Raw genomic sequence first — 144,179 nt, forward strand, 5'->3', positions numbered from 1 at the left:
CAGAGCACTCATTTGGTGCAATGACAATTCTTTTAACATGTTTCTTAATTTTTATTACATGCAACCATAGTTCAATGAACATTGACATCATTTACATTTAATGTGTATACTTTATTTTACTTGTTATATATTTCCATTGAATTATGGTAACAACTTAATTTTAACTCTTGTTTTCTACGCATTCAGTAAATGGCGCTTGGCCCACTATAGTTCTGAACCCTTCAAATAACTTAAATAACTTAAATTATATTATATTATATTATATTATATTATATTATATTATATTATATTATATTATATTATATTATATTATATTATATTATATTATATTATATTATATTATATTATATTATATAAAAAGTGTGTTTATAACGGATGTACCCCGATAAGTAAGTTTTCAATTTGTTATGGGGGCTCTTGAATCTCAGGAGGAACAAATTTTATTTTAAAACAGGGCAACATAATCTGCTTGGCTCATTACCCAAATTTTTACATTGCATTTAATGCATATGTATTTTATGTATTTTAACTCGATTCAATTGAGCATAGTTAAAATTTGGATTATAAAATAATGAAATGCTAAGCTAACATATTATTACTGCATACTAAATCAATACACTCTCGTTGTTCGTTAATTCTCTGAGATAAACATTATTTTAAGAAATACAGGAAACGAATACACAGAATAGCCTATCAAGTTTTCTGTGCATAAGAAGCTATTTTAATCTTACCTGTCCTCAATTCACTCAGAAGTTACTGTAATAACATTATAGCATTATGTCCATACAGAAAAACTACACTTTCCAATGGTGAAATAATAATTAATTATACAAATCGGTTAATTTAGCTTCCGATATTTCTTCATAGAAACACAGAAACATTTTCTGTAGGCTATGATTCATAGCTTTCGATTGTTGTTGACCAAGGCCCCTTATAGACGAAGTCATTTGTTTATTTCATTACACGGCCTTAGATGGCAGTTATTTTAATTTTAAAACTCATTTATCAAAATTTTTCAAAGAATAAAACTTATCAGAAGTGATTTTAAAAGAAATTTTGTTATGTAACATTTTTCATAAAAATCAATAATAAGCGAGATATTTCGATTTATTTAATTCAGGCCCCCTTATAACCCCCCTTTTAAATAATGTATTTTAAATGCCATATAGCCTATAATCTAAGTTACAACGAACTTAATTTATATTCCAATTTTCATCGAAATCCGTTCAGCCATTATCGCGTGAAAAGGTAACAAACATACAGACAGAGATACAAACAAAAATTTCAAAAAAGCGATTTTCGGTTTCAGGGTGGTTAATTATATATGTTAGGACCAATTATTTTTGGAAAATCGAAAATTACCAGAAAAATTTCGGCTACAGATTTATTATTAGTATAGATGATTGTTAGGTATTTGTTTTACAATATTACATAAATCATATAAATTACACGTTATCATAAATTCAAATAACACTAGTTAGTAACTTTCGTTTCATGAACGTTGGGAGCTTCTTTCAAAGTCAGGCAAGTCAAACAATGCTGTCAACATAACATAAATTAACTGCCAGTTGTATTTGTTAGTATATGCAGTGATAGGGAGAAAATGTTTAGGTTTCACGGTATAAAGTAAGAAGATATGGGCTATCCTAGCGTAGCTCCTCAAATTCATCTTGCTGCTGGGCAACGGTCCAATACACTGGCCGAAATTTTATGAGAAAATTTCTTCCCCCAGAGAACTCCAACCAAACCTGATTCCGTAACGCGAATCCAGGCACGATGCCTCACACCTTACAGATTAGATCACTACGCTACGGTGGGCTACTTCTGCATTAAACCATTTAGCTAAATCCTTCATGCAAACAATCCCAGTAGAGAGGTAGGGATGGGATGAAGAGAAACCCTAAAAAAGACATTTCAGCCCCAAAAATACGGCAGAGATGACTAACGCGGATTCCTAACACTCACTGGATTATCATATTGGACGCTGTTCGATGCTCTGTATCTTAAATCAAAGATTTTGTAGTTAAGTTCTTGTTCCAGAGAACGCCTCAATTACGCCGACGCTAGATAATCGTGCAGTTTTACCAGCGTCGTTGAATAACTGGTTATAAGTTAAGATAAGAGTATGATTAAGTCAACAGTTTTGGTGGAATGAAATTTATAAAGCTGAGGAATCGAAAGAATTTCGGAATGAACCTTATTTCTCTCATGCGGCACCTAAATGTATCTCTTCATTCATTACTGCGGATCAAACTCGAGTTCGCGCTCTAGAAGTGGGCTACCATGCGAGTACAAAATTCAATACCTGTCCATGTACCGGCAGCATCTCCACCAAGCATTCCACAGTACAGTAAGTAAAGCGTATGCAGTACATTCGTGCGAGTGTTTTATTTTTATAAATGCCGAAGCGTTGAATTCGGCTTACAATATTTCATCGTGATTCTAGTGAATACTGTACAGATTTCAAGAGATCAATGCAACAGTGGAAAGCTAGCAACTACAAATCAAACACAATCCACCAAAACACACATACTGTATGCCTACTAAAAGTATATGAATATTAACGGCACCGACGCTGGCTTGGCAGTAGCGAACCTGGCGCTGCTAGCGTATTAACTACAGCACTACCTTTCATTCATATAAAAAAAATTCGCGACAAAATTTCTAAATGTGTGCGGTATAACTAAATATCTATATATATTCAGTGCATTTAAGTGAAAAATTTAGGAACGCTTTTGTGATTCAGTAAATATTTTGACGTATTTATTCATATTACGCTTAAGCTTCTGTGTATTAGAAACACGACCAACATTCACAGATGAAAATTTTTGCACATCTACATACAGTGCATAGCCCACATTCGAGATAAGGCACAAAGGTTGATTTTTATTATCTGTATGGACAAAAGTCGATTTCTCAAGGATCTTAAATCTTCACTTCTTATATTTCAAACGGCAATGAAGTAACAGTACGTAAATCTGAAAAAAAAAAATGAATTTAAAACCTCGGCAGGATCACTGACGTTGTAGACATCCACATTTCATCGATAGACATTCTCACACACATTTTATTAAATTTTACAACCCAAAGTGGTTATGATATGTTAAATTTTTGTGAAAATACGCTACAAATAGGCTCACACTTTTACGAGACGTAGGTATATAAAAATACAATTTCCACAATTATATGAATTAAATTGCATTTCAGGTTTGCAAATTTTGTGATGACATTTACAGAGATTTACTTCATGTATTAGCTTTGAATAAAGTTGCAAATAGTTTAAAGCAAGTTCAATCAAATAATTTTAATGAGGAAAAAGCTACAATAACATTTGAAATAAGAGTTACAGTTGAGTAAACTGTTTTAAAGTGCTTCTTTTCGCATTACCTTATTTACATCAGTTTCTACTATCCAGATTCCAGCGCTTTCTGAAATATGCGAGAGGAAAGCGTCGGATTAAAAAAAGGATGGACGTGTTTTACTTTATGCTCTTAATATAATTCAGTCAGAAACATGTTCAGGCAGTGCAACTGAGAGAATATTACACAAAATGTTAGGAAATTCTGTTAACAGGTCTTGTGATGTAATTAAGCAGTAACAAAATAATTAAACTTAAATGTAGCGAGACATGGAAATACCTTTTTGACTAGAGCTCACATCTCTCCTTTTAGCATAAACGCACACCTTACAGACATATCACACGAAAAAAGTTATTTTGAGAAATAGCTGTAATTATAAAATAATAAAAACCTTTCCATAGAAATCCATAAGCGAGTATGTAAGTTTATATTTTGCTGCCAAGAAAAAAGTGAAGACCGAAGAAAAGAGGTAAAATTCTGTGCCTGTTTTCTATCTTTTTATGTGAACAATGTCTGTTTAAATAATATTTTTCCTAAATTCTGGTATCTCGCCTTTGTCGACAGAAATAAGATGCAGACTAAGGTCAATTTTAGATAAGTTAACAAAATAGAAACGCGACTTCGCGTCCTCAGGTGAAATTGGAAACCACGCTTCTGATCTTACACCATGTGATTTGTTGTGCGGAAATTTAAAGAGCAAAGAGTTAAGTACTGTAACGGTATGAGTGTGAATGTCTGGTTTTATTGTAATCCGACACAATGTTAGATCGAGAGGTCGGGTTTCCGATGTGCTGACCATTGAATTCTATGCTTCACAGTTGGAACGGCTTCAGTGAGGTGGCAGAAAAGTATGCAACCCGCAGTAGCATAGTATTGCTATATTTATTTTTCACATAATTTCTTCTGCGCTGATGCATTAAGTGTGAATTTTAAGTAGTATTGCTTCAATTAGCGGAAAAAATAAATTGCAGAATGTAAATTTAAGATCGTAGAAAACCACAAATATAAACTCCATAGGACGACAACAATAACACAAAATAATTATTTACAAAAGAAAATCTATTTTCTGTTAAAAAAATATTGACTCATTATACTAATGCATATAATATGTCTCGGTAATGTATTTTCAGAATCCTGTGTGCAAGCCATTAGCACGGATGACAGCTTGCAAACATCTCGGCATTGAATGAACCAAATTTCTCGTTGTTTCAGGGGAAATTTCAGATGATACATCCAAGAACCCTCTTAAACTCTTCCTTATTAGATGGGCGTCGCTTGGCCCTTTCCTTTCCAAGATATTTCCACAAATTCTCAATGTAATTCAATAAGATTCTCTGCTGTAAGATCTATAATACATAAATACAGAGAACAAGGATCCACACGACACAAGCAAAGATTTAGTCGTTCAAAAAAACTCACATAGGCCTATCGAGAGAAAAGAAACATCATACGTCGAGTCCAAAAGAAACCTACAAAAAGTGCTGCCTCTTTATCTTCTGACATCGCAACGACATGTAACAAAACAGTAAGTATTCAAACAGTATGGAATGTCTCGAATAGTGCTGATATTCATGGCAGGTCTTCCAGAAAAAGAAACATATATTTCCGAGGTAGACGGGAAGAAACGCCTTGAGTTTGTTAATATTGTGGAAAGCCATTGTAATTCTGGGACACTGTCATATTCTCAGACGAGTCGAAGTTCAACTTGTTCGGTTCTGTTCTGAAGGACGGAAGAAAGTGTGACGAAAACCTAACACAGAATTACAGCAAAAAAACATAGTTCCAATAGTAAAACATGGAGGTGGACATGTTTCTCTGGAGCCAGAAATCTGGCCTTTATTGATGGAGAAATGGGTCAATATAAATTCATTAGTGTGTTACGAGATATTTGCCAACAGTGTGCACAAGCTCGGCTTGGATGATGTCTTCCGTTTCCAAAAGGATAACGACCCCAATCATACAGCTGTAGAAACAAGGGAGTGGCTACTATATAATGCCTCCAGAAGACTTCTTACTCCACCATAGAGCCCATCTAGAATTGTATGTGTATATATTTATTCACATTGCAAATGGGTATATACTTGGTGGCAGTGGTAACTAATTACACTCAATAATGACAATAATAAACACAATTAATAAAAAATACAATTAGTAATAAATTAATAATAATAATAAATAATAATAATAATAATAATAATAATAAAAATAACAGGGATCACCCTAAATTAAATGAAGCACGATCACTTAAAATAACATTTAAAGTAAATCTAATTTGTATCTTAACCCTAAGTTCGAACTAAAACCCACGAGTATGATATGTTCATACCTGCACAAGTATCTTTCAGCACTATACTCATTTCGCTGTCAACTCACTCACTGCACTGGTACTACGATACATTTCACTGATTCTATCCTGATTTCACTAACACTTCAGAAACATTTCACTGTTCAAATACTTTGCACTGCCACTATGAATCACAAAGCTTCACTGACAGAAACACACTTCACTTACACAACACACTTCACTGACACAACACACTTCTTCACTGATACAACACTTCAATAACAATATATCAATTACACCCTTTAAATATTGTGTATAATATACTACCGTCTAATATTAAAGTCCTTAAGCCTATTTTTAAATACATTTTTGGTTTAAATACATTTTTGGTTTTCGGTAAAGCCTTTAGTAAGTCTGCAGGTAAAGCATTCCAGTCCCTGATAGTACGATTGAGAAAAGAAAAATTTCCAGTATCCGTCCTCTGTCTACTTTCCCTCAATTTATATGAGATTAGGAGCTATTATAAAACTATATTAAGTGATTTTATTTAAACTTACAAACACCACTTAAAATCATTAACATTTGATTGATCAGTCGATTAATGGATGAAAGGCATATGGTTAATAGATCAAAAGTTGTATTCGATCGACATCTCTAATTATTATTATTATTATTATTATTGTTATTATTATTATTACTTAAAGGAGCTATCGGAGCACAGCTATATGAACATATCTTCGGTTCATTTCTGTCCTTTATACCACATTTATATTAACATGGCAACGTGAGCCCACTTATTCCGATACATCCTGCACCGAAAGCCTATCTAATATTCAGATCTGAATGTTTTATAGTTGTAGCCATTCGAGATTCATCTAGAAACACACCGATGAATCAGAAGTAAATTACTGGTCAAAACAACGATAACAAACAGATTAGGAAACAAGATAAAAATATTTCATCTAAACTCAAATCATGTTTGTCAAATAGCGTGACAGACGAAACATTACAACGTATACGAAATTGGGTTTCACCGGAAATTTATTATCGGATATGACTAGTTTTGTGGACCACGGCGAACGTCAATATGAGCGCAAGTTATCTACTGTCCGAACCGTTATTTTCCATTAATGCAGGTACAAGCTATTATAACAGAGAGAGGCAATCGATACCCATAATTCTGTTTACAACGATATCGAGCAGTAATAAAACTAAATCTCTAAAATCCAGAAATATCAATAGAACAGTACAAGTGCTATTAGCAACAAGCGCTGCGAGATGTAACGGAGAGCTCTGTTCTACAAAAATGAGCCTTTTCGTTAAGTAATGAATGTAGCGGGCTAAAAATGTTGAACAATATTATTGTTCTTTGAGAAAGTACAGAGGTCCTGGGACAAGCTTTATGAGAAGTACTTGGAGCAATCTTTCGTTACCAATTACTCTTGTTATAAACATCATCTCATCAAAAGATTAAAAGTGATACTTTATACTGACAGTTAAATAAATTACTAATTTAAGCATAAATATTATTTTTTATTCATATCATCATCAGCACCATAATCTTCTATTTCTACAGTATTTGCTAAATTTTTCGAGCAAAGCAAAAAATATTATAATTAACATAGTATTAGTAGTGTTATTAATTATTCCTCACTTCAATGAGAGATACAAAATGAATATTAATACATAGGAAATGAAAGGACTTCTTTTTGGCGCTAGGGAAACTTCATTTAAATTAACCAAAACCATTCTCCTTTCTCTTAAATTTTCTAATGAGGACATTAACAAAATTTGTATAATGGTATTGAGAGATTCGTTATCCATTTTACACAATCATTTGTATAATACTACGTAATATATTTTTTTACTTCATTTCATTACTCTTCATTGTACTCTTCATCTCAAGTTTCTTCGAAATCAAATTGTACTTTATTTTTAAATTTATCATTGTTCCATATTCTCTCCGAAAATCATATGTATTTTATTTTTAATTTAACCTCTATTTTGTATTCTGGATCCTAGTGGTCAGCCGTAGATGTAGACCACATGTCCCAAATTGTAGAATTAGTAGTAGTTGTATTAAGATATACATTGATGTTCTTTCGAATGAAAATCTACAATAATTGACCACACTTTCTACAAATTTTACGGAATTGTCTGTGATTAAATACTGAAACATTTTATGGAAAGAAGTTATACCGATGCAAGAACTTCACGCTTTTTAAAAATGAGCCCGACCTTAAAGCAATTTCATCATGTCAACATCATCATATCATCATCCTAACAAGTATTAGGCCTAATGGCCCGTTACGGTCTCAAGCCATATTTTTAAAGGTTCTCCTAATGTTCTCTTCCCTCTTGGACAGTAGGTAGAAATGTGAAGAGGAATGCAGTCCTTCCCATGCGGTGAACATGTTCTGTAACTATATTGTAGATGTAATCCAAAATAGAAGATATTTAAAGCTCTTTTTAATTTAGTTTATACTTATTATAAATGAATCGATACCACATTTTCTCGATATTCGATACCGACACCTGCTTTATAACTTCGATGCCCGATACTGGATACTAAAATTTTAAAAGTGAGTGTAAATGTCTGTTTGAGAATTGCTTTATTACAGTTTCCTCCATCCTTTCGGCTACTCTCATATTCGGTGTAACAAAGGTTAATAATAGCGGTTGTAATTGTTTTGAACGCCGAACCGTCTGTGCAATTAGTAATGTAATCCGCACCTCATTCGTCATGACGTATTTCAGAAGAGGTGAGAAATTCCTAGGTTTAAATAAACTACTTTTTTTCTGGACAAATACCGGACCTTGTCAATTTCAGACGTCTGGAGTTCATTCACACGTATTAGCTATACTTAACCAGAAACATCCTTGAGGGAAGGTAGCAACAATAAATATTTCACATTATTTATTTCTTAGGAATTCTTCTTACGCACAGCTATTCAGGTATTTCCCAACGCCACGACTGGAGATGTTGAAATTTTGTTGTACCAGGGATAAGATTATCTTATTACATACTGTTATAAATTATTTTTGAATGGTGGAAAAGACAATACGTTTCTCTAAAATGCGGGACAAATATGGAGATGCCACATGATCCTATTAACTTTGATATCGTGAAAGTCTAATCCATCCCTGACACGAAAAGAAAAGAAATGAAAAGGGAAGAAAGAAAGGAAAAAAGAAAGGTGGTGAGAAAGAAAGAAGGAAAATAAAGAAATGAAAGAGAATACTCTAAAAAGTAAAAAGTATCGAAAAGTAGAGACCCCATTTTCCAAAATCATCGATCGTTCTCCAAACTCCCAAACATCGAGGTTATCGAAGTATCGAAATTATTTAGGACAAAACTCTCATTTTATATCCTTCCCCAAGACGTTCCTTGTATGAAAAATGTTTTTAACCTCAAAAAATATTGTTACACAAATTTTATAATTTGAAAAACAATAAATATCCAAGTGCTGTTAAGAATTCAATAAAACATCTTTTGGTTTTCACAGTTTTCTGTTATGAAGGATAATTTGGAATTACGAAACGTGTTGAGGTTTACTGTAGGTTTGGGAGTAATTTAAAACGTTCCAAGTTTAGTCTCGTATTACGTGTATTTAAGGTCTGAAATGTAGTCAGGGTAGCTAGTCTGTTCCGTTCATCTGTGCCTGACTATCCGGAATAAGTAGACAAAAACTCCCAAATTAATTTTTTTTTTTCGTTTGTACAGATGGCTAGCAATGCAGCTTCAAAATGGCTTATTCTGAATTGAATTTAATGAGAGGGAATGGGAGGAGAAACTTTAAAAAGGTGTGTTGTTATTATTATTATTATTATTATTATTATTATTATTATTATTATTGTGTTATATTATATTATTATTGTCGTAACACAACAATTAAAAAAAAATTCAACCAGACTTCAGCTACTGCATTAATACATTTTCTATTTGCGGTAAATATTAGAAACATTGACGTATCTATTTTGTTTCACGAGGTGGTCGTCAGAAACCAATGAGCCAGAAATTCGGGGTCACATTGCATTCGCGGAATAGAAGTACATTTTTAAGATAAATTAAGTAGCCTACCTAACGTTTCATACGCACTGCAAATCCATATAAAATAAACGCTCACTAAATGCAGCAGTTTGCTTTAATTCTTCAGAGTTTCCACACTATGACGTGACACTAATATGCCTGCGGACCACGAGCCAGTGGTTGGGAACCGATGTTTTGCGCAGTACCGCAGGCGGCTGGCTGATGGACAGACGAACGGACATACACCGCGATCTGTCGCTAATGAATTACTGCCAATACTATTGCATTTTCATTTGTTCTGTCTCTTTCCACAGACTCGTATAGTAATGAATTGCGCCGGCTACATTTTCGCTGGTCATGGCTTTGCCCTCTACATCCAACCACGCCTCAATGCGAATAATACTAAAACCCTAACCTCCAAAAAAATATACTACTGGATTGTAATAATATTTTTAAATGGAGCCAATGCAGCGTGTCTCAAAAGTGGACAATGCGTTACACACAAGCACACCACAACAGAAATGCTTTGATTCCTTACTTCAAATCTTCAGTCAAGTTATGCCAAGCATAGTCACTGGAGTCCCACTTTTTGCACTGCTTAATCGAGAAAAGTTCGAATCAGTCGAGAACCGCTGTAAAATATCTATGAACATTGATATTACTATTATTATTATTATTATTATTATTATTATTATTATATATGCAGGATTCTACAGCTACTGCCGTCTTCCTGTGCCAATCCTCCAAAGCCTTCTGTCTTGTGCGTCTTCAGTCCTCAACCCCCTTTTGTGCATGACCTCCATTACTTCGTTGTCCCAAGTTCTTTTTGGTCTACCTCTTCCTTTTCTTCCTGGAGGTTTCCACTGGTAAATTTGTTTAGGCCATCTATCTTCACCCATTCTCATCAGATGACCAAACCACTTCAAACTCTTATTTTCTATTCTATTTAACACCGTCTCTTCAGCATCCATTCTATGCCTAATTTCTTCATTTTTAATGTGGTCCAAGCGGGAGACTCTAGCACTTCGTCTCAAATAATCCATTTCTACGGCCAAAATTCTTTTTCTATAATATGCATTCGTTACCCATATTTCACTTTCGTAGTTTAATACAGATTCAACTAACATTTTGCCAATATATTTATTGGTATCTTTCCAAAGATGTTTATCCCACCATATAGAATTTAAACATGTTACAATTTTTTTATTTTGTTCAATTCAGTTTTTTATTTCCTCTTCGCCAATACCCTCTGCTTTAGTTCTAATTGTACCTAGGTATTTTGCCTGGTTAGCTTGTTTAATTTCAATTTCATCATCTATAACAATATTATCACTACTTTAGTATTAATGACCAAATATTCTGTCTTCTTATAATTTATAGAAAGACCCCAGGATTCATAAAATTTGTTTCATCTTTTGACCATAAATTCTAAATAAAAAAGATCTTAAGATGAGCAGAGCATGTAGAACGTATGGGCGAATCCAGAAATGCATATATAGTGTCAGTTGGGAGACCGGAGGGAAAAAGACCTTTGGGCCGGCTGAAGTGTAGATGGGAGGATAATATTAAAATGGATTTTATGGAGGTGGGATATGATGATAGAGATTGGATTAATCTTGCACAGGATAGGGACCGATGGCGGGTTTATGTGAGGGCAGCAATGAACCTGCGGGTTCCTTAAAATCCATTTGTAAGTAAGTGAGTAAATTATTATTATTACTACTATGTCTGACTAGTGTAATATGTAGCTAGTGGGCGATGTATGCAATGGAGGGGAAAAGGAACTGGCCACCCTACCTCATTATCTACTGGCCTAGTTGCCTCATAAGTGGTGACTTCTTGGTATCACTTGTGAGATTCAGACCTGTCTTCGGACAGTAAACTAAACAACTATTATTATTATTATTATTATTATTATTATTATTATATTCAACTTTTCTAACTTCTTCATGAACATCAATGAAAAATACTCCGAGAACACTATCGTCGTCGTCATCATCATCATCATCATCATCATCATCATCATCATCATCACGGTATGAGCCGATCTGCCAGTTCCGCTCCCCATAGGAATTTGTAATAACTTATTTGGTCCTAGTCTTGTTCTATTCATCGGAGTATCGACCTTTCCACGTTTTTTCATCCTACCTGCTTATATTTTAACATTATTTTCGGAATCCGATCGATTTCCATCCTTTCCAGATGTTTTGACCAGTTGTTTTTAATTTGTTCTACTTTTTCACTTAGGTTAAATAGTTGTAGGTCGTTTCTGATGTCTTGATTTCTTCTCTGCTCTTGCAGGGAGACTCCGGACACGGATCTCAGAAAATGCATTTCTGCATACTCAATCTTGCGTTTATTGGCCTTTGTTAAGGTCTAAGTTTCAGCTCCGTACGTTAGTATTGGAACCGTCATTGTCTTGTTCATTTGTTGGAATCTATTTAGTTTTCTTTCCATACTATGTTTTTTAGATAATGTTATCATGCATCCCAATTAGTTAAAACTATTAACGTGTTCGATTATATCGGATCCTATTACTATATTTTCGATCTTTTGTGCTAAGTCCCAATAAAAGCCATCATTTTAGTTTTCTAGACAGATATTTTAAAATTACATTTCCTTGTTAATTTATGTAGCTTAGGCCTATAGGCTATAGCCTCCTGCTTTTTGTACCTTGTCCTCCGAATTAGCAATAATTACTTCGTCTCATCAGCAAATAATAGCTGTTCACCCTCATTTCGTCAATAATAAAATGATCATCTAAAATGTTCTGCTATTAAAAAACGACGTTGTCAATGTATATATTAGAAAGCATTGGTGAGAATGGACATCCTTGTCTAAGAGCAGCATCTATGTCTCCACTTACTTCTCCCGGGCCATTATCTTTGCCTGTACGTATTTTTGTACTTTACTTGTAATGGATATTATTTTTCTGTTAATATTTCCCATAATTTCGGTCATATGTTCTTGTCAAATGCCTTTTTGTAGTCAATAAATAGGATGTGTGTTTCTCAATTAAATTCGCTTCTTTTATCGACTAATTGTTGGAGAGAGAAGATATAATCTATCGTTCAACGGCCCTTTCTAAATCCACGTTCTTCATTACAAATTAGTCTTTTAGAAATGTATATGTATATGATTATGTCTCGTGACCAGAATATTCTACGAAATGGAAATATAAAAATTGGAGATTTATCCTTCGAAGAGGTTGAAAAATTCAAATATCTTGGAGTAACAAATATAAATGACACTCGGGAGGAAATTAAAGGTAGACTAAATAATGGGAAATGTCTGTTATTATTCCGTTGACAAGTTTTTGTCATCTAGTCTGCTGTCAAAAAATCTGAAAGTTAGAATTTATAAAACAGTTATATTAACCGGTTGTTCTGTATGGTTGTGAAACTTGGACTCTTACTTTGAGAGAGGAACAGAGGCTAAGGGTGTTTGAGAACAAGGTGCTTAGGAAAATATTTGGGGCTAAGAGGGATGAAGTTACAGGAGAATGGAGAAAGTTACACAACACAGCACTGCACGCATTGTATTCTTCACCTGATATAATTAGGAACATTAAAACCAGACGTTTGAGATGGGGAGGGCATGTAGTACGTATGGGAGAATCCAGAAATGCATATAGAGTGTTAGTTGGGAGGCCGGAGGGAAAAAGACGTTTGGGGAGGTCGCGACGTAGATGGGAGGATAATATTAAAATGGATTTGAGGGAGGTGGGATATGATGATAAAGGCTGGATTAAACTTGCACAGGATAGGGACCGATGGCGCGCTTATGTAAGGGCGGCAATGAACCTTCAGGTTCCTTAAAAGCCACTTGTAAGTAATAAGTGGGTCAGGGCTACAGCATGGGGATCAACCCTCACATATTATCAATGCAACCGTTAAATGCTAGTGTTGGAAAGTGCACTGATCCATTACATTACAAGCGAGTAACGCCAAGCGCACATAAAATACTGCATTTTGTGTCGCAGAGAAATATTCTGTTGCAACAAGTTACCGACGTGTCGTTTGCTATAATATCAAATGAAGTCCCCCCCACTGGTTGCAACAGTATTTCGCAGTTCTTTGCAAGGCGTTGAAACAAAGGGCGATGAAACATCGACGGATTTCTCGCAACAAATATGCTTGAGACATTTTAAACTACTCATGATTTTGCGCGAGGATAGAGAAAATATTGCCACCTGTTCCCTACAGCCTTGTAGTGATGTGTTGTATTTTGTTGGACTGTGCCGTCACGATCTGCCCAGCCACCGGCGTGGCTCAGTCGGTTAAGTCGCTTGCTGCCGGTCTGAAGTTGCGTTCGGGCGCGGGTTAGATCCCCGCTAGGGCTGATTACCTGCTTGGGTTTTTCCGAGGTTTTCCCAAACCGCAATGTGAATGCAAGGTAATCTATGGCGAATCCTCGGCCTCATCTCGCCAAATATCATCTCGCTATCACCAATCTCATCGACGCTAAAAACCTAGTAGTTGATACAGCGTCGTTAAATAACCAACTAAAACTAAAACGATCTGACCGGCGATCGAACCCGGGTCCCCTGGAAGGAAGGACAGCGCGCTTATATTATAGCCACAGACGCGGCTAAGTGCTTAAGGGGTTAGGTACAACTTACAGGGGTAAAATTTTGGAAATATTCAACATATTTTCCTCCATTACTGTACCTTGTACAATAATGAAAATTAGTATGTGTAAAACACTGTCCTTCTGCTATATGGAAAAAAAAATATATATATATATATATATTTTTACGACTTAAAAAAATTATTTACTTTTTTTTTTAATTCAGTTCACTGTGCAGTGATGAAGCGTTTCCCAAAACTATTTCACATTCTGTGATTAAATATTTTTTGTGTATTTATGCATGTCATATCTACAATAAGATGCAAGATCACTTCTCTACCTTTGATAAATTGTCTGATAAAAAATAAATTCATTTTAAAGAATGGTCAAATATCAGTATTTTCTTCTAACACAAAAAAATATATATTATTTACTATGGAATATATTTGAAAGAGCATGATATCGTAAACATGAGTTTCAGCAATAACATAAAAGGGAAAGAACATGGAAAAGTTAACAAGTTTATGAGTTATGAGTTAAAAGCTTGATCACTGCACAGTAAATTGCCATCATTTTTAATTTTGAAAAAAAAAAAGTGCACAATTTTTTTACATCGTAACAATACTTTTTTCATATACCAGGACAGTGTTTTACACATAATAATAATAATAATAATAATAATAATAATAATAATAATAATAATAATAATAATAATAATGATTTATTTAACCTGGCAGAGTTAAGGCCATACGGCCTTCTACCAATTTCCATTATTGTACAAGATACAGTAATGGAGAAAAAAAAGTTGAATGTTTCCAAACATTTTACTGCTGTAAGCTGTACCTAATCCCTTAATGCCTGGCGCAGCATTAAACTAATCTAATGCTTGAATAATTCCAAGAGCAAAGATGTTCCAGGGCCGGGTAACAAATTCGGAACCTTTGGCTGAGTGCGCCAATGCTCTACCGACTGAGCCACCCAGTAACTATACCAGAACACAGATCAATTTTGCTCAGCTAAAGGTACCGTGTTCTATACCCGGCCATGAAACAATTTTTCCCTTGAAATTATTCAAGTCGGCTTTACCTGAAAAAAAAAAACAGATTTGAATAACATAATGCTACACCCTCCACACGTGGCAGGTTAGATCAGGGCTAAACCTTCGGACTCCATAACACAATAATGTGTTAATTTTTTTTCTGAGTATCTCATTTAACTTCAGCAATTAGTTTCCTATAAAAACAATAACCAATTAAAATCTTTGCTCAGTTGTCCGGAATAGGCTCGCGAAACGAACCCAACAGAATAGACAACCACTCTGGTTTTACCTATCTCCCTTGATATGGACCCTGAATGTAGTTACGAAACGTTGTGGCTGCACGTAGTTCCAGGACACGGTGGAATTCCCAAAAGCCTAATTCTGATCACAGTCACCGTGAAACCACAGTCTAGTATATACAGTCACGAAGCTTGAGTTTATGAGGGTACTAGGAACAATAGACTGTGCAGGTACTGTTTCGCATTGTCTGTGATGAGGCGATAGCAGCGATCCTAATGGTTAGCAACTATCTATGGATGCATATTTACTACGTATTGAGCTTCGTGACTGTATATACTAGACTGCGGTGAAACAAAAAAAATACATGTAAGTCACAGTAATACTTCAAATTCTGCAGTGGTCGGGAAAAGTGATATAAGTCAGTTTCCACAAACCTTTTTTGATAATTTGTTGACAACTTACACTGGTTTATGCTGATTTGATTTTTGTCTGTATGAATTATTGTAATGGGAGGAATACTTATGTATTTTTGTCCAAGCGAGCAGATATTCCGTAAGTTGCCAATAAATTATCAAAAAAGGTTTGTGGAAACTGACTTGTGTCACTTTTCCCATGCACTGCAGAATTATCAATTACAATTTACGATGCGATACTATCAAATTTAGTTAAGGAAAATTTCTCTCTCTTTGTTGTATTGTACAGGAACTAATCAAAGAACGAACGAATTCAAAGTAAACACAAAATGTTTGGATACAAACAGCAGGATGATTGTCTATGCTAACATATAGTATAATACAAACAGATATCTCATAGTAGAATTATTAATATAAGCAGAATGCAGCAATAGGTTTCAGTTCAAATGGACAGAATTTACATATGCACGCAGAATATTCATCTAATATCATGCACAGCTGCTCTGATTTACTATATGGATGTGCTTTGACCAAAACTATGTTCAGTGTATCATTTCAGATCCACTTGCTAGAGATCTGCAAGCGTTAAACTTCAGTGAATGTAAGCATTATGATGAAACGGCTAGAGTTATGGATACCTATAGTTACTCTTTAACAGATGTACTCTACTCCACACAAAAAGTGCCGCAATTGCATTATTCTAACTTCTGCCTCGTCAAGGAAAGATAATTCGGATGAGTCTTCATATTTGACTACTATTTTCTTCTTATTTCTGACCCAAAAATGTATATTCTATTTCCATTGCCGTGCTAAGACAACACCCTCACCTTGTCTTGTATCAAAAAATATTTTATGCTCGACCATGCCGAAATGTAGTAATTATACACCTGGTAGTAGCCCTTTAATGCACCTCATTAAAGTACACCTATTCATTATAATTCAGTTGTTCAGCCAATGAGAAATCACCATTGTACCATTGTAAAACCGTAAGTATCGATTATTCTCGGATATGCAATCGAAAGACAATTAGGGAAAAGTCACGGAGGCTGGAAATCCAATACTGTCGCAGAAGGTTATGTTCTGTTACTATAATAATTAGCGTTAATTGTAAATAATATCCAAATAAATTCAATTTGTCATCTCGTTTTTTCAATTCTAAATCAATTTCCAGGTTAAATCAAGCCTATGTTCATGTTATTCTCTAGATTATATCAAGGTCAATGACATTCATCTTTCGGAAAAAATAAATACTTTCGCGTCTGCGCACATCTCACAATTCAGATCAGTTCCGCTCCTCACTTACATAACCATAACATGAATACTTACGAATAATTTCAAGTTAGAAATATGGTCGAGCATAAAAAATCGTATGAAACTTGCCTATAATGGTAATTAAGACGCTTGTATGAAAATTATGAAACTCGCTTGCGCTCGTTTCATAAACAAACATACTCGCGTCTTAATTACTACCATTATAGGCTCGTTGCATAATGTATTATTATTTTTTGTTAACCCTACAGTGATGTATTCTCAGAGCATGACTTTAATCTATATTTAAAAAAATAATTTAATTTCTCACTATGAAATATACAGAGGAGATGATAATAATAATAATAATAATAATAATAATAATATTATAATGGTTTATTTTAACTAACAGAGTTAAGGCCATTCGGCCTTCTCTTCCACTCAACCAATACGATAGAAAATTACTATATTGCTATGAATAGAATATAATTAATACAATACAATACAATACAAAGCAATACAATACAATACAATACAACACATAATTAATATAATACAATGACAATTATTTTTATCTTCACAACACCAATAAAATAATTATGTAACAACAACAACAACAACAATAATAATAATAATAATAATCATCATCATCATCAAACTTAAATTAAATTAAATTATTAAACTCAATCACAATTATAACTTCAAATTCACTGCGCGCGTAAGAAATCGTTTAGCCTTTTCTTGAAAGCAGTTATTGTCTGGCAGCCCCTAATCTTCTGAGGTAGAGAATTCCATTCACGGGGGACTGAGACAGTAAAAGAGGATGTATAGCGGGATGTTCTATGGGCAGGAATTGCTAGGATTTGGCTCTCCTGTGACCTGGTGTTTAGATTATGATTGGAGGATAAGTAGTTAAACCGGGAACGAAGATAATTTGGAGTAGAAGTGTGGAGAACTTGAAACAGAAGAGACAGCGAATGAAGTGAAGTGTTCTACGGCTATTAAGTTGCAGCCAGGATAAAGATTTGAACGAGGGGGTAATATGGTCAAATTTGTGAACATTGCTGATGAATCTGACACACATATTGTGCACACGCTGCAGCTTGTTCGAAAGTTTAGTTGTCAAGTATGTAAGTATTACGTCGCAACAGTCAAACAGTGGTAGTACGAGGGTTTGCACTAAAGTCTGTTTTAATTCTGGCGGGAGGAAGTTTCTGAACGGGTTTAAAGAATGCATGGTATAGCACACTCTCTTGGATATTTCCTTTATTTGACATTCTAAACTTAAACTTTAGTCCAAGAAAATGCCGACGTTTCTGACGACGGAATGGTACTGATATTGTGATGCTGTAGAGAATGACTGCGAAATTTTCATGAAAATACACGTTTCAAGGGTTTCTTATACCGAAAAATTAGTATCTACTTATTTGTCTGCTTGCAGCAACTTATCCTACATTATTGTTCTGATTTTGTTCATATTTAGAAGCTATGACTCTATTTAAGCGAGTATGATGCACATGAAGTAGGATAATTTTGGTAAAAAGCAATCGGACTTTATTTACATTTCAAAAAATTACACGATTTTTGCTGTGACATTTTGAATGGCGTCAAATAAATTCAAACGGAAAAATTAAGTAATTTGTATGAAGCAAAAATTAATAGTATGAAATTAATTCGAGCAAAGGGCTTCATCGTATGAAACCTGGATGAAAATGGAGATGAAAATGTTAATGACAAAATTTCTACCGAAGAATTTTTCATTGCACATTTGAATTGAGCAACACTGCATATCATAGATTGACTTATAAGTCGCGACGCTGTTATTCCCGGCGTGTCTCCTCCTCTTTGCTTAAGTGAAGGCCATTTTTGTTCTTTCGCTGCCGAGCTACCAGACGAGGAATCAATTTTCCGCACCGTTAAACATTATCATGTCGTAGCTCCTATGATAATAAATCAAACGCACTGTAATTGAGCAAATAATTGAGCGGCAAATAACGTCCTCGTGTGCTCTCTGCGATCGCCAACGAAAGAGCTGAAATGGCGGGTGATTATATTAAGTATTTATCGAGCCTTAGGAAATGCATAACGTCATCATCAGCGAATCACAAGACGCACACGTTTAAATGTAGCCGACTTGCAACGTGATTGGCTGCCGGAAATAAGAGCGACGTGACTATAGTAGTGTACTGTTGTGTATTTTTTTTATTGGGTTATTTTACGACGCTGTATCAACATGTACTGTTGTGTAACGTGTACTGTATTTGTCATTGTAAGTAACAAGCAAGTGACAGAGCTCTGGCCCTATGATGGAAGGATTTTTTATTGGGTTATTTTACAACGCTGTAGCAACATCTCAGGTTATTTAGCGTCTGAATGCAATGAAGGTGATAATGTTGATGAAATGAGTCCGGAGTCCAGCGCAGAAAGTTACCCAGCATTTGCTCGTATTGGGTTGAGGGAAAACCCCGGATAAAACCTCAACTAGGTAACTTGTCCAGACCGAGATTTGAACCGGAGCCACCTGGTTTCGCGGTCAGACGCGCTAACCGTTACTCCACAGGTGTGGACATGATGGAAAGACGGAGATGAAATTATCAGTTATTTCTCGATGTCGATCAAGTTTAAAACTTATGCATTCAAAACTTATTCATAGTTCAATAATCAACACTGACCTATGATCTCTAATAGGCTACTGTGCGTCCATTTCGTTATGTCACATCCCGGTTCCCCCAATCGTTTCTGTTGGGAAAGACTAGTGGCTGGGCTGTTTGACAAGTCTTTTCTCTTTCTTGGAAATATTTGCTGTAAGGAATTGAATGTCTACATAATATTATAATAATGTAATTGTTTTAAATAAAAGGTCTCGTTAAGTAAATAACTATCACGTGATCTCCCCAATAGAAGTGGAGTGAGGCTGACGTCATATTTCCCCTACTTACGCGTTCTGCAGGTCTGCCCTATATGCTTTAAGTCAAAGAGCTCCGACCATGACAAAGGAGAAAACAAAAGAAATTACCATAATTTGGAAGTCATTTTGAAACATAGAAATTATACTATTATTATTAAAATACTTTGTCTTTTGCTAACACATTAGGCCTAGTTTGTTTTATAAATCTATCATATGAGTATGTTATGTTATAAATAAATTTTATTAACTAAATCTCTGTATGGAAATAAATGCGATCATCCGTGTAGTGTCGGGACAACCATTAGGACTCGGGGTCGAAGTTACGCTCGGGAGTGGGTCCGATTACTGGTTGGGTTTTTACCCAACTATAAGGCGAATATCAGGTAGGCTAATCCCAAGGTAAAGATAATTGAAATTATGGTTAATTTAACGACGCTCGCAACAGCATAGCTTATATCAGCGTCGCTGGTGTGTCGAAATTTTATCCTGCAGGATTTCTTTTCTACTGACATGAACCTGTCGCATTTAAACAGACTTGAATCCCATCGACCTGGGCCGGGATCGCACACGCAACCTCGAGCACAGAAGGCCAGCGCTATACCGACTACGCTACCGAGGCCGACCCCAAGGTGAATCGGATTCATAACGTAAAATACTATCTCCCTATTACCAATTTCACCGATGCTAGCTAACTCGCAGTTGGTACAGCGACAATAAATAATATTCGCATAAGTAGAAATATGTTGAATGGGTTAGAAAGTAAGTTCCTATGTGTTAAGTGTAAAATATTACTAGGTTAACAATTGTATGTATGAATGTGAGTGTGTGTGTGTATGTGTGTGTGTGTTTGTGTATCTATAAATGGCATTCGGAATACGTGGGGTCGAAGTAATGACAGTTCAGAATAGTGCCCCCGCGCTTGGAAGTTGGTCGAACATGAAAAGCGAGCATTCGTTTGATATTTATGAGTGAGAGGCCATTCTAACGTTAAGAATAAATTTATTACCTTAGCTTGCGGATTCTTTTCAGAAGATAATTACAGGACAGACTTCCTGGAGTGACATCCTACCTGCGTAATAATTCTGCTGCTGAAGACAATGCATGTAAGCGTGGTGTTCAAAGAGGACGCGTAATAAACCCACAACCCCATGTACTTGGAGTCAATCAGGATTGTGCCAGCTTAGCATGAGTTCAATTGTCAATGCAGGAGAACCGATAACTCGGCCGTTTCGTGAAAGTGGAGTAGAGATTATCATTATTTTCGATAGCAAAAAAAAAAGCGCAGTGCACAATGCAGAGTGGGGTTTATGCCGTGAAGAGGCAGCGCACAATGTGGATCAGCGCTGTTAACTCCACTCTTTTCGGTCCTCGTTCTCCCCAAATAAACAATAACCATGCTTGAGCTGCAATGATATTTGGGACTGCTATGAAACACATACTTGTAGTTCTGCAAATCCTTTAGCCGGCAACGGGCAATACAGCATAAAGTACCTCTCGCATTGGCCTTTGGCTTTTCGTCATTAAAACGCTCGTGCGAGCTGTGTGAATAGCGTATAATTACTCGAACAGCATTGTTATTGTATTTTTTTTAAATTAGAGATTATGCTTTTGTTGCAGCTTCAAGCTAGAGCAGTGTTTATGTGCTGCCACAGGGATTTTTCCATAGCAATGCATTGGAACTAAGCTCATGTGGAGCAGAGAGGAGCGGGTGGGGGGGCTATGATTACCATACTAATGCATTTGACTCCGGGCGACATCAATAGCCAAACGAGTGGTTTTGTTTTGGGGCCATAGCTATTACACTAATTGCGCTGTACCACTTTTTGGAAAATAGCGTTGGTCATAAACAGTACATTGCGGTGCGAGCTTTGCTGCGGCTGGACCCCCACTCAACGTGTTACGCCGGCCTGACCGACGATATATTTGTGGTCTTCATAATATCCAAGACTTGTCTGAATTATGTACTCTTATACGGAAGTCGCATTCATAATGAATCGCGTTAAAGGATGGTAACATATTGAACGCAGTTTGTCTGAGCGATCATATTCGAATTTGTATATACCTGAATGTGTGTTATGATCAGGCTTCGGTCCTGGGCACAGAAACGCATGAAGTTCAGAACGCATGGACGATAGTGTTCTGTTGGTCGAGTGGAATGGGAGATGAAGAGCGCCGTTATTCGTGTCTCAACATGTAAACAGTCCGTCACAGTACGGCACAAAAGATATTTCATCCTGTACAGATGCAGTATATACAGTACATTCATAGTGTAGACAATAAATGTCTACCATTAAAGTATTAACGTGAGTTGTAACCTTCAATCAGGTGTCCCTACGCCGAAGCCTGTTACACGTACCGCAGCCAAGCAGCAATACACACAAGGGTGATGCACATTACGGACCCATCTGTGCTGTTGCAGTCACCCCACAAGGGTCATGACGTCATTTATACTCAGTGTACTCTAAACCTCATACTGGTTACTCTGTGTCCCTAGGCCGAAGCCTGGTTATGATCGCGCGAAGGCGAGATGTTAACGGACAACGAGAGATACACACTACTCGAGCGTTTCTACTTGTCTGTGCACGTGTTGGATGAGACAAAATTGAACTGATTAATTTCCTCTATCGCTGAACTAGTAGCGTTTTTCACTACAGAAAAGTGAAAAGCTATCTTCCGTTTACAGAGGCTGGATTTGTGTCCCTTGTCTTTAGGAATATCTTGAGTAGTCTTCAGAGGTGGCCAGCGCGAATTGCACCTTGTGGAAGACCATCATCAGCTAAAAATCCTCATAGGTGGGAATGGTGATAGTCTTGACAAATATATTTTGAACTGTCATTACTCCGACCCCACGTATTCCGAATGCCCTTTCTAGACTCATACACGCACGCACGCATGCACACACGCACGCACACACACAATGGCTCAATCAGTGGTATGTTGGAGCAAGGGGGCTCAGTTATTAAAAGTAAAAATCTTAACAAATGCATCTATCTTAATTTAAACGATACTTCACATCAATTGAGTGGCGTCGGAAACACTCGCTTAAGACTGTCATCCTCGATAGTTTCACACATATTATGTTAGCCAGTGGACTGAAGGGTTTAAACGCGGCCGAGGGCGTTCAGTTTTAAAAGAATATAAAGATAAAATCATGTTGCTTTCACAGTGAATATGATTAGAAATAGATTTTGGGTTATCCACTGTGTCCTGAATTTAACATTTCCAACGTTTCGGCACTATATACAGGTTTCATCATCAAGGCTGATAGTTAAGACCAGAGTAGGCGACCTCTCAAGACCTACCTATATTTTTCAGTTGAGAGAACCAATATGTAGTTCCGAAACGTTAAATTTCAGGACACGGTAGAATTACCAAAATATATTTGTCAAGACTATTACAATTTTACTATGTCATACAGTACTACTTTTGACCAATAAAACGGTACAAAAAGACGTGTTTCAATCAAACATGGCTGTTTATCGCTACAATTGTATCACTTCCCTAGCATTTGTTTGTTTTTATCACTTCCCTGGGATTTATTTCTTTTATTGCCAACATTTCAAAATGAAATTCTTTACGGTACTATAAAACATGCTTTGCGATCGTGTTTTGTTTCCCGCATAGACAGTCAACTGAAAATGGCGTTCCGTTCAGACGTTGTGGTGAAGCTAACATTAGTGAAATAGAATTCTAGTAAGTAAATTAATATTTTACTGTATTATAGTACTTTATTTCTTCTAATCTTCATATACTTTCTTCTAATCGTGTAATAGTCAATTAACTCCCACGTGAGTTTTGATTTTCCCTGGTAGATAATTCAAACCCTCTAGTTAGATTACTGTTGATAAAATACTTAGCATGGCTTCGTCCGGGAGGAAAATAAAGCTGCAACCCCCTAAATTAAAGACAATTAAAATAATCCTGTTCCTGATAGAAGGCTCCAGGAAAATTTATCGGCTATCTCTACTGACGTTACTTTTCGACGCTGAATAATTTTGAAGGTAGTAAAATTATCCTACAGGAATTTTTCCTTCAACCAGAAACTTCGAAAGTCTAGCAACGAATGTTTTGAGTACAATAATAAATTTGTGGAATGTTTCTAAAAGAAAATAATAAGCTCTATTATGTCTAAACATGTCCACCGCTATTGAGTAACGATTAGCATGTCTGACCGTGAACATGGATGGGGCAAGTTACCTATTTGAGGTTTTTTCCGAGGTTTTCCCTCAATCAATTGAAGCAGAATTGCTGGGTAACTTTCGGCGTTGGACCTCGGATTCATTTCGCCATCATAATTACATTTCCCCTCTTTCATCACCATCTCCGTTTGTCTCCTAGGTTTCGGGCTTCGGATGTGGAGTCGGCTGCGAGCAGCCGAACTTGGACCCCGTGATATGTGGTCATTCGTTGTTGGTGGTAGCGCTAGGCATCGTGGGCTCATGGTAACTCGTGGGACCGGGGTTGAGGAACCACGGTGAAGTCTACGAGGGAAAGTAAAGGAATTATATAGATTGAGGGGAGTTCGGGTTTGCGCGCATGGGGTTTTAGGGAATGCATACCATTTCATCTCGGGTAGTACAATGGACCGACCCGAACGGCCTGCGTGCCCTCCCCTAAAAGAGGAATAATAGATAGATGTGTAAGCTTCTGTAAGAAAAATAGCTTATTACGAGTTACAGCTATTACAATACGGATTACGAAAATTCCATTAGGAATAAAATATTAAGAAAGTCATTACTCAGGAAATATATCAGTTAGGAAATCTGCATTAGGAAAAAGTAATTAGATACTTTTATTCGGAAATACTAGTTTTAGAAAGCAGCACATTATGAAAAAATTGTTGGAAAAAATGTACGGAAATTATTTTTATACAACTATCAGGGCCGTTTACTTGCAACTAATACTTGTATCTCGTAGATTCTAGCTTTAAGAAACAAACCATTGATCTTTGACTATATGAACAAGACTTTGTTCTGGAATTATTGCTACTGTTGATGATGAAACAGATGCTGTAGATAATGTTCATAAAAGAAACGTGAAAAAACGTTCCTACTGTTTCAAGATAAATAACAGAACAAAACAAATGTATTCAAAATTTAATACACGGGTATATTTCAAAGCTATTGTTCTGAGGAGAATATATATGGCCACATTTAGGGAATAGCGCTATCAGCGATAACAGTAAGACAAATTTGGAAGGTTTCTTTTTTGCTCCCTTTTGCCGATAACTGTTCATGCCCGTTCGTGCTTTACGTGCACACATCTCATTGCTCCTGACTGACGCCATTTCAACCTAACATTGAAGGCGTCTCAAGTTTCTTACTAGAATGGCCAATATGGGAGTTTCGTGAAGTCACCAGAGGCCGTTAGGGAACGGGCTATGGCGGCAGACGGTAGTGAAGGGAACAGCCGAAACTAAGTACCTATTATAGCAGCCATTGTGACAATCACAGCCTGCCTATAACCGTCCTCCAGGACGCGCTCTCCATTACACCGAGTTTCAGGATTGAATGTTCCGTTCCGTAATTTAGGAATACGACTTGTCTTTAATATATACATGCATTTGTGTACAGGAGCAGCTGGGATGCATCTCACGACTTCAAATATCTCTTTAAACGTGAATATAATCAAAACTACAGACGGAGAGGGGGAAGGGGAGGGAAAAGGGAGCGCAGAAAGAAACAAAGTTCGACTCTATTCTGTATAAATGGCTTTTTAAAGGTTTATAGGAACATCACTCCTTCTAATCGCCATTTATTTTTCAATATAATAGACGTGACAAATGGTTACTCGGCAGTCCCCAACAGAATCCACTATCCAGTGCTAATACACAAACCTATATGCGTCCTTTGTCCGCGTTATACGTCACTTTATACAGCTAAAAGCATTTCAATTTTCATCCAACACAACATCTATTCAATTTGGACCTTTGACAACATTCTGCCTTATAGATGAGGGAACCAAACCGTGGATTCAAAGCACTATATTGCCATTACGTGCTCCAAAATTCATCTGTAGTTAATTCGTTTTCTGTTGTTCAATTTATACTCGAAGAATGCACAGTTGTTTTACAAGTACGATTGTAATTTGCACACAACAATGACTACTCTAGAACAATCAAACATCAATGTAACAATCATCATCATCATCATCATCATCATCATCATCTTCATAAGAGCCATGGGCTATATTGTAAAAAGTCTTAAATATTAGTTCAAATTCTTCAAATAACGCAGCTAGAATAGAAATGGGAATTGACAATATCATGAGTACAATCCTGCTTAGAAACACGAGATATTTAATTAAAAGAATCCAAAGTGACCAAAATACGTTTATGAAACAATATTTATTAAATCAAATCGCAAATACGACAAATAAAGCAATCGTGAAAATTAAAAATAACATTTTTAATATCGGATTAGAATGGATCTGGGGTAACTTGGCTACTAGCAATAGCGCAGCAATCCTAAATTTAATTAAATCAAGATGTAAAAATATTAATAGTACATTATGCAACGAGCCTATAATGGCTTGTGCTCGTTTCATAAACAAACATACTCGCGTCTTAATTACCATTCTAGGCGAGTTTCATACTTTTTATGCTCGACCATATTTCTAACTTGAAATTATTCATAAGTATTCATGTTATAGTTATGTAAGTGAGGAGCGGAACTGACCTGAATTGTGAGATGTGCGCAGACGCGAAAGTATTGATTTTTTCCGAGGCACGAATGTCATTGACCTTGATATAATCTAGAGAATAACATGAAGATTAGTATTGATATAACCTGGAAATTTATTTAGAATTGAAAAACGAGATGACAAATTGAATTTATTTGAATATTATTTACAATTAACGCTAATTATTATAGTAACAGAACATAACCTTCTGCGACAGTATTGGATTTCCAGCCTCCGTGACTTTTCGCTAATTGTCTTTCGATTGCATATCCGAGAATAATCGATACTTGCGGTTTTATAATGGTACAATGGTGATTTTTCATTGGCTGAACACTCAATTATAATGAATAGGTGTACTTTAATAAGGTGCATTAAAGGCTTACTACTAGGTGTATAATTAGTATATTTCGGCATGGTCGAGCATAAAAGACTAAATGATTTTAGTAGTATCAATGAGATGCGCTCCCTAATAGTCTTTAATGAATATAAAAAAATATGGGAACGGAGTAGGGGAGAGTCGGGTAGTATTGGACATCGGGTAATATCGGACAGTGCGTTTCTTTCATCTACCACCATATGGTAGTACCTGAATGACATGGTTACGTTTCTCTATGCGACATCAGAGAAACGTAACCATGTCAATCAGGTACTATCATCCCCTGTGGTAGATGAAAGAAACTCAGGGATGTCCGATATTACCCGATGTCCGATACTACCCGACTCTCCCCTACGTATATAGATAATATGAAAATGAAAGAAAAATTAGGGCTGGCCTGGTTCAGATTGGGGATTTGGGGATTTAGGAATAATAGAGGTAATCTATCTCAAGGTATTTGCCCATTATGTGAACACAGAGAAGATGACATTCATATTGTTCTGGAATGTCAACGCACAAAAGAAATTCGGATGAAATTTATAAATGAAAAGTTCCTACTAATGAATAAAGTAATAGCTATAAGAAAACTTATAACAAAAAGTTACAAATGCAAAGAGGTTTGTATCTCTTTTTGGTTAAAAGAAATGAGAATGGAAAGACTTAATGAAATAATTAAAATTGAATAAGCTAAGATCTGGTAAGAAAAGAGGATTAGGTTTTTAGTACTATCTATAAATATAATAAAATGTATATATTCAAACGATTTAAATAAGAAATAATTAGAAAAATATGTTTTTACGCATGTTTTGTGTTACAGATGTAGAAGTAAGCACTGAAATACTAATTGTAACAACATACTAAGATGAGTTGAGTATTGCACAAAACTAGACGTAAGTGCAAGAAAAAACATTAAATAAATATAAAATATTTAATTTTAGAAATTGTATTAAAATTGTATATCTCTGTGTAAAATCACAAAGTGTGTAAATGTAAGCTTTCTTCAAAGATTATATGTATGTACTTTTTTCTGTGAACTATAAAATAATAAATATCATTAATGAAACATCATCATCATCATCATCTTATTCTTTCGCCTTCAATTTCAACTAGATAACCTCCGTTTGGGCATTCCAACACTAATTTGGCTTCCATATATCCCTTCTACTTTAGTTCCTACAGTTTATTTTTAGAAGGACTGTCACTATATTTCCGTACATTAAATAAACATGAACAATGAACATTAGCAGTGAAAATGGGAGTAGGAAAGTGTTGGTTGGATTATTTGGCTAATAATATTAGTCTTTATTAAAAACAATGTGTACAACTTTTTAGTCTTTTTTTTTTTTTTTGAGGCATGGCTTCGGACCTCGCAGAGTGAGAGTGACTATGGAATATCATGATAATGGTGAGGGGAAACGGGAGAGCTCGAGAAAAAGTCCTCGAGCCTTCTTTGTCCATAACACATTCCTTTGTACTATTCGGGACAGGTATCCTTACCAGCGGTCTGTTTACAAACCACTCGACTGCGCTGGATGTCGGGAGTATACTCAACAGCAAATATTGATGCAATCAGTTGCTGTTCTGTGACTGTGCGGAAAGGAAGTTATTTTTGGAACAGCATTGCTTGACTGTATTGGACAATTGGTTCCAAATTATCGTACTTTTGATTGGAGGATCGTACACTACATATGAAATCGGCCTATTTTGATCATTTTATGTAAACTCCCTCTACAGTATATTAAGATTTATTAATTTGTCCTACAGAATTTATCTGTAATATTGACACTTAATATTTGAGGAGAAAAATTCCCTCCGGCGCCGGGGATCGAACCCGGGTCCTTAGTTCTACGTACCAAGCGCTCTCACCACTGAGCTACGCCGAATTCAATCCACAGCACCAGACCGAACTCTCCTCCTTCGATGCTTCCCTTTGTGGCCTGACTCCAAGTTAGCCATATATATGTAGACGTATGTATCCAATATAATATATGCCTAACATGGAGTCAGGCCACAAAGGGAAACATCGAAGGAGGAGAATTCGATCCGGTGCTGTGGATTGAATTCGGCGTAGCTCAGTAGCGCTTGGTACGTAGAACCAAGGACCTGGGTTCGATCCCCAGCGCCGGAGCGAATTTTTCTCCTCAAATATTAAGTGTCCCTCTACAGTGTTTTATTTAAACGATTTTTTAAAATTCTTATAAGGAAATAATTGTTAAAAATTAAATATCAGCACGCAAAGTGATTTTTAAACTCTTTGTTGTCTCCGTACCTTGGGAGGATTTTCAGAAGGATCAACAACAGCAGGAACATAAGAGTCAGAACCTACATCTAGCCCTTTTACAGTTTGTTTCATCAGAGCAAAACCAAGCTTTAAATTAAGGAATTGTTTACCATACTTTCTACAATTCTGTTTACGTCCTGTATATTTAGGTAGGCCTACACCGGATGTATATTTTTTTCGGAGTATGACCTACTAGGGCCACTAATCACCGTCTTCTGATTCCATTGCGACTATTTCACGTCAGAACTTATCACAGTGGCACCTGATTTCTTATTGCCCGTACACTACGACGAAACACAACTGGCACAAGCAAGTACTCAAATCTTAATGTCGTCTATCATGTGATATTTTTTCTATCACGAATTTGATATTAATAAGCATCCTTATTTCAATACTCAATTTTTTCACATAATATAATCTTGGCTCTAATTGCTTTCAGGTTATCAAGTTTTACATGTCAAACATAAAAATAGATATGGATTGAGCTGTAAATATCCAAAGCCATCATGCCGGAATACAAATCAACCGGAACACTTGTCTCGACACTCTGCTGTTTGCTGACGATCACGTTATCATTGCAAAAACAGAAGATGAACTGCAACGAGCCGTCCACAACTTACAAATAACTGATTCAAAATTTAATATGGAAACATCAACCGAAAAAAGAACAAAAAACATGGCCTTTTTAGGAAAAGGTCCAGTTCCATTCAAAATCATTATAAATGGCATATTAATAGAACGTGTGAATTCATTCAATTGTTTAGGTTATACTCTATCATACATCACTGATGATGATATAGACAAGAAAATCTCAAAATTTATAAAAATTGCTGGAACCATCAACAGTGTGTTCCAGGGCTGGGCATCGGGAGCGGAACTAGACTCTAAACGGGGACGCTTAATATTTATTCGTCACTGAATCAACGCCGCGCGGTGTTCGGCGGGGAAGAAAGGGGATGAAGAGAAATCATATGACTCCCCGTGAGAGAGTAGAATCCGCTCTTGCTGCCCAGCCCTGGTGTATTCAGACCTTCCCAAGTACAAAGACATACAAGGCTGAAAATCTACAAAACTCTAGCACGACCAGTTTTGGCTTGTGGCAGTGAAGAATGGACACTAAGAAAATGCGACGAAAGACGGCTAACAACTGCCGAAATGAGATTCATGCGAAAAAATGCTGGATGTTCTCTTTTCGACCATCATCGGAACGTAGATATTCTGAAGGAATTAAAAATTGACTCTATTGTCCATTATTTGCAGCAATACAGGCTTCAGTGGCAGACACATGTCAAAAGGATGGATCGCTCTAGATGGCCCAGGCAGATTTTATCGTATGTCCCAAGAGGTCGAAGAAATTTAGGAAGACCTAGGAAACGCTGGCAAGAGACCGTAACGGATCCACTGGGATCCAAAACTTGAAGGCTGATGATGATGATGATGATGATGATGATGATGATGATGATGATGATCTCCAAAATCTCATATATTAGAGGTTAGATCAGAATATTTACACCAGATAGCATATTATTTGTTAAGTTATAATGTTATTGTTTGAACTGTCCCACGTACGATGATTTGACGATATGTGGAATTTTTGTTTCTGTATAATTAATAAAAATGTGGAATAATTTCAAATAAACACTTGCAAAGAATCTTCAGTCCTACAGGACTCAAATCAATGCACAGCGAAGCACAAAGGCGTAAAGTAGAAAGCACTCGATCTTAATAAAATTTAACCAAGTCTGAAGTTTCCATGTCACAAAAGTCAGTTTAAAATTATCCTGAAAGGAATGGCAATAAAAGCTTAAAATATTTAATTACATTGCATGCAAATTGGAATTTAAAGCTCAGCTACGTAGAATTTTCAACCCTTGGAAGAGTACGTACTTTAACAAATAACTAAAAAGGCTGGAACAGAAAGTTAATCTTGAAATGTTCAAAGGTATGGGAACTCTGTTCAACTATTTAACTGCTACGTAAGAAAAGTTTGTTTAGAACTTCAGAAATTACTTTTTTTTAAGTTTTAGAATTTACATTAAACCTTCCGAAAGAGCTACATGAGAGCATCTTTAAATATAAATTTATTGGTTCACAATATTCGGTATAATTTACTAATTTTGAGACCCAGCGCAATAAATTCGTACGATAAAGGCATTCCGCTCGACGCATTTGATGTTAATTTCATGCAAGCCGGTCTTACAACCTCAAATTTTCTCCCTTTTCTTTTAGTTTTCCAACCCTCTCTGCCAGCTCTGTAACGTCATGCCGTTCCCTCTACTTTCTTGTCGACTTTACTTACACTTTCTTAGTAAATACGACAGAAGTTTTTGAATTGAATACTAAGTGTAGCGGCGCTTGAGGCGGACTCAGTCTGCGTATTATCCCAACTGAAGGAGATATCGCAGCGGCGTGCTTCAAGAATAATTATCCACATTTGGGAAGTTGTACGTACGATTGAGTTTGCACGGTGGAGTGAGAACACGCTGGCTTCTTACCTCAGCTTCTGGGATACCCAGCAATTCACATCATTAACGGCTTTGCTAGATATGATACTATAAAGTCTTGCGTGACGTACGGAGCCCTCTAGCACGCTGCTGAAGAACATTCCAACTCTTTCTCTTCCGATACGAACAAAATACGGACGTGCCTCAGGTTACAATCAAATTCTGGAGCGAAACGTGCAAGGTAAGTCGCCCATTGAGAAATAAATTGCAATGGAGGCGTACGGAAGCATTTAAAATTTATATAAAAAGCTCAATTTTAATTGCTCCTGGAAAGAAACCCGAGAAGTGACTCATAGCATCAAGTATTCTGTCTTCAGCGCCAAGTTATTTACAGAGCTGGAGAAGAATCATACTTTACTTTGTCATTGGAATAAAGTTATCTTTACTTCTGGAATGTTACTATTTATTATTGCTATAATTATAATTATTATTATCATTATTATCACTATTATTATTATCATTATAATCACTATTATTATTATTTCTAGCCACTTAAATTGTACAAGACATCCCACCTCTACTAGAATCTCTGGTGCTAACACAAACAATATGTCAATATTTCTCAACCTATGTAAAAACGGCGGACCGGTAAATTCTTTGAAGAAACGGCGTGACTGCAGTTCCAACAATTTGTAAGTATTGTAGGTACAGCTTTAATTTAATTTCTTTAATATCATATCCCCCTGCAATTAAATTGGTTATGTTATAATAGTAATTAGCAATGTTTCATAACTGTATCACTTGACATGACAAATATAGGGTAAAGGTTGGTAATATTGTGATAGTTCTTTTTGAGAATTTTTTACAATTTTATTGAGCGAGAGGAAGATCGGTTTTTTGCGTCAACGTATTAAGGGAATGTTCGTGGACAAGCTTCTGCATAAAACCGGCCCTTATCTCGCTCAGTAAAATTGTAAAAAAATTCTCAAAAATAACTATCATAATATTATTAGTATCACAATTTATCAACCTTTACCCTAATATTAAATTTAAATGTACATAAATCTGCTAATTCAACAGTAGTTACTGATGCTCATGAAATATTGTAATTAACTGTATTTCTCAGACCAATTTAATTAAATTGATTTAGTAGGCGAAGTTTAGATTTTTACATTTTTTGACCGTCATTAAAAATTCCAAATGAGTCAATGAAAGACCGAGTTGGTTATTAGTAAATTGATTTTAATGATCTTGGTTGGAGATAAATATAGTATGAAAAATAATTTATTTTAGAACTTACAGTAACATAACACCAATGTCAGCTGCGAAGGAGAGGTAGCAATATGATGTCAACTTGTCGAAGAAATACACGCATATGATAGCTATGTTAGTTCTCAGTCATAACAGCCTTAGTTTCAACAATGGCTACAACTATTTTAAACTAAGACACATACGCCTATCAAACCAATATAATAATTTATTATGATGTACTGAAATAATATAACTTAGTTTCTGTAGATAGTATGTTATGGTAATTATGTTCGTTCTATTGCATTTGAGGAGAAATACAAACTGTCTTCTTATTTCGATGAACATTTTTGATCACACTTTTTTCCTAATAACTGATGAGAGTTATATTTACACACGACATCAGTCGAAGAATATCGGTGACCACAGGGATCCTGAGTTACAGAAAATTATTTACAAATTGAATGATTTAAAAAATAAACAAATAACATATAATTAAATAATATGATTTGTACTAAATAATTTTCACTGAGATTATAAAATCTGAAAAACGAGAATTATTAATAATTAAATTATTGTTAGGTTGGATGAAATATAAACAATTCTGAAAAATCTTCAAAGAGTCCTTAATTATTGAAACGGAAATTTCACACAACCAGTTCAGAGAAACTTTAAGATTTTTTAGAAATGTCATTCGGTAGAAATATAGTCGAAGCTCAATATTTTCTTTGCCTTTGACACAATGTAATATCTCTCTTTGAACTATTACAGTAGAACGTCTCGTTTAGGCACAGTGAAAACGTAAACAAAGTGCAGGTAAGGTGTGGGGGGAGGACGAGCCGTACGATAAACACAAGGGATGCACAAGGTTTTAGTTACAACATTTATGGCAGAGCATTAATTGAAATTTATATTTTCCAAAAACAAACCAAACAAAACAACACAACTTTCATAACGTTATCATATAGGCTACACATTTTAATAAAAAAGTTATTTTAACGTTGAAATAATTCAATATAACAAATCAAATTTTGCTACGTATATGATGTTGCTTTCAAGCAGCATTTTTTACGGTCATGAATTTCATTCTCTGTATAATTAACATAATATCACCGTCTTCTGTGGACGAATTAACAAAACTACATATATTGGTCTGAAGTGACAACACTATTTCCTGAACATAATTATCCCTTCTCAAAGTTCAATTTATTCAGGTATTATCTTATTCCAACATCTTGTTAGTGTCTGAAGTGACAAGTCATACCATTCTTGTGCTATATTATATACAGCATACTATTATATACAGAATTGCTTCCAGAAATCTATAGCACATAGCAGATCATGCTGTTCAAGAAATTTTCGCGGCAAAGCTTTGCGATATTTCCGCTTTAAGCTTTCGAGAACTCCCTGGTCCATGGGCTGTATGAGGCTGTGGTGTGTGCCGGTAGGAAATAACATTTTATTTTATCAGCACTCACTACACTGTCAGTTGTGTGCACAGGAACATTGTCCAACAAAAGAATAGCTTCTTCTACCAATTACATCTGTTTAAATAGTGACAAACACGAAGTACAAAAACACTTCGAAATCAATCATTAAATATTGCCTTGTCCATCCAGGCATTCTTTTGGGAGTAGTACAGAACTGGCAACGACTCCCTCTTTACGTTTTTCAACGATCTGGGATTTGTAGCTTTCCCAATAACAACAAGAGGCAATCTGTGAGTTCCACTCGCATTACAGCAGGCTAGAAGTGTCAGTCTGTCCTTCTGCAGTTTGTATCCTGGTGCTGAGACCTGAGGTGAAGATGCTCGTATTCGGAAGAGCTTTCCAATTCAGACCTGTTTCGTCACAGTTGTGCATTTGTTCTTTTACAAGGTGACGGACGTGATTATATGACACTTTTAAGGTCTTGGATGTATCCTGGCATTATAGAAGTTCAGAATATGCGTGATAAGACTTTCCTGTGTTAAATTTCAACGTACCTCGTTTACATGTTTCGACCTATTTATGGGTCATCTTCGGAACTGGTCGTTGTTGGTCTTGTCACCACTTGTTCTGTTTCCTGTGAGGGTGTGTTCCTGTGTAATAGTGTAGAGTCAAAGAGTGTGAGTGTTTTGAAGTTGAGCTGTGTGTTGAGAATTTCGTTGGTGTGTGTTTTTGTGTGTCTGTATATGTTATATAACTATTGGCACTTAGTCACAAACATAGACCAGACTTTGATTTACAATACAGAATGATTTAATTCCCGTTTTTGATTACGTGGAATACAGTTATATAAGAGGAAGAGGTAGGCAGCAACCACGATATCTGCGGAATATATGGAATTGTTATCAGCAGACAGTAGAATATGTGTCACGTACAATTAACACATATGAAGGTTGGCACACGAAACTGAACACGCTGATAGGAATGGCTCATCCATCTCTGTATCGTCTCTGTGGAACAACTGCAACGTGAAGTAGCAGACGGGGACATCGAAAAATTACAAGCTGGAGACTCTCCACCCACCAAAAAGAGGAAGTATACTCAGCTGGATCCCCGAATAGCTAGAATTGTACAGAATTATGAAGAATATAAAACACAAGGGAATGCTTTAACTTATCTTCGTGATATAGATCATAATCTCTCAGGAAACATGTTAATTTAACTCTCATGCAAACTTTTTTCACCTAATTCAGAATCTTACTTGTACATTATCAATAGGCTTCGAGACTTGGGACCCGACACAATAAGTTTACTGTGCATGTACTACAGGTTGACTCGCTGCAGATAGTGAAAGGTAGAGATGTGTTGCGGTAACAAGGTTGCTATTTAGAGTAGAGTACGGTAGTATGGGGAAACACACACATGTACATTCTGAAAGTTTACACAATGACAATGTCAAAAGAATGTGAAAAGCATTTATTCTCCTGTCTTTTATAAGCTTTTGTGTTTAATTATACACAGAATTAATAGTGGAAAAAAACATGTAACAATTTTAATTTCTTCATTTATCCTATTGGTCGTTTTTAGGAGGTGCAGTTACAATACCGAATTGCAATGTACTACAAGATACATTTTCAGCGTCTCAAACGTAAATCTTTTTCGGTTATCTGCCAAACACAGTTTGTACTGTGTAAAAAAAAAAAACCTAACATCATTGCAGTCTCTAAGAGACAGTCCTTTATTCTCGGGTAACTTTGTGTTCACTAATTTGCTGTTTATGTTACACAATGTTCCATATCCGTTATTTTTACATAAAATTGGTTTCCACTTTTGTTTCACACGTTCAGTAACCGGTGTACTTTGTGTCTCATTAATTCTCTGTGTCATTTCCTAATTAATTTGAGGGCTTCCGGCATCTCTTGCCGTGACTTTTCTAACAGTGTAATAGTTTCAGACACAGTCTGAAAATAGGTTTGTATGAAAACCAAATTATTCGTCAGAACCTTCAAATCCAGAGAGTTTTTCTTGGCGTATTTGTTGGCATTCATTCTACAGTACCCCCACCCACTGCACGCTTTACCATCATACTCAGTACGCCGTTATGCGGATTTCCCACTGAACTGCTCTATTGGGTCCGAAGTCTCGAAGCCTGGATCAGTTTTGCCATTAATAAATCATAAATTCATGGTCTAATATTATAGATTAAAATATGACAAATATTCCACACGTGCTCAAAAACACTTAGTGACAAGTCTAAAAGTGACAAATATTCCACATGTGACACACGTATATGACGAATTCGGCATGACCAATAGTAGGTGTGTCCAATAGAAACGTGAGCAATTTTCCTAAAATCATTTCATAAGCAATAGTGTTATTCGCTGGCTGGATACAGTGATCACTTCATAATTCGTAATGTGCAAAATGAAAAAGTACATGTCCGTTAATAACACCTATTTTTCTGTTAATATTCTTAAGAGATTGTCTGTATAATTTTGTTACATCCTGTGCATCGTAAGGTCTGGCCTGAATACATGCGTAACCCTGAAGTTACGGGACACGTGCTTCCACACATCGATTGGCTTTCATTGAAGAAGAGACGCTGGCGAGAATATTCGCCGTCTCTGTCTTTTTATCCCAGGTCAAAGGATGGCGGGCGGGCGGGCGGGATCAGAGCACCGCACCGGCGCGGCCATTAACTGAGCGATAACGGGCCAGCCAGCTCCTCGCTGGTGCCAACTATTAATCATCCGGGCATTAGGAGGAATTACAGGGTGGCCATTGTGGCCGAACAGGGGCGGTACTTGTGGGGGTGGGGTGCTTGTGTAAGCTCAATCCAAGTGCTATCAACCCTCTCTGCAATCAGCTTCACGCCGGGTTTCAATCTAAACTTTTACTTTCCACCTCCCTCTCCGCTCCTACGAACGAACGTGCAAGTCTCCTCAACTTTCTCACTCTTATGCAGTTCAAATCAATTAAACTCAATTGCTTGCGAAACTCCACTAATAAATAATCGATTTTTTCAGTTTACTTTAGAGCCATCATATGGAAGTATCTCATTTCGAGCTTTAGTTCTTCAAAATTCAATTATTCTTATTTTTCACGCAAAGTAATTACACATAACAGCTGATAAACAAAGGATAAAAATCTTCGGTTTCGGAAGTTACGCTCACGGCATCTTATAAAACAATAACACTTTTCCATACACGTTTTACACGTTTTCCAACAATTGAGTTGTCAATGTTATTATCCTAGTTTATAATTCTGTGGTGTTTCGGTAAAGGGAGATAAGTCATAAAAGTGAGTTCGGAGATAAATGAAAATTAAACTTGGAACCCTTATTACAAATAATTTTCTACACAAATAAAACACATCAACTGCTTGTATTCTTTGATTTTTACACACTCACTTGTATAATTTAACTTGTTTGTTCATCTGGGGAACAAAATTCCATCTGGACAAAAAATGACATATCCCTTTACTCGAACACTACAGAATTTACTTTCTAGAACCATTATTTTAAAGAAAGAAAGAATGAATAAATAAGTAAATAAATAAATTAATTAATTAATAGTACGCGGGATGCCTTTTTTTAGAGATCGGAATTTGTTATAAATAAATAAGTAAATAAATAAATTAATTAATTAATAGTACGCGGGATGACTTTTTTAGAGCTCGGAATTTGTTATAAATAAATAAATAAATAAATAAATAAATAAATAAATAAATAAATAAATAAATAAATAATTTAATGAATTAACGAGACATCCTTCTGCTTCCCGGAATAGACAGAAACTTTGTTACTTCTAGAGCGTTTGGGATTTAGAAAATAGGCTATTTTCCACCCATCATAATCTAGACACACGATCACAACACTCCTCAATATTATCCATTCCCTCCCACCGAACATCCTCATATACATCTTCTTTTACTGTGGCTGTTCCTCGGCTTTGGAATTCCCTACCGAGTAATGTCAGAAACTGTCAGACATCAAACCAATTTAAGAATACACTAACGAAATATTTTTCTAACAATTCTTGTTAACAATAATAGCTCTTTCAGGTTTCTCAATGTTTAATGGTTATATATATCACAGAATAAATATTTAAATTATCTCATCATTATTATTATTATTATTATTATTATTATTATTATTATTATTATTATTATTATTATTATTATTATCATCATCACTATTTCTTGCCAATGTTTATTATTGTCACACTAACATTACTTATCCAACTTTCAATATTTACTTTCATGTTGTTTTATGGTCTAGATATTAATGTAATAACTATGTAACCAATTGTATTGAATTAGAATTAGAGTCTGGCTGGGCGGAAGAGAAAGCCTACTGGCCTTAGCTCTGCCAGATTAAATAAATGAATAATTATTAATTATTATTATTATCTTAATAGGCGTCTTCTTAGCGGACTATCCCTCTTTTTTAAATGTAACTAAAATAAGTTATTTACGTGTTTTCTAACGTTTATAAAACAACAGAAGTAAGTCTAAGTATTGTAATCAAATTGCATGCGTATACCATTTGTGACAATTTTCAGATAGTGAAAGAAATAGTGAATAGCTTTGATAGGCCAGAAGCTAAGGCAATTGGGAGTGGAGAGAACCTGTTTTCTGACACTCAAATGGAAGATAAATTGGCTTGCATTAAATAAAATTTTACATTTTTGCCAGAAACCGTAACCCACTTAGAACAAATTGCCATGGCATTGAACAAATCATTATAGTCATGAACGCTGAAGATTGTATACAAAATTTAAAAGTGAGATTAGGGACACAGTGAGACAGAAAATAAAGTCTGTATGGGATAAAAATAAGACAGTGTGACAATAGCAAGTATTTTGTCAGCGGAAGACTTCAGAATTGACATTTTTGAAGAGGATTTAAAGCCAGTCACATTGTTTTCCAAATAATATGCTCCCATTACATCTTTGAAAGTAGAAAGAAGTTTCTCCAAATACAAAACAATGTTAGCCTATGTTTCTATTTTGATAACTTGAGGATGACTAAGGTGGTGCATTGCAATGTTAGCTGAGGTGTGTTTAGTTATTAATTTTTCCATATTATTTTAATAACGTGACCTAGTGATAACTACTAGGGCCTATTTCTGTAAGTAATGCAATAATTCCATTAGTAACCTTTGTTTTAAATACAGATACTTCCATTAGACCATTATTAATTATATAGCCTAAAATTGATAATTTGCATTAGGAATTTTTTTTTGCTGATTTAGGCCATTTTAAAAGAGAATTGTAGGGGAATTTTATAGGTCATTTCTTGGAAGTTTTTACGTCATAAACATCCGGGCCCTAATCATTATGAATATTAATTCATACTGAACTTGGTCCAGTAACCTTCAATGCTTTCAGACTGATTCACTTTCTACCTGTGAAGTCGTCAGAACGGATGAGTTAGCCTAAGTCTTAAACTAAAATCGCAATGAGAAGTATTAATGATTCTGTATATGATAATCAGGCAGCGCATTTGTGTTCCCAAACGTACAGCGGATCGAGTAGTTTCTTCTGGTACATCTATTACGTCACGTGAATGCATAAGCAGAGTAGAATTGCAAGCAGATACTCATAGACCGTGGTCGTCAGCACTCGCTGAAATGTGCAAAGGGTACGCGGTGCTATCCCGTGTGCACTGTCGTGCAACAGGGAGAGATAGAGAGCATACCCGCTAGCAACTACGGAGTGCAACCTAATGCACTGCGTTTTCCGCGGGTAAGAGAGTCTAGCCCCAGCGTGTTCTGTGCTGACGACCCCTGGCATAGACTATGAATCATAATACAATACAGACGCTCCATCGTCAATGATGTTTATGTAAAATTCCAAGTTATGACTATATTGTGATGTAATTCTGATACTGAGTAAGCTGAATTTTCATTCAGACTTTCGTGTTAATATTATTTTTATTTATCAATCTATGTGATATTGTATTTAATTTTGATCTGTATTTTTTTTTATAATTTTCTAAGTGGGCTCGTTTCTGAACAGAAGTTTGTCCCATTCCAATGTCCTAGAGCTTAAATTAATTTAACTTAATTTGTAAAATATACAATATTTCTTTATTTCTCCTTTATTTTCTTTCTTTGAAAAGAATACCTTCAACAAGATCTACGTTACAGACCAGATTCATATCGATAAAAAAAGAGGGCCGAAAATATGTATACGTAGATTTAGGCTTAGGCCTATATTATACTTCAAATTACATCAATATCCATTTTATTACAAAATGTTTACAGTACAGATTTAAGCTTATATCATACTTCAAAGTAGCTACAGTATGTTAATATCTATTATATTATGAAAGAAATATGAAAAAAACTATGAAAGTCAAGGAAACTATAATACTGTATTAAAGAGGACAGAAAATATCTATGTAGATTTACATTCGCACCTAGATCTCTCGATTTAATAGCTACCTGTGAACAATGATCATTACAAGGGGGAGCAAAGAGACTTATTATGATCGTTGGCAAAGAGTATATTCCGTCGATGCTGCTGCCACCTACAGGCAAGTTACTTGAAAAAGGCGTCAAAACAAATAATTTCAAAATATCGGGCATACAAATTGTGAAAAGGAGGACATTTCTTGATTTTTTTTTTAATTCGCCCGGACCTCGGATAAAGGCGTGAAAAGGAGGACGTGTCCGGACAGAAGAGGACGTCTGGTCACCCTAGTTACAGTTGATATATTCGAATTTCGGAAGGACTATTTCAGCATAAGAAATGGAAACATACTGTGATTTATGTGAAATGATGACCTGTGCTGTGATGTAATGTATTAAAAATATGCCCTGTAATGTCTTGTGACGTAGAAAGAACATTCTCGCAGTTTAAACAAATTTTCTGTGACGTAAAATATTTGCATTTCATTACCTCAGAATATATGTCTTCGTTCACTGCAATGGGATAGGTTTTGATAAGTGAATTATTTGTATATACAAATAAAATATACATATAGTTAATATGTACAGTAGAACCCCTATTATCCGCGGTAATAAAGGGGGTTGGCTGAACGGTTAATCGAAATATCGGATAATCCATACCATAAAATATTTTCGTAAATTAAGTGAATAACACTGGTTATTTTCTCCGTGGTCTTGTGTTTAATACGCTAGGTAGTGAATCAGAAGTTCATTAATTTAAGTTCGGTTGTCAAAGACGTGTTTTTAAGAGGTAAAAGAAACTCCTTTTAATGGCTGTCAGCGGAAAGATAGGAATAGTAAAGGCCTCATGTTGTAGATTTACATACTGTATACACTTTATCCTTGATTTTTATTAAATCGCTCATAGCTGTAATATCAGTCTCGTATCGTGATGCGAGATTACTCACAATTTCTCTTTCCCCAACCACTTAATTATTTGGATTTTATTCGACACTTAGCACAACACGTTTTTTTTAAACTCATGGAAAACATTTTATATAGAAGTAATAGAGTACAGCAAGTCGAACAGTAGACCAAAACTGTGTAGGCCTAAGTGTAAATGTTTGTAATAACACTCTAGAAAAAAAATACGTATACTAATATAGCGTACAACAGTATCAACTTCATACGTTTCTGCAGCGAAAAAAAAAAAAAAAACGAGCGAGAAAGATAATCGGATAATCCGCCAATCGGTTAATAGGGTGGCGGATAAACGGGATTCTACTGTATTGAGTTTTGTTACTATAATTGTGTCCCTGTGACGTCATGTAGCGTAGGAAGAACATTTTATTAGCTTAAAGGATTTTTTTTACTGACAATTATGGTAAAAGAGGTGAATTTCATAATCTCAGAATATATATTTTGTTCATCGTAAAGGAACTGATTTTGTTACATGAATTAATTGTATATAGAGTATATATAGTTAAGGTGTATCATGTTTACTATTATGTAATATATATTCTATACTAGTTCAGTATTTTTATCTAATTATATTTTCCGTCATAAGTAGCACTCATATTTTGTAGAGCGCTAGTTTTGAAGTTTTAGTGCGTTTATGTGGTTAAAAAGTAGCTGGGCAGATCATTTCAATCTAGTAGCAATACCACTTACAGTTGTCGTGATCCATTATTATTATGTAGTGAACTATACCTTTCATAGCGTCCTGACGTAAGCATTTAGCGTCAGAGTTTGAACTCTGAACGGCCAGGCTGTACTAACCGATAACTTCTCTAACTTCTTTGGGAACGAAAATGCGTTGCCTGATAATAATTCATTTCTCTAAGGAAATCATTCTTCCTCCATACGCACTACACGACCTCATTTGTCAGTTTACATAATACGACAAATCACAAAGAAAATCGTTAAATTCAATTCTAAGTGGATCGACATTGCAAGTTTTCGGTGTCAGATAAAACCCGTTAATTATTTACTAAAATGTACAAGTAAATTTCATATCTACTTATTACTTTGAGATAAACTGACCAGTAAATACTGAATATGAGTAAAATCCGTAAAACTGTTTATGAGAAATTACTATGCACATACGTATATAGATGTCATAGCTTAAACCTTGAGATGAGCGGGCTGACAGGCAAACATTCCGATGGGGGCAAATAAAAAAGTTATTTTTTTCTTCCACCATTTTAATAATGTCAAAATAAGTGCTTATACAAATTTTGGACACTCGACCGCAATTACGAGGCCGTCCAGAAAGTGATTTTCCCTGGGGCCGTTTACAGAAAAAAGCACAATTGCATGGAAAGATTGATTGAAACAGATACAGCAATTATTGTGCTATTTGTCAACATGTCCCCCACTGGAACTGAGACATTTGTTATACCATGAGACAAATTTTTGTATTCTTGTGTCGCAGAAGTGAGCCGCCTGTGATCAGAACCAGCGTTTGACAGCCGTCTACACCTCTCTGTCGATCCCATATTACAAATGTCTCAATTCCGGTGGGGAATATGTTGAGAAATAGCTCAACAATTGCTGTGTCTGTTCCAATCAATTTTTCCAATGAAATCATGTTTTCTTTCTGTTAACGGCCCCTAGCGAACTTATTTTATACATCCTTATAATTGCGGTCGAATGACCAAAATTTGTATAAGCACTTTTTTGACATTATTAGCATGGTGAAAGTAAAAAATTTCACTTTTTTATTTTCCTCCATTAGAATGTTTACTTGTAAGTTATTCTTGGCCTTGCTTACGCAGGTAGGGTAAGTTGTGTTGTCATATCAGGCAGGCTTATACTGTTTCAAGATGATTGATCAGTGGACTAGGAGTAAAGCACACTATATACCTAAAAAGGGGTAGCTTGTCAATGCAGAGCTATAATTTCTGGTGTCAGTTCAATAGTAACATATAAATTGTAAATAATCTGGTCTTCCTTCACAGTAACTTGAAGGGAACGAAAAGACATTAAATACGTATTAGAACGAAATTCTGCATTGACAAGAAAAAAAGAGCATCTATATAAAATTCTAATTTAATTTGTTTTACTTATTAATAATCTATATTTACTTTCCAAGCATTGCAGATTATGCTGTTTCAAGTTAAAAAAAAAACAAAACAAAAGAAAGGTTATTACTTCTTATAAAATGTGTCTGTTCTGTACGTTTGTAACAGGGCGAAAGAGAAAGCTAGTGGGATATTGAAGTGGAGGATTATAAGAATGAAAGATAACTAAATGCAATGATGAAGAAAAATATTCACTACCACGAGTAAAGGCTTGAAAAACTACAATGGTTATATTATTACTATGCAATTATTAATTCTATTTATTTATTTATTTAATTTATTTATGTATTTATTTATTTATTCATTTATTTACTTATTTATTTATTCTTATGTACTTAAAGCCATCAGGCCTTCTCTTCCACACCACCAGAAATACAAATACAACAATAAAAACAAAAAGGAAAATCACACTATAAACAAATTAAAGCCACACAAAAATATACTCAGGTTGCAGTCACACAAACTTTAAATGAGTGATTAAATATCATATTTAATTATATTCTAATTAGCGAACATAAACAAGAAACTTGCAATTGGAATATCGGAGAATTTGGAAATGTTATATGAAAGTGTCTACGAGATCTTCAATTTTCACGCTCAGCAAAAGTATTGTATATAAACACATGCTGTTCAATAGAACCGCAATTTTATTGAATCAGTGATGTTCCTGTACTATTGAGCGAGCACAGCGTGGGTTGCCAGAGGGAATGAGAGCTTGTCTGTAAGCCTGAGTGACGTGGTAACTACGCAGTTCCGCATTTTCTCTTTGTCCATCACCTAGTATATTAGACATCCATTATACGAGTATTTGGAGAAGTTTTAATATTCTCCATACGTCTGTGTAAATCTTCTCCAATAACTCTTGTAATTATAGTAAAATTCACTTTCTGTTTTCATTTCATAAGTAGGCCTCAAACATATATGTCGTTATCATACCAAAGCGCTTCGTGAGCCTCTGACTTTGAGTATGTCTCAGAGTTAACGCGGTGTCTTTCGTTCGTTTGAACTCATGCTTATCATCACGGTAAGTTAGTCCTCAGCATTTGGGTGGTTGAAAGCCACTCCTTTGACTTCGAAACACAACTATCTGCTAAAGAAAAATTTAAAGACATATTTTTCTTTGTTAAAGAAAAATTGCACTATTTTAAAGACATTTTATTTGCTGTCTATAGAAAATACACTTAATATAACATTGACAAATATTTCAACCTTTTTATTTCGCTATGTTAAAATAATCGTATATTACCTTTTTCGTTTTACGTAATTTTTCATTTCATATATTGTTCCATTGACTAACAAACCGCATTTTCAAATTTTCAAAGGAGAATGATTTTCTGTTGCTAGAAACACAGCCTTACATCTATAAAAACTTCGTTCAACTTCTGCAGAAATAATAAGGACATATTTGAAATAGTTTACATAAGCATTATCTATCTAAAAATCTGTATCATTATTAATAAATTTCCTAAGTCAAAAATTTTACATAGAGCTAAATATCCATAATGTATTTTTTCCATCTTGTTTGCTACATTTTTTCCTATTTCGTGTTCCAACTATTCAGTTTCGTCACAATATCATTGAGTACTCGTTATTTTTTATCTGTAGAAAATACATCTAATATAACACGGACAAATATCAGCCTTATTTTTCACTATGTTAATATGATAATGTATTACGTTTTTGTTCTACATAATTTTTCATTTCATATTCGGTATACGGTATTGTTGCCAACCACATTTTCAAATTTTCAAAGGAGAATGATCGCCTGTTGCTAGAAAACACAGCCTTATATCTAGAGAAACTTCGTTTCACTTCTGCAAAAACAATGGAGCATATTTGAAATATTTTACACAAGCATTGTTTATCTCAAAATCTGTACCATTATTACAAATTTCCCCATTTTAAATTGTCACAAATTTCGTCCTCGACATCTTGCTATTATTCTTCTTTACAAGACGTTGAATGTTGCCTGTTACGAATAGCAGTATTCGGTCGTAATGTAACCGATCAACTAAAGTTCACTGCTGAACGAAACACACTGAAATCCCCCACCCCAACGTAATTACGTACTGTACTGGTACCTAAAGTCAGAGGCGCATGAAGCGCAATGTAACGGCATACAATTCTCAGCCCTGTTCATCAGCCATCTCTCTGTATTTGTTGGACCTTTCAATTAGTGCTATTTAAGGATTGCCGGTATATTGTAAGAATCAAGCAGTTATGTTTTCTTTATATGCGATTATTACATCAGGACAATAATGAATTAGGGGAGAGTTGGGTAGTATCGAACAGTGAGTTTCTTTCATCTACCACACGATGATAGTACCTGATTGACATGGTTAAGTTTCTGTGATGTCGCATATAGAAACGTAACCATGTCATTCAGGTACTACCATATGGTGGTAGATGAAAAAAACGCACTGTCCGATATTACCCGATGTCCGATACTACCCAACTCTCCCCTATATTATGTCTCCAAATTATAAGCCAGAGAATAAGTAATATAATTTGCAATATTACCTTCAGTACATTTAATAGACTTAAACTATTGCCTGAACGTCCCAAAAGCATAACATATATCTGTATTGTTCAAAGAGAGTTTAAGTTTCCTGTCATTTAGAACATTTTAAAGTTCGTATTTGTGTGTTTACTGGTTTGCGACGAAATTAAAATTTCTAGTTTATCATTTGAATTGTTACCATTTTATTATTGTTATTATTATTTCTGTGGAGATTTATCCTTCGAAGAGGTGGAAAAATTCAAATATCTTGGAGCAACAGTAACAAATATAAATGACACTCGGGAGGAAATTAAACGCAGAATAAATATGGGATATGCGTGTTATTATTCCGTTGAGAAGCTTTTGTCATCTAGCCTTGCATAAAAAAATCTGAAAGTTAGAATTTATAAAACAGTTATATTACCGGTTGTTCTGTATGGTTGTAAAACTTGGACTCTCACTTTGAGAGAGGAACAGAGATTAAGGGTGTTTGAGAATAAGGTTCTTAGGAAAATATTTGGGGCTAAGAGGGATGAAGTTACAGGAGAATGGAGAAAGTTACACAACGCAGAGCTGCACGCATTGCATCCTTCACCTGACATAATTAGGAACATAAAATCCAGACGTTTGAGATAGGCAGGACATGTAGCACGTATGGGCGAATCCAGAAATGGACATAGAGTGTTAGTTGGGAGGCCGGAGGGAAAAAGACCTTTGGGGAGGCCGAGACGTAGGTGGGAAGATAATATTAAAATGAATTTGAGGGAGGTGGGATATGATGGTAGAGACTGCATTAATCTAGCTCAAGATAGGGACCAATGGCGGGCTTATGTGAGGGCGGTAATGAACCTCCGGGTTCCTTAAAAGCCAGTAAGTAAGTATTATTATTTCTCTGTTATACGGGAGGCAATCGAATGACAGACTGTAATTTATTACTTTCTATATATTCAGTTCTTGAAAGCAGTAATTGAGGGACCAGGGAACACTGGACCTTAGCGGCAAGCAATGTTGTTAGAACCATTGCATCCTATAATTCTTTTAAGAACAATTGGTAGCTTGTGAAGGCTCTGATACATAGCCTTCCTGCTGAAATACTGCTGTAACCTCACCCAATAAATTCTCCAAGGAGACCCACAAGCTGTAAACTCTTCTATGTGTGGCTTACAATATCTTACTACTATCTTGATAACTTACGTTTCAAAGCGAACTAAAAACAATTAACGTGAGATAAATTGTCAATACAGACAGAAATTTGGTCATTCCAATAGACTTTACAGACATAATGCTATATATGTACGAAATACTAAAATAATTTGAAACTTTTTACCACCTAACCGCCAGAGCATTTAATCAATGAGCTCGAACTCGTAACGATTGCCACTTTGTGAAATAAATATACCGGTGTCAGTGAAGAAAAAAATCAATGTAGTAATAATCTTCCTTTCTTTGTCGATTTAACGTTCCCCTTTCCGAATTACACGCCACTGCAGGTAGGGGAGGAAGAATAAATTAAATCACACACTAGGCAACTCACAAATGCGGGCTCCCTGGTCATTTGATTAACATGACACCGGGCCACCACAGAGACATCACAGGACAATCACAAGACAACGGACAAACACTCAGTCCTGCGGACGGAAAATATAAATTTCTTTCATTGCTCACGCCGGGAATCGAACCTCGGTACGCTGAGTCGGAAAACGCACGTGCTATCCATATGTAACAATAATACCGCGTGACACAGAAGTCAGTTGACAAATGGGAAACATTATTACATTGCATACAGTATATTCAAAATGTGCTCCATTTACTTGAAGACAGTGCCTCACTCGATTCTGACAGTCTTCTATCACGTTTAAAAGTGTTGCAGGTGAGATATGCTGCATTACATTTCAAGTCATATGTAGAATGATGTAGGCTCTGTCTGAGAAAAGTGCTGTTTCACAAATCTCCATAGAAAGAAATCAAGGGGTATGAGGTCTGGTGACTTGGAGGCCATGATTGAGGTTCACTTCGTCCAACCTAGTGTACACCAAATATCTCATTTAGTTTCTGGCGAGCATAATGTGCCGTGGCCCCTTCTTGTTGAAACCATATTCTTATCCGTTTGTTCAATGGAAAATCATACAGAAACTCCATTACAGTGCTGTCCAGTAATTCCCCATGTGTGTATTGCTTTACACTTCCATCAAAGTAATATGGTCCCACAACCATATCACCTAGTATTCCACACCACACCATAACTTTTGGAACGTCAGGGTTGTTAGCTTCACGCAGCTATCTTGAGTTTTCTTTGGATTAGTATCGTGCATTTTGTGTATGAGCATGTCCTCCACAAAGAATAAGCATTCATCACTGAACAGAACATGCTGAAGGAAGGATCGATCAGTTGCAACATGTTCGCCTCTTATGTGGATCTTCTTCTTGCATTTTGAGTAAATGCTGTAATTTGTAGGAGTGAAAATGTACAGATTTCAATGTTCTGCGAGCAGATTGTCTACTGATATCACTTTCTCGAGCCACATAGCGCACTGCCCTCTTAGAGCTGGCCGCCATCTTCGCAATCACATCTATTGAATGCTGTCCATCAGTAGCAGATTTGAAGTGAAAAGTGGAGAATTCTAGCGTTACAAAAGGGGAATATGTACTGCCAACCTAATAGTACAAATGAAAAAGGTCACTCAGATTGCGGACATCCTGGAGGAAACACGTCATTATGTTACTCTGTACAATAATTATTTCAGTTTTACAATTATTAACGTTTCCAATTTGTCAACCGATTTCTGTGTCACACAGTATTACTAATAATACTAGCAGTAGTAACAAGAGCAGTATCAGCAATAGCAGTAAAGTAGTAGTGATTTTCGTGGTCTAGTGGTTAGCGAGCAGGATTCTCTTATGGAATTGCGCTCTGGTGAGAGTTCGAATATTACTTGGAGTGATACTGTAAAGCGAATGTTATGTAAACTCAATCTAAATCCTCGGACTCATCTGAACGAAATACTATTTTGCTATCACAAATTACATAGATTCTAGATTACTGCGCAATTCATAAAGTCGTTAATTGAAGGGTTCAGAGCCATAGTGGGCCAAGCGCCATTTATTAAAAACGGAGAAAGCAAGGATTAAAATTAAGTAAATACCATAGTTTAATGAAGATTGACGTATCATTTAGTATTAATGTGTATACTTTATATTACTTGCTATATGTTTCCATTGAATTATGGTAATAACTTCATTTTAACCCATGTTTTCTACAGTTTCAGTAAATGGAGCTTAGCTCACTATGGTTCTGAACCCTTCAATTAACTGATAACAAAATAAATGCACCACCAATAGTAACAGAAGTCAGATTAGTAGCAGTATTAATGTGAATAGAAATAACAGTCCACCTCTGTGGAGTAACGATTAGCCTACCCGACTGTGTGACGAGCAGGCTCAGGTTGAAAACATGGTTGTTAAAATTTAATTAGTCGAGGTTTCTCCTCAACCGATTCAAGAGGAATAACTAGGTAACTTTCAACGTAGGACCTCGGACACATTTCGCCATTATTTATTGACATGTCATTGTCGCCGTTACCAAAGCCCGGATTAAGTTCACGGTGCAGCGTACTGTATTCGTACAAGAGTGCGACCGTTCGGCGACAAATATCATTTCACAAAGAATTCCCGAACGCAGGCTGGCGACGCACGGAGGGGGCTGGCCTAGGGACAAGTGGGATTGCTTGCTCGAAATTTGGATATGTAGCGAATCTTAGTTTAGTTAGCCGGTAGTTCGAGGGTTAGTGTAACAGATATTGTAGGTCGCAGTGCTGGGTCGTAGTGTTCCCTCCTGAAATTCAATTCAAATAGAAATAACAGTAGCAGCAGTAACATGTTAGTAGTAGGGGTAGTACAAGTAATATTATTATTATTATTATTATTATTATTATTATTATTATATAGATTTCATAATTTGTCATACAGAATAATATCTGTAATATTGACAATTAATATTTGAGGAGAAAAATTCGCTCCGGCGCCGGGGATCGAATCCGGGTCCTTGGTTCTACTTACCAAGCGCTCTGACCACTGAGCTACGCCGAATTCAATCCAGAGCACCGGATTGAATTCTCCTCCTCCAATGTTTCCCTTTATGGCCTGACTCAAAGTTAAGCATATACGTTGACTATGTCCAATGTCAACTGCCATTATACTAGGAACGCACTCAGCTGAGTGACTTATTTGGCCGGGATTCCGCAGTTAAGTGCACAGTAATCTGTACAGACATATGCACTGCTAGCTATGAGAATATTATAGATTTACTAATTTGTCATGCAGAATAATATCTGTAATATGGACAATTTTTCTCCTCAAATATTAATAATAATATCGATTAGTACAGCATTAAGAATAGGAATATTGTATCAAATATTAGGTGAAAATATAAAGGAAGTTCTATTGTCGTTCAATTCAAATACAGAGTCCGCCAAAATAGTACATTATGCAACGAGCCTATAATGGTAGTAATTAACACGCGTTTCATAATTTTCATACGAGCGTCTTAATTACCATTATAGGCAAGTTTCATACGACTTTTTATGCTCGACCATATTTCTAACTTGAAATTATTCATAAGTATTCATGTTATGGTTATGTAAGTGAGGAGCGGAACTGACCTGAATTGTGAGATGTGCGCAGACGCGAAAGTATTGATTTTTTTTCCGAGGCACGAATGTCATTGACCTTGATATAATCTAGAGAATGACATGAAGATTAGTCTTGATATAACCTGGAAATTGATTCAGAATTGAAAAACGAGATGACAAATTGTATTTATTTGAATATTATTTACAGTTAACGCTAATTATTAAAATAACAGAACATTACCTTCTGCGACAGTATTGGATTTCCAGCCTCCGTGACTTTTCCCTAATTGTCTTTCGATTGCATATCCGAGAATAATCGATACTTGCGGTTTTATAATGGTACAATGGTGATTTCTCATTGGCTGAAGAACTGAATTATAATGAATAGGTGTACTTTAATGAGGTGCATTAAATGGCTACTACCAGGTGTATAATTACTACATATCGGCATGGTCGAGTATAAAAATATAGGCTATATACTCTCTTTAAGGAACGAAAACTATTTATTACATGTTTGTTTTACATTAAAATACTGATCGCACATATAGTACTGTCTTCATTTAAGTACATCTGTTGAGCGAAAGAGCATACTACAACATAATGTACTCGTAATTCAAATCAATTGACTAAATATTTCGATAAATTCTGACAAAGAGTATATGCTGTACATTTTGTTTGGCGGACTCTGTACATTGACATACCAATTTCTGAGCAAATGTGCTATAATTTTTAAGGGATTTAATTCCAATCCCATTAATGAAAATCCTTCACTATTCTATCTTATGACCTGAGATTGTAAAGCAATTGAGGACGATGGGTGAATAAAGCAATAACACAAATTGATTGTTCTCAAGTATAATTATTTAGATAGGACTCAGGATCTGTGTTACATACGTGAGGCTGCCAAGAACAAAACACACGTCGGATTCAGTGAAAGATACAGAAGCTGTTGAGTGAGCCACTTCCATTGTAATTCGGAGCCTGATACCTGATGCACTGGCAACCATCTCTCTGATCACACCCTCCACAGCCGGGGAGATTACACTCATGATGACCCAAATCCAGATTGCGGGCTTCAAATTGCTACGCTGCCACAGATTAATACACAAGCACGCAGCCGGAGTGGGCGTTCCATAAAGCAGAGGCACTCGTGGTCTGATTTAGTGTCAATTCATAAACAAGAGAAGGTCCGACAAACGTGGTTCAGAATTGATTTCCTCTGCCAGGGGCTTCTTCGAGATTAGATATTTGTATTCTCCCTTCTTAAACACATTTTTCCACAGTTATCATCCTATGTTCAACTATATAATCAAGCTTTAATCCTCTTTGAAATACTATTTCATAGCAAAGAAATAAGATAGAAATACGATTTTTGCAGTTTATGATTCAGAAGGCAGTGGAAACCATGGAAGCATGTTCACCTGTTTATAAACAAACATGGCGGTGCAATTATCGTTCGATGAACGTGAGTGGATACTGAAATGCTATTGGAAAGTGGAGATTGTTATTGAGGTTCAACGACGTTGGAGAGTTGAATTTGAAACACAACCACCAACAAGGTTATCTATCACAAGAATCCGAGACAAGTTCGAAGTCGACGGAACGGTGCAAGATGTGTTGAAAGGGCCGTGCGGAAGAAAGAGAAGTTCCACCGATAACGAGACTATTGATGCAGTCATGTAGGCTTTTGCACAATTCCCAAAGAAGTCAACGAGGCAATGTTCTAGTGAGATTGGTATCAGCAAATCCAGTGTTCATCGAATTTTGCGAGCTCAAAAATAGAGGCCTTACATTCCGAGACTTGTCCACGCACTAAATGAGGACGACCCAGAGATGGATAGGACGAAGAGGAAGTACTTCGGAGTTCCCGCCTCGATCTCCGAATTTAACCCCTCCAGACTTTTACATATGGGGAGCTCTAAAGGACAAAGTGTACGCCACAAAACCACAAACACTGGAGGAACTGAGAGTTCAGATCGAACATGCCTGTAATGATATTCCATTAGCAACAAAGCAGTTGATATGTCGCTCTGTTGTACGTCATTGTTGGAGTGTACTGTGGCGGAAAGGTGCCATTTTGAATATGTACGAGCTTATGGAATATAAAACCGCAAAAATTGTATTCCTGACTCATCTCGTTGCAGAGAAATAGTGTTTCAAATGTGTATACTTCAATTTGGGACACTCTGTATTAGTAACCTAATACATTAATAAGTTATGTGGAATGACTATATTTGCAACAGTTATTACCACGTTTTAATTTGAAAAAGATCTTTCACCAAAAGGTAAAAGTTATTAGCAAATATTAACATATTATGAAAGACTGAATTGACCAATATTATGTAATAGTTACATCTTAACATCAGGAGAAAGATCTATTAATAATATGTAACAGTTATAACCACATTGTAATATGAAAAATGCACCATAGACCTGTAACGGGAAATTCGTTGTCGATCTATCTATCGCCACTATTGTAGTTTCCTTGTCTTTATTTACTTACTTGCAAATGCCTTTTAGAGAACCCGGAAATTCATTGCCGCCCTTACATCATTGCCATCGGTTCCTATCCTGAGCAAGATTAATCACTCCCTACCATCATATCCCACCTCACTCAAATTTATTCTAATATGATCTTCCCATCTACGTCTCGCCTCCCCAAGAGGTCTTTTTCTCTCAGGTCTTCCAATTAACACTCTGTACGAATATTTGGATTCACCATACGTGCTACATCCCCTGCCCATTTTAAACGTCTGAATTTGATTTCGTTGTCAGTACCGATATACAGTTATTTAGTGTCATCATTAGAGTCTTGTAGACGTATTGTTATAGGTTCTTACTTTTCTTTATGTCCGGTTTCTTTAATAAATTCTCATTCCATTGTATTTGAGCGTATTGCACGAATGATTATGTTACATTATCTATTTCTTTCTCTAGAACAAATAACCCATTTGCTTTCAAAAACTAAATTGTTTTCGTGAATGCTGTAATAAGTTATCCTCAATCGTCTTTTTATATCTGAAGTCTAAATTTCACAATATTCTGCAAATGAACGAATTGGAGCCTTTGCATGAAATTTGGTTTTTAAATATTCGGCTACGAAGGTATGAAATTCGCCTTATTATAGAATCCGAAACCACTCATTCGTAAATGGAATTCAAAGATATCTGACCTCCAATATTCTGATCGTGCAAGCGAACTTTCTAACCACGGGATAAGTCAGAACCAAAGTAATAACAAATAACAGGCTAAGGGCATGCAAACTGATGATATTGATTATAATTATGATGATGTAAAACTAGTACAGTCAGTTATACGTTGAACATTGATACTTTGTATCGGTCTCGGTAGCGTAGTCGGTATAGCCCTGGCCTTCTGTACTCGAGGTTGCGAATTTGATCCCGGCCCAGGTCGATGACATTCCGTCAGGCTCATATCAGTCGATTTGCTGGCATGTAAAAGAACTCCTGCGGGATAAAATTCCGGCACACCGGCGACGCCGATATAACCTCTGAAACTGCGAGCGTCGTTAAATAAACCATAATTTGAATTTGATACTTTATAAAGAGGTCTTAAAATGGTCGATGAAACCAGCTGTACGTTGTTTAAATGAACATATGATATCTCAACCGTTGTTGAAAAGGACCGGTTTATACTACGAAGGCTTTGTAACAATAATGTTGGAAATATACGCCAGTCGAATTTCTGTAACATGTCGAGTCTGTCCACCTTTCTCCTTGTATGGCAAGCTAGTAGTCGCCCCGGCAGCTTTGCTGACTGTTCTGTTTAAATTCTCTCTCGTTGGATGCATCATACCTGTAGGCTGTTTCCATTTCTTCAGCACTTACGCTCCCATATTGCTGTGTCAGTAACAGCATTCCATTCCTTTGTCGTGTTCGTGTCCAGGGAAACGACGACTAGTCTGGAATCCCGGAAATATTCGACTGCCTCGTGGCATGTCCATTCTGCAGCAGTCCGCGAGTTGTTTTTCCTAGAAATTTGTCGAACTCGGATACCGAGTTTTCTCTTAATTACTGCGACAGATAACAAGCACAATCCTTTATTAAAGAAGCATAATCGGAATGTACACCAGTTCACCGAAGCAATGACCGTTAATATCCTGAAAGAATAAATTGCAGTACGATTCAGTTGTGGTATATATTAAAGGCGACTTTGTTTTATAATATACTGTAGTTCTACACACTATAGAGCAGCCGTGGCGAAAAGCCATGGTGCACCGAGCTACTGTGTAAGCTGCAACGTGCATAGCACCTATGGAGGGAGCCGGACAACCGAAGGGGAAGTTAATGTTTAGGAAGTGTAACGAAGAAAGAAATGAACAAGAAAACATAGGACACATTATCACAACCTAAAATTAACTGTCTTCAGAATGTCCCTGCGACAAAGTTTCAAAATCAGGAATTATGTCACTTACTGCCAATCGTAGTTGATCACGAAGGTATTTGTCTGTCAGTCGTGATCTAAATTTGATTTTTACTATTTTCATTGTTGAAAATAATTTTTCACAAACGTAAGTTACAGCGAACATGGCTTCAACATAGCAAGCGAAAGAACGAAGCTTCAAATATTTATTTTTTTTCCAAAGATTTGAAAAGTTCAATATCTGTCAAGTCCTTACATCTAGCTTTCATTTAACGTCACATTGTAAATCTGTGAGTTTAAATTGAAAATCTAACCGCATTATTCGTACATCTGCTGTAAAAGAATCGACGTACAGAGATGACAATGATAATAATAATAATAATAATAATAACAACAATAATAATAACACTTAATCTTTTAATGTTTCATCAGTAACATGTAGTAACTTATAATGCCGTTTTATGTTATACAACCGTTTTCCTAGTAATATTTGTGAACAAATCATACATTTAATATTTTCATCATATTGTAAGCAAAAGAATGCATCCTCCAATCCGACTTGAAACTTTCGTTTTTTATAGAGGTACATGGTTTCGAGAGAGATATTGCGACGATACGCCACTCGCAGGTCCGAGACAAATACAAAGAGAACGGAGTTTGACTCCAGTGAGTAAGAGGGTGGGGGTTGTAGGTAGGAAGCGAGAGGAAAGCACTACGAGCCACAATGTGCTCGTGAGTCGCATTTTCGCCGCGGCTGCTATAGAGGATTCCACATTAAGAAAATAGTATTAAACATATGGGAGCTGTTCCATCAACTATTTATAAGTATTTTTCTTGAGAACTGGGAATTAATTAGTTTCCTTTAATTCATAGAACTAGAGCAATTTCATGTGCTGAAATTGTGTTACACCTTTAAAATTACCATATATTTAATTTACGAATAACGGGATAACAGGTAAATTGGTGAAATAGCCTTCTGCTTTCTTGCCAAACATCCCTGCTGATAAATTTAACAGACAAGTAGTGTGGTACAGTTGAGGCTAAGATTTCACAATGTTAAAACACGTACAACATTGTCTGAGCTTATTATATAAAGTACACAAAATTTAACTGTCAGCAAAATAGAAAAGGCATTAGGTATACAACTTAGGTTCTTGTTTGATTATAGTATGAAGTTAATAAAGTGTGCTGTACATAATTCTAAATTTGTGTTATAAGCACTTCTTAACATTTAATAACGGAAAACGTGTTATGAACATAATCTTAGTTTTGTATTATAAGCGCTTCTTAAATAACGAAAAACGTGTGCTGCACATAATCTTAAATCTGTATTATAATCACTTCTTAACCCAATAAAATAACTGCATTGATATTTAACACATTTTATTATTATTATTATTATTATTATTATTAATTGCAGTACCTTTTTAGGTGCCAAAAACTGTATTTTAATGCCTATTTTCGATCATTATGGAGCCTAGTTGAGGTGTTTAAAATTTGGTTACTGGCCTAAATGTTCGAAGTCTAGTTATAATGCTTATAAAATGTAATGCATCTTTTTGCATGCATAATTATGGCATCAATAGTTTTGTTTTATCTTTTCAACGGACTCAAAGTAGCTATTTTGTGCGATAAACTTGCTAGAACGCAGTACGTGTTAGGATGAGAGTGAGATAGAGATACTATATCTCACTCTTTTTTTTAACGGAGGCACCTTGCGGCAACAGTGTACTAGCCAAGACTCATGAGACCAATGCTTTTTTTCTTAAGCTGAAATACTCCATAGATCCAATAAAAAAAAAGTAAAAAGAAACAAGAAATAAAATCACATCTAAGTTTCTTCTATATGTTATTTCCATTAACTTTTAAATGATTATTATTATACTATACTGTTATAATACGAGAGAGATCGAAAAGTAACGCACAACATTTTTTTTAAGGAATACTATTTCGGTTAGGATGTTCAAAGTTGGCAGATAGTTTGAATCTTGCGCTACAGACAGCAGTGGCTCGATCAGGTGTGACCCCGCCGCAACAAGCGGTAACTACCGAGTAAAGATAGCTTGAGTGTCTACTTATGTAGTCCGTTTTTTGTGAGTAAAACGAAAAAGTCCAAGTGAAATCCACAGGTAAATGTTGGAGATGTATGGTGCTGATTGTCTAGAAGGTAGCAACATCTCCAGGTGGTGCAGGTTCTTCGAAGAGGGCCGCCGACGAGGCACGTTCCAGCCGAACAGTGACCGCTGGAACACCACCCAATGTCAGAGGAATTGAGGTGGCAATCATCCACCCTACAGTCCAGAGTTCGCACAGTCTTTCACCTCTTCGGACCAATGAAGAAATTCCTATGAGGCCAACGCTTCGGTTCAGATGAAGAAGTGAAAGAAATTAGCCGTGCCCAGGTGGCTATAGGCTTACGTCCAGCAAACGGAGTTTTATGATCGAGATGTGCTGAATCTGGTGTCACTATGGGAGAAATGTGTCGAGAGACTTGGTTCCTGTGTTTAAAAATAGGTAAAACCTGTAGCTTTCTTGTACATTATTTCGTTTTGTTTACCTATTAAATATGTTGCCACTAAAAATTGTTGTGCGTTGTGCGTTACTTTCCGACTTGCCTATGTATTTACTATCACAAAAGAAACTTTGCATTCTTAAACAGAGTACTCTAAATGAACTAAGGATAGTTATTAATGAAACTATTCTTATTGTAACTAGACTTCAGTGAAATGGTCGCGCGCCCTAGCGTCTTGGACAAACGCATTATGCTAAGGACTCGCGTTGCGAAATACGCGCTAGTTCGAATCCTCATGGAGAAAGAATATTCTCATGGAATTTCAGTCAGTGTATGGGACGGATACCTAGCCAGTATCGTGATGAATTTGGAAAGCTACGATAGCTAGACAAATCCGATTATGAAAATCAGGTATAACGGTTCGGGGTTCATCATGCTAACCGCATTATTATACCTACATTCTGGTTGGATGATCGTTCACCTCTGTTCAGGCATGTGGATGTGAGGCCAGCAGCCGGATAATCGGCCGTGGTTGTTCATGGGCTGCCATACTTCGAATTAATTACTTTTTTCAGTGAACTGACAGTTATTAAATGAGATTTTCAACAAACGCTGATGAAACCCTAGATCATATATGATCTAGGATGAAACCAACGATGATCGCTGGTTTCGTCCACCATCAAGGTGTGGCTTAGAAGATGTTAATGTTTAACAATAATTTTGCCAAACAACTTATTTTACACATCTTTATTACACACTTTTAACACTTTGTATCACACAAGAATTTAGTCTTAAAAATGGACATTTTAATATACAGAGTTGTTATTATAAGTAAATTCTTAAGTTTATTTCAATTCGTCGGCTTTCGCTATTTTTGAAATTCGTTAAATCGATGGTGAAATTTGAAGAAGAGTGTGCGGTCACAAACTCAGTTTATTATCTTTCATTCATACAGTGTTCTATCCAAGGGCATGTCATTCACTGCAAACCTAGCAATCTCCAGTCTTACCGTTTCTCTGCCGTCCTCTTAGTCTCCGCATATGATCCATATATCTTAGTGTCGTCTATCATGTGATATCTTCTTCTGCACCGAACTCTTCTCCCGTTCACCATTCTTTCCAGTGCATCCTTCAGAAGGCAATTTCTTCTCAACCAATGACCCAACAAATTCCTTTTTCTCTTCCTGATCATTTTCAGCATTATTCTTTCTTCATCCACTATTTCCAATACAGCTTCATTTCTTATTCTGTCCTTCCATTTCACCCGCTCCATCCTTCTCTATATCCACACTTCAAATGCTTCTAGTTGCTTCTCTTCACTTCGTCGTAATGTCCATGTTTCTGCACCGCACAATGCCACAATCCACACAAAACACTTCACTAGTGTCTTCCTTAGTTCTTTCTTCAGAAGTCCGCAGAAGAGCTCCTTTTTCTATTAAAAGCTTCCTTTGAAATTGCTACTATTCTTTTGGCTTCCTGGCAGCAGCTCATGTTACTGTTTATAGTACACCCCAGGTATTAGAAGCTGTCCAGTTGCTCTACTGCAGCGTTGTCAGACAGAGACTAAACGGAGCGGAGCGCTCCACTATGACTCGTCGCGTGCTCCCGTGTTTCCACAAACATAAGCAAGTTCACGCTCCGACTGCACTCTCTAGCTCCATAACCGGTTTTGGAGCTTACAACTCTGACACTACTGCTCTACTGGGTAATCTACAATTATTTTCAAGTTTACCGTTTTTACTTTTCTTCCTATGACATGGTCATCGCTTGTTGGCATTTATCTTCATTCCATACTTCTCACAGCTGCCATTTTATAGCACATCTCATAAGAATGTACAAACATCAAATTCGAATGCGGGATCTGAAAGCACGACTATGGATCCCATGAATAACAGCGACGTATCTTAACGGCTGTGTGGAAAACAAGTTTTAATATTTCAGACACATATTTCAAAATAAAAAATAAACTTAATTCATTAAAAACTACAAATAGAATATATGAGTAGAGAAGAATAATTTCTACCCTGTAGTGAAGTTAATAAAAGTGTTTCCGTTTTTAAGGCTAGAATGAATGTTCTGCAATTAAGCGAGAGTTGCAAGGAATTTTCTCAGCCTTCTCGTTAAAATAATTAGGATCTCCCGTCCATCCGAACATCTGTCTCGAAACGTCAGCAGTGCCACACACAAGGCATGCAAATGATACAACGGCAGCGCTTTGGACGAGATGCTCGCGCTGCACAAAATGACAGAAAAAAATACCCTTGTGATTCAGTGCTATGAAATTCAAAGTGCTAGACATATTTTGGAGCTTTTTTTGAAGATACCATCTCCAGAAGTTACAATTTTGCAAGAAATACAAAAAAAAAAAAAGTTTAGAAACTATAATCTCTTACACAGCTGAATTTAAAATTAATTCAATCTCTTTTGCTACATTACATCTCGCGTTCCACCAAGAGAATCTGTTTATGTTTGTCTTTTAACTTTCTTTATGTGAAGTGTGGGATATGGAAAGAAAGTGTTGGAATGCTGCAAAAAATCGCTTTTGATAACTTTACGGAAATATACGAAATATACTTTAAATGCTCTTGATACACGAAAAGTGATTTTCGGTATCCCGTCTGCCTGCCTGTATAGGCCTGCAGCTATTACTCGTAATCTATTTTACGGCTTGTATTCAGACTCAGTATCCGGAAGTCAATTTATTCATCCCGCAATGTTTGACGTGGAATATAGGTGGTAGTGGTATTACATCAGTAGGAACGTTTTGCATCCTAATTTTTTTTTATTATAAACTCTAATTGCTAGACTTATGACATTTACGCGTAAGATTATCATACTTATGTTGGGTTGCACGAAAACAGACCTATAAATCATGTATTCCTCCATTAGTTTGTGGATCTTTAAAGTTAGTGGATTGTCGGGTTGCAGAAGAGGAATTTAACGGGCCACTAGTTATTGGATCGGTAACCAAGCATCTTTGGACTTCACAACTGACGCAATAGTACGTGAATGAATAAAAAGTTAACATCGGCTGCTTGACTGATGTGAGACATTGCTTTTATTGTTTCAAAATTTGCAATAAATATAGACTAATATGGACCAGAAAGAAAGTAGGAACAGAAGCTTTAGTGAGAAAGATAAATATGCCTATTTGTTATTAGAAATAATACAGGAGTGCATTCATTTTATTTAAAATAAAAGGACAAACTGCAGAGCACATACAGTAACATCGTTGTGAGACGATGAACTAGAGTCTCTAATAAAAAAAATAAATAATAACTTCGCTATTCAAAGAATGGATAGATAAATAAATAAATAAATAAATAAATAAATAAATAAATAAATAAATGTGTAATCAAATTACCGTATATCGATGGCTAAGAAGAGATACCTAGTATCTACAAAAATCATCATGTAGTTGAACAACATTATTATTATTTAGATGAATGACATTATTTTTGTGTTCACAAAATTGGACAGTGTATTAATATTTCGTTCTCGAATAGAAGATCTTGCAAAGCAGAAACATATAAAAAAAAGTTTGTCTACTTTGAGAAAATAATTTCTGAAACAGTTTTTTTCTTAATTTACCTGCAAATTTACAGACACGAGGTATCACTTTTAGCCATCGATAAGCAATATGGTATTATGCATGTAGGCCTATAATACAAAATATCACATTAAGGTAACATGATGAATCAAAATATATAAACTACTCGCCAATACATACACTGTAGAAAGATGGCTGTCTAACGGAGGAATAAATATTATTATAGGAGGGAAATCAGGTCTCTTAACCTAGTGAATCCTTTAACGGACCAATTACACTAAAGATGTTTCTTGCAACGCGTCTTTCAAACTTATTGGTCCGTTAGCAGCTAACGAAGGAATAAATGCATTCTTGCAACCCACTATCAGTCTACAAAAGGATTATGCCATTTCTCTCTCACTAATTGAATCTAATTAGAGGCACAGCTCTAATTTCAGCCAAAGACAATACAATTCTTCATTAATAATATTATTATCATCCTCGCCTAACATTAATGAATAATTATGGGTTTAAAAGAATGTGTACAAGTTATTTTTTCCAACTATTCTCTAAGAAAGAAAAACATATTTTTTTTTTTATAATTAAACTTATTTCATTAATATCCACTCTTTTATCTGTATATTATACGTATAATTTTACTTTTACGTTTTCAAGACCCCCTTCCCCGAGCATAAGCTTTGGCTTTTTTAGGAGCGAGCTAAATATAAATTATATAATGTTAAACTTTGTGTAAAAAATGTGAACTATTCCTACATATTTCATAAACATCCTGTAAAAGGTAAGGTAAAGGTATCCCCGTAACATGCCATGAAGGTACTTGGGGGGCATGGAGGTAGAGCCCCATGCTTTCCATGACCTCGGCACTAGAATGAGGTGGTGGTGGTCGGCACCACGCTCTGACCGCCTTTTACCCCCGGGAAAGACCCGGTACTCAATTTTATAGGAGGCTGAGTGAACCTCGGGGCCGTTCTGAAAGTTTGGCAACGAGAAAAATTCCTGTCACCACCTGGGATCGAACCCCGGACCTTCCAGTCCGTAGCCAGCCGCTCTACCAACTGAGCTACCCGGCCGCCATAAACACTCTGTATATTCGCGAATTCGATTATGTGCAATGTTCAAAAAACACAGAGGTGAGCCTGCCTGGAGAGAAATAAAAAATAGGTTACAGCCGCCAAATTACTCTTCAAGGAACGACCACTCACATAAAATGAGGGAAAGAAGATAGAGGACGAACACTGGAAAGTTTTCTTCTCTCAATCGTACTATCAGGGATTGGAATACTTTACCTGCAGACTTACTGAATGCTTTACCAATGACCAAAAATGTGTTTAAAAATAGGCTTAAGGACTTTATTAATAGACGGTAGTTTATTATACACACTATTTAAAGGATGTAACTGATATCATGTTGTTTGAAATGTTGTATCAGTGAAGTGTGTAGTGTCAGTGTAGTGTGTTTGTGTCAGTGAAGGTTTATAGTTTATAGTGGTAGTGCAAAGTATTTAAACACTGAAATGTTTTTGAAGTGTTAGTTAAATCAGAATATAGAGGATTCCACTTTCACAAAATAGCATTGAACATATGAAAGCTGTTCCAGCAACTATATAACAGACAAGTAGGGGTGGTACAGTTAAGGCTAAGATTTAACACTGATAAAACACGCTTATTTGAAAAAGTACACAACATTTAACTCTCACCAAAACAACAAAGGCATTAGGTATGTATCCTAGGTTCTTGTTTGATTATAGTGCGAAGTTAATAAAGAAAAAAGTGTGTTGTACATAATCTTATATTTGTATTATAAGCACTTCTTAACATTTTTAATTAGGTGAAACGTGTGCTGCACATAATCTTAATTTGGTATTATAAGCGCCCCGTAACGTTTAATAACGGAAAACGTGTGCTGCAAATAATCTTACATTTGTATTATAAGCGCTTCTTAACATTTTTAATAACGGAAAAAGTGTGCTTCACATAATCTTAATTTTGTATTATAAGCGGTCCGAAGATTTAATAACTGAAAACGTGTGCTACAAATAATCTTAAATTTGTATTATAAGCGCTTTTTAACATTTGATAACGGTAAACGTGTTCTGCACATAGTCTTAAGTCTGTATTATAAGCACTTCTAAAACCAATAAAATAACAGTTTTATTATTATGTAGCAGCAGTAGCAGTAGTAGTAGCAGTAGCAGTAGCTGCAGTAGCATGTAGCAGCAGGAGCAGCAGCAGCAGGAGTAGGAGTAGCAGTAGCAGTAGCATGTAGCAGCAGGAGTAGGAGTAGCAGTAGCAGTAGCATGTAGCAGCAGGAGCAGCAGCAGGAGTAGGAGTAGCAGTAGCAGTAGCATGTAGCAGCAGGAGCAGCAGCAGCAGGAGTAGGTGTAGGAGTAGCAGTAGCATGGAGCAGCAGCAGCAGGAGTAGGAGTAGCAGTAGCAGTAGCATGTAGCAGCAGGAGCAGCAGCAGCAGGAGTAGGAGTAGCAGTAGTATGTAGCAGTAGCAGTAGCAGTAGCATGTAGCAGCAGAAGCAGCAGCAGGAGTAGGAGTAGCAGTAGCATGTAGCAGCAGGAGTAGGAGTAGCAGTAGCATGTAGCAGCAGGAGCAGCAGCAGGAGTAGGAGTAGCAGTAGCAGTAGCAGTAGCATGTAGCAGCAGGAGTAGGAGTAGCAGTAGCATGCAGCAGCAGGAGCAGCAGCAGCAGGAGTAGCAGTAGCAGTAGCATGTAGCAGCAGGAGCAGCAGCAGGAGTAGGAGTAGGAGTAGCAGTAGCAGTAGTAACATGTAGCAGCTGGAGCAGCAGCAGCAGGAGTAGGAGTAGCAGTAGCAGTAGAAGTAGCATGTAGCAGCAGGAGCAGCAGCAGGAGTAGGAGTAGCAGTAGCATGTAGCAGCAGGAGCAGCAGCAGGAGTAGGAGTAGGAGTAGCAGTAGCAGTAGCAGCAGTAGCATGTAGCAGCAGGAGGAGCAGCAGGAGTAGGAGTAGGAGTAGGAGTAGCAGCAGCAGTAGCATGTAGCAGCAGGAGCAGCAGCAGGAGTAGGAGTAGGAGTAGGAGTAGCAGTATCAGTAGCAGTAGCATGTAGCAGCAGGAGTAGCAGCAGCAGGAGTAGGAGTAGCAGTAGCAGTAGCAGTAGCAGTACCAGTAGCAGTAGCAGCAGTAGCATGTAGCAGCAGGAGCAGCAGCAGGAGCAGCAGGAGTAGCAGTAGCAGTAGCATGTAGCAGAAGGAGCAGCAGCAGGAGCAGCAGGAGTAGCAGTAGCATGTAGCAGCAGGAGCAGCAGCAGGAGTAGGAGTAGCAGTAGCAGTAGCAGTAGCATGTAACAGAAGGAGCAGCAGCAGGAGCAGTAGGAGTAGCATGTAGCAGCAGGAGCAGCAGCAGGAGTGGGAGTAGCAGTAGCAGTATCAGTATTTGTAATTGCAGTAACCTTTTAGATCCCTAAACTGTATTTTAATGCGTACTTTCGATCATTAAGGAGCCTAGTTGAGGTGTCTGAAAGTTGGTTAATTGCCTAAATATCCAAAGTCTAGTTATAATGTGTACAAAATATACTGTATGTTTTTTGCAGGCATCATTGTGGCATTAATAGGCTTTTTATCATTTCAACGGACTCACCGTACCTATGTTGTGCGATTAACTTGCTTGAACACTGTACGTATTAGGGAGAGAGTGAGGTAGAGATACTATACCTCACTCGTTCTACTAACGGAGGCATCTTGAGGCAACAGCGTACTAGCCAAGACCCGTAAGACCAATGCTTTTTTTCTTAAGGTGGAATACTCTATAGCAGTGGTCGTCAGAACTCGCTGAAATATGCAAAGGGTAAGCGGTGCCGTCCCGTGTGCAACGTCATGCAGCAGGAAGAGGTAGAGAGCATACCCGCTAGCAGCTACGAGTGCACCATGGTGCACTGTGTTTTCCGCGGGTAAGAGACGCTAGCCCCAGGGTGCTCTGCGCTGAGGAACGTTGCTCTATAGTGTCAGTGAAATGTGTCTATTTATTATCTAGAAGAAATTTTTACTTTGTTACTCACAAACATCTACCTACAAAAAGTACATCAGTTCAATCTCAGTATCAGAATATCAAAGGCATATGAACATTTTTATGAAAATGAGTTCTTAATAATGAGTAATGGAACTTTACGTTGCAAAATACAAATTGAGAGAAAACTATAGAGCTGACGATGAATTTAATATATTTAGTAATAGAATTGTTTTACTACGGTAACCTACGAACATAGAAAGACAACTAAAATACAGAAGTATATAAAAGACCTGATGTGGAGCTGCAAGAAACATAAGAAATGGTGAAAAATAAAAATCTCAAAATCTGCAATTAATTGTAATCTTAAAACGTTAATCGACGGCTAAGAATTTGATACTCCAATTCTACACAAATGAACATTTAGCTTAACTATGTTATTATTATGTCCACAAAATCGGAAATTTAACTGATACTTTGTCCTCAAGTAGAAGATATTGTAAAATAGAAACTTAATTAAAAATTTTGTCTATTTTGAGGGAATTTAATTTTTAAAACACTTGATTCTCTTCAAAGCTCACAGACGATCATAGAGGACTAAAGAAACATAAACAAACGAAATGGAGATTCGCTTAAATTAAAAGTGAATATAACTATCATGAAAAACATAGCGTCAAACAATGGGTAAACTAATAGCATGCAAACCGTATTGACAGAGAAATCAGAAGCAACATTCCAAGAGGGTATTGAAATCTCCTAAATTCCAAAAGCTATAGAAAATATTCTCTTTACCTTGTAAAAGCGATCTACATGCGTTCTTACATTTGCATTTGGGCCCTAATGTATGTCCAGCAACATTATTTCTGTTGTATCACACATATGATGCACCCAGATTCCTTATTTTCTTTCTTTCAATTTTATTTGATTCATTTCTCTTCCTCCAACAACTAGATGTCTTTACAGGTGCTTCTACTGGAGGTCTACGACTTTCTTAATGGAATAACGAAATTAATTGGAAAGAAAAATGTGAGGTTGCAATGAAGCAATATTAAAATGTAGGCAGTTACACTGTGAAATGAAAGCTATGAGGTTACGATGAAACAGTAACAATATAAAGAAAGTTACAATGTGTAATGAAAAAAGTAACGTTATAATGAAATAATGTTACCATAAAGAACTTACATTACTACTACATTATTCTATGCCTATGAAAGATAACACACGAATAATAAATCAATTGGCTTAAAATGCTTTCTTACATATGAGCTACAAATTCAGCATTAATATAATCCTATGCCACAATATATAATTATAATCATTATCTTACCTGTTGTATCTGTCTTCCAATTCATTTGGTGCGTATTCATCTGAACTCTCTACACTAATATCAACAGTTTCTTCATCATTACCACCCACACACAAATAACTTTATTATACAGAGCAGTAACTTTCTACATTGATTGATTCTCATTCGCCGCCATCTTAAATCCAAGTGGCATGGGATTATCTAAATCACAAATGGGGATCGTGTCTCACTTGAGAATTTGTGCCTCACTGACCTTCACAGAGCTTATCGCTCTGAGTGACATAATCTTCACAGTCCCCGTTCCTCCCTCACGTAGCTCCTAGGCGTGGGCAGGTTCTATATCAGTTTCATAAGCAATATCAGTGGTGGCATAATGGCATTATCAAACCAGAGTGTACGCGTTAGAAAACGATTATTTCATGAGAAATGGGAGGAAGAGTTTTTTCGCTGTTTAGAAGGGGAGAACATACGATGTATGTTATGCTCGAAAATCCTATTAGGCATTAATAAATTTAATATAGGCCTACAACGACATTACTCCTTATGTCATAAGGAACATGCTGAATTAGAAGGTAAGACAAATTAAATGTTATTTTTCGTACTATTCCGAAGAAAATTTATGATCTTAACATTTGCATAGTATACTAAATACGACATTATACCTTAAACACGCTGCATTAAAAGGTATGAGGAATTAAATGCTGTTTGTACGTATTATTTCCAAAAGAAATTTATAAAAAAGAAATATCAAATGTGCGTAGAAAACGAAATATGATTTTCTGAAATTATTTTAGGTCGAGAACGTGCAAATCTATTAAGTAATCTTGAGAAACGCCAGAATATTCAAGAAAATAAACGTAGACAATGTGATGGAATATTATTGGCTAGTTATGCAATTTCTCGCTTGTGATTTAAATCAATTCAATGATGGAGAAACAGTAAAGAGGTTTATGATTAAAGCTGCCGAATTAATTTGCCAAATTGAATAAAAGTTTTCGAGTCTCTCACGTTAACCAAGCGCTTTCCTAATAATTCGCCACTGACCGCCTTAGCGATTACGATAAGGTGACGCAGGTCACAGCAGTTTATATTTCCCATCCTACTCTGCAGTCTCCTCTCCTAGTAAACTAACTATTTCAAATCGAGTGCCTCACGTAATCGAAAATTGTGCCCATGTATGGTCTAAATCAAAAAGTATCAACATAGCACAGGTATCTAAAACTAACAAAACTGTATTGCTGTGCTATCTGTTGTTATAAGGTAACACTACTCGCACATACAGAAACTAGAAGGCATAGGACTTTATTGGTGGCAACATTTCAAATTTTTCCAAAATGTGGCATAGCCTAAGACTATTTGATCCCAAGCCATTAAATTAATGTACGTTTTTCATGGAAGTACATTTATGTAATGGATATTACGCTGCAACTGCGATACAATTGGTAATAACTATGTTCCTCCGCTTCAACTTCGTCAATCCTGATCCGTAAGCATGTGGGTAAGTCTGGAAAAAAACCCAGCAGACATCATTTGTTCCTCACAGTGTCTAATTCACACCTAATATGACAATGCAATAACTGCGACATATGACTATTGTTGGCAGATAAATAACGCAAAGCAGTGATATGTATTAAAAATTATCTCGTGAAACCTCAAACATCCAGCTACAACGCTGTAGGGCAGTGATGTCAAAGCAAGCGCATTTTTCTGACCTCGACGTCGTGCTTGGGAAAATGTATATAGTACCGATACCATTGATATTAATACTAAATTTAATGCATTTTTCACTACATTTACGAATTATTTCAATGAATGTTTTCCAGTCAAGGTGGTGAAAAAATGTAAAAGTAAAAACATGTGGATAACTCAGGGAATTAAAATATCATGTGCTAGAAAAAGGAATCTATATTTAATGAGTAGGAATAGTGATGATCCTCATGTTCTTAATTACTACAAGAATTACTGTAAAACTTTGACAAAAGTTATAAAAGATGCAAAGAAAATGTATCAGAATGAAAAAATACAAAATTCAGATAATAAGATTAAAACTATTTGGGATATTATTAAAAATGAAACTAATCGATATTCAAAGAGTGAAAATATTACTTGCATTAAAATCAATGATAATAAAATAGATAACCCAAAATCAATTGCAAATCATTTTAACGACTTCTATATAAATATTATTCAGAACTTAAACATTCAAGATTGTGCAGAAGATGCTGCACTTGGTTACCTAACTGATGCATTTAACACTGAGTTTTTAGGTCTCAAATTCATTCCCACTACCGCAGCAGAAATCATGCATGTGATAAAACAACTAAAAACAAAATATTCCTCTGGATATGATGAAATTCCAAGTAAAGTTCTGAAAGCTTGTTCTGAAATATTATCCCCTCCGTTAAGCTTTCTATGCAATTTGTCAATGCAATGTGGTATTTTTCCAGAAAGACTCAAATATTCAATAGTAAAACCAATATACAAAAAGGGAGATAAATGTACTATTGCTAATTACAGACCCATATCATTATTAACAACATTTTCAAAAGTGTTTGAGAAAGTTATGTATAATAGATTATATTATTACCTGGAGTCCAACAATATATTAGTTTTAGAACAGTTTGGAATTAGAAAACAAAAATCGACAGAGAATGCTGCTTTTAGTTTGGTGGATGAAATACTAAATTCATTAAATTCGAAACTACATGTAGGTGGGATTTTTTGTGACTTGGCTAAAGCATTTGATTGTGTAGACCATAGTATATTAGTAAAAAAATTGAAGTTTTATGGTATTAAAGATGAGATGTTGGGTTGGTTTACATCGTACTTATCAAATAGAAAACAAAAAGTAGAAATAAATGTACCAAATAGTCATAAAGTTACTTATTCAGAATTTAGAAATATTAAACATGGTGTTCCGCAGGGGTCAATTTTAGGTCCATTGTTGTTTCTAGTTTATATTAATGATTTAGCCTTGACCATAAACAATTCATCCCATGTAATTTTATTTGCAGATGATACAAGTGTAATTATTTCAAGCAAACAATACGATCATTTTATAAACGCTTCTAATACAGTGCTGAATCTAATGAATGAATGGTTCCATGCAAATAAACTAGCACTTAATGTTGATAAAACCAGTGCAGTCAAATTTAGTACACACAATAGTGCTCAGGTTTCCTACAGTATTCGATTAAATGGAACTCATCTCAAAGAATCTATAAGCACAAAGTTTCTTGGTTTAGAATTGGATAATCACTTGAACTGGAAAACGCATATAGAATGTATTACTCGTAAATTGAGCTCTGCCTGTTATGCATTAAGATCCTTATCTACTATTGGTGATATAAACTTACTTAAAATGTCATACTTTGCATATTTTCACTCTGTAATGAAATATGGATTAATATTCTGGGGTAACTCGTCTGAAGCTAAACACGTTTTTGTCTTACAAAAGAAAGCTATAAGAATAATGGCCGGTGTGCATAAAAGGACCTCATGTAAAAATATTTTCCGAAACTTAGAAATCTTGACTTTACCTTGTGAATACATTCTTTCCCTAATGATGCTGTATATTAAGAACCAAGATAAATTCAGTACTAATCAAGATATTCATCATTTTAATACAAGACATAAATCAGATCTTCATCTACCCTCTGTTAGTCTAAGCCGTTTTAAAAAAAGGAGTTCGCTATTCATGTATAACAGTCTTCAATGCACTGCCTAATTATCTTAAAGATTTGAAGAACAACGAGAAAAGGTTCAGAAAAGAATTAACCAAATTTCTACATACTCATACCTTCTACACAATTGATGAATTGTTTATGCTTGTGAATTGAATTATTGTACTTAAATGACATGTACAATTTTATATAGCTCAACTAAAATATGTTTTTATATTGACTTAATCTGTTTACTATGTATTGTATTTTTTGTTTAGCATAACTGATGAATTGTATGTACTGTAAATTGAATAGTATACTGTGTAGGTCAACTGATGAATTGTTTAAGCTTATAAATTGAATTAATCTACTTCATATGAATTGTATAGCTTAACGAAAATAAGTTTGTAAATTGAACTAATTTGATTGTATATGTTTGTATAGTTTGGCTGATGAATTGTATATGTTCTTAAAATGATTACTAGTCTGTGTAGCTCTACTGATGAATTGTATATAGACCTACTGTAAATTGAATGCTAGTGGGACTGAAGTCGGATGGTCTATGGCGAGTCCTTGGCATCAACTCCTTTGATTTGATTACCTGGTTGGGTTTTTCCGAGGTTTCCCCCACCGAAAAGGCAAATGCCGGGTAATATTTTGGCGAATCCTCGGACCTCATCTCATCTCACTACATCTCGCCAAAATGTAAAAAAAAATTGTACAAAATTGTAAAAATTGTAGAAAATTACTAAATTGTAAAAGTATAAAAATTTGTAAAAATTGTAATTGTAATATTGTAAAATGTTGACATGTTCCACATCTTAAAGCTTCATTGCTCATGTAAGATCTATGGAATAAAATAAATGAATGAATGAATGAATGAATGAATGAATGAATGAATGAGTGCGCGGGTATCAAGCGCAGTTATGGAAAGAGGAAGGATTACGTATATGAATAAGCAGCCTGTTGGATTAAAGAAACAGTGGTGCACAAACTTCAAACGGAACGTGAAATTTTATGTCGTAATTTTTATATGGCCTATTTCCGTTTGATATTACGTATATTGTCTGAAAAAAAAGCACGAACACCAATTTCTTAATATTGCAGTTGTGTTTTAAACGTTAATAACATAATAAAGAGTTAAGAAGGAATATTCACATAAATTCCATAGTAGTACAACTATACTGTACTAAGTGAATGAATCACATCATTCATAAAGAAAGTGATATCCCAAAGAAAGAGATTGAATGTGACATGATAAGCTGGAATTTATATTGATGATATCTTTAGCCTTATAAAAGTAATCAATACACTAATCAAAACAATGCTAAAGTACAAAGCAAAGTTACCTAGGTATATGTTTTAACTGTAACTAATATTACATAACAAAACTCTTATCGCAGTATGCTTTTAAGTTGATATTGATGCGCAACTTCCTATCATCAGAATATTAAATTATTTTCTCGAAATCTTCTGAAGCTATAGAGCTGATGTTTTTACAACATATGGGCACATATCTTTTGTTTATGATGTAGCAGTAGTTGCTTCGTTTTATTCATTTCCTTACAAACATTTTCCATGCGAATATTTTAAAAAATTTCAATACACTATCTTCAGTAATACGTATTTACGGTACTTAGGCCTATATTAGATTTACGAAAATATCACTTCAGTACCTGTAAGGCTACTAAATAAACATATCTGAAAATTTCACTTTTCTATAAGAAAAGTTAAGAAAATATTTCTTTTTAATAAAAAACAAACTTGTGAAAAATGAGCATTAAAATTAAAACTTACAATCCTATAATGGACTTATAGGCCTACTTATCAGACAAATATAAAAATTAACATGGGTACAGTTTTAATAAGTTCTCTTCCCTTCATCTATTGATTCAGTGCTGGCCATCCCTGTATATAGCTCGACCAATCGACATATACTACCTCACTCGTCTGTCTCTTTCCTTTCCGCTGTAAAGCGCTCAGGCTATCCTGAGCTCTAAAGCGCGCACTTGCGCTTATGGGCATCAATTGACATGACTGCTGTAGGGTAAATATAGCACCGTCTATAGGTCTATAGAGATAAATGGCATACATTTCGACCGTTAGTTCTGAAACATGCTATAGAAAATATTATAGGTTATTTATGGAAAGATGTGAAATGCAGCGGCTTTAAGTATTTGTTTATATGAACTTTTACATGATTGTGCATGTAACAGCATCTCCTAAAGTTTATCTCGGGATCGAGAACAATTAATACCGACTCATCTGTTCGTTCTGAGATGAATTCATATTGATTCTATGAATTAGTAACTTAATTGCCTACGGGGGTTAATATCGCTTTAGTCTTACGATTTTAAAGGTTAAATATTCCCATTATTACTACCAACATGGAGTTTATATGTAAAGGAAAATTCCAAATTAAGAACCCCACTTTTTTCATACTACGACGGAGTCTGAGGGGAGAGTAAGCTAAGCAATAATAACTTAAAGCCGGTGTCACTGATCAGATTTGAAAAATTTTCAATAGGGCATGAAAGAACAAAGACTAGCTAAAGAATGCTTTAAGAAACAGGCTAAATTGCTTGTAATCTTGTAATAATAATCCTTTATATCAAGTTTCGGTGATATCAATCATATAAGGGTTTAGACAAAAACATCCCTTTACTTTTTATAGATGGGTTTATCGATTTTGCTCCCTCTAGAACATAAAAAAGAAGCGGGATTATAAAAACGTCATTAAAAAGACATAGTGGTAGTAAAAGAAGATGAAAAGAAGGGGCCAAATTGATGCAATGTAAATAACAAAAGAGGATTTAATGAAGCTAGTGAAAGGGATCGACGACTAAGCGAGGATGTTGAGATGAAACAAGGGGACGATGAGAAACAAGAAGCAGAGGAAAGTGATTACAGAGGAAGAAGGTGCAGAAAGGAGGAAATTGGATAGTACGAGTAAATCTCTTTGCATCGTCTTGTTAAATCCAGTCGCACGCCATTTGTATAGCCTGCAGGCAGCAGCTCCGTATTACGTGACCGACTGTGCAGCTGTACTTCATTAATTGTCAGCCCTCTGCTGCATCTTTACAATGACGAAGAAGTAGGCGCTGCGAATATTAACATAGTAAAAATACCGACACGTATATCGTGAGAGGTTCTCTACCCTACATCCAAGCCACTGTTACACATTTCTTCAAATTCTTTCGTCGAGACAATCGCTGCTAAGAGAATTCGAGAACTGACCTAACCCTGGTTGTCAGATCATAGCCTCGCGGCACGGACTTAAAGTTGTTTCCCGTACAAATTCCATTTTATCACTCCTCCGTCTCACCTGTACAACATTACTTCTCAATTCAAAAGCGCCGAATGGTAAGCAGGTAAGAAAATTCCTCAATTGATCGTTGGAAACACTTTTCACACTTTAAATTAATGTGTATTAATTAAAGGGATAAACACGTTAAAAAAACACAAAAAATTGTTTCCCAGTTTTCAATACATCTATCTAAATTTAGCATTTGGTTGTGAACGAATAAATTGTGTTGTAGCCTATATTCCACAATTTAAAAGGTTCTCTTAGAATTTAAATATGAATTATTTCAAGAGCTATTTCATAAAAATTAGCTGTGACATAAGCCATTCGGTATCTTGTGAAACCTACCTGCGCATAAGGGGAAGAAGACGTGGACTGAAAAGCTTCCCTCCCTCTCTACGCTTCGACTTGCAAGCTAGCTAGCTCGCTTACTTCCACCATAAGGTTTTTACCATAAGCTACGACGCACGAATTCATTTGGTTTCACGAGGTAACGAATGGCCTACACTAGCGTCACGCATTCAGACAGGACAAAGCATTGGGTCATCAGGATCAAACATGTCGACACCAGAGTAGATAATATGAATCGAATGCATTGTTATTATTATTATTATTATTATTATTATTATTATTACTAGCCGTACCCGTGCGCTCCGCTGCACCTGTTAGAAATAAATATAACGTAATTACGTAACTATAATAGGACGTTTGATCCAGGAAACATTCGTGTTTGATAGAAGGATAAATCGTTTAATAGGCTATGTTACTTAATTTAAATTGTATTTAAATAATTAAAATGCGATCATTTTGGTCCCGGGAGCACTCATTTGGTGCAATGACAATTTCTTTAACAGTTTCTTATTTGTTATTACATGCAACCATAGTTTAATGAATGTACAAAATAGCCTATTAAGTTTTCTGTGCATAAGAAGTTATTTTAATCTTACCTGTCCTCGATTCACTCAGAAGTTACTGTAATAACATTATAGCATTATGTCCATCTAGAGAAACTACACTTTCCAATGGTGAAATAATAATTAATTATACAAATCGGTTAATTTAGCATCTGATGTTACTTCATACAAACACAGAAACATTCTCTGTAGGCTATGTTTAATATATTTCGATTGTTGTTGTCTAAGGCCCCTTATAGACGAAGTCATTTTTTCTTATTTCATTGCACCGTCTTAGATGGCGTTATTATAATTTTAAAACTCATTTATCTCATTAAATATCAGTCCTATCAAAATTTTTCAAAGAGTAAAACTTATCGGAAATCATTAAAAAAAACGTTTGTTATGTAAGATTTTTAACAAAAATCAATAATAAGCGAGATATTTCGATTTATTTAATTCAGGTCCCCTTATAACTCCCCTTTCAAATAAAGTATTTTGAATGCCATATAGCCTAAAATCTAAGTTACAACGAACTTAATTCATATTCCAATTTTCATATAAATCGGTTCAGCCATTATCGCATGAAAAGGTAACAAACTTCCAGACAGACAGACAGACAGACATACATACATACATACATACATACATACATACATACATACATACATACATACATACATACATACATACATACATACATACATACATACATACAAACAAAAATGCCAAAAAAGCGATTTTCGGTTTCAGGGTGGTTAATTATATATATTAGGACCAATTATTTTTGGAAAATCGAAAATTACCAGAAAAATTTCGGCTACAGATTTATTATTAGCATAGATTATTATTATTAGCCCTTACACTGTCACCTTATAATTATTTTTCACCAGATTACAATCGATACACACAGAAGAAGTAATATGTATTGTTACGTTATCCCCGGTGATATAGTGGTTACCATGTCAGCTGTTGGATCTGAAGAAGAGAGTGGATTTTAATGGACGACAAAATTCTTACTGTTACTACTACCAACTAGCTACCACCTACTATCTACTTCCTACCATCAACCATCTACAACCAACCACCTATAACCAACACTGCTATCTACCACCGACCACATACCATCTACCCCCAATCACCACCATCATCGTCACCAATTACCTTCAATCATCATCGCTACCACCCTCCCAGTACTACTACTGTCACCACCACCGCTACTAATACTGCATTGTAATAAACATTCTCCCAATCTATCTCGTTTATTTGTTTTTTTCAATAAGTGATCTTCTTGTACAGACCGATTATTTAGTCCTGACAGCTCGGCGACGCGATAGAGGGGAAGTAATAGGAGTAGTGGAGAGAGCTACGAAGTAGAGATAAATGCGAGCGGTAAGTAAAGAAATACAGTGTAGCTTAACTGTACTGAAAAAACACCGCTCTACCGCACGCGTGACATCCGATCGCTCTGAATGCAAGCGACTGACTAACCCGAACACCCTTGGCCTAACTTAATGGACTCGTCTGACACAGACGCACATTGTCGGCGACTGTCAGGACTAAATAATCGTACTGTACATTTTCTTTTTCTGTGGCGTACTCTGTTATCTTTGTCTGTTACTTTGTGTAATGGTTTTGGCAAGACTAATCCTAAGAGTGTTCCACTTTGTTCGGGCTCCAATATGTCTGGTTCAGCTGTCCAATTGTTTGCTAGGGATATGGGACTTCAATCATTCAATATTAGCTTATGAATTTCCTTCATTAATGAAATTAACGACTACGGTCGAATTGACTTCATAAATACTAAACCGGATGGTAAGGATTAATACATACCAGTAGCCGGTAAACGTTTAGTGGCTTCCGATATACCAATAATTCTGAGATAGCATTGTTCACAATGAGGCTCTACATTAAAGAAGGAAGCTCTACGTCTTTCCTGCATTATTTTAAACATATGAGAAAAAATATAATTCACACAGCGATAATTTTAATCGTAGAAGATATAAGAATAGAAGATAAATTAAACAAGTTTTGAACACCGCAAATATATAGCCTCACCTCTCTGCACCAAGCTGCTGTGTCTATGTGACGGGAGCAGGAGTTATGTAATATAGATACTGTCTCATTAGTAATGTGTACTGTAGTTTGAAATAAAATTTTATTCGGAGTCTGTTCTGACAAGAAATCTAATCCCCGAAGTAAACGCCATTAGATTCTATGGACTTATGAGCCAACTTTCAGCGAGGTTTGTTCTACCGTGATGGTATCAGTTTCAGGTTATCGATGCGAATTCGGTGATATATATTTCAACGGCTCCAAGTTTTAGAAATTTCTTCCACACAGAAAGTGCGCCATAGATCGAAACGGATGTAATCTGGAGACGCAAGATCAGAACTACATGCTGGGTGTGGTAGCAGTTCGATTCCTCACAATTCGTGGATATTTTCCATGGTTGTTCGAGCGGTTTATGGTCCCGCATTGTCCTATTTTAAGAGTATTCTATTAGGATAAACTAATGACCACAACACTTCATGAACTCCTTATACCTGTTGAGAATAAATATCCTTTCTATTGCATGTCAGTTTGCAGCAAACTTTCAGAAAACACATCTTCAAAATTCCATCAAGACATATACAGTAACACTTATTTTGGGGACGATCAGATCTTTTACGACGGCTTTGGTAGCCTGGCGCGATTCGAACCACTGCTTTCAGATGTCAGAGTTGAGATAGGCTAATATATCACATTTTCATCATATGTGACAATTCTCCTGATAAAACTGTCATCCATGGAATTAACGGTACGTTGACGACAGATATCCATTCTGTCCTGAGCTTGTCCAGGTGTCAATTCATGAGGTAGGCCTACACATCTACAATTTCTGTATGATTTTCTTAACATGGCGACGTATTGTATCTTATGAAGCACCAAGTACTTCTGACAACCTACAAGTACTTTTTCGTGGATTCTCTTTCAAAATTCTGCGTGTATTCTCAATATTCTATACCTTAGGTCTTCCAAGACGTTTTAAATATTTAATGTTTCCTCTCCATTATTGAAACGCTGGAACCATCGTTGTGATACACGGTCACTAACGACATCTCCATCCTCGACTTCAAATATTTTTGGAGTCGCGGCAGCAGCTTGCATCCAGTAGTGCTTTAAAGGAACTCTGATCTCAAACTTTAACATCTCCACTCTATATTCTTTGTACTAACATTGACGACTCTCACCTACTCACAATACGCAATAATAAGCATAGCGTCCTGTAAATTGCATTACCCAAATGAAGAAAATAATTTAGATCTTACAAAAAAAAAAAAAAAGTAAAAAAAACCATCATAGGCCTACTTACGAGACAACCAAATATATTAAACAGAAAGATGTCAAACAGAAAATTTCTGCACCAGTAACTCGATAACGTCTGAGCATTGTGTAAGATGGTTTTACTATACTAGATTTACATTATCTGAAACAATATCACCAAAATCGATGTTTTTGAAAGGATATTTTATCTTGAGCATACGTCCCAAGAGAAGGTTAAGAGCCATAGGCGTAGCTCAGTCGGTTGAGGCACTTGTCTGCCGATCCGGAGTTGCGCTCCGGCGCAGGTTCGATTCCCGCTTGGGCTGATTGCCTGGTTCGGTTTTCGTCAAGGTTTTCCCCAAATGTAAGGCGAATGTCAGGTAATCTATGGCGAATTCTCGGCCTCATCACTCCAAGTATTATCTCATTATCACCAATCCCATCGACGCTAAATAATCTAGTAGTTAATATAGCGTCGTTAACTAACCAAATAAAATTAAAGAGAAGATTAAGTGAAGAAAAATAAGAAACAGACAATGGAATTCACTCTGAGACTCTTTTAATTATAAAGATATTGGTGATAACGATGATGATCTTCTCTTAAAATAAATAGGTAAGAAATAAAAATATTTGTGATACGTATATTCTTGAGAAATCTAGGATCATACACTTTGTCGGAATTATTTGACTGCTTTCTTTGCAAATGTAATTTAGGTACTGTATGTAACTTCGTGAACATGTAGCGTTGTGTGAAATGTGACATAAAAAGCACTGGGTTAAATTGCTTGAATAAATAATACATTAAACTGGGAATTGTTGTTCGTGTATGCTCAAGAACAATTGTCAGCATGAGTACACTTCAACCGATGCTGTTCACATTTCCTTTCTAAGGAAAGGTCATTGGTATACAAGGCGCATTTCGCTCAGACTTCCAAGGTTAGATGTAAAGCCCTTACGTCTCAAAATCGCAATTAATTTTATTAAAGAGCTTTCGAAAGAAACAGGTTGGCTATATTTCTCTCACTGTGAAATCAATAACCCATTTAATGGTTTCTTCTTGCGTTATGCGTGTACTTGAGGGTTGAATTTACTTTATAAATGAAGATCTTTTCGTCTTTACTTCTATTATATTAATAATATTTGTAGAAAAAATAATTTTTCAGTAGAGAGATTGTGTTTTTCTAGAAAACAAATTGTATTCGTACTGTGTCCAAAGAAAATCCAGTCATTCCTAATAAATAATGACTTACACATTATTATTATTATTATTATTATTATTATTATTATTATTATTATTATTATTATTATTATTATTATTCCGTGATAGGCCTGCCAGCTGTCCGAGAGAGTAGCGCACTCGGCAAAGCAGTGTACGACGGTAAACGAATATAATGTTGAAAACGCCAGCAAAATGTATTATTATCATTATTATAATTATCATCATCATCAACATTATTATTATATAATTACTGTTGTTAACACTACACTCATTATTTTTATTATTTTTCATCTTAATGTTTCGGAGTTCCTTCGACAACCAGCCAGCATCCCGGAGGCTGTATAAAATAATTTCAACCTAAGACTATTTGACATACCGAATAAAGCAGGGATATTTCAGTGACCATATCACAACCGTTTATGGCTGATACGTAAAGTCTAAAGAATCATACTAAAATAGCACCAAGGCCCGAAAATGCCTCGGTTACGAATTACAACCTTTAATAGTCGACACTAAAAACCAAGAAGGTAGGCACAAAACACTCTGAGCGGAATGTACCCATACACTGCATAAGGAAACTCCACTATCAGCAGTCTTAGGAAGTTCGTACCAAAACACTCTTTTCAGGTTGAGTGCAGCCAGACATATAGAGCTACTGCAGTAGCATATTACAGTATACTCACTTCATATAAACAACTCGCAGTATATCAGCAAGTATGGGTGGATGATTTTACAATAATATGCACAATAGAGAAGTAGTTTCATTACGTGCTAACGTTCGCAGTGTGGAGCTGTGCAGTTTAATGAGCGGTTTTCAACATAGCAGAAGTTGAATCCTCAACCACACGAAGTTGAATGCAATTCTTCAGCGATTTGCTGGTAACCGTAGCAACAAATGGAGAAAAGTTTTACTGGAAGTTATGCAATGTGGAAATTATAATCTATAAAACGAATAGTAGTTCATGACCACTTTCCTGTGAAAAAACACGCGGAGTACCTATTTTCACTTTGGAAATACACAAATAAAAAGAAACCGTGTTCTCTGAAACCTGAGTCAAGTATACTTATTTATTATTCGATATACTGTATGTATAATGTTGGTACATTACAATATCACTTCAAACAACTGAATTTCCTAAAATAATCATTCTGCAGAAATGCGGAGATATGTGGAAGAATAATATTTTTCAAGTATAGCCTATATACCAATTCGCAGAAGTCCGAACAGTCAGTAAAGAAAATAAAGTGTCCTTGACCGGAATTATGGGTTAACATGATGTGTCACATACAGGTGCACTATGACATTTACAAAGATGTTCTTTATTTGATATAGTAAGAAATACTGTATCATATTTCAAATTTACTCCAGTCACGTCTTGTGACGTAGAAAGAACATTTCCTGCATTCAAATAGTTTTCATAAACTGAAATGGTAAATTATTAAGTTTTGAAACTAGTTTAGAGACGTACCACTATGTACGCCTATTTGATTTGTCACTTTTATACATATCCGTAAATTATTTTCTATTAAAAATGACGAAGGTTCCAATTATTGGCAATTAATGTATTTTAAAATTATTTCCTTGGTGTGTTTCTTGTTCTATGGCCATGGGTCATTGATACAAACAAAAGTTTGGTTGCAACCCGACTGTACATGTTTGCTGTGCTGGTTTGTTGATGTTTAGAGTGACCTCACTACTGTTCATTCGGTACAGATATAGACCAAGCTCACACAACTTAATATCTTCGATACCTACTTTCTAGCTTTAACTATCAGATCAGCAACTCTTCATGTTCTCTCAAGATTGCGCTGCACACTCACCAAAAAGTGTACACGCATTAGCAACATGATCAATATAGACATATATTCTTTATTATAGTTTAAATACTAAAAATAGCGTATTTTAGTGTACATAGTGTGAAGGGCTGCCAGGTATTGACTACTTTCAAAAGCCGATTGTCAGAAAGACTGCTTTTCGTCTCTACAATATGATCTTTCTTCAAATATTACTTTTTAGAATATGATTTTTATTTTTTGTATAAGAGTATCAATTTTCTTTCATTATGTTAATCATTCCTTCGATCCATATTATCTTAACACTAAATTGTAATTGTGTAACTGTTAAAATTACATGTATCTAAACACATCTACATTTTGCTATTATTATTATTATTATTATTATTATTATTAATATTATCGTTATTCAATTGTTTTCTGTATTGTTGTTATTTATAATATTTCGTCGTTGTTCCTGCAATAACTCCTATGTGACATATTTATCGATTTTCAGATTTTTGCTCTATTAAATAACTTAAATTGTGATACAGCAAATAATAAAATCTCCTATATGCAATTATATTTCTTTGTTTCGAAAATGTAAGAATTCACAGTCTCCTATGTACGGCTGCCATAGGATGAATATGTGTTTTTCCTTCCTACTGAAAAACTTTATATTTTGCACATAGGAGTTATTGCAGGAACAACGACGATTTGCTAAATAATTTTATATTGGTTGAGTGGAAGAGAAGGCCTAAGGCCTTAACTCTGCCAATAAAAATAAATGAATGAATAAATAATTTAAATTGTAGGAAAGATCACCGTAGTATCATTCCTTATGACTAGAATGTATTCTGAACAGTCTGAAAGTCTAGTTTTGAATCATCAATATAATATAAACTACATCACAAACAAGACGCAAATGTTCCCTACCTGTTTCTTGAGCGAAACATGCCGTCACGCCAATATAGTCTATGAACAACTATCTTAGTCTACCTTCGTACGCCCTGGGACAGAGTACGGTCCCTAGTTGAAATGATGTGTAGCAGGCTATAAAAATGAAACCATACACATCATTTATTAATAGATTGGATATTATATAATGTTATAATTAGACAGTGGATGCGGGATGACTTAAGGAAAAGTGAAGTTGTTTCGTATCAGAGTATATGGCACGTGCCGCGCCGTCCGTCTTTTGTGTACCTGGTGAGTACAGCAGCGTACAAAACGAATGAACCCCGATCTGTTCATAGTAACATTGCAACGCAATGTGTGCAGTTGTGTTATCCTGCTCAAGTATTTAGTACGTGTTGAATATGTTGTGCAGATCCATTCATAATGGCAAAACGTTAAATTCGCTCAGAGATACGAAATGCAATTAAGAAGTATGAGAGTGACATTCTATGTATTAACGAAGACAATATCGTGTGTAATGTATGTAAAATTGAAATAAAAACCAGAACAACTCAGGCTATAGAGAAACATTGCAACAGTACATCGCACAGGAAATGCGTTGAAATGAAAACTGAGGAACCAACTACTACATCATCATCATCATCATCATCATCATCTAAGTGTGCGGGTCTAACGAGACGTGCCACATGATGCTCAGTGCAAATATTCTTCTAAAGAAATTGAGTGATCCCCATTTTAGAGTTTTTCTTCAGAAATTCTCTCGATACAAAAACTGTTTAAGCGATAGGCGAAGACGATTCAGCTTCGACAACTTACGAGAACATATCGTCGTTTACTGCAACGCTGGTAATTGCATCAATGATGACGAGGACTGAACCTTGCAAGGTATGTACTACAGTACGTTATTTTTCTTTTCCTTGTGACTGTACGAAGATACAGTAGCATGTTGACGTCGTCTGTTTACGTTTAAAACCTGTTCAGCCAATGGACTCAATGAAAAAATGTAACACAGCCTATAGTAAATGTGCACTTACATTCAACGATAAGTCATTCCGCATCCACTGTCTACTTATAATGATGTATACGTAGTGTTAAAATGAAATCACTTATTTTTATGGACTTATGTAATTTATTTTATATTATGTGTTCATGTTGTAATACTTTAATCATTCGTACAGTCACACAAATATTGTTACCGAGCAACTGTAATTTATTTGAATATTATTGGAAGAATGTAAATTTCTGCCGGTTATTGGTAGTCTATAATAAAAACTGTGATGTATTTTTCAGACACAATGGGACTTACGTATATTTACGTATATTTCTGTGAATATTTAATCGTAATTTTGTAATAAAAATTATCTGCCTTCACATCTAAATAAAACTTCACAAGATTTGTTCTAAAATTCTTACTCAGCTAAAAGCATGGTGGGTTGGTAGGGGAGGGCAGAAGAGGCAGCGAGCTTGATGGGACAAGTTTGAGCGACCTGCATACATTCACTTCTTCAACGCAGACTTCAGTTCTTGTCACGCTCGACAAAATTGAACCGAACACAGCGCTTGAAATGCACGACATTAGCTTACACATCCATTCCCTGTGGACCTATAACATAACGGATTAGCGTATGCTGAATTCCGAACATCTCAGAACACTCTTTCTACAATTTACTAGCTTATACATCTATTCCCTATGGACCTATAACATAACGGATTAGCGTATGCTGAATTTCGAACATCTCAGAACACTCTTTCTACAATTTACTAGCTTACACATCCATTCCCTATGGACCTATAACATAACGGATTAGCGTATGCTGAATTCCTTACATCTCAGAACACTCTTTCTACAATTTACTAGCTTATACATCTATTCCCTATGGACCTATAACATAACGGATTAGCGTATGCTGAATTCCGAACATCTCAGAACACTCTTTCTACATTTTACTAGCTTATACATCTATTCCCTATGGACCTATAACATAACGGATTAGCGTATGCTGAATTTCGAACATCTCAGAACACTCTTTCTACAATTTACTAGCTTACACATCCATTCCCTATGGACCTATAACATAACGGATTAGCGTATGCTGAATTCCGAACATCTCAGAACACTCTTTCTACATTTTACTAGCTTATACATCTATTCCCTATGGACCTATAACATAATGGATTAGCGTATGCTGAATTCCGAACATCTCAGAACACTCTTTCTACATTTTACTAGCTTATACATCTATTGCCTATGGACCTATAACATAACGGATTAGCGTATGCTGAATTTAGAACATATCAGAACACTCTTTCTACAATTTACTAGCTTACAGATCCATTCAATATGGACCTATAACATAACGGATTAGCGTATGCTGAATTCCGAACATTTCAGAACACTCTTTCTACAATTTACTAGCTTACACATCCATTCCCTATGCACCTATAACATAACGGATTAGCGTATGCTGGATTTCAAACATCTCTGAACTTTCTTTGTACAATTTATTGTCGTTTACTTCAAATAATGTAGTTATTTAAATTAATATAGAATGTTACTTCAGAATTGGATTTGTAGTGAGGAACAAATACATTAAGTAGATTTACTTCCGTAAGTTTTAGTGTATATTCATTTTATTTATGCTGTAATTTTCTTCATAATTCTATTAATATTTTTTAAGAAAATCATACAAAAATACTGTATAGATTACCGGTTAAAAGTGAAACAATGTGGTAAAAGATGTGGGCTAAACGTATTGAGAAAGATGTTTTAACATATACGAGAGAACTAAGATGAATAGGTACAAAAATTGTTTTTAAACCACGGCTTTGAATTCCGCTGAATTCAGTAATCTGTTTATCAATATCTTGCTCTCTGCGGGTCTTTACTTGCTTGTATCCAGTGCGTTTGCGGGTCCGTATCAGAACCTTTGCCTAGGGAATAGAAAAATGAGTTCAGAATATGCATGAACCAGATGCCGATCGAGATCTCCATGGAATATGGAGCAGGATATTTATGATTGAATAGGAATACGCTTCCCCTTGCTGATAACATAGATTACTTCTATACTTTTCTTCTTTTAAAGAAATTTCTCATTCTTTATTCAGGTCAGCGGATATAGTAAGAACAGTGCCTTCCTCTCTCAGCTCTATCCTATTCACTTCTACTCATCTCTGTGTGTGTGCAATATGTAACATCGTGTTTTGTATTTCCTGTGTTTTCTCGCAAGAAATGCTCAAAGACTGCGGCGTAAAAGAATAAGAATATATAATGTTGACAGTACTTCACTATTACATGGAACTGTTTCTGAAAGCGTTCCAAAGCCGCTCTTATTTGTGAGCAGTCTAGCAACTCTCAGGGAAGTTAATCATTTTTATTACAGAATTGGCACTTATCTTTGAGAAACTTCTATTACGAATTGCATTTCTGACTTCAAAGACGCACAATTCATAACGAAAAACTAGAATAAAGATATATTTCCTTACTTTAACAGATTGAGAAAAGTACGTAATCCCTATTTTTCACTTCAAACGAACAGTCTAGTCTGTACAAAATAATTCCCATTCAAATAGATGCCACCAATGTGCAATTACAGTACGACAAACCAAATTAATCACAATATTATCCAATACCGTTCTTTCTTCGCATGAAGAGAATCAACTGTTTCTTCCCGCAATATACAATAAAATTAAATCACACAAACCAAGGAGTGTGAAAGAAGGAAATATAACTAAAATGTATGTGAACGCGCATCCTTGGAAGGGGCTTTGGGGAAAGAGCCTATGTCAGCTCCAAGCCGGTAGGCCACTTGTCTCAATCACAAGTTTTCTGTTTCATATGCAAATATTATTACACTATCAGTTCCACTAATATCACTACCAACAGACCAAATAGTAGTGGTAGTGGTGGTGGTAGTGATAGTGGTAGTGGTAGTGGTAGTAGTAGTAGTAGTAGTGGTAGTAGTGGTAGTAGTTTCATTTTGCCTGGCAGAATTAAGGCCATAAGGCCTTCTCTTGTACTCAACCAGGTTTCAATAATATATATGAAACACAAAATTATGTGATAGACTACAAAACAACACAAAATATACCTTAAATATAGTATAAAATTACAAATAGTCAAAATCAGTTACATGATATAAGGAGAATATAAAATATAGCAGAAAATGACATATAATGAAAATCAGTTATAATATAAGAGGTATATATACAATTTATAAGACATAAACTGCTACTAGTAGTGTGTGTAGTATCATCATCATCATCATCATCATAATTTCCAAGAGCATAAAAATCACCATTGTTACTCAGGAAAGATGAATCTCCGTAAAGGCTGGTTAAGTCCACAGTTTTAGAAGATTAACGGTTAGCATGTCTGACTGTCAAACAGGCGAGTTCGAATTGAAATCCTGCTTGAGACAAGTTACCTGTTTGGGGTTTTTTCCGAGATTTTCTGTCAATTAATTAAAGTATAATTCCTGGGTAACTTTCGGCGTTGGATCTCGGACCCATTTCGTCATAATTTCTTCACATATCATTATCATCATTATCATAGTCCGGGTTAAGCTTACGGTGGAGCGCGATGTTTACGTACAAGAGCGCCATCGTTGGGAGACAAATATTTTTCATAGAACAGGATCGGTAAGAAAATAAACCTCAGACAGCAGTGTTAGGCTTTGGACACCTCCTCCGCATAAAAGGGATAAAGAGCTTGTTAAAGAATACAATAAATAAATTATAGCCAGAGATCTTTTTCATAATTACAAATATTACATTTGTTCTCTTTCTCCTCCTCTCTCCATTCGTTCCTCATTACGTTTTTTCTTCCAATCTTTTCCCCTTTCTATCCTTACCCTTTCTCTTTCTCTCCTTTCTTTTCACAATGCCTTATTTCATTCCTCCTTCAATTTTCAACTGGTTATTTAACAACGCTGTACCAAATATGAGGTTATATATTGTCTGGGAAAGAACGGAGTTGTTCGAGGCAGAAGAGGAGAGTTACTAGCAATTAAAATTCTGATACAACCGGGATAAATACTACAGTTGTGGAAGTTCATTAAAAATTTGAAATTCTGTAAGTCAAGAGATATACCAGTATATATGCATATTTTTAAACAGTTTCTATAAGAAGCTCTCTATTTCATACTTCGCCAGTCACCCTCATTACTTGTGGCCCTCTCGGGACTTTCTAATTTCGTGAATTAGTCGATATAAAGTACTCGGAACCGAGGGGTAACTTCACTAACGTTGTTTCTGAGGAGGCAGATGTATTAGATTTAGGATGGACAAGGAACATGCTACTTAATATTCACATTCCAGTTCTTTCCCACATAACCTTAGTGCAGTCAGTGATGAACATTGGGAGCATTGTCTTCACCATGTGGAGAAACGATACCAACGGAAGTGAAGCATTATTACGCTATCGCAATACAGCTGGGTTATCATCAGAGAAATACTTCAGGTTATTATAAGTGCAAATAAAGAGCTACAAATGATTTGAATGCAATGCACACCTGTAATTATAGATCATAATTTCTTATAAAATCATATGTTATAACACATTTGTTTTTAACTGTGGTTAATGGATACAATTCGATAATACAGCTGTAAGGTACATGTACCAAATAACGCCACCTTAACACTTAAGTCACTGTTGCTCTGGAAATAAGTTATGTACAAAAACAAAAATTATGACAGAGAAACTTTAATCTTATCTTTAGAAAATAGCACAATGAAAATGGTGATATTACATGCTGGAGAAGAATTACAACTCAAATAGGAAAACTTCGTGTACTGATGTTATTAGGAACAGCTTGTCCAATTAACGCCACCTATTTTCTAGTAACCTATACACTTATAATTATTAATGAATTATTTTTCCTAAGTAACACAAATTGAACTAAGCAACTACATTTGAGTTTCTGTTAATGAAAGGTACAAAATCACTAATGAAATATTCTTGATCTGAAGCTGAAACACCAGATGGATTAGGAAAATAGGCCTATGTTTTCCGGTAACTCCTTACTTTCAGAAAAAGAAACGAGACACATAGAAAGTTATAAACATAAAAGCATTAACCTTAGTTAAATAGGAATGTTTTCCACAAATAAAACAAAAAATTAAGAGTCTGATAAGCAATTGAACCAATATCATCACTGTATACATTCTGGACATTTGTAAGTTGAAAGGTTAGTGTTTTTCCTTATGTTTCCACATTTACCATGTAAATATCTCACACAATATGAATATAACAGCAATGAAAATACTATTAAAAACTGAGGACTATCGTTAAATAAATCAGTACCATACTAACATAACCTAAAATCTTATCTGTAGACCTTTAACGCCACGTGGCGTTAAAGTGCTACTGAATACTTGATAACATTACACGCCTGTTTCTCTAACATTTTCAAATTTTATGGATAGAAAATATTTTCTCTACATAGAAGAATGCTTAAGGATTACGAAAATATATTGTTTAGTATAGTTATTATTTGCTCAAAACACAAAATAAAATATTGCCTCTTATCTTGATATAAGAACAGCCTTTCACTATCAACACACAACAACAAAATTATGGAATATCATGTCACTCGTAAATGTCAGCGGACAGCTAGTAACTCATTTCATCACTACATGGCAAGCAAATGCAGGCTATAGTAGTGCACTACCGAAATCAGGCGTCGTTAAGAAGAATTAATAGGGTGGCGTTAAAGACATACATGGCGTTATTTGCCTCAGGGATCTTATGAAATAAACTACTCTAGGAATACGTACTGTACTCCAACCACGAGAAAGTCTTTGCGGAATGAGAGGCAGCGGGGTGATGCTGTGAATGAATGTTGATGTCATAAGATGTCATAAGGTCACACACGTGGGTACTCATCTCTCTATTGGCTAACTCTCACAGCACAAATAATAACACTAATACACACATATTTAATACTACCCTAGTTACAAAATTAGATCACTGTTAATCTCCTGGTCTTTTAATCTCTCCATACAGGAAATAACGTATGCAGGAGAGCGCATGGTTTTTAAACTGACGTTATAACGGCAATATTATCTATCTATTTCGCTCCAATAGATGACGCAATAGTAAGCACATTCCTTTCTCGGTTGATCTCCTGGTTGGATATCATACATAAGACATAAATTATTTAATCAGATTTTGCATATCAGTGTAATTTGTCGGATAGGCTTTCCTAGAATACTTAGACTTTATTGCTAATCTTATTATCCTGGTCAGTGAATAGTCTCTATAATTTGAAGGGCCGCTAATTAAAGTAGTATTTTAACGAAGTTAGTAAACGAAGAGAAAATGCAGTGTTCAGTACATCCGGAGGAACTCCGTGAAAATCTAAATCTAAGACACTCAACATGCTTCACGTATTTTACGAAGCTAATGAATGCAGGCATTTAGACCAAGTTAAAAATAAATCATACAAGGCCTTGAATTGCGGGGCAGGGCACAGCCACGTTCAAAGCCTTGTCCACTCGTGTTGGTCGCAAAAGAAGAAACACGGAAATGATTACGTTGAAAGTAGCGGAAGTACAGAGAGAGGGTCGGAGAGTGATTTAACTCTCATGCAGGCAGTTCTTCCCCACATGCCTGAGAAGCGCAGACTGACTTGCAACCCCTCCTCACTAATTGAGTGCCACTTTAAAGTCCATTTCCCGTGCTGTCTCATTGCGTCCAATTAGAACATTTGAATGGAGATGCGAGGTGAAGTGCATTGTATAGAAGTCTGCAGACAGAGACGGAAGGAGAGCGCTGCAGTCGCGACGGGCTGCCTTCAAGAAAAACAGTCAACATCACACATATTCCATTACCTATAACTAATCAGCTTAATCTGTGATTTGGGGCGTGAAATGATGTCAACTTTATGCATAATAGATTCCCTCGTTTCGCTGCAATGCATTTATGGGTAATTGTTATTAATGACCTCATTCTCTCCGGTGTCTCAAATTGACAAACAGGATCTTAGCGGCCTATGTGCGGGAGTAACAAGCCTCCTGCAACAAGGAAACACAGGTCTGACCTTTTTCATTAGCAATATCTCCTATTTGAGCAAAAAGAAAGTAAATAAAATAAAATCATATGAATACACATCGAATAAGTCGCCATTTCATGTTTTTAAATATTTTAATATTATTTATTATATTGTGTTATTTTCAAGCGTAAGCAGAACGTTTGCCACTAGAAGACGAGCCGATGGACTATGATCACAGTCTAGTACAGCGGTCATCAAAACACTGCACGCTCGGGCTAGCGTCTCTTACCCTCGGACAAGACACAGCCCTAGCGTGCAATCGTCGCTGCTGGCGGGTATGCTGTCTCTCTATCCCTTGTGCACGACGGAGCAGAGTTCCTTACCCTCCATGCACTCTACCCATTTCAGCGAGTGCTGACGACCACTGATCTAGTATATACAGTTACGAAGCTCATTACGTAGGGGATATGCATCCATTGATAGTTACTAACCACTAGGATCGCTACTAGAGATGAACAAAACTAACTGCAGCTCTCGCTCGCTGTGTTAGTTGCATTTGTCTTTCGAGTCTCGACTCGTAATTCTCGTGCGCTTCGAGTCTTGCTGATCATTCTCGAAATAGCATTTGGTCGGCGTGGGAAGATTTCTTAACTTTGAATAACATACATCATTGAAATAAATAACATTATAAATGCTTAAATGAGACAAAAAGACAAAACAGAACAGTACCTTAGTTATCAAAATGTTCTGGTTCTATTATATTATATTACAGGGACATCATTTTATTTTTACTAACACTTCTAATATTAACTTGGTTATACCTTTGGATTAACGGTTGTAGCAACCTCGACTGGAGTTCGATGATACTGGCGTAATATACAAACAAATCACTTTACTAGGTATAGGAGGGAAGAAAAGTAGTTCATCCATTTACGTACACTAGGAAATATCACGCTTTTGAGTTTGATAATTTTCATTAGGATTTTGTTTAATCAAAATACAGTAAGCCTGCAGTATTAACAATGAGTGCTTTTATTCACGAACTGAGTTATCCATGCGGACGTACTAATTATGCAGTGTATATTATACTGTCTACAGCACATTAGCATACACTATAGAGAATGAAGTTAAATTGAAACATAATCATAATATGGATATTTAAACACATTTTTGAAAATGGCGGCCGTTCATTTCGATACAGGCTTCAGTTCTAATGTGTGTAATTCCAATTACCAGTTTCGTCCTTCGTACTAGTAACTCACGTTAAAATAATTCTGTACCTACTCTGTACAAGAGTACCTTACGTACTGTAAATCCAATCTTCACTTCTGCTCGATCCGAAAAGATAAAATTACTCAGACATGCTATCTACTGTCCGTCCAAGTGGTTATTTCGCAGGATCGTAGAAAGGGGGGAAATCACGTGACAGTTAATTACTTAACGAGGCCCTTTTGTTTATTTTAAACAGGTGTATGGGTATAATATTACGTAGACGTCCAATTTCTAACAGAAATTAATGTTCTCAGAAAAGAGCTAAGACAGCCCAGCCACTAGCCTTTACAGAGAGTCAATAGAAGCAGGTGGGGAAAATCGGAATGCGACGTAGACAAATGGACGACAGTACCTGTGCGAAAATGATGCAATATTGAAAGCTCTTTCGTAAATGGAAAACGCGAACATATCTTTGGAACGTACTGTTTACTATGACCGTAAGGCTACTATGACTGTATATGCATTCTTGGATCTGTGTGGAGGACGGTTGAACTTCATTAGTAGAAGGGGTGGGAGTGAAGTACATTAAAAAACTCAGGTACAATAAAAATTGAAGTAAAAAATAAAATGATGTACCTGTATTTATGGTTATATAAATAGAAAAAAAAAGTCTCAAATAAATTTGCATCTCTAAGAAACATAAAACATACCACTAATATGTTTCTAATTGAGAGTGCACATTAGATCTTAAACATACGAAAAGAAAATTCCTAGCCTTTTAATAAGGGCCTAGTAATTAAATAAAGACTGAGGGAACGGATTATTATACACTGAAAGGTAGAGATGTTTCAAATAGGCTACTTGATTGTTTATACATATATAACAGTTGCCAAAGTAGATAAAAGTTCAGTCGGGTATAAACAACTGTGGCGATTCAAGGCTGCTTGACTTCGGAACTTCGGGAGTCATTAATATCGAGTCTCGGAACACTCACAACCAGTCTTTAGGTCAAGTACGCAACGTAATATAACATTGTCGTGCGGGTTTTCGGCTTTGCGGGCGCTGTTAATCTCGCTTTCTCGATCGTTGTTCATCTCTAATCGCTGCTATCGCCTCAACACAGACAATGCGAAATAGTACAGGCACAGTCTATTGTTCCTAGTACCCTCAACAACTAAAGCTTCGTGACTGTATATACTAGACTGTGCTATGACCTTGACTGTGGCTGCTGGTTATGATAATCTTCAGTCAGATAAATATCCTAGTAGTCAAGTAATTACTCATGCCGAAAGCATAGGTAACAATATGAGTAGGAAAATTGAAAGGCCTATTAATCATTTTTATGCGGTTGACGTGAATATGTTAGGAGAAAATCCACGAACTATTAGGGAAAACAAGGGAATTTTACTTGAAGCAAGCAATGAGATTGTTTTTAGGGATTTATTTTTACAAAACTAAGTATATGTTATGTCTCGTGATCGGAACATAGTACGAAATGGAGTCCACACCTGTGGAGTAACGGCTAGCGCGTCTGACAGTGAAACCAGGTGGCCCAGATTCGAATCCCGATCGCGGCAAGTTACCTGGTTGAGGTTTCTTCCGGGACTTTCCCTCATAACCCAATATGAGGAAATGCTGGGTAACTATCTGTGATAAACCCCGAACTCATTTCACCGGCAAGTACGACAGGAAAGATAAAAATTGAAAATTTATCATTTGAAAAGGTGGGACAATTCAAATACCTTGAAGCAACATTAACAAATATAAATGGCACTCGCGAGGAAATTAAACGTAGAATAAATATTATGGGAAATGCCTGATATTATTCGGTTCAGAAACTTATGCCATCTAGCCTTCTCTCAAAAAAAGCTAAAAGTTAGAACTTATGAAATAGTTAGAATTATCGGTTATGTATTGTTGTGAAACTTGACCTCTCACATTGAGAGAGGGACAGAGGTTGGGTGATACAAAATTACTGTAACACTACACACTAGGAACACAGCAGTAACTGATTTGTTCGTAGAAGTCATTAGTTTGTACGCGTTATTACATTTTATACAGCATGTTATTTTCCAGTGGTCGTTTGAGATAAATAATGGGCTATGTTTTCTAGGATGAATACAAGCTTAAGGTAAGTAATATATTTCAACGTCAATACCTTGGTTTATTATTTTTTATTTATGATTGTTTTCTTATTATTCAAAATCTAATCTAAATCGATTTGCATTACTAACCATGAAATAGCAACCGAAACGTTTTTAACCGCTCCTCAGTGTACAGTACACCTTTTCACTCGGAAGATGGTCGCCCTTCTGCAGCGTGAATTTCTTAAAGTATCGTTCGGGATAACATAAGTTTCGTATTGCTGTGTCCACGAGATGATAAAAGGGTTCAGATTTATCATCATCATCATCATCATCATCATCATTTTCGGCGCTACAACCCTTGAAGGGTTCGGGCCTCTTGCAAGACTTTCCTCCATTCATTGCACGCCTTCGCCATCCTCGCACTCCCAGGTGCCTGAGGTCAGCTTCCACTTCATCCTGCCATCTTGCTCTGGGCCTTCCTCTTTTACGTCATCCCTCTGGCTTCTGTCTCTATACTTTCTTGGTTGCTCTGTCTTGCGTCATTAGTTCCAAATGCCCCAACCAACGAGTCTTCGTGATTTTATTTCAGCGACAATCGTAGGTTCATCATATAAAGCATAAACTTCAGTGTTTGTTCGGGTTCTCCATACACGTTCTCCTGCATGGATCCATATATTTTCCGTAGGATCTTCCGCTCTCAGGTGTTAAGTAACAACTCATCACTTTTGTAATAACCCAGGTTTCAACCCCTTAAGTCACCACTGGTATTATTATTCTGCGATATATTAACTTCTTGTAGCCAAACTATGCTACAAGCCTAATAAACATAAAAAGGATTAAGATTGGTACTGTAAAACAAAATAAAAGTACTGTTTTGCAATATTATGCACTGGCTTTAATGTATTTAAATTATTTAGCATTTCTCTGAAATGCAAGAAACTACAATTCTGTACAATAATAATAATAATAATAATAATAATAATAATAATAATAATAATAATAATAATAATAATAATAATAATAATACTTTGCTTACTTTCAAATCTCACAATTGACCGATGTGAGACCGTAACAGACCACTTGATCTAATACATGTTTTGGAGGATGATAATAATAATAATAATAATAATAATAATAATAATAATGATAATAATAATACGTGGCACGACAGCCTATAAAGAACACATCGACAAGCTAGCTCCTAGCCTCACGTCCACATCCCTCTGCAGAGGTGAACGATCATCCAACCACGATGATCCTTCAGCCATTATAGCTTGTTCTCTTAACCGGATTTCTCTAGTTACAGTAAGTCTCCCAAATTCATCACGATGCTGATTGGGCACCGGTCTCATACCTGGCCGAAATTTCATGAGAATATTTCTTCCGCATGAGAACTTGAACCAGAGCGGATTCCGTGGCTCGAGTCCTATGCATGATGCCTGAGATGACGATACTGTGGCGCGGGACAATTTTCTGTAATAAGTTACATGATCATATTATTCGATGAATATAGATAAAGTATGGATAAAACTCAGCAATATTTTTTTGGATATCCTACCGTGTCCTGGAAGTTCACATCTCCAACGTTTCGAAACTACACACAATTTCCATCATCAGGGCAATATGTGCGAACTGAAGCATTACCTATTCTGTTGGGCTCGTTTGGAGTAGCCACGTATACAAGTAAATATAGAACGTTTCCACTTCAACAGAAAAAATTTAAGTATTTTAGTTGGTACTGCACCCAGTCATAGAGGTGAAAATATTTAACATACCGGAGCTATGTATCAGTTATGCCACTACAGAAAGGAAAGGAAACTGACTTGTTGGATCCTTTACTAAGAATTGCTCTCTAATTCTGGTTCAGCCGTGGTTATGCGGCATCCTCGATAGTGTAATGGTTAGGCCTACTAAGCTAACTGTTAAATCCGAGATTCGCAGTTTTAAATCTGCCCGAGAGTGATGAATTTTAAAGAGCAGTAAAGGCTGGTTCACAATAAGCCGGGAACGGATACGACAAAGAGAACGAGAACGGAAATATTGTTAAAATAAATGTATTTAAATGTGGACATTCACAATTAACTATTGTGAATGCTCACGTTTAAATACACTTATTTTAACAGCATTTCCGTTCTCGTTCTCGTCGTTTCCGTTCCCGGTTTATTGCGAACCAGCCTTAACTCTTAGCACAGCTTCCTCCGGGAAGGAAATAAAACTGCTAGGTCCGTGTCGCGTATATACGGCACCTAAAGAAGCCCTGGCCCTGTTAGAGAGCTATAGGAAAAATTCTCACACACGTTAGATAACCTCTGCAATCGGAAATATCGTTAACTACAGCTTGACTATGCCTGATAGTGGTTTGGGTAGGCAACCCTAACAGATAACGGACTCTTCGAGTTTAAATCTTTCACAATACTGAACCTGCAGTTGTTTCCTGAACGTTGGAGATATTAGATCAGCGGTGACCACAACTCGAGCTGCAGACAGCCTATGAAGTAAAGAGACGGAGGAAAGGTACTTGGCATGAAAACTACAACCAGTGGTGGTTCCTGTACTAACATCCTGATCAATCCTGTGGATAAAAATCTCAAGCTTTGCTGCAACAGCAATGTCACTGCTGTCATCAAGAGCCAGAGAATAATATACGATTTTTCTTGCTTCTTTTTTTAACCTTCCTCTTGAATATAATCAGGAATTTTCTAAATTCTTCTCTCGATATTTGGTCGAGAAATTCGTAGGTTTTCAAAATTAAAAACTTCTTATGGACAAGTTATTTAAGCTATTTTAATCATTACTCTTTCGAGAAATTCTGTTCTATTAAAAGGCTTTAGAGCACGAGATATTTCAAACCCCATTAGGTAGCTACTTATATTTATTAATCTCATCTTTCTCTTCCTGGCTATGATTTAAGACATGTCATTTCCTGGCGTTTAAAAGTTCGTTGGCACATAATATTGAATCAGTTGTTCTACAATATTATTATTAAATGAATAACTAATAAAAAGTTACCCTCATCTAAAGATTAAGAAGTTTAAAATTGAGATAAAACTTAATAAATTCATCCTTCTAGGGAGAAGATCTAAAAATATCAATATTCATGCACGTACAGAAGAGTTATAGAAACACATACTTAGTGGTCAATAATAATAATAATAATAATAATAATAATAATAATAATAATAATAATAATAATAATAATACATTATTCAGCATGGCAATTAATGTTTCTATATACCCCTAATTGAACCGTTGACGAAAGTAAACGTATTACATTTTGTCCGACAGAACAACAAAAAAGTTCTCCTTCTCATTCTTTACGAAACCATTTTGTACTGCTTGTAGAGACAAAGTTTGTAGAGCGACATGATACCGCCACTGCTTGCCTTCAGTACCTGAATGAAGCACACAGCAATGTACAGGAAGCTCCTCGTACCCGTTTGAATGTCTGTGATAATACGATGTAATCACACGACACCCGCTTTGGTCACCGCTGCATTAGATCACTTAAACACAAACTGATATTTCTACTGAACACCATCACCGTTCGTATTACCTTTATTCTAAAGTTTAATTATCTTTATAAATGAACACATTCGGAGCTGACGCAATGTTGACGCTTGCAGTAAATCCTTCACGTAACGCCCAGTGATTGGACGCGGTCCATAGTCATAGGAAATCGAAGCCCAGCTGCATAAGCTGACAAGGACGCAGGCAGCAGAGAAGAAAAAAATACACGAGAAACGCAGTAGAGGAAAATGCCGCAAATGAAATTGGGCTTCGATTCTGCGTCCACAAAAGACGTCGACGAAAAGGGAAAGCAGCGAGGGAAAAAGAGCCTCACGGTTCAGAGAACTTCAGAAAAGTGCCGTCAAGGTTACTACTGATGTATAATACTACCTTAAAATAATGAGAATTAAACGGAAATTGTTGCTGAAACAAGACAAAGTCTGAATAAAGGCAGTTGAGTCGGCTGAGCTATGACGAGGCGGTAGTACGGGGAAGGGGGTTGGTTTGAACTTCGGAAAGTTGAGGAAGTAGAGAGGTCGGACTGAGCAAAGGGTTAAATGAAGCGTTCATTGTTCTGACGACAACGACGACCTTTGGTACGGAGCAATAGCGACATGGGAGAAGAATGAAGACTCAGGTCTACCAACCGTACTGTAATTAGGACTTTGCTGAAATAAAATTGCTGGAAATGTGGAAGACAAGGTAACCACCATACTAAGTGCTCGAATCTTGCCACCAGTAATTACATCTACTACAAACTAGTTATGTGAACATCTATTAAAGTCAATTCGGTTTCTACTGAGCTGTGTTGCTAGATTACTCAGGCACAGACGACTGTAAAGAATTTAATAGGGAACTTCGCTGCTGTAAATAAGTCGTTAGAAATGTCTGGCTTGCAAATTCGTGTATTTTATAAGTATACATTTCTGCAGTGGCTGTGTAGTCTATACCATCAATCTGTTACGCAGGCGATTCGGGTTGCGGTCCCAGTTAAAGTTGGGATTTTTTAAGTCCATAGCAGCAGTTATGGGCCTATGCCCCGGATTTTTATGTAATATGGAAGTGCGAAATATGTACATAAAAATGTAGTAAATATCGGGGAAATATTTATTTATTTTATTTATTTAACCTGGTAGAGACAAAGCCATCAGGCCTTCTCTCCCCCTCTACCAGGGGATTACATCTACAATATTAAGAATACAATTACAATTATAATTACAATTAATATTAAATTTACAAATACAATACAATCAAAGTAGTAAAACATTAACTGACTAATAAAAGCTAGACAGTTTATTGGAAAAGTTAAGAAGAGAGAAATTTTTTTTATTAACTAAGTAAAAATTAAACCTACTCTAAGCAGTAAGAAAAAGCTTAATAAATTTGCTTTTGAACGCTACTAAATTCCGACAGTCTCTGATGTCACTGGGTAGGGTATTCCACATGCGCGAGAGCGAGATATGAAATTAAATATGTAGTATTAATAAAATATGTAATTTAAAATCACTATTTATTAATGCATTAAATTCACAAAAACTCTTTAAAATTTAACTGGTCAGTTGAAGTGGAAGGAAATAGCCTGGGAAGTGACTTGCCATTTCCTCCTCATTGTATAGTTTCTAAATACAACTTGTCTCTGCCAAAATTTTGCTTTTTTTTCTTGTGCTTGAGATTTCCTAGAAAAATATTTTTCTTTGACACACATAATGGTATCTTGATTTACCTGACACCCGACTTAACCCCTCGCTAATGGCCTACTTTACGCTAGTGAACAGCGACACCCTTCTCGTAATTACACATGTGTGCGCAATTCTCATATTATTATTAATAGCCTACTTTCAATTTGTAACATATTTAAGTGACCGGCGCACCTGACCATCTCAGATTCTGAGAAAGCATTAGAGCAAATGTATAGAGTTGAGCCACTCCGAACTACTATGTTTTACAGACAAATAGTTGGAATCCCTAGTTTTATGTTTTTTTTTTATTTATAAAAGAACTATTCTCTTAAAGCAGCTTTAGAAATTGAAGTATTTTCTATAGTTGTGAACAAAACATAACGACGTCAGTTCCGGGGCCTCTCTCTTTACCAGCATCGTGTACTATAGTCAGAACAAAAGGCGGCCTTCCAATCGGAGTAATGGGACGTTAAGACATATGTCCAAGTATATATGAAAAAAATGCAATAATTTACTCTGAAAAATAAAAAGAACTTAATAGAAAAGATAAAAACTCAGTAATTGCCTAGATATGTATAAAAATGTTACATTCTTTACATAATATGTAAAATATGTAATAATACTAAGAATATGTAAAAATATCTAACGAAACTCAACTACAGTATAATATATCAGAACCACAAATCGCCGACATTTGTCATTTTCAGTAGTCTACAAGTAAAGGAATGCAATACGTAATTACATGAGAATCCGGTCTCTAGTTATTGCTGAAGATCGAAGATTGGGTTTTCTTTGAAAATCTCATGAAAGGCACTGACATTCAGTCCATCATTTTCATATTCGTAGTATTTTTCTGATCATTGGTTGGCGACATGTTGAGGCAGCTGATCTAGGAATATGTGGGGATGCCTGCATGAAACATAGATAAGCAGCGAACCTCAGCATAGTCCACTGGTGTGGCTGGTTAACGTAATGTTTTATTATAATGGACGTAGCGCTTCTCCCTTCACGATAATTGATCTGCTATACTACCTTAAAAGAGAATATTATTAATTAAAAGATTTATTATATGCACAATAAGAGGCAGAGTGCTGCATTGGAGTTAAATCGCTCGCTTGAACTCGGTCGAATGTCGTACCCTCGAGTGAGGTAAGATCGGTCGTGATACGCTCGTAATAAATAGAAGCGCAGTACAAGGTCAACTCACCGACATGTCTTATCTTGTATGGAATGCGACAGATAAGATACACATATGGTAAAAGTAAGGCTTTATTCTCTGCGTTTATGACAAACGTTTAGTGGAACAGTCTAATGGAACGTACCAAAACAGTAACATAAAGTTATAAATAAAATAGTATGAAAAACTTCGATATACAGTTATTATTGCTAATTAATAATTATTAAATATTTGATTTACCACATATATAATATGATAGGTCTATACATAGTGTTCCGTCTATATACTGCGACAATGTAGAAACGTTTTACAAACTATTATTGATATAGCAGTAGATTAATAATAATATTAGTACAGGGATAACGTCACAGAAAATATAACAAAACGAATAATCATGCTGCACAACTGTTACAGATGCAAATATTGATACACTAATTATTTATTAGAGATTATTATTATTACTAGAAAACTTGATACGGTTCTTGCATTATCGTGATTGTGTTCTCCGTTTATAATAAATACATTTACATCCAATAACATCAGATGTGGCAAAAACAAAATAACTTCTGAGCGGAAAAAAAAAATAAAGCTACAACATTTATATTACATTTTAAAGCAAGTTTTGTAGTTGTACTATGGAGAGGTTAGTTAAACACTGCAAAGTTTTGAAATGATAAACATCTATGATATTACTACACATTTCATCACTGTAACAAGAACGAAAGTCTAACGCTCGACTTATACCGTTCGAGGATTTATCGCTCGCGACAATTTTACCCATCATGCATGTGCGCTACCTTCGGATTATGCTATGAACTTGGCGCTCGAGCGAAAACGTCCGATGCAGACCTCTGATAAGAGGATTATTATCTTCTGATTGAGGTTCTGGTTAATAAGTACATCTATTATAAGGCAATACAATTCACTTTATGACATGTGTTAGAGGAAGAGCAATTGTTTATACAGAATGTCCCAAATTGATGTATACACATTTTGAGACACTATTTCTCAGCAACGAGGTGAGACAGAAATACGATTTTTGCGGTTTTGTATCCCTTAAGCCCATACATGTTCAAAATGGCCCCCTTACACAACAGTACACTCCCAATAACGACGTACAACAGATCGACATACCAATTGGATTGTTGCTAATGGAATATTATTACAGGCATGTTCAATCTGAACTCTCAGTTCCTCCAGTGTTTGTGGTTTTGTGGCGTACACTGTGTCCTTTAGAGCTCTCCATAGGTAGAACTCTGGAGGGGTTAAATCCGGAGATCGAGGCGGGAACTCCGCAGCAATTCCTCTTTGTCCTACCCATCTCTGATTGAGTGTGCGATCAAGAAAATTCCTCACATTGACATGAAAGCGAGCTGAAGCCCCTTCTTGTTGAAAGTAAAACCCATTTTCATTCTCAAATAGGTCATTAAGACGTGGAATCGTGGTTTTCAATATTTGCAAGTATTTCTTACCCGTGACAATCCCTTCGAAGAAGTACGGCCGAATTATTCCTCTGGAAGACAGACCAAACCATACTGTTACTCCTGGATGATTGATGGCCCTTTCTTCTAAGATGTGTGGGTTTTCGTTAGCCCAGTACACACAATTGCGCCGGTTAAGTGTGCCATTAGGTTTAAATGTGGCTTCATCTGACCAAACAATTAAGTCTTGAAAATCTTCCCTTTCATCACAAAATGTTCAAGAACCACTCACAAAATTCCAGTCGCCTATCTGGATCGTCCTATTTAGTGCGTGGACAAGTCTCGGAATGTAATGCTTCCATTTTTGAGTTCGCAAAATTCGATGAACACTGGATTTTACCAATCTCACGAGAACATTTGTCTCATTGAATTCTTTGGGGATTCTGCAAAAGCCTGCATGACTGCATCAACACTCTCGTTATCGGTGGAACTTCTCTTTCTTCCGCACCGCCCTTTCAACACATCGTGCACCGTTCCATTGACTTCAAACTCGTCTCGGATTCTTGTGATAGCTAACTTTGCTGGTGGTTGTGTTCCAAAATCAACCCTCCAACATCGTTCAAACTCAACAACATTCTCCACTTTCCAATAACATTTCAGGATCCACTTACGTTCATCGAACGATAATTGCACCGCAATGTTTGTTCACAAACAGGTGAACATGTTTCCATGCTTTCCACTGCCTTCTTTATCATAAACCCCAAAAATCGTATTTGTATCTCATGTTTTTGCCGTGAAATAATATTTCAAAGAGTATATAATTCAATTTGGGATACTCTGTATACATCTTACGTCTGATTAGTGAAATACTGTAAGGTACTAGCTAGCGATGTATGCAATGGAGGAGGAAAGGAACTGGTTATCCTACCCCATTATTTCCTGACTTAGTTGCTTGATGAGTGATGTCTTGTTGGTATCACTTACAAGGTTCAAACCTATCTTCGGACAGGTGACTAGACATCAACAAGAGGATTATTATAAGAAATATTTTGATTTTCATACGTATTATTTGTTATTTGTCTAGGAACCAACGATAAAACTAAAACTAAAATTGAAATCAAGAAAAAAATTTAAGTCGATAGGCTTCATCCAATCAACCAATTTATCAATCATTAGCACACAACACTTCTAATTCATTAATTCCATATCTAAGTCATTAAAAGCATGGCACAAAAAAGTGAAATTGCATTATTATTATTATTATTATTATTATTATTATTATTATTATTATTATTATTATCTTGGTCATTTTCTTAAATGTTAATATTATATTTTCAGAAACTTAACGCCATTTTATAGGTTATTTTCCTGTGATGTTTAGGTCATCAACTTCCGAGTCTAATAATAATGATTAGTGATGGTCATTCATTCATAGTTTTCTGCCCAAGGGCATGTTTTTTACTGCAAAGCCAGCTATCTCCAAACTTTCCTATTTTCTGTCTTCCTCTTAGTCTCCGCATATGATCCATGTATCTTAATGTCATCTATCATCTAACATTTTCGTCTGCCCCGAACTTTTTTCCCGTTCATTATTCCTTCCTTAAGTAGGCAGTTTCTTCTCAGCCAGTAATCCAATTAATTCCTTTTTTTTTCTTCCTGACCAGTTTCGGCATCATTTTTGTTCACTCACTCTTTCCATCACAGCTACATTTCTTATTCTGTCCGTCCATTTCATAAGCTCCTGTCTTCCCCATATCCATGTTTCAAATACTTCTCTTCACTTCGTCGTATTGTCCATGTTTCTACCCAGTACAAAGCCACACTTCACAAGTCTCTTCTTTAGTTCTTTTTCGGTGGTAATGATAATAACATTCGGCGGTGACGGTGATGATGATGATGGTGACAGTAATGAGTGACGGTAGCGGTGATTATGATTATGAAGATTATTATTATGATTGTGTTTATGATGATGATGATGATTATGATTATGATTATTATTATTATTATTATTATTATTATTATTATTATTATTATTATTATTTCTATTATATTATTATTATTGAATTTATCTGCTGTAGTCTTGGTCGCATGTTAATCAAAATTAGACACGTGTATATTTTGTGCGTATGACAATATTTGCTTGAAAACTGAAAAGGAAAAAAATATATATATTGAATAATTTCAAGGGAAAAATTGTTCCGGGGCCGGGTATCGATCCCGGGACCTCTGGTTGAACGTACCAGCGCTCTTACCAACTGAGCTACCCGGGAATTCCACCCGACACCGTCTCAACTTTTCCCTTTTTTATATCCACACAACTCGCGTGGCCTGACGAAACGCCAGAGACCCACATAGAGTGCACACAATCTCTGTGTGACTTGGAATTGTGATTTTCTGTTAACGTACACAGTGACGTATATATTATGCAAATCTAGTCTTTCAGGTAAAGCTCCCTGTAAAGCAGATTTGAATAATTTCAAGGGAAAAATTGTTCCGGGGCCGGGTATCGATCCCGGGACCTCTGGTTGAACGTACCAGCGCTCTTACCAACTGAGCTACCCGGGAATTCCACCCGACACCGTCTCAACTTTTCCCTTTTTTATATCCACACAACTCGCGTGGCCTGACGAAAGGCCAGAGACCCACATAGAGTGCACACAATCTCTGTGTGACTTGGAATTGTGATTTTCTGTTAACGTACACAGTGACGTATATATTATGCAAATCTAGTCTTTCAGGTAAAGCTCCCTGTAAAGCAGATTTGAATAATTTCAAGGGAAAAATTGTTCCGGGGCCGGGTATCGATCCCGGGACCTCTGGTTGAACGTACCAGCGCTCTTACCAACTGAGCTACCCGAAAGACGGTGTCGGGTGGAGTTCCCGGGTAGCTCAGTAGGTAAGGGAGCTGGTACGTTCAACCAGAGGTCCCGGGATCGATACCCGGCCCCTGAACAATTTTTCCCTTGAAATTATTCAAATCTGCTTTACAGGGAGCTTTACCTGAAAGACTAGATTTACAAAATATATATTGTTTTTTTACAATGAACGAATTAGATATTACTGAACAGAGGAAAACAAAAATCAAACAAATTAATATCTTTAGGTACAACCCTAGAAGAAGGAATATTTGTTCTTAATACGATTTTGTAAGCCTACATGATAGGTTATGGAGTTACTGGACACAACAGCCAAGTCACAATGTGTAAAATTACACATTCTATTTACTGTGTGGAAAGCTGGCCAGAGATTTATCAAACCATAACACAACAGACTTCCATTATCCTCCATATTTATTACATACCTATATTGCAACAATATAAACACTGGTTGGCAGGGTAAACAATTATACATAATTGTAACTGTGCTCCCATCATTCCATTCGCAACTACTCGTCGCTAGGCTTCAAGTATGAATTTACAACATTTAATAAAATCATAATTGAATATCACAAAATTCAAACCGAAGCGTCGGTTCTGGTTAGACAAAAGAATATCTGTACCCTAGAATAAAATTATGCCTCTCTTCTCATTTACTTTAAATAAATATCAGGCATATTATGGTGATAATGGGAAGGTAAGGGATGAATTGGTGATATAATGGACACAATTACCGAGATGCACATTCAATGTTCTATGGAAATCACAGTCTCTGTTTCGACATTGCTATTCTACTGTTGTCAAAGCAATTAATCCATTTTGTCTTAGACTGGCGACGGACAACTCAACTGCATCATTTAACATATATTCAAGATTCAATTATTGATTCGAGAACTGTGATTTTTGGCTTGCTGTGAGTCTGTCATTTCTCTTAGTCTATTATTCAGATTATTCAGATACAACATCAGTGAGTGAATTCATCTCTAACAGATAAACAAAGAGGAATGGAATGGGATTTTTGGTGAAAATATTTATTTTGTATTTTTTTAATTTGTTATTCGGCTTTCCCCTCACATACGACTATAATGGCGACGGCCAACAAAACTATATTATTTAACACACATTCAAGGTTATAGTGAGAGATTTATAAGTTAATACATAATTACAAAAATTACTCCAACAAAATACCAGTAGCCTACGTAATAAATAATTATATAGACTATTACACTTTTACTACGTCATATTACTTTTGACCAATAAAACGGTACGAGAGGATGTGTTTCAACCAATCATGGCTGTTTATCCTACAATTTTATCACTTTGCTAGCATTTGTTTATTTTTATCACTTTCCTAGCATTTGTTTCTATTGCTTCCCAGCATTTGTTTTCATCACTTCCCTAGCATTTGTTTGCCAATATTTCAAAATGCAAATTCTTTACGGTACTATAAATCATGCTTTGCAATAGTTATTTGTTTCCCGCATAGATAATAGTCAAGTCCCACGCCGTGGCGTCGTGGTCTAAGACATCCTGCCTAGGACTCGCGTTACGGAATGCGCGCTGGTTCGAGTCCTCGTGAGGGAAGACATTTTCTCATGAAATTTCGGCCAGTGTATGGGACCGGTCCCACCCAGCACCGTGAAGCACTTGGGGAGCTATGAAAGATAGCGAAAATCCGGTTTCGTAAATCAGCTATAACGGCTGGGGGGGATCATCGTGCTAACCACATGATACCTCCATTCTGCTTGGATGATCGTCCACCTCTGCTTCGGCACGTGGACGTGAGGCCAGCAGCCGTTTGGTCGGTCTTGGTCTTTCAAGGGCTTTAGCGCCATGGATAGATAATAGTCAACTGAAAATAGCGGCCCCGTTCAAACGTTTTGGTGAAGCTAACATTGGTGAAATATAATTTTAGTAAGTCATTTAAGATTTTATTATATTAGAGTACTTTATTTCTTCTAACCTTTATATACTTTCTTCTAATAGTGTAATAATCAATTAAATTCCACTCTAGTTTTGATTTTCTCTAGATATTAAATCCAAACCTCTAATGAGATTACTGTTGATAAATAAATAACGTAAGCAGATAACTAAAGTAAATTTATAACCTATGACTAACATAACTTATTAATAAATAAAAAAAGTAACCGTACCTTTCGAATGAACAGAGCATCAGAGATTAGAATAATGTGTATTTATATAAAGTTTTAGAAATCAATTCCTTCAGTTTAAAACGAAGAGGTAAATACAGAGAACCGATTGATTGACTTTAGTATCGCGTCGAATATCGGTTGCTCTATTTTCGTTCGTTCTTATCTGTAATTAGCCACCTAAATGTGCTAAAGTTAATACAACGGAAACAAAAGTCTTTAAACGTGCAGAAGCCCCATAAGAAAACTTGGAATGAATACCGTTGATATAGAATAAGGTTAAGACAGTAAATACACTTTTTGTTTGGGTGTTTGACGCGGTTGCTGCCGTTGGTGAGCCTTGGGTTGCACGCAGGTGCTAACTGAAGGGTGGCTCATTCCAATAACAAAGAAGATGGAAGGAGTGGTGATGCCACAGAAAGATTAAGATGAATTAACCCGTGGAATGTGTGGGTGTAAAAACAGCACGCTGTCAAGAATATGCCAAAAATAACAAAGCGAAGCGCTCAATGGCTTTCGTAACACATTCAACAAGAATTTCTTCCGTCAGCCGTTAATGAATCAAGCTATGGCCGCTTTCCTAACAGCGGATGCATATACTACGTTCATACTGCAACAAAACTTCCACAGTGTAGTATTTCCTTTCGTTATAGCTATAATTTATTTACCGTTTGTGAGACCATGTGATACAACAAAGCGGTTATAGAGGAAGATCAGTTAAAAGAAGAAAATATTCGGAGAAAAATCAGAAATATAAAACCATGATCTGCTTTGTTCCTCTATCTTGAATGTGGATATTCATAAATTGTTTATTGTTGTTTATTGTTAGTAAAATAACATGTACAAAAATACAGTCTTAATTTTATTCTTCCCTGAAGGAGTAAAAGCTCGTGCTCAGGGAGTTATCTAAACACATACTTAACACAAACAAAGATAATTATTTGGCACAAAGTGGATCAAGGAAAGAAAAATTATTGGAATAAATTCACTTTAAAAATACAATTTCAATTTTAACAATATAACTCATACAAATACATATACGTATTAAATCAATATATATTCTTTAAAAAATAAATTCCTAACGCTATTTTTTAAATTTCTGATACTAAATGTTTCCAAATTTGGGTATTTTTCAATTACTTTATTATATAACCTTGAACCAAAGTAGGTACCATGGCTAAGAGCTGTGCTTGTGAAACACTTTGGTTCCTCTAGTCGTATAAAATCGGATCTTTTAGTTCCATGTTTATGATTTTTTTATTGGGTTATTTTACGACGCTGTTTCAACATCTAGGTTATTTAGCGTCTGAATGAAATGAAGGTGATAATGCCGGTGAAATGAGTCCGGGGTCCAGCACCGAAAGTTACCCAGCATTTGCTCGTATTGGGTTGAGGGAAAACCCCGGAAAAAACCTCAACCAGGTAACTTGCCCCGACCGGGATTCGAACCCGGGCCACCTGGTTTCGCGGCCAAACGCGCTGACCGTTACTCCACAGGTGTGGACTCCATGTTTATGATGATACAATTTGAATTTATTGCGATTTTTATGTATGAATTTTAATAAGGCAATATAATAAATTTGTTTAATTTTCAAAACATTAAAATCAGTGAACAAAAGATCGGATGAGTAATCAATTGGTTTATTAAGACAATTATTCATTTCTGAATAAGTATTAGTGGAGTTAGATTAAAATTACAAGCATTTCCCCATCCTAAAATTTCATATTGGAGAATGGATGAAAAATAAAACTAAATAAATGAGACGTAAAATATTAACTGGTAAATACGAGCGAAATATAACAAAGATATAAATTGTTTTACGTAATATGTTGCATAAAATATATGTAATATGTTTATTCCATCGTAAGTGTTGGTTGATTGTAATACCTAAATACTTAACTTCTGAGGATTCGGTTAATATGGGACATTCACAACTTTGAGATGAACAATCAGAATGATCAATTTTGAACCTAAAAGAAGATTGAGGAGATTTAAGACCACTGAACCTTAGTGAAAACGGAACAACAGTTACGATGACAACAGTTGTTTTGGACGTGTTTAAGGAAAGAGCTTTTGGTAACATTATTTCATTACACAAGCTACGGAACAATTAAAATAATCGGTATAGACCTAGTAAAGATTAACGAAATTGAACATGACTGTATTCTTGTGGATTCATTTACTTACAAAATTAACCAAATTTCCACTACCGGAATTTTCTATTTGCTCTAACACTACGACGTACAATATAATAATTACTCTGTACCCATAATATACACGACTACAATAAAAGTGTCTTCGACTACCACAGCGAACTTCATTTTCACTTAAATATAAATTTGCTCATAGTCAGTTAACAAGACTGCAATAACATTGTCTAATGAACAAAAGAAAAACAAATTGTACAACATAATATAAAATATCAGGACTTTATTCAAACACACATTGAGTCTTAAAAGTCCATGAAGTCTCACTAATAAGAAATACTTCCATATCAGGCGTACATCCACTTCAGAACTTTGCACATGGTAAATACACATATCACAGAAATAAAGCCAATGACTAGACAGTGGATGCGGGATGACTTAAGGAAAAGTGAAGTTATTTCGTATCAGAGTATATGGCACGTGCCGCGCCGTCCGTCTTTTGTGTACCTGGCGAATACAGCAGCGTACAAAATGAAGTTCATAGTAACATTGCAACGCAATGTGTGCAGTTGTGTTATCCTGCTCAAGTATTTAGTACGTGTTGAATATGTTGTGCTGATCCATTCATAATAGCAAAACGTTAAATTCGCTCAGAGATAAGAAATGCAATTAAGAAGTATGAGAGTGACATTTTATGTATTAACGAAGACAATATCGTGTGTAATGTATGTAAAATTGAAATAAAAGCCAGAACAACTCAGGCTATAGAGAAACACTACAACTGTACATCGCACAGGAAATGCGTTGAAATGAAATCTGAGGAACCATCTACATCACCATCACCATCATCATCATCATCATCATTTAGTTGTACGGGTCTAACGACACGTGCAACATGATGCTCAGTACAAATATTCCTCTAAAGAAATTGAGTGATCCCCATTTCAGAGGTTTTCTTCAGAAATTCTCTCCATACAAAAACTGTTTAAGCGATAGGCGAAGACGATTCAGCTTCGAAAACTTACGAGAATATATCGTCGCTTACTGCAACGCTGGTAATTGCATCAATGATGACGAGGACTGAACCTTGTAAGGTATGCACTACAGTATGTTATTTTTTTCCTTCAGACTGTACGGAGATACAGTAGCATGTTGACGTCGTCTGTTTACGTTTAAAACCTGTTGAGCCAATGGTCTGAATGAAAAAAATGTAACATATAGTAAATGTGCACTTACATTCAACGATAAGTCATCCCGCGTCAACTGTCTACCAATGAGCAACGAAAACCTAGCTAACAATAAAAGCAGAAACATACAACAAAAATTGGTTTAAAATGTTAGTAGAATCTCTGATTATATTAAAACTTAAATAATGTTTCTATTTGTTTTTTTTTTTTATGAAAACACGCCAGACGCTGCACTTTTCACTACAGTAGAGGCAGTTACGTAACTTTTGAGTGACAAGTTAACTAGGTCAGTTTTTACTATGAACTCTATCATGTACTATCTGAGAAGGGCTATCCAGTTAATTAATAAGATAAAAGATAAAAGGATGGAATGGAAAGCCTAACAGAGCGCAGTATAAAACGCATGTGTAACAAGAATTTAATTAAATATTCAAGTGTACATAAGTTGTAAGCAATTGGTAGTTCATTTTTCACATTTCACCTCCGCTTTACAGCATACATTGCAGCCTGATGATTTTGATAGGTTCCCTACTCCCTGAGCACGTTTGCTTTTGTAGATATAATTTTAATGATATTAATTTTCACACACTGTGGCAGCGTGCTGTAAGGTTTCATTTCTGACTTTATATTAGAAGTGAAATAGATACACTAAATTTTTAGTAAATAGCCGTTTTTTGCATTTTTTTTTTCAGAAAAAGACATTATTTTTACTAAAAATAATATTTCATACACATGTTTCCGGATGAATATTATACAAGTCCAGCAGTTTATAAGAAATATTATTGCACACGATATTGTAGTCTATAGGCCTAATTCTATTTAACATGTTAGAAGTATTTTCCTCTTCCTTTTTCAGAGCATTTTTGTTCTTAGATAATAACAAAATAAACAAAAGGATATACCTTGCACCTTCATCATCTATATATGTATACCCGGTCACAACACGACACACTATTGTCAATCCCTCTTCACAGAACTTCCGTGTATTCTTCATCTTTTACAATAGACATTATCCGTTCTTGGAATTCATTACCTGCAGATGTTAGGGTCTTTCTGACCTTAAATGCATTCAAGTCCAAAGTGAAACATCTCATTTTAAAACGCACAGTCTCCCAGGATATATATAAGTATTATAATTCACAATTGTAACTAGTATATTAAGGAATCATGTAATTTAATTTGGCATCTAGTTAATTAAGTATTTAAGTTCGATAATCATCTGACTTACGTATAATTTTTTGTTTTGATTTTGTCTTAGGTTTACCTATACCTTTCTTTTGTATAAACATTATTATTATCATGTATTTTCTTTTTATCCTCTCGTTGAGTGGAAGAGAAGGCCTCACGGCCTTTACTCTGTCACAATAAATAAAACATTATTATTATTATTATTATTATTATTATTATTATTATTATTATTATAAGATAATAGGTAATACAAATACAATATTACTATATATTCGGCATCTAGTTTCGTCCCGACATGACATAACTTATTTGTAGACGACGTCATCGTGGACTACGTAACAGTCTTCAATATAACAAAGCTTTATTATCAAAATAAATTCTACAGAAACTCTTAAACCATCAAAGTCAGCTAAAATATTTGAAAAGCATGTGTTTAGTTACGTATTTCACTTCGAATATGTATAGACCCAAATTTTATAGACTACTTCAGATGTGGCAAGCGATTGAAGACAGGGAGTAAGGAAAAATTTGTGCATGTTTTCAGTAATTATGTAACAATGTGAACAAACATTCATTGCGGAATAAGATAAACTACATAGTTAGGAAGTTCTTTATTTACTCTTTAATTTACATATAGGTTTCCATTGCCTTCTTTATGGAATTTAGCCAGTGTAACTTTTTTTTCCTCTGCGTAGGAGTGCAGCAGGCAAGCACCGCATTCCTAGGCTTATGTGCAACTTCCTTATGTCGGAATGATTGCTCCTCAAGCGCATGATTCACTGCATGCTGTCATCGTATCTATTCAGCCACAGCATCCAGTTCTGACTGAAGACAGTGTCTCCACTTGCCTGTGATGTTATTCTGCAGTCTCCTCAGATCGATGGCATCTGCTGGCAATTCATGTGCATCTCAAACCAGAAGGCCATGCCGCCGTCGGTTCCACAACTCACCAAGGCGCCATCTGTCTACACTCCGCCGATGTAACTACAGTCCGCTTATCGAAGCCCCTGTGGCTTCTCTGGATATGTGCAGATCCCGCATACAGATGCCATCTGTACGCGGATCCTGGAACTACGTCCGCCATGTCCTCCTGGTCAACTTGTAACTATTATGTTGATTAATGAAATTATACTAATGAAGGCGAAATGAGTCCGAGGTCCAACGCCGAAAGTTACCCAGCAATTCTGTTCCGAGTGGTTGAGGGAAAACCTCAGAAAAAATGCAACCAGGTAACTTGTCACAACCAGGATATCAACCCGGGCTTGCTCGTTTCACGGTAGGGCAGGCTAACCGTTATTCCACAGCGGTGGACACCAGTGTGACTTATATTGTGTCTAGAGCAGGCTCGTAGATAAACGGTATTCATCGTTAAAAATAAAATACGTAATAAAATAAGAAACGAAGCTGTGTTGGAAAAAGTGGGTGAAGAAAGAATTATGGTAAAATTGATAAGGAAGAGGAAAAGGAATTGGTTGGGTCACTGGCTGGAAAGGAACTTAACAATTAATATTTGAGGAGAAAAATTCGCACCGGCGCCGTGGGGGATCGAACCCGGGTCCTTGATTCTACGTACCCAGCGCTCTGACCACTGAGCTACGCCGAATTCAATCCACAGCACCGGATCGAATCCTCCTCCTTCAATGTTTCCTTTTTTGGCCTTTTTGTCATTACTACAGATATTCTGTAGGACAAATTAATAAAATCTTTAAAAATAATGAAAAGAAACTGCCTACTGAAGGATGTACTGAAAGGAATGGAGAACAGGAGAGGAGTTCGGTGCAGAAGAAGATATCAGATGATAGACGATATTAAGATATATGGATATATATTCGGAGACAAAGAGGAAGGCAGAAAATAGGAAAGACTGCAGAATGCTGGGTATACAGTGAAAGGCTGCCCTTGGACAGAACACAATAAATAAATAAATAAACAAATAATTTAGCTCGAAGTTGTATGCCCATATCCGGAATAGCCTATTAAAGCTACATATGAGTACAACATAGGTTCACATCGATTCAAACCTCTCTGAGAGCAACTAATTTTTAAAGAGAGATAAAATATCGCTCTTCACAGCTTTCTTTCGAAGGGAAGGAAATCCGGTAGTGTCATTTTATATATTTAAACGGGTAAAAGAATCCTGCCCATGATCTAGATGTAAAAAAAATCCCATCAAGATCTTTGTTCTTCGAACAGATGTCTTTACGGTACAATGCTTTGATTTAAATTTCAGACTTTCTAGATGAAGTCTTGTCACATTACGTACATGTTAAAAGAACTGGTACGTGAAAACAAAAATTCGGATGTGAAAGACAATATATTAATTTGTATTCATGCTTCTGCACTGCTGTAAAAGAGAATAAGGTTAATCACAGCCCTGTCGTTGTATTTGGATGTGACAATGTATGCACATCCTAACATAGCAAAGGAAACAATACGAGTTGTTCGCATCCAACATGGTTCCCCTTGTCGCTCAGCCCACTCGCACTGGCGAGCCAAATTCGCGTTATTTTTGTCATATCCAATTCGAATTCTTGTAACACTTGAGCTGGATGACAACGGCCATGATGTATTGCCCATGTCCGATGCTTGTATATATACATATGTATGGGAGGTTTCCATTCACATATTCAATTTCAACCAAAAACGCTTTTCCATTTATAACGCTATACACTACGGGGCCAAAATTAAATTTATGCATGAATCTGTTTATCAATTTCAGAGCGATATTAAATATTAAGGCAGTTCTGAATGTGTAGATCTTGTTAAACAAAACGGCATAATTATACGGCTATATGCATAATATATTGCGTATTTAATGTCACTTAATTTATCATGTAATTAATCTCGTAATATACAGGCTATGTTTACAATAGCGAATAATCCGATGACAAACATATTTCAAAACTCCACAAATTCAGACGCGTTTTGTCATTTAATATATACATTTTATTTTACCTGAGTTTTTTAATGTACTTGACTCCACCCTTTCTACTAGTAAACTTCCAACCGTCTTCCACACAGAACCAAGACAGCATACACAGTCAAAGTCGTCACAGTATACAGTACTAAGTGAGTGAGTATAGTACGTTCCAGAAATATGGCCGCATTTTCCAGTGAATTGGGTTATTTTACGACGCTGTATCAACATTTCAGGTTATTTAGCGTCTGAATGAAATGAAGGTGATAATGCTAGTGAAATGAGTCCGGGGTCCAGCAACGAAAGTTACCTAGCATTTGCTCGTATTGGGTTGAGGGAAAACCCCGGAAAAAAACCTCAACCAAGTAACTTGCCCCGACCGGGAATCGAACCTGGTTTCGAGGCCAGACGCGCTGACCGTTACTCCACAGGTGTGGACTTTTCCAGTGAATTAAGTGGATGATATTGAATCATATTTTCGCACAGGTATTGCGTCCGTTTGGTTACGAAACTTCTCGGTTTTCCCCACCAGTTTCTGCTGACCCATCTGTAAAGGCTAGTGGCTGGGCTGTCTTAGGTCTTTTCTGAAAACATTTGCTGTTAGGAATTGGACGTCTACGTAATATTATAAAGTGTTAAAAATAATTTACATAAAACGTCCTCGTTAAGTAAGAAGCTTTCACGTGATTTCCCCACTTTCTACAACCATGCGACATAACCACTTGGACGGACAGTAGACAGCATGCCTCGGTGCGGATCGGGCAGAAGTAAAGGTTGAATTTACAGTACGTAATGTACTCTGTTATAGAGTAGGTACAGAATTACTTTAACAGGCGCAGAATTATGGCTCACCGTGTCGACTGATTTGAGTGCTCTGTATTATTTCTTTTGGGGTTACTATAAAACAATTGTATTTGCTACACATCCTACAACAATAGAAGAATTAAAGAATTACATTCAAGGAACAACACATTCAATTTTAGAAGAAATGCTTAAAAAGTTTTCATAATATGCATAATATAACTGAAGTCCGTATTGAAATGAACGTCCACCATTTTCAACAATTTGTTGCTAATATGCTGTAGACAGTGTACTATACATTGCATAATGAATCCGTCCGCCTGGATAGTTCACTTAGTGAGTAAAAACATTTATTTTTAATACTGTATTTTGATTAAATAAAATTCAAACGAAAATTATCAAACTCATAATCGTAATAGTTCCTATTTTATGTAAATGGATGCACTACTTTTCTTCCCTCCTATACCTAGTAAAGTGATTTGTTTGTATTTTACGCCAGTATCATCGAACTCCAGTCGTAGAAGGAGGTAGAAAACGGTGTTTCCGGTTCTCAACCGTTAATCCAAAGGTATAGCCAGGTTAATATTAGAAATGTTAGTAAAAATAAAATGATGTCCCGGTATTATCCCTAGAGCAATTCTTGAGATTTCTTTCATTGGGTTAAAAATTTATTCAGTTATCTTTGATAGCTACAAACGTAATTTACAAGGATTAGTATCTTCATGCTTTTCCGACAAAATATGAACAGTCTTGCACTAAAATCAGTTCCTACAGCTTTATCGGCATTTCAATATCTCATTTTTTAAGAAATTCATCGTGAAGAAAGGGCATCGACCTCATAAACAGTTAGCGAGCGAGACTCGTACTGTAAGACAGCGCTAGGTCGTGGGTTCGAATCTTGCTTCGGCTGATTAGCTGGTTGAGTTTTTCCCAAAATTCATATTGGCGGCAACAATATCGGGTTCATTCATTTGAGTGTCAATACGCAATTCGAATTAATGTATTTCCTTTTATGTTCTACTTAAAGAAATAATTGAAACAGAAGTTAAAAATGTGACAATAATTTATTGTTAGTTTGCATAAACATCTTCTTTCCCCACATCGTTAACGTCACATTATTTACGTTTCTAATAAAGATGAAAAGAAACTGCCACGTCTTCCTTTTCCTACCACACGTGTACTTGAAAAAACGTTCTCAACAATAATGTGCACTCCAAATAAAAGTATAAAAATACAATTTTCGATATCATTACGAAAGATCTTGTACATTACAAACAGGCGAAATATAATTCTTATTTTTCTATGAAACGTCCTTTTAACACAATCAAGTGACGTCAAAAATGTGAAAGTAAGTGTGGTTTAATATCATAGATCTGATCAACTTCCTCTTCTCCAGTAGCTTCCAACCTTGCAGTGATGATGATGGAAATTACAAATTGCTCATGTAATGCAAACAACCAGTATACAACGAGTGCTGCACATCGTTAATTCTGGTAGTGATCTGGTTGTCGAGATAACCAACATACAATGATGTGGCATTCATTTTCTTAGTTCAAATTTACATGATAATTTTGTGATTTTTGTTGTTGTAAATTTTGGTGAATGTATTCCGGAGTCTTTTAAATATGTCTGATTTTTCCAGAATTATATGCACATCTCCTTTATTAACACGGACAAAGATTCTATTAGATTTCTTTGAAGTTGATAAAATTATTTTCGAAAAGCTAATATCATTCTGTATGCTTGTATATGTGTGTGTTGTAAAGAGCTTAGTCCTTAGCTATTGAGCGTGTATTGTTCATTATTTAAGGTGATGAACATTTAAGTATAAAGATTTGCATAATAAATTAGATAAGTATATTCACAAAATAATAACATATTAAAATTTGTCTCCTATAAATGAAATTAATATCGACTAAAATTTAAACAAACTTTCGTATACCCATATATATATATATATATATATATATATATATATATACCCATATATATATATATATATATATATATATATATGTGTGTGTGTGTGTGATCAGATATACAATACGAAATTTGTGCATGAATTGTGGATTCTTGATATTCTAAGAAAAGGAAAGTTCATCCTTTACTCGAGGTTCATGCTGAATGACTTCATTTAGGTATATCTTTTGAATAACAATTCAAGAAAGTAAATTTCTTCTCCTTCTTCTTCTTCTTCCTCTTCCTCCTCCTCTTCTTCGTCTTCTTCTTCTTCTTCTTCTTCTTCTTCTTCTTCTTCTTCCCTAACAAGGATTAGGCCCACCAGGCCTGTTCACCGGAACGTTTTTCTTTCCGCAGGTCGTTGTCATTACAGAAGATGTTCAAAATGTCCACCTCCTGCTTGAATACAGACCTCACATCGATGTCTCATTGACCTGCGCAGCATTGCCTTCCGCCTCACCGTACATGAAGTGTATCTCTGCCAGCTCTTGATTTGAATACATGTCGCACAGTCTAACGCCTACACAACACTGAATGTAACCTTCGCCTCGGAATGAACTGTCAGAGTGCCCTCTTAATGTCTCCTTTGACGGCAACGACCTGCGGAAAGAAAAACGTTCCGGTGAATTTCAATGTTGTGAAGGCCATAACTCGGAAATAAAGCATTTCCGGACACATGTTGTAATGAACTATTTTGATTGTCTACATGTGGGAAATACATACCTGAAATTATGCCCCGTATTTATATATATATATATAAGTTATATATCCTCATATTCGTACCGAAATGTCTTTTATGCATCCATTGATTTTATTATATGTTACTATGTTAGATAGATGAATAAACTCTATTATCAGAGGCATATATGCATAGACATTGTCAATAAAATACAGTAATACATTAAAATTACAATAAGTCAAATATAAAATACATTGTTCAAGAGTTCAAAGGCCCACACGTGAATCCTCTAGATCAACGGTGGCGAAAATGTAATCGTGCGCCGAGCCACAGTGTAACATGCAACGTGCATAGTACCTATGGAGGGAGGCGGACTCCCGAAAGGGAAATGAAGCAACTGTCTGACTTATTAATGGATTTTCATTTTCCTTACGTCAAGCACTTAAATATAATTTTATACAGTAGAAGGGTACAAACTAATGCTTAGTACATGTAACGAAGAAAGAAATAAACAATAAATGAACAATATCACAACCTAAAATTAACTGTCTTCAGAATGTCTCTGCGACAAAGTTTCAAAATCAGGAATTATGTCACTTACTGCCAGTCGTAGTTGATCACGAAGGTATTTGTCTGTCAGTCGTGATCTAAATTTGGTTTTTAATATTTTAATTCTTGAAAATAATTTTTCACAAACGTAAGTTGTAGCGAACATGGCTTCAACAGAGCAAGCGAAAGAACGAAGCTTCGGATATTTACTTTTTGGCAAAGATTTGAAAGTTCAACATATTGTCAAGTCCATACATCTAGCTTTCATTTGACATCACATAGTAAATCAGTGAGTTCAAATTGAAGAGCTAACTGCATTATTCGTACCTCTGCTGAAAAAGGGTCGTCGTACAGAGATGATGATGATGATGATGATGATGATGATGATGATGACGATGATGATGATGATGATAACAATAACAAAAACACTTAACCTTTTAATGTTTCATCTGTAATATGTAGTATAATGCCGTTTTATGTTATACAACCGTTTTCCTCGTAATACTTGTGAACAAATCATACATTTAATATTCTCATCATATTGACAGCAAAAAAATGCGTCCTCCCATCCTACTTGGAACTTTCGTACATGGTTTCGAAAGAGACATATGCCACTCGCAGGCCATAGACAAATACAAATGGAACGGAGTTTGACTCCAGTGAGTGAGAGGGTGGAGGTTGGCGGAGGTTAGAAGCAAGCGAAATGCACAGCTATCACTGCGAGCCACAATGTCTCGCGAGTCACGTTCTCGCCACGGCTGCTCTAGATTGTAAGGACACAAATGTATTATATATATATCCTGAATTTAAGAGAACTATTTGTATATTTAATATCCTAGGCAAGCTATTGTAAATTTTAACTGCGGAAACCCTATAAGTTCTGATAATACTTTTATTACGAGTATCATAAGTACGAAAGTCACTATTTTGGTGGAAGAAAGATTTGAATAAATTAATTGCAATATATTAGAATATATATGCCATAAACTGTAAAAAATATTCCCTACAAGAGGTTCTACTATCAACACCCGCTATGCACCCGACAATACGCTTCTGAGCCATAAAAATATCATTCAACATAGTTTCAGATCCCCAAAAACAAATGCCATATGAAAACCTTGACTCAACTTGTGCAAAATAAAAAGACATTAATACATTATGATTAATTATAGTCCTCAGAATTCGGATTTGATAACAAATACTGTTAAGTTTAGAAATTAAACTTATACAGTAGGCTCTCCAAGACAAACACTCACCAAATGTAACACCCAAAAATTTGGTTGTTTCCCATTTACGTTAGTATTGATCTTGAATAGAAATATTAATGTCCTTCAAATTGTTTTTTAAGAATTGTGAAAGTGAATATATCCAGTGTTATTAACATAACATCAGACTATTGACAGACCACAGAGATCCTGAATTCTAGGAAACAGAAATTTCTGAGTTTTTATATACAGAACATTATATATGAATTTCTGAGTTTTCCTCCATTATTGACATTTTTAACCCATAAATTTAAAATTATTTTTCCTTCTATAATTATTTCCACTCGAAATAGTTTTTTTACCCATCATGGCTATTATTTTACCTCCAGATATTTACATTTTGTATTATTTTATTACTTCATTTAACACGAATAGTGCTTAATCCACATCGTTCCCATTTTCCTTCAATAATATTTGGTTTTCTGCAAATATGATGATATTTATATTGATTTTATTTATGATATCCCTTTTGGTTTACATTTTCTTCTCCATTCGCCTATTAATTTATCCAAATACAAATCATATAATGTTGATGGCAAACCATACCCTTGTCTCAATCCTGTTTTGACTCAAACTTCGTCACATTTTTCCATAGTAATCGTAATATTATATAAGAATTTAATTGGACCGATCAAATTCAGAGGAATTTCAAATTTTATTATTTGCCATAACTTCCTGCAATTTACCCTGCTACAAGCTTTAATATAGCCTAAGAACAGTAAACTTGGTTTTAAATTGTGTACGAAATTAAAGTATGAACGGCTATGTTATTCACATCATGACAAAGAAGTTGAATTGTTGCTGAATGCGTAAAACGTATTAATGGGAAAGTAGTGTCACTTTCGTGATGTTACTTTTTTATTTTCTATTGTACAGTGGGCCTAAAGTTGTGCAGTAATATAAACTTACGGTCTAAATGTACTATTTTGTGTTGATTATTTTCAACCAATTCATCCAATATAAGCCTATGTCCATATTAAGGTTTATTTTTCTTCATACTTACTATCAAATTACCTTTCGTCTCGTTTCTCTTATCTATACTCTAACCACGACGTAAATACCAGATCACTTATCTGTAGCACGCTAAGTATACCTCTTCATAGAACATCTTGTTATTCATCATCTTTTACAGTATCCACCTCGCGTCAGTGGAATTCCTTGTCACAAAGTATTAGGGGCTGCAAGACAATAAACACCTTTAAAAACAGCTTAAAAGATAACCTTATTAGCATTTCACTCCAATCATACTGATTTAAACTATCACTGACTACATTGTTATTTCTTTCTTTAGACATCATCCTGATAGTGCTGTGTTTTCAAAATTGTCTCATAATAATCTCTTTCTATTATCTAATATTATTTGAAATATATTAACATTCTATGTATTTTAGCTTAATTCTGCTACAGAGTTTATTTCAGTGTTTAATTAATAGTTCATAGTATTTTGTTGTTTAATTCGTAAATAACTCCTGTATATATGTAACTCTCATCTAAATCAAATTGTTGAATTCTTTGTAAGTTCATGCATATGTATATATACTTTTTGCTGGTTGAGTGGAAGAGAAGGCCTTACGGCCTTAACTCTACCAGCTAAAATAAATCATTATTATTATTATTATTATTATCATTATTATCATTATCATCATTAGTATTATTGCTAAAATTCCGTCACGTCACGGAGGTTTATGATAGAAAAGCATAGGAAAAAATTTTAAGAACTGAATCGTGATAAAGAATAAATGTAATGCACGCAATTTAAAGAGAAGATGGATTTATTGCTTTTGTTATTGGTACTTAAATTTCTATCACAAAGAAATGTGCCATGATTTGTTCGCAATATAAAACGCATCGAATTTTTATGTTCTTTTTAGTTCTCTGATGTGGCTTATCATTGGGTTTAGCCACAGTGCTGTCGACATTGACAGACACAAAACACCAACTATAACAACGCAAAAATATTTATGAAGCGTGTTCCCATTTTTTTAAGAGAAGCGGATTTAAGACTCATCAGTTTCAAGTTAGGACATTCTGGAACAAATGCTATTCAATAAAATATCTATAAATATACAATTCTTTTACTATCGACAGTCATAAAATCTTTGCCTTGTGGCTTTTTATTTCAGTCCTCTTTTTCATACCGAACACTCACAAATAAAGCTTTCAACCTAAATGAGTTAAGACGGTTTATTATAAAAAATCAAAACCTTTAAGTACGTAGTTTATTACAGAATGTATTATAACTTAGATGAAGGTATACTTACTCAAAGTAAACCTATATTTCTTAATTAATAAAATCAAATAGGCCTACTTTCTAAATTTACAGAAGTTTTAAAGTGAAAAAAATGTTTATGTGTCATCCACCACACCTGGATAACTAGAAGAAACTTCTTTTACAATTGACTTAAAATTTTTACACCTATTTGTGTGAAAGTTGATGGAGAACTCTAAAATAAACCAATTTTATAAAACTATACGAGAGACAGGCTGATTATGTGAAATGATTAGACTTTGAATCAGGTAGGTTCCAGACCACATTGTCCGAGAGAAACTGTCCTGAAACAAAAATGTTCTAAATCCATCACGCCAAATCAAATGTATATACAGACGTTCGAGCCATGCTTGCTATCTTATCCAACTTCAACGTCACCTGTCAGAAATATGAAGAAAAATTGGGAATCCAGGGAAGATCTGCTTAAAAAGTTACTTTTCTTAAAAATATTAGTAGTTTAAGTAGTAGTTATGTAGAATTATTATTTTAGTGTGTAAATGGAATAAGCATTTTAATTATTTAAAGTGTTTAAAACAATATGTCAATAGCTAAATAACAGAAACATCAAAAGAAGTTTTCATATGTACATATCTGTCCCCGGAAATTGAGAAATAAAATCTAGTAACCTTACCTTAGCTTCTCCGTGACTTAACCGTTGTTACATCAACGCCGACGATCTCTGTTAATTATCCTAACAATTCAAAGAATCCAGAATTATATTTGTGCCCCATACATTTTTAACTCGCTCTCCACAGACCAAACGTAATTTTAATTCACAATATGGTACGTTTATTCTATTCGAAATATGAGCAATAAATTTTGTAACGAATCATTGTGCACACCTCCGTAAATCATTAATATTCTGCTTATTGACCATTAAAACAAGATCTGCTGTGAGTACGTATTGCGAAACGTTACAAAAAAAAAACGCGCGTTATATCTGCAGTATCTGGAATTCTTCGCTCGATTAGCTGAAATTTGAAGCAATTCGCTCAGGACCATTTAGTTTTTATTGCACCAGGGAGGAAAAGAGCCTATTCACAACAGATGTGCAAGTATACGGTCGGCCTCTGCTACCGTATCAGTTTTACATAAATCACCAGTGTACGACTGTTGCTTTCTATGACTCAAGAAGCTGATTCATTGTTTACAAGCAATACTTATTAATAGCCTATTGTGGTAGCGTGTTTCCTACTAATCCAGAGTTGCGCTCGGGGGTCGGTTCGATTCCTGGTTGGACTGATAACCTGGTTGGATATTTTTCAAGGTTTTCCCCAACTGTAGTATGTATGTCAGGTAATCACATGGCGAATCCTCGGCCTCAGATCGCCAAATACCATCTTGCTATCACTAATAATTCCATCATGCTAAATAACCTAGTAATTGATATAGCGTCGTTAAACAACTGAATATGAAATAGCTGATCTTTTTTTTTGCGTAACTGAAGTTTGAAATTAACGGCACCATTGAGTGACTTGGATGGTTATAAAGGTACATACACCGTGGACATAAAGTAACAAATAGCCTAATACTGTTAAAAGTACATAACGAGCCATAAGCTAAATGAGACTAATATAATTCTGTTTTATTTATTTTTTGTAAGATATTGACAAATGTTGCGAGTATTTATTAATTGGCAGTAATTATCCACTATTGTCAAGTATGCGCGCCTTTTATAGTTTTTAATGGCGAGTTTGTAACAAGAGACTCGTTGCATAGAGTGGCTAATTCAAATTCCACATCATACAGACAGTCCGTGAAATCTGTAAAGTGCCAGTCACAAAACAAAACGTATGCGCAACTGGCGTCATAGTTGCCTGGTCCAATGAATAATAAGACTGCAAAAGGAATGGCGTGGAAGAAAAACTCTATGTGAACTCTCACCCGTTCGCTAGCTAGCTTGGGGAAGGGAAGGCAGCAGGTTTCACCCCTCTTCAAGTCACATCATGCGCGAGTTACTTTACAGAAACCACGAACGGTCTATAGGTGTAAAGAAAATTAAGGATAGTAAGCGACATACAGTCTCTAGTATGAGCGGTTTATGAAAGTTGGTGACGTAGGAAAGGAGTCATGTCTAGTATGCCCGAAGTTCAAATACAGTAGTACGAAAACCTTTCCAAAACAGCTCCACAAAGTCAATTCGTCATACATCACAAAAATTGTAAATTTCGTAATCGACCATCCACTAAGCCTTTCGGAATGTCTCAAACTCACTCCATACAAGGTGCAAATTCTGCAGGCATTAGAAGCAGGTGACAAGGAAAAGGGACGAATTTTTCCGTGACTAAGTTGAACTGAATGGACTAACACAACAATTACTTGTAAAGCGTGAAGTTTTGTGATGGAAGTAATATTTTTGGCCCCCGCAATCATCAGACTTTACTCCGCTCGATTTTTAGCAGGGTTACGTAAATGACGCCCGTAAGAAATCTGCACGTCTTACGTGAAAAAATCAGAAATGCCATGTCAACAGTCACACAAAGTATGCTTCAAAAAACTCACACTGAAATTGATTATTGATCAGACATTGCCAGAACAACAAGAGGCGCGCATGTAACTGAACTTACAACATACGTAAATCTTACCGAAAATATGTCGTTAATCACTTGTGACATTAATAAACTTCAAATACAGAATACGTTCGGGGCAAAGGGATAATAATTTGTCCACCTTCTGTTTGCAGTATATAGTCCTATACATCTTTCTTTATGTATAAAAGATTATGGCCATTTAGTGCCTTTCTTTGAAGGACATGTGAGCCAATAATGTTAAGAAATGATTCTTCGTTTAGGTGTACAGAACATCTAAATGTCGTCGTCGGGAATTGAAAATGTGACAGTTTAACAAATGAGAAAATGTTTCATAACTACATACTGACATCATTGTGCAACAATCGGTACGAAAATTTGGGTGTAAATATGTGCAATATGCTTTATAACTTTAAAGCATCCTTTATTGTAATAGAGCTTCAAGCGGTGGCTGCATATTCCAGTTCTATCATATTTTATCTGATAAATGAAAAATAATGAGTACTGAAAATTAAAGGATTGTCGAGAAAAATACGTTACTAACCACATTATATCTTGAGAAAAGGATATATCTATTTTATGGAAAAATACCTCACCTTCACTTGTTATAAAACGCAGTACAGCTTCCTTTTATAAATGGCTATATCTGAGAAATCTTGAAGTGCAGGGCATGAGGGCTTCCTCAATAATTATATTAGTTTCTACTGCTTACATTCGTAAGAGTAAATCTAACAAGAAGCTATCATATACATCTCCATTACACAATTACAAGACAGGAAGGTTGAATTATGTAAAGTGACACATTTTAAAATGTTTTTGGAATAAGTGGTGAACACGATGGGCGTTTGCGAAAGTTATGGGTAGAAGGAAGTTCACCTCATGATCAAAGAGGAAAATGTAAACCTGCTATATCTATTAGTATAATACTGCAGTTAGAGAATCACATGAAGTCCTTCCTTGTGTATGAAGCACATTATTGAATAATCTTAATCCATCTTATAACTGTCGTAAGAAAACTTGGCACGTAAAAATATAATATACATTCATACATGTCGAAGAACTGTAACATTTCAAAAATAAAATGATTTCCGCAGGTTTCGAACCGATAAATGTGCATTATGTGCAGATACACCGAGTTTTGTAATTCAGGAAAGCCGGGAAGCAGAGATCTAAAATTAATTATAACCGTAATTTTTGTGACAACTGTACCAATATTGACAGTTGTTTAGATTTATTTATGCCAGTCATTTCTTGTTTCTCGGACTGTACAACTTTAACTCGACGATTTTTGGATAACTCAGTTCATTCGAGTTGCGGTGTTGAAGTGTGAGGAACATATGCTGTATTTTATTGTTAGAATACTTGGAAATCATCGCCCACCATTGAAAGACTTCAAGTCGAGACATTGCGTCATACTTCCCACTTGTGCAAGATATGCTGCAACTTTTTAATATCCGGCGTTAGAATGTTCCTACCCATCTACTTACAAAAACCTTAAACTTTAAAAGGAGATGAGCACACGTCACGTGAGCTGGTGTTGAAATTACAAATCCGTACTGAACCCCAACGATATTTCCTTTGTGATATGCGAAACTGAGATCAATTCTAAAGTCGAGAAAGAAATTAAGTCAATAGAACAACTGAGATTTTATTTATTATGTGAATTATTATATGATTATATGTATGATTATAAAATTTTACCGCGGTATATAATTAACACTTAACTACTTTTTATCCCACGTATATTTCCATAAAATTGTTTCGTTTTTAATTATTTTCCCTGAGAACATGTAGACTTCATTTACTCCTTTACTTCTACAGGGTCATCATTTTATTTTTACTAACATTTTTAATATTAACCTGGCTATACCTTTGGATTAAGAGTGAAGAACCGGAAACACCGTTTGCTACCTCCTTCCACGAATGGAGTTCGATGATACTGGGGTAATACAAACAAATCACTTTACTAGGTATAGGAGGGAAGAAACGTAGTTCATCCATTTACGTAAACTAGTAAATATCGCGATTTTGAGTTTAATAATTTTCATTAGATTTCTGTTTAATCAAAATACAGCACAGTATTAAGAATAAGTGTTTTTACTCACGAACTGAGTTATACATGCAAACGTATTCATTATGCAGTGTATATTATACTGTCTACTGCACATTAGCGTACAATATAGAGAATGAAGTTAAATTGAAAAAATAATCATAATATGGATATTTAAACACATATTTGAAAATGGTGGCCGTTCATTTCGATACAGGCTTCAGTTCTTTTGTGCATATTATCGCACTACAGACTATTGCATCTAATTCCAATTACCAGTTTCGTCCTTCGTACTAGTAAGTCATATTGAAATAATTCTGTACCTTCTCTATAAAAGAGTACCTTACGTAGGCCCACTGTAAATTCAATCTTCACTTCTGCCCGACCCGCACAGATAAAATTACTCAGACATGCTATCTACTGTCCGTCTAAGTGGTTATGTCGCAGAGTCTTAGAAAGGGGGGAAATTACGTGACAGTTAATTACTTAACAAGGCCTTTTTATTTAGGTTATTTTAAACAGTTGTATAATATTATGTAGACGTCCAATTCCTAACAGAAATTAATGTTTTCAGAAAAGAGCTAAGACAGCCCAGCCACTAGGCGTTACAGTGGAGCGAGCAGAAGCAGGTGGGGGAAATCGGGGTGCGACATAGGCAAACGGACGACAGTATCTGTGCGAAAACATGGTTCAATATTGAAAGCTCTTTCGTCACTGGAAAACGCGAACATATTTCTGGAAGGTACTGTACTCACTAACTCAGTACTTCTTACTGTATGCGGCCTTGGTTCTGTGTGGACAGTTGAAACTTCATTAGTAGAAGGGGTGGGAGTGAAGTACATTCAAAAACTCAGGTACAATAAAAATTGAAGTAAAAATAAAATGATGACTGTGTATATTTCAGTGTCTATTAAATGCAAAAAAAGCATGAAAGTAACCATATCGTTAAAAAGAAAATCTATACATAGTGTGATAAGTATCCACTTACTCTGAGGATATTATTATTAATATTAAGGGTGATACTATTACTATTATAATTGAAATTATTACTCCACAGTTGCGCCTGTAATGCAGACGGACGGACGGACGCCTACTAATGAGTAGGGTGACCAGACGTCCTCTTTTGTCCGGACATATTCTCCTTTTTAGGCCTTTGTCCGGGGTCCGGGCGGATTAAAAAAAATATCCTCCTTTTGCTAACTTGTACGCCTGATATTTCGAAATTATCTGATTTAATGCCTTTTTCAAGTAACTTTCCTGTACGTGGGAGCAGCATCGACGGAATATACTCTTTGCTCCCCTCTGTTATGGTCGTTGTTCAGAAGTAGCCAGTAAATCGAGAAATCGAGGTGTGAATGTAAATCTAAAAAGATATTTTTGTACTCTTAACAATTACAGTTCCCTTGACTTTTATATGTAGCTAACTGTAAAATCATTATTATTAAGTTCTTTCACAGGCGAATAATTATTTTGTAATAAAATATATATTAACATACTTTTAAGTGCGACATAAATCTAAATCTGTACTGTAAATATTTTGTAATAAAATATATATAGACGTAATTTACAGTATAATATAGGCTTAAGCCTAAATCTAAGTACATATTCCTGTCCTCTTTTTTGGAACAATGTCCTCCTTTTTGAAGCTTTGTGTCCTTTTTTTTATCGATGTAAATCTGGTGACCCTACTTATGAGTAGACAGTGGATGCGAGATGACTTATCGTTGAATGTAGGTGCACATTTACTATATGTTACATTTTTTTCATTCAGACCATTGGCTCAACAGGTTTTAAACGTAAACAGACGACGCCAACATGCTACTGTATCTCCGTACAGTCAGAAGGAAAAGAAAAATAACATACTGTAGTGCTGTAGTACATACCTTGCAAGTTCAGTCCTCGGCATCATTGACGCAATTACCAGCGTTGCAGTAAACAACGATATATTCTCGTAAGTTGTCGAAGCTGAACCGTCTTCGCCTATCGCTCATATAGTTTTTGTATCCAGAGAATTTCTGAAGAAAAACTCTAAAATGGGGATCACTCAATTTCTTTAAAGGAATATTTGCACTGAGCATCATGTTGCACGTGTCGTTTAGACCCGCACAACTAAATGATGTTGATGTTGATGATGATGATGATGATGATGATGATGATGATTCCTCAGATTTCATTTCAACGCATTTCCTGTGCGATGTACTGTTGCAATGCTTCTCTATAGCCTGAGTTGTTCCGGTTTTTATTTCAATTCTACATACATTACACACGATATTGTCTTCGTTAATACATAAAATGTCACTCTCATACTTCTTAATTGAATTTCGTATCTCTGAGCGAATTTAACGTTTTGCCATTATAAATGGAGCAGCAATACACTATTCAACTCGTACTAAATACTTGAGCAGAATAACACAACTGCACACATTGCGTTGCGTTCCTTCGTTCTGTACGCTGCTGTACTCGCCAGGTACATAAAAGACGGACGACGCGGCACGTGCCATATACTCCGATATGAAACAACTTCACTTTTCCTTAAGTCATCCCGCATACACTGTCTGCTTATGAGTTTATGAATTATTTATATGACCGCTTATTCATAGTCAAAATCCAAAACAAGTCACATCATGAGTTAAGTTATACCAGAATATTCTGTGACCTTTCATACGTGTACACATTACAAGGGTCACAATGAGTACATTATTAAAAATAGATATATGTAGTAATATGTCAATTTTGCGTCACCTGGTATAATATGTATCTTAACCACTGAAATAAACGGCCTTTGATAGTCCAACATTTTGTAGACAAAGTATAGGCCTATATTTGCGATTTAGTGTACAGAAGAATTATATATTGTTTAACATCTATCATCATTGTATTATAAATTTATTGATGGACATATCATTCATTAATAAATTAATATCTTACTGTTTAATAAAAATGGCCACCTACACAATAACTTCAGATTAAGAACAGAATAATATAATTTGTATAAATCAAAAAGAAATATAATTGATGTAACAATAGATCTTAACTATTGTTATTATTACATTAATTATTTCATGTCTGTCTGTCTTTACAGTCAATCACTGCTCATGAATGTACATTTTTACAGTCATATCGTGAACTTCTTTAGAAACGCTATTGTAAAATATTAATTATTTGTGAAAAAGTGTATTACACTAAAAAAGTCACAAACGTCATCATCATCATCATCATCATCATCATTGTCAATATTTTCAAGAATTTAATAAGTAAAAATTATATAGTTTATACCAATACAGAGACACGATCGGCACTTTTGTGTTACCAACTTTCTAAAATGTCGAAACAATGAAACGTAAAATATATAGGTACAGCATATTTATACATCTAATATTGTACACATCCGTATCAGTAATTAGATGAAAATACTAACAGCGGTAAGCTAATAAAATTAAAAGAGATGTGATATTAATGAAATAATTGATATTCTTCAATAATAAAACAATTAATTACACACATATTGCATAGCAAGTAAATATGGCTATGTTTTCGGTTCAAGGACACACAAAGCAAAGTTCGGTCAACGAATCATTCTGTGGCTTGTATTGAATTGTGCTATTTTAAAACAACAGCGCTTTTACAACGAAAAACTTTTGTGTGTTTAATTAAAACCTCAGCGTCCACTCCGCAGAACTGCCCATTCAATATGTGAAAGCCGGTCATTTTAAAAGATTCTACTATGCAAAAATTACAGGAAAAGTAACATAACCTCATTTGTGTCATTTTAGTCAACGACAAAAAGTAACAGATGTGCAGTTCTTCTAAAATAGACAGAATACCAGTTACTTAACACTGAAGTTTTAAAATAGTTAAAATTGTAATGTCACATGAACAAGTAGGAACAATTTTCATATTTGTTTGTCAGGTACCTAAGAGGGAGAGTCAAAAAGCAACCTTAATTGTTTTATTAATTAAATATGTACAATAAGACTACAAACACGTCATCATTTTTAACATATTACAACAGGAACACTTGCATTGAACGTAGTTGGGACTATGTTGAAAAGTGATGAAGAGTTTGTAATCTTATTGTACATATTCAATTAATAAAACAGTTATTAAGGTTACTTTTTCACTTTCCCCCGTACTTTTTTAAACATCTGACACTTATATTTAATTATTGGAGTTCGTTTTTGTATGAATTATATTTTGTTTTTGTGGAATGTCATTTCTATAAAGTAGGAATACCAAGAGCGGACATATTGTAGGCTACCCTCTGACAAGGAGTCTACAGATCTTTCACTTACAGAATTGGATGCAGACAGACACTTAAAAGAGTTTCTACGTCACTGTTAGACCTCGTTTAAAGGCCAGAAATGACCGTGCGCTTGACATGTGTAGTATAAAGGGAAGTTATCACTAGGGCCGTGACATCGGTATACTTGTATCATTTTGAAGGTGAACATACGACGCCGGACAGAATGTAGTCGACGTGTTTCAAGTACAGGCAGCGAAAGCAAGCACGTTCCGTGTTTTGTATACGATTATTATGTATTATAAAATCAAGAGAATACAATCATTGTATATAAGGGTTAACATCGGAAAGGTACAAAATGTTGAGATTCAGAATAATTGTTGGAAATCATACTTAAGTTGTCACTAATTTGGTAAAACATAAGTCTGAAAAGATTTTTTTCTTATATTTAGAGTTTTCCATTACAGTTTTGCAATGCCGAAAACGTATATGGCGTATGATGCCATAAACAAAAAGGTGTGTGCAAAAATGAACACAGTAATACAAAAAAAAAAAAAAACTGTGGTTTCAATACATTATGCAAAATTGCAAGAGTTTTGTCAGATGACAAGTGCGATTGTTATAAACTTAATGTAGAAATGGATGATGTGAAATATTTTACATATGCGCTTTTAGTTTCAGTCGATGTAGAACGCAGTTTTCCCGCATACAAGGTTATACTATCCGACACTCGGCGGTCATTTTCATTTGAAACTTTGAAAATGAATGTTGTTGTTTATTGCAGCAGAAACCGAAACCAGACGAACAACATGCAAGAAAAGTAAAGTACAGAATAGATGTGATAAATAAAATAATGTAATGTAAATATACTGTACTCCAACAATGAGAAAGTCTCAGGGGAAAGAGGCGCAGCGGGGTAATGTTATGAATGGATGTTGATGTCATGAGATGTCATAAGGTCACACACGTGGGTACACATATCTCCATTGGCTAACTCTCGAAGCACAAACGATAACACTGATACACACATATTTATACTATCCTAGTTACAAAATTAGATCACGGTTAATTTCCTGGTCTTTTAATCCCTCCATTCAGGAAATAACATATGCAGGAGAGCACATGTTTTTTTAAACTGACATTATAACGGTAATATTATCTAAGCTTATCTACTTCGCTCCAATAGATGACGTAATAGTAAGCACATTCCTTTCACGGTTAATCTCCTGGTTAGAGAACAGTAGGAAAAGCAAAATTGCACGCCATATACCTTTTCGGCATTCTAAAACTATAATGCAAAAAAAAAAAAAAAAAAAAAAAAAAAAAAAAAAAAAAAAAAAAATTCATACTTATGATTTACCACATTTGTGATAATTTAAGTATGATTTCTCAAACTCACCAGCATTTTAGACCTTTCCGATAATAGCCCTTATATATAATAATTGTATTGTCTTGATGTTATGATACGCAATAATCGTATACAAAACACGGAACGTGCTTGCATAGGCGTGTGTCAAATTGGCTTCCGCTGCCTCTACTTGAAACGCTGACTACATTCTGTCCGGCGTCGTGTGTTGACCTCACACTAATACAAATATAACGATGTCACGGCCCTAATTATCACACAGCGCCTGTGATTATTAGGACGTGAAATATCGTCACAACAATACTAAATACGAAAAAAAAAAACAGATTTCTTACAAGAAAGTGTAGGAGTAGTGTAGCTATATAATAATAATAATAATAATAATAATAACAATAATAATAATAATTTATTTAACCTGGCAGAGTTAAGGCCATACGGTCTTCACTAACACTCAACCAGGAGTAAAAACTGCGTTACAAAAACACTACAAATTTACAAAGTACATAACAATTTTACACACAAAACTGACTAAGATAATAATAAAATGTAAATAACAAGTAAGAAGAAATCAGACATAATATATAACATACAGAAGGAAAGAAAAAAGCATAATAAAATGTGAACAGGACAAAATAAATGAGGCATACAAAGTATTAAAAAAATAAGACAATTATTGATAATAATAATAATAATAATAATAATAATAATAATAATAATAATAATGATAAAAATACGACTAGTAATAATAATAATAATAATAATAATAATAATAATAATAATAGGCCTAATAGTAATACTAATACTAATAGTATTAATAAAATAGTGCAGTACAAAGCATACAATGAATACAATATTTTAAGTGCACACAGTAAGGAAAATTATGATTAAATATATATATATATATATATATATATATATCACTTTATTTCCTGTCCAGTATTTCTCTTTCGACCATTTAAGAGTCGTTCACGGGTCACGATAATGTCTAAAGATAAATATCCGTAACATGGATTCTTGGGGAAGAAAATAAAGTTGGAGCAACTGTATCGTAGATTTACGGCATGTGGACAAATTCTCGCCAAATTGTGAAGTAGCTTAATGGACCCATAAGATAGATAGATGGATGTATTCAGCAATAACTTATTATAAATACGGCTGCACTACACTATCACAATTTTCTCTTAAATCCAATGCACGGGTATTTTGACCGTACGTGCTTTACAAAACTAGTCCTAATTTGTAGGTTTCACCCCCTCACCCACGAGAGCTCTCGTCATCTTACTATTTTAATCATCGTCGTAATACCTCCGGCACAACCACAAATATGTTTAATTCTTTTTTATTTATCAGGGACCATATTGCCACAGTCTAGCATTACAGAATGAACGCCGGTTCGAGTCCTCATGGGGAAGAAATTTTCTCATGAAATTTCGGTTAGTGTATGCGACCTGTGCACACCCAGCATCGCGATGAATTTGGGAACATATAGTTTGTAGCGAAATCTGGTTTCGTAAACCAACTATAAAGGCTAGGGATCATCGTGCTAACCATATGTTACCCCGTTCTGGTTGGATGATCGTTCACCTCTTAAGATATATGGGCGTGATCAGCAGTCGACTAGTCAGCCGTCAAGGGCTGTAGCTCCACCTATTATTATTATTATTATTATTATTATTATTATTATTATTATTATATATTGTTACGTCTCTTTCAAATTTTGACAGATGATTCAGTTCCAAACGCAATTATAAGAACAATTTACGAATTATATAACCACAATATTATCAAAATTACTATCTGATCAGAACATACCGAATAGAAACCGATGAACTGTGGAGTTCCTCAAGGATGTCCCCTCTCACCACTCTTATTCAATATATACATCATCAGACATTGGCGACTAACAATTCATAGAAACATCGCACTCTTCCGAAATTGTACTCTAGATCAGCCGCGGCGAAAATGCGACTCACGAGCACATTGTGGCTCGCAGTGATAGCTGTGCATTTCTACCTCCCACAACCCCCACCCTCTCACTCACTGGAGTCAAACTCCGTTCCATTTGTATTTGCCTCTGATCTGCGAGTGTCTCTCTCCAATACATGTACTGTACATCTACAAAAACGAAAGTTTCAAGTAGGATGGGAGGACGCATTTTTTTTTCTGCCAATATGGTGAGAATATTAAATGTATGATTTGTTCGCGAGTATTACAAGGAAAACTGTTGTATAACATAAAACGGCATTATACTACATGTCACCCACATTATGAAACATTAAAAGGTAATTGTTGTTATTATTATTATTATTATTATTATTATTATTATAACCCTATTACTATTATTACTATTGTTATTATTGTTATCGGAATAATTATCAGTCTTTATTTGCGGATGAATAGTCATACTCTTATTTCGTTAACAGGTCTAGAGCGAGCAAATAGACTGCTGGAATTGAAAGACATAAATGAACCTCAGACTACTAGTAATACACAAAGCATGGCACAGAAAAGGAACCACGCTAGTTATTTGGTAGCTTGGGAAATTCAGAAGAGTTTTAAGGCATTTCTGGAAGGTGAATTTCTAAAAACCTGTATGATTAAAATTGCTCAAGTTTTGTGTCCACAGGAGGTTCCTAATTTTGAAAATTTACATCTTTCTCGTCAAACTATCGCCACAAAAATTGAATTCCTTTCTAATGATGTCACGAGACAGATGGACATAAAACTCTGTAGTTTTGTATATTTTTCTCTTGCAATTGACGAGAGGACTGACGTCACAGATACGGAACAATTGGCCATATTTATTCGTGGCGTTGACGAAGAGTTAAATGTTGTGGAATATCTTCTAGACCTAGTTCTCATACAAGGCAATGCTACTGCTGAAGAGATTTTTAATTCTTTCCGAATGAGTGTCGAGAGTTACAATTTAGATTGGTCTAAGCTAGTGGCAGTGGCAACAGACGGAGCGAAAGCAATGGTGGGCGAAAAGAAGGGCTTTCTTGGAAGATTGAAAACTTTTCTTGATGAAAGAAATATACTGAATAAAGTTCATGCAATTCACTGTATTTTACATCAAGAGGCACTTTGCGCCAAGTCAGTGTCGTTGAAATCAGTTCTAGATATTGTTGTAAAGATAATAAATAAAATAAAAGGTAGTGCGTTGAAGCATAGACAGTTCTGACAACTGCTTAAAGACCTTGGAGAATCCACGGAAGGTCTGAAGTATTTCTGCGATGTTAGGTGGCTTAGCAGAGGGTCGATATTACGACGTTTCTTTGACTTCCGTGAAGTAGTAGCAACATTTATGCGAGAGCAAGTAATTTTAGTAAACTTCCATAATTTACTGTCACTAAATTTTATTATTTGCTGATTTATTTATTTACTTCCTGATAATTGTATAATTGTTTTTTGGGCATGGAAGTACAAGAACTAAGCGACGAAACCTGGATTTGTGATAGACAAACACCTCCGTGATCAACTACGTCTGGCAGTAAATGACATGATTCCTGATTTTGAAACTCTGTCGCAGAGACATTCTGAAGACAGTTAATTTCAGGTCGTGATAATGTGGCCTATGTTTTCTTGTACATTTCTCTTTTCGTTGTACGTACGAAACATTATTTTGTAGCCTTGTACTGTATAAAATTATATTTAAATGCTGGACGTAAGGAAAATGAAAATCCGTTACTGAGTCAGACAGTTGCTTCACTTCCCCTTCGGGTTCCTCCTCCCTCCACAGGTGCTATGCACGTTGCAGGTTACACAGTGGCTCGGAGCACGAACTCTTCTTCGCCACGGCTGCTCTAGATACATTATTATATGCAGATGATCAGGTTCTCTTTGATACAAATAAAGACGAACTGCAATATTCAATATATAATTTGAATATAACAGCACAAAATTTCAATATGAAAATTTCCCCAAACAAAACAAAAATTATGGCGTTCCAGGGTAAACAGCCAGTTAGGAGTAACATTTGTATTGGAACCCATGCGTTAGAACAGGTAAACGCATTTAAATATTTAGGTTATAATCTACACATATTTACCTGTTACAGATATATCTGAAAATATTCAACATTTTAATGGAGCCTTAAGAACCATCAACCAGGTTTTCAAAACAACGAAAATCCAAAAACATACCAGGTTAAAAGCATATAAAGTTCTAGCGAGACCTGTCCTCATGTATGGTAGTGAGGCCCGGACTGTCCGAAACTCAGATGTTCAACGCCTAACAATTGCGGAAATGAGATTTCTAAGGAGGACTGCCGGCTACAGTTTGTTTGATCACAAAAGGAATGAACTAATTACAAAAGAATTGGAAATTACACCTATTTATGAACATCTCAACCACTATAGACAAAAATGACTTAACCAAGTCAATAGGATGGACCGTTCCAGTCTCTCAAGACAAATTCTCCGCTAAATACCACATAGAAGACGATCTTTGGGACGCCTCCTGAAAAGATGGACGGAGACCGTAACAGGCCACTAGGCCTAATACCTGCAAGAACGATGATGATATATTGTCACGTACTTGATACATTTCGCATTATATGTTCATGCACTCTATGGTTAATGACAATTGTTTTTTGTTTGTTTGGTCCTGGCCACATATTATGTTCTGTGATGAGAATTATTCCACACTATATTTGTATATGCTATGGTCATTCACTCTGCAATTAATGGAAGATCGTTTTAGATTATTTGATCCAGGACACATGCAATCTTTGTTGATCATCAGTCAACACTTTTAATAGGTCTATTTGCGGCGCAAATTCAGGACGTAACTTATCTTCATTGCATTCAAATAAACTGTCATGGATCAAAGAGATTAGGAGCACCTTTGATTAATCACTTAAATCCTTTGCAAAACTGTTACAGACAAATGGTTTCACATAATCACAATAATAATGGATGAATGTCTTATATACGTCAGAAGTAGTAATACTTACGGATACACATGGGTACCGGCTGCCTACTGAGATTTTTATACAATGCCGCAAATTCAATTATTTTCATCGCTTTAAGACATCTTCTTTTTTATACATTATGAACCGCAAGTAATAAATTCGAAGTGAGAATTGTTTTACTCTACCTCGTTTTTATTTGACATTTTTTCTGACTGTGAGACAAATTTCCAGACATAAACAAGACTTTGTGGGAGTACAGGAGGTTAGGTTAGATGGGAATGGCATAATATAACAAGTAGGAGATTATTTGTTGTACTATGGGGAAGGAAACAATAATCACAAATTAGGAACAGGATTTTTTATTCATAAAAGAATAAAACCAGTAGTACAAAGGTCGAATTTACCAGTGACAGGTTATCATATTTAGTACTCAAGGGTATACGGTGCGATATAGTAGTTTAAAATGTTAACCCCCTACAGAAGAACAAGACGACTATGTAAAGGATAGTTTCTATGAAGAACTGGAACACACTTTTGATCAGTTATCTAGATATCACGTAAAAATTTTATTTGGGGATTTCAATGCTAAAGTAGGACGGGAGGATATTTTTAAACCGACTACGACTTTTAGAAAAGAGAACCCACTAGTAAGCTTAATGATTATGCAGTTAGGTTAGTTAACTTTACCACATCAAAAAATTTAACTGTGAAAAGTACAAATTCCCGCATAAGAATATACATAAATAAACTTTAACTTCTCTGGATGGATTGACACACAACCAAATAGATCAGATCTTGATAGATAATTCATTCATTCATTTATTTTATTCCATAGATCTTACATGAGCAATGAAGCTTTAAGATGTGGAACAAGTCAAAATTTTACAATATTACAATTCCAATTTTTACAAAATTTTATAGTTTTACAATTTAGTAATTTTCTACAATTTTTACAATTTTGTGCAATTTTTTACAATATTTTGGCGAGATGTAGTGAGATGAGGTGAGGTCCGAGGATTCGCCAAAATATTACCCGGCATTTGCCTTTTGGTTGGGGAAAACCTCGGAAAAACCCAACCAGGTAATCAAATCAAAGGGGGGGGTAATCTAATCAAAGGGGTTGATGACAAGGATCGCCATAGACCATCCGGCTTCAGTCCCACGGCTCTGGAAAACGTCGGAAGAAACCAAAGACCAAAGGGGGATCCAACCCAAGCCCGAACGCAGCTCCGGATCAGCAGCCCAGCGAGTCTGCCGACTGAGCTACATCGATGGTTCTACTAAAAGTATACAATACATAGCCAATCAGATTATTAAATTTACAAACGCAAACGATCATTCATCAGTTGAGCTATATGTATAATACAAAACAAGTAAGTTAATTAAATTTAAGGCATAAACAATTCAACCAGTTGTGATATACAGAAATTGATAATACATATCATGCAAACTACTTCAAATTACAAACACAAACAATTTATCAATAGAGCTATATAGATTACTATTCAATTTAAAGCATATACAATTCATCGGCCAAAACTATACAAATATATACAATACAAAGTAGCATACTTTCATTAAGCTATACAAATCTGTGCAATTAATATCAAGTAGATTAATTCAATTTATAATCATAAACAATTCATCAGTTGAGTTATACAGACTACTATATATAATTTGCAGCATATACAATTCATCAACTGAGCTATACAGACTACCATTCAATTTACAGTAGGCGAATATACAATTCATCTGTAGAGCTACACAGACTAGTAATCATTTTAAAAGCATACACAATTCATCAGCCAAACTATACAAACATATACAATCAAATTAGTTCAATTTATAAACTTATTTCCGTTAAGCTATACAAAATTGTACAATTCATATGAAATAGATTAATTCAATTTATAAGCTTAAACAATTCATCAATTGACCTATACAGCACATATAATTCATCAGTTATGCTAAACAAAAATATACAATGTATAGTAAACAGATTAAGTCGATATAAAAACATATATTAGTTGAGCTATACAAAATTGTAGATGTCATTTAAGTAGAATAAACGAAGATTGAAGAAGTAATTAGGAGAGGGAGAGACCGATTTATTACCGAAGTGATATCTCCATATTTTTATTACATGTATTCGCGGGGATGTTCTGGCGACTTCGTTAGAATTAGCTTCCCACGCAGGTATTCGTCTGCGTCACCTGTCAGCGTCGGACATATTTAGGGCCACCTTGTGCGGGATTGTATATAGACACTCGGCGATGCGTAAAATCCTAAAGTTGGACTAGACCCGTGGGAAAGCAACATGCCAAGCTTGGGTTTTCCAAAGAACGGGTGTTCTTGTGAGATATACAAACTAATTAGATGTTATGGGAAATCCAAAGTTTAAATTTAGAGATGACGTATTTCGCGCCCAATAAGGAGAGATCTTGGTTTAGCTTATGAGGTCACTTTGGACCAATAGAGAATAGATTTTAGGCCGGTCAAGTGACGTAGTTTTTAACCAATAGGATAGTTAGTTTTAGCGTAGGATAAGTTTTTATAAATAAGGGTGACGGGGAGCGGAGATGATCACAAGATCTCATCGTGTCGGCGGCCCTACATACAGGGCACAAACACAACATCTCATCGTGTCGGCGGCCCTACATACAGGGCACAATCACTACTCCTTTTCGTGTCGACGGCCCTACATACAGGGCAGAATAACTACTTCGTTCCGTGTCGACAGGATAACTACTTTTCTTCGTGTAGACGGCGCGACATTTTTTTTTCGTGTCGGCGGCCCAACCTAATAGTCTTTCTTCCGGCGAAGACTCGATAGATAGAACTGTGTCATCGGCGAGACTACTCGTCAACGTTTAGGAGCTTCGATTATAGTGTACTGGACAGAGTATTGAATTTATAGTATCGGATAGAGCTTATTCAGAGCTGCCATAGAGTCGATGCAGAAGTGCGACCAACGATTGAATTATAAGTCAGCCGGAAATACATACTCTAGGGTTTACCAAGTGAATACGACAATAAACTTATAGTTTTGGAGTTTACACTGCCTTTTATATAAGTAGCCGGCTTGGTATTATTCCCGACATCATCCTACACCACAACCGTACCTCGGCTACCCTGAGTGAATCTCACGCAACACCGAGACGCACACCCCCCTCAAGATCCAGAGGGAAAAAGACCTTTGGGGGCCGAGACGTAGATGGGAGGATGATTCTTGCTCAGGTTAGGGACCGATGGCGGGCTTATGTGAGGCGGTAATGAATCTTCGAGTTCTTTAAAAGCTATTTGTAACTAAGTAAATAAGTAAGTAAGGCAAATGTCAAATGATCCTCGGTCTCTTCTTGCCAAATTACCATCTCGGTATCTCACACTTGATGACCTCGCAGTTTATATAGAGTCAAAATACAGGGTGAATATAAATTATGGAACAATGCTTGTAACCTTCTTATTAATAATTTTATGAAGAAACTATTTATGCAAAAGTGTAGGATATCAAAGACGGAATATTTTGAACATGTTTTCAAATACTATGCTTTTCATTTATAAAGGGTTTGCCAATAAGTCGGTTTTTTTAAATGGCACCGTATATTTATTTTCACATTTTTGGATTCTTCAGTTCTCAGTACGTACAAAATCATATTTTTTCCACCATTTGTAAACTATTGTTTTGTAAAAATTACCTTTTTTGATGATGACAATGTATGTGTACTGAACAAAGGGCAATTTTAATGCATCAGTACGTCAATTTGAGGAGGCTTTGGATTAAACAAATGTAGACAAAAGTTAAGAGAAACAAGTGAATAAAGATAATAAGAAACAATTGAATAACAATATTAATATTATTTAAATTTATAATTTAAAAAAGACACATTGTAGGATATGCATCATTGAAATTTAACTGCAATAGTAATACAATAAAACCAAAATTGGAATTGTTGTGTTGCATCACATGTTTAAATCAGTTCACAAAACGTGCTCAAAATGTCATTTACTGCCAAACAAAGTATAAATCTGTAATTTGAAATTGTTTAATGTTCCCAGGAATACTGTTCGACTGATCTGTATTTCATTCCGTCGCCCTCGGTAGCGCAGTTGGTATAGCGCTGCCTTCTATGCTAGAGGTTGCGGGTTCGTTCCCGGCCGAGTTCAATGGAATTTAAGTGGGTTTAAATGTAACAGGCTCATGTCAGTAGATTTACTGGCATGTAAAAGAACTCCTGCGGGACAAAAATTCCGGCACACCGGCGACTCTGATATAACCTCTGAAGTTGCAAGCGTCGTTAAATAAACCATAATCTTATATTTCATTCCTAATTCTTCGTTTTATATCTTCCAGGTCTTGTCGTCGTTCTTGGTAGACCCTCCACTTCAAATATCCCCAAAAGAAAAAATCTAATGGGTTCATATCAGGGGATTTTGGCGGCCATTCACTACTTCCTCTTCTGCCTATCCATCTTTCTGGAAATATTCCCTTCCATAATCTGCAAAGGCATCATCTAGCTGGAATAACATATCATCTCGAGTTCCTCCTCCTCCTCCTCCTCCTCCTCCTCCTCCTCCTCCTCCTCCTCCTCCAGGGAATAAAGTACCACGAGCTGGAATTTTTTTCATTCTGCAGAAGGATTGAATACAGTTTGGAATTTAGGTTGCCATCAATAAAAAAAATGGCCTATAAATCTGCCAGCAATTATACCAGCCCACTCACCTTTTGTGGACGTTGTGTATGGTGTTCTATCATCCAACGGGACGATTTACATTACCGTTTAGACAGAAAGTAGCTTCATCGGAGAAACAAACAAAGTAATATCTGGTTGAGCATATCATTGTGGGCTTCACCAAACTGAGTACGTCTAGGAAAGTCATCTTCACTGAGTTCTTGCAGCAGATGTACCTTGTATGGGTGCCATTTGACTGCCTTCATGGTCAACTACAAGCTGGCGACTGTATAAATGTGGTCTATCTTCTACTGCTAATAAAATATCAAGAACTTTTTCACCATCTGTAATTTGTTTCGGCCTTCCAGACTTTGGCTTATTTCTAACACTTCCAGTTCCACTGAACTTTCTTAAAATTTTAGATACCATAGAATTAATAATGTTCCTTTCTGGATTCATTTCATTAAATAAGACACAAACCTCTTCTTGGGTCCTCCTCCTATCACCACAGCCGATCATCACTAGTATTTCAATTCTTTGTTTTTCTGTAAGGTTTGCCACGATTAATTACTTTGAGGAAGAGACTTAAATGAAATAATCATTGTCATATAGTTGTTTTTATTAGCTTTATTCACTTGTTTCTATTAGATTTGTCTGCAATAAAATTGTTTAATCTAAAGCCTTCTCAAATTTATGTACTGAAGCATTAAAGTTCCCTTTTGTTCAGTACACATACATTCCCAGCAAAAGAGGTAATTTTCACAAAACAATAGTTTATAAATGGCAAAAAAAAAATATATATGATTTTGTACTGAGACCTGAAGAATCCATAAATGGGGAAATAAGTAAGCTTATATGGTGCCATTTAAAAACACAGACTCATTGGCACATATTTTATTAATGAAAAGCATAGTATTTGAATACATGTTCAAAATATTCCTTCGTTGATACCCTACAGCTTTTGTACAAATAGTTTCTTCATAAAATTAAAAATAAAAAAGTTACAAGCATTGTTCCATACTTTTTACTCACCCTGTATATGCAATTAAAATATTTCCCTGTGCTTCGAATCAATGTAGGCTACCTTACTCCATTCAGCTGCAGGGCAGGTATTCATTTCTATATATCCATACCTATCTATATTAACGTAATGCTTTCTATATTGAATTTCATCACTGTGGAACTCCCCATTACAATCCGGTGTTCGTAGGCATAATTCAGTAATCGTTCTGCATAGCCTGTTATACAGTAGATTATGCGATTGTAATTAAACACGTATTTGGGAAATGAAAGGCATGTTCGTCATCCCACTATATTGATAGAATCCACTATATGTAATATACAAAGTTTAATACTCCAAATATAAATGAGAGAGAAAAGTTACAATTTCTTGAGATTCCAAGACTGTCATACACATTATGATCAAAATTCGTGAATGGGTAACAATCTCCTGTATTCAGGAATTCTCATCTATCTTTTTTAATTGGGCTTGTTTAAAATTGGTAATTAGCCATTCTATACTGTCATTTTTATATAACTAGGGAAGAATTGGCTAAAATAAAATGGTACAGCAAAACAGATACCACATTTATTTCGTAGGAATATCCTGCCACCTCTCAAAATAGATATGTTTTCCTTTCCTATACGGAAGCTCTTCACTGGGTAGTCATTATTTGGTGAACATTTCCTCGTGTTTGTGTATTGTGTGGATCAGAATTTAGAAAACGCCTCGTTTCCTAAAATATTTCCTTCATTTTAAGGTTTCATAACGTGGCATTTAACTTCAACAACCGGTCGGTAAGTGTTTGAAATAATTCTACAGTTATTAGTCTTCAATTGTAGTTCAGTTAAATTCGATATCTTTCTTCCTAACTATCGATGCTTCATATTTTAAATATCAACGCGTGGTCTGACGAAACGAGATACCACGCGGTTGGCCAAAACGGGATAGTGTCTTGTTATTATGAAAATTCTCCAAGCTCGGTATAAGATAGGACCAACAAATAATGAAAATAATAGAAGACGAGGCAAGGCAGAAATACTGACCTCTTTACCTACAAGAATGAGCTTGCAGTAGCTGTGGAAGCAAGGACAAGAAAAGTGATAAACAAATTAAACTCTAAGAAATCGGCAGTAGGCCTAAGTGTGGCAATAAGTTTTCTGTGGAAAACAAAAAGTCGAAAAGAGATTCAAGATAAGTTAGGTCCACTGATCCCTTAAACAGCTCTGAGGAGGATGAAAACGAGGACAAAGGTGAGGAATGTATTTAATGCAACAACCTCTATTCAAATTAAAAATCGGAAGAGGGGCGAATCCGGTGTACTCAGTGCCAAGAGTGGACTCACGAGCAATGTAGTGGCATAGATCCAGAAGATTGTGATGAATTCATATGCGATTTTTGTAAATGAACAGTTCTCAATTTAAATAATTATAATATTTATAATAATTAATAGCAATATAATGTACAAATTGGCATAGAAATAATTTGTTTTGTTCATACTCTTGTTTTGTGTGCAATTTTTGTGACTTATTCATTAACATTACAACAATTTCAATTGATTTGTATAACTATCCTGTTTTATCCAACCACTTTGGCAAAACGGGAGACTTGTACAACTTTCAATAAACATTATTTTCCTCTTAAGAATTGTGATACAGAGCAAATTTCCAAATCACTTATTAAAATACATTCCTTAAGGGACTCATAAACAATAATACTTTCTTATTCCTCTCAGTGATCTCGAAGATATTAGCTATTTCGCCCTAAGTATCTTGTTTTGGCCAACTCTCCAACTTTTAGTCACATCCTTGCGTAAGCTACCCTATCATTCTTACTAAGAACAGCGAAATGTACGATTACTTCTCAATGAGGATATTGCGATTCTTCTAAATAATTAAGAAATCGCTTCACTTTCTTTAAAATATCACAGTTTTCGTTTATGTGTTGTTTAATGTTGTTATACAGAGTACACTATAAATCAATATTATTTGACTGAGCGTGGCATACAAGCGAGTTACTCTTCTGGCGCAATCGGATTCAGCAAAGATGAGCTACAGTACTAGCAACATAAACAAAATACACTCATTAGAATCAAAATTTTTATATTGATATTTATTTATACTAAATTATATAAAATATATAAAGAATCAGGAACATAAGAATGAGCGAAGCACATGTTCGGGTGTAGTTCAATCTGCACGCAGAATTATTAGAAAAATAAGAATACAAAATAATTACATAGAATAGTCGAACTGGTAAGTAAACATATTGAGATGTTTCTGTTATAAACTATACCTGATAATCTTTCTCTGCCCCGTAATATCCGTACACTGGACGTAACACAACACTAAGTCACGTCACAACTAAATGATGAGCAACTTAGTTTCTTTACACCGGTAATAAC

This window comes from Periplaneta americana, chromosome 17, assembly GCF_040183065.1.
Source record: "Periplaneta americana isolate PAMFEO1 chromosome 17, P.americana_PAMFEO1_priV1, whole genome shotgun sequence".
Lineage (NCBI taxonomy): Eukaryota > Metazoa > Arthropoda > Insecta > Blattodea > Blattidae > Periplaneta > Periplaneta americana.